Raw genomic sequence first — 144,179 nt, 5'->3', positions numbered from 1 at the left:
AAACCATGACCCGATAGAATTGAAGATTCTGACGATCGTCAACTTCTTCTCCCCACATCGGACGCAAGTTAGAGCAGTTCTAGTTCTACCATTACGTGTTACAACCCGAGTTGGATTTGCTGTACGTGTTTTATACGGCATCACGTGCAATATGAAAGGAGTATTGAGTTATACGACAATTGACATTCCTTGTTTCAGCAACCCGAAGGAGAAAAGCCGATTCACCATCATTGACTGTTTTCATCAAGCAGGGTTCGCGGGTTAAGTAATTATTGGCCGGTTCGAATCCGGGAATACTTAGCTGGTTATGAATTTGATTATGGTTACGGTGTAATTGGTCGTAATTGGCTGTACCATCCACGGACAATCAGCCGTGGTATTATGTACTCAAGGATTTTACTGACGCGCTTGGGTGGTCGAAAACGTCTTCATCGTCCAGTATTGAATTAATTTTTACGTTTGATCAAACACTCGCAGAGACTATCGAATGACTGCAATAGTAGATAGACAAATTTCAAGAAGACATTGGATAAATCGAAGAAAGCTATAATGTGATCGCAGAAATGCACATGTGTACTCAAAGAAGACATCAGAGGAGGACCTATGAATTTTCTACAGCCACAACTATCCGTGTACGAGTCCACATTGAAAAATACAACAGCAAATATTTATTAAAAAAGGTTAGCAGTGGATTTTTGAAACTCCTGTACAATCCCCTCTTACCAGCTCATTTAAGGTCAAATGATGCAATCATAGATGAAATATGGCCCAAATGTGTATTCGTGGAAATTACATGTTTTTCACAAGTCTCTCCTGAGACGCGCGAATATTATAATAAAATAATACATTGCAAACTGAAGACGAACTAAACAAGAATACGGTGTAACATTTCCACGTGAACAAAGGCGACAAGCAAATTCCCCTAAATCCGGATCATCGTATGAACCTGAACCCACATCGGAACGTGAATTTTGACAAACTCCTGAATATGTTCGCTTACAAAGAGCAGACCCGCAACGATGTTGCCAAGTATAACAAGGCTTTTAAACAAAGAAGAGAGTTTCAAATGCGTCACAGAGGAAACGTTTCCCCTTACCAGAAAGTTCATATTTATCCCCGTACGATCCCAAATCTGAACTCGAATCCACGCTGAAAGACGAAATTTGTAGGTGAAGAATTTGAAACCTCTCTCAGAATGTAACAAACAATCTAAAGAAACGTGGAGAAGGCTTTGGTGGACCGTGTGACCCCCATGACATTAGGATCGCCTGGAAACACTCGTTGGGTCAGCTCACGCCGAAAGCACCGCGCCAGAAACCATACATGAATTCGCATTAATTTGTCAGTGGTTGCTCAAACATCATGAACATAGAAACATTTTCCACGTTGATGTACGAACTCATTAAAGACATCGATGATGTAGATCACACCAGCTCTGACTTATGAGACACTTACTATTTTTCGCGAAATCAAAGCCGAGATACATCATATCGTTGTACATACAACTCCGAGCATTACGTCGGTGATATTGTTCTCCTTAAGAAAACCAGAATTTCATGTGTTTTTTCGAACACTGCTCACAGTATCATGAACACTCAAAATTGCACTAGAATCGTTGAGCGTTTATCGCAGCTAAAATAATATTCGTTTGCCCCCATTCGCGTGTCCTGACAAGCGCCAATAGAATTTCAGGTTTATCACAAATCTCGGTATCTTCTTCCGTGCAACGTATTCCTGGAAGTCCATAAAAGCTTGCACCTGCCGACAACTATAAAGTCAGATTTGTCACAGAAGACCGCTTGACATCATTTAAGGAGTCTGGCGGAATATCTATGATTTCATTATTCGCAATGACCACAGAGTCAGAGCAAAGCGGTGTCCGAGGAGAATTATCATGTCAAATAAGAACCCACAAAGGTGTCATCGTACCACGGCATGTGTTTATAGCATATCAAGTTATAGACCATCTGAACACCCAGCTGTAAAATCCAATCTTATTTGCAAAACCAGCTGTAACTGAAGTCTCACTGTGGTTAAATCGTCAAAAAAACCAACCGAAAACATTTTGTTTAAATTTGAGAACAATCAAGCAACTCGTGTGTATAAATAGGCTTTTCCAGCATAATTTCATTTATTTGTTATTTAGTTTCTCCGAGCATGTACAAATGTTTAAGCAGTCCGTGCTGGACATATACTTTAAAGCACGTATAGGAGGAGAAGCAGGTCATCTTAAGAACAGATGTATTGCTGTGATCCCTTTCGATAAAATTATGTTATTGCATTGCTACAGTGGTCTAATGAGGTACATTGAGGCACCTGTGGAACATTAATAGAATTTTCACAAACTCATTGTTCTTGTGATTGACCAGCACAATTAAATTAACAAATAATGACATGTGACGAAGTTAAGGTTGGAATTAACACAAAGCCGCTTCCGAAAATTAAAAAGCGTATTAGGAAGCGAATTCGGGTCGCATTAAACTGTCTACATCCAAGTTTACTGAAATTGTCCATGCGTGGCTAGCATAAACACAACTTGAGAGCGGTCGCCTCGGACCAGTTATGATTTCCGAGGTGTCTTTATGTGAAATGATCTTGCATCAGGGATACTCCGTACTTGGAAAACGCATTACTAACCAGGATTTAACAACAGGACCTGGAGCACATTGGGCATGCATTTGTGATATAGTAGTTGATTATTTATATAAATACCTCCAGGGTGCCCGCGCCAAATCTATTTCATTCATCGCTACCATTAAAAACTCAAACGACGGCCCAATATGTGGATACCTTGTTGTTAAAGCACTGCACACACTCTAAAGAAGTTAAGCTTCCTCAAGCCAAACCCCTGTAAGCGCTTGTTTATTTTACATTGTCACTTAGAAACTACGCATGATAGTCCACGGAATGCTCATTGACATTTACGAAACACTGTTGTAACTTGACTGAGCCAAGTTGATGCAATATCATTCAGCGAAGGGGATGAAAAAAATGGCGTCTTAATTTGATGAAATCGCAGATTTGCTTTCTATTCTTTTGAAAATGTTTTGATGGACACCAATATCACATCTTAAAGGTGTGCGAGTACAGAACATACAAGTTTATTTTCACCTGAAGTAAAGGTGGGTGGGGTAAAATATCAATACTAAGAAATGGCCAGCGGTATCATGATTTGCAGACGCCAATATCACGTATCGACAAACCCGGCAATGTTGCAGTATTTTTCACATTTACAATATCAACATTGTTTGTCACCTGAAATGAAATTGAGGTCGAAGGACTGAACATCTTTGTCGAAGGGTGCCTATTTTGGCGTTTGTGCTTAAGATTTATCATTACATATACATAATGGATTCAAAACTTGCGATGTTGACGGGGTGTTGTACCAGATGACAGAGAATGCTAACATTGATAGTAGTTTTGTTCCACGTGTTGATACATATCTGCTTTAAACATATAGCATCAAAAACCCTCGATAAAGTTTAAACATAACCCTGTTACATGCATAGTAGAAATCGACCGTTTGGGTCACATCCTACACATCCTAGTATGTCAATACCAACTGAGAGCTTGGAATCATTATAGTAGCACACGTGAACTCACTAGAGAAAGGTAAAATGTTTAATATCAACCATTGTTTCTACAACGAGAAGTTGGCATTCACAGACAAAGCGTCAGCGATAAAATTTCTCGTGAATTGTATCGAGCCAATGATAACTCGATCCACAAAAGAAATACCCAGATTGTCCTTGAACTTTTCTAGGACGAAGACGATTGTTAAATGAACAAGGCAAAGGTGTAATCAGTGTATATCTATGTAAATCTGGACGTTTGCAAGTAATCGATACAGACGTATGTGTTTAATGTATTCCCCAGTAAAATAATGTCTATGATTGCATGGAAATAAAGGAACATAAGTGGTTGGAAGTGCGTGTGCTTATTGCACCATACCACGATGCGTCTGGACAGGATCTGCCTATTGAGCAATTATACAATGCGATCATATTATTAATAGAACTGTTGTGAACCATCAAAGTTACCGGTGTGAAAAATAATTGAAGCTGAAAAGTAGTTGAGAGATGAAATCGCCATGAAAAGGCTTGTATCCACGCAATAAAAACATGTGGCTTTATGAATATTTAATTTGTATTGTTTGTCCACTGTTCTCTTCGATTATGTTATGTAAATCTGTAGTTTTTATTTGATCTTTGTCCAGAATCACGTTAATGATGTACCTTACCAGTTACATTTATATTGTAAACAACATAATACATAGCTAATATTTCTCTATGACTGGATTAAATATTCAGATCATTATTAATTGCAAACATGTTTACTTCAGTTTGAGTTAAAGATATAGTCTTGATTCTGACCTTAGAAACCTTCAGAAAGGCGCAAGCAATCCAAATCAGGTAACAGATTTACTGTAACAATCGGGCTGGGGTCGGATTATAATGAAGAACACCAACAATGGTAACAAAAATACAATGTTTATTTACGAATGATTCAATGGAAAAGTTATGTTTAATTTCTTTAACATACAAGATCCAAATGATTAACATAATATGCACAAACCTGTTAACGTAATGTAAGAAACGAACATTAATTAGCACAAAGATTTACGATTCAAAGTAATTTCACACAATGAAATGAAATGATCAAGTAGACGTCAACAATTCACACAAATAATAATAAATGATATGGTTCAATGAAATACTATATGCTTTACTCATATACTAAAATGTGTTTCACTCAAACAGTGAAATGTGTGAAATATGATATGCATTACTCGTATACTGAAATGTGTTTCACTCAAACAGTGAAATGTGTGAAATATGATATGCATTACACGTATACTGAAATGTGTTTCACTCAAACAGTGAAATGTGTGAAATACGATATGCTTTACTCGTATAGTGAAATGTGTTTCACTCAAACAGAGAAATGTGTGAAATATGATATGCATTACTCATATACTAAAATGTGTTTCACTCAAACAGTGAAATGTGTGAAATATGATATGCATTACTCGTATACTGAAATGTGTTTCACTCAAACAGTGAAATGTGTGAAATATGATATGCATTACACGTATACTGAAATGTGTTTCACTCAAACAGTGAAATGTGTGAAATACGATATGCTTTACTCGTATAGTGAAATGTGTTTCACTCAAACAGAGAAATGTGTGAAATATGATATGCATTACTCGTATACTAAAATGTGTTTCACTCAAACAGTGAAATGTGTGAATTATGATATGCATTACTCAAATAGCAAAATGTACGAGTTTTTCATTCAAATAATGAAATGCGAAATATCTTCTCTGTCCCAACGATATGAGGAGCGGTTAAGGAGCCACCACCAATGTCCGCTCCTCCAAGTCTTCGTAAAGATCCATTCAATCTTATGTTCACTGGAAACCTGTTGGTCCCGAAACTTCTTCCGGCCAACGTTGTCTCCGTCAACAGTACACTAGGTATAACATAACCCAAATTAGTCCACGGCTAAACAATACCTACAATCCCATGCATCTATGGAGATAACAGCATATCACTTCGTCACTCTTCCAGTACAACACTTGTCTACCAGTCAATCAACCATCAATCACTGGTCAGTCAATCAATTGTCAATCAGATGAAAATATATCCAACTCCGTGTATTACAAATGACACAAGCACGTATTATATAACACTTAATAACGTTATAGACTGTAAACTTGAGTTAACTCTCGAGTTAATTATTTCATACTTATTATATTATCGGGACAACTATGCAAAGCGATAAACAGGTTCAGAAGAGAACCTGTGTCCGATAAAAATATTATAGTACAAGACGTCAATTAATAAATGCAACATTATTACAAATATAAATCATTCTGTTAAATCACATACAAGTAAATTATGAAATAAACTATAACATTGCAATATACGAAACAAGTCAGTTACCAAACATACAAACATAAACGTGGTAGTATAATAATTATATACCATAATACAAATAGGAAACTAATATATAATTCACATACCCCTACAGCTGGAGATCGCGAGTCGTTAAAGTAGACTGCTCACTGAAAAGACTTCTCGTTATGTCACATTTGCTCAAAGGTGAGGTAATTTATACACTGACTTTGTAGCCCTACATCGTCTGTGCGCTTGAGGAATATCAGTTTTCTCAACGCAAAATTTCACCCGTGCAACATAGGATGAACCGAACTCCCCGTTTCGAAATAAAATGCGATATACAAAAATCATCCTCGGGTAACGCTGTACTCAAAAAACGAAACCCGAGTACATGTATTTAATTAAACGAGAGATTTGAACATTTCCTTGACATTTAATTTCAGTAAAAGTCTAGTAAATCGATTTGCCTGAGTGTTCAAAGCGGCTGTATTTATCTCAATAGGTTACCTAGTGGGAATGCCGCTTGGATGCTCACAGACGCAGTTGTGTGCAAAACTGCTCTATGAGGGAAAGTCATGTGGAACATAAATGTGGTTTAGAGATCGGATATTTAGATCCGCCGGCCAATCGTAGACCGCTATCATGATAAATTACTGTTTGTAATTTGGATCGCAATAATTATCGATACCTAGCATTATGAAGTTCTTTTGAAAAATTTTTTAAAAAATCATTAAACAAGAGAATATATCAGTTTTCAGAAGAAAATAATGTATTGCCAGAAGTACAGGTCGGTTTTAAGAGTGGACAATTGTGTGATACTACATGTTCTGACTCATATATCGAAAGCAAGACATTGTATTGTGCACGTTTATGATTCTAAAGAAGAACTTGATATTGTTTGGAGAGTTGTCCTTTGCACCAAACTGTTACGCAATTAAGTAATTGTGAAATGTTTACAGTTATAAATAGACTTTATCAAAATATTAAATGTGTGCCAATATTAATGTTAACTCTACACATGTTTTCCTCTTCATGTGATCTAACTGTTCATCAAGGAATAATGATAACGACATTATTGTTTTAAATTTTATTTCATGTTTCCCTAAAGTAACAGTTATACAGATATTGAATTATATAGCAATAATATGATGCATACATATTGAAATATATGGATGCTTCTTTATGCTGACGACTTTTTCTAATACTATCGAATAGAAATATAAACAAATATAGTTGATTGCATAACCAATTAATGTCATGCCTAGAAATAATGTCCAAAATCAATCAAGTGCTTCAGTAATTGATAAGGGAAGAAAAACACAAACATGGTAGGTGATTACAAATGTTTGGGTTTACTCTAAAGATGGCACTTTTACCTCAGCTATAACAAATTCAGTCCTTACAGTCAACAAAGTATTGATTTGCTTCCAAAACACATGTATAATGTGAATCTAGCAATGGATTGTGAGTTTTAATTGTTTAATCAGATTATACTGTTTATTCTTACATACGGTTGTGAAATTTAGGACATGCAAATGTTGATGTTACAGAAAAAAGTACATCTTAATTTCTGAGTTTCTATTATGTGTTTCAAAAAGACATACCAAATTTTATAATCTGTAATACTTGATGTTAATATCCTCTCTCTCTCTCTCTCTCTCTCTCTCTCTCTCTCTCTCTATATATATATATATATATATATATATATATATATATATATATATATATATATATATATATATATATATATATATATGCAATAACCTGACGGCGAATAGTGCGAAACTAGTATTTAACTTGCTTGGGCGATTTCGACTCTTTAATGAGTCTTTTTGAAAGGCAAATACAAAACATAGACAAGGCAAAAAAAATAAAACAGAAAAACGGTTATGTTTGCAAAACTTTATATGGCTTTTTCTACAGGAATTAAACCTTTTAACTTTAAAGGCACATTGTTTGATCGAGACATGAACATTTTTCAAAGACCTTCATGCGTTTCAGTTTAAAATTCTGTGTATCTAAGCACAGAATATTTTTATTTTGTAACCCACTAACTGGCATGGCTGTATCAAAACATGTTTAAGATACTTTCTTTAATTGCCTTATTTGGCGTTGTAAGTCCCCTGATTTGAATTATACATTTCCAAAAGGAAGATCCTTGCTTAGTTTATGGAACATTGTTGACGTAAGGAAAAAAGGAGGATATTCACCTAATCCTGATTATTCTTGCAAAGTAACTCTACAGAAAACGTGGAGTGTTTTATTTACAACAATAAATACATCGTTCGAAAACAGCTTGGATTCCAGCTAAATTATTCCAAAGGCATTAAGGATATTTGAAGCTGAAGTCAACTATAAAAATGGCTTGTAAATACGTGTATCTCCCTTAATACTCTTTTTTAGGTGCTAATTAACAGTCCCAAAGTGCAGAAGTCTGCCCAGCCGATACTTGTCCTCACACAATAATCCTAGAACCATCCAGATCGTCTTCAACCAGTCTTTCTCTTTTAAGCCATTATATATATATGAAAGTTAGAACACGAATACAGAGAGAGAGAGAGAGAGAGAGACAGAGAGACAGAGAGAGTAAAAGTTATACATTTACACTCAGTTGCTCCACGAGCCTCAATAAGACGTGAGTCATTTATCCGTTCGATTGTGAAATGCGCTTTGGTTTTTATAAACGCCACAAAAAAATAAAAAAATTTAAAGGCATGCATCATCTTCCAGAAACGTGTTCGGTTATGATTTCATTAGATCCTAGTCTGATCCACATTTCTATTGCTTAGTCAAACAAATATGTACTATAGTGGATTCTATTTCTTTGATATGTTGATCTCAAAAAGCTTTTGAGACACGGATGATCCTTGAACTGTCGATGCTGTGGGATATTAACAAGAATTATTCACATAACCCTATATTTTCATACTTTTCTTGTATATTAATTTTCCTTCTGGATGTAATATCGTTATTTATTCTCAAAGAACGAGCCATGAATTTAATGTAGATAAACTCTTGTTTGATAAGACGGTTCGTTTAAGTAGCACCATTAATACATTGTTGAATTTGACGACATCATTACAAACCATCGTGATAAAATCGAAAAATCCGATGTGATAACAGAATTAAATAACTGCTGAAGAGACATCTGTCCAAAATTTTCGATAAATTTTGAATAAAAACTCGATCCATTAATCCAAATGTTTTTGTACCAAACGTGTGTGGAGTCTTCAGATATTGCTAGTCGGAGGACATTCGGGCGGAAAGGAAAGGAAAGATGGAAATACAAAGACACACCCAGACATCATCTGAAAATATTTTGTTTTTCCGGACCCGAATGCTTGTGAATAATCAGGAGCTTACAGATTCATACGATTTTCAGTTTCGACGACCAATCGCCTGTTTGTAAGAATTATTCTCTAAATGTTATATTTTTCCCTTCTTCCATTTTTTCCTTCTGTATTATATAATTTCAATAATTTTCAAAACAAACCAGCTGTGCTTTTGAATTCGATTATATTTTGGTTGACTGGTTGGTTTTCATGGGGACTATTACAACTACTACTACTACTACTGATAATAATAATAATAATAATATTATTATTATTATTATTATTATTATTATTTCATGTAATGACCAACACTGATAATGTTTTCATGTAAGACGTGTGTGGAGTCTTTAGATTTTGCGATTCTGATTTTATTCTCAGGAAGATAAAAGGAATCACTCTGAAGGTCTTTCTTTCTGCTGACGCACGCGACTAACAAAGATCTAATATATTCATACAATTTGTGGCTTCATCGGGGGATCGCAGGCGTTTGTTGAGTACAAAGGTGACTACATCTGACAACAATACATTTATGGACATGTTTAAGGTCACTGACAGTGACTGACATATCTAGGGAATTACCGTAATAGCCCTAACTTGATTGTTTGGATTTTGCTCAGTGATTTAAAGTCGATAGAACGTCTTGATTGGCTGCATAGTAAGTTTTAATAGCACCTTTAACACTTTGTTGCAATTGATGACATCGTCTGAAACCCATCATGATAAAATCGAAAACTCCTGTGTGTTGAAATAATTAAATAAAACTGCAGACGAGATATCTGTTCAAAATCTCCGATCACATTTTGAATTGAAACTCGAACCATCAATCAAAATGTTTTTGTGCCAGATGTGTGTGGACTCTTCATATACTGCTATTCATGTGACATTCGGGCAGAAAGGAAAGGAAAGATGGAAATAAAAGACACGCCCTGACATCATCTGAAAATAGTTTATTTTTGGATCCACCCGAACCTATCAGAGTAATCAGGATCTGATAGATTCATACGATTTTCAGTTTCTTCGACTGATCGCCTGCCCGGATGGAGTGAAAAGTAAAACAAAACTGACGGCAACATACTTATTGGCATGTATTAGGGTACTGACAGATCCGGGGAAATTAAATATTCCAAAGCCATGAAAGGCATTTCGTACTGAACCCAAATATGAATATGATTTGTAATTAATGGTGTCCTTATTTTATTCCCGTTTTCATATCCTTGATAGCAGGCTCATACATCAGAATTCTGCCCTACCACTCTGTATTTCACTCAATCATCTGGCAACCATACAACATTTGATCCTTCAGTATGGCTCTTGGAAGCTATTAGGAGCAAAGTAACGAATTCAAATGCACAGCTGATGCGTTTTGAGAATTATTGAAATTATAAAATATAGGAGCACAATAAATTGGAAGAAGGGTAAAATATAGTATTTAGAGAATAATTCTTACAAACATTCTGTCGACTCTGTAATGTACACATACCTACATTATAACTGTTACTGTTTTGTTGTAATATTAGTTTAGAAATAGAACCTCCAGTTTAAGAAGTCATACTCCAAGAGTTGCCAGATTACAAACATGAGAAACATAATACGTAGACGGAATGTTTATACGAGTTATTCTCTAAATACTATATGTTCCCTTCTTCCAATTTGTTCTGCTTCTGAATTTTATAATTTCAATAATTCTAAAAACGCATCACCTGTGCATTTGAATCATATCATATTTTGATTGACTGGTTGGACTTTAATGAGGACTACTACTACTACTACTACTACTACTACTAATAATAATAATAATAATAATACAGTTTCATGTAATGACCAGCACTGAAAATGTTTTCATGTAAGACGTGTGTGGAGTCTTCAGATTTTGCGATTTTGATTATATTCTCAGGAAAATATAAAAAATCACTCTGAAGGTCTTTCCTTCTGCTGACGCACGCGACTAACAAAGATCTAATAGATTCATACAATTTGTGGCTTTATCGGGGGATCGCAGGCGTTTGTTGAGTACAAAGTTGACTACATCTGACAGCAATACATTAATGGATATGTTTAAGGTCACTGACAGTGACTGACATATCTAGGGAATTACCGTAATAACCCTAACTTGATTGTTTGGATTTTGCTCAGTGATTAGAAATGAACTAAAACTTGAACTTTTTACTTCCATCCTTTAGTCGACCAACACCAGCTATATACACCAAATATATCATACAAGGCTATCACATACCTCCCAGGTTTATTATTTTCAAATTCACTGCACAGTGAATAAATATTCCGTATATCCCCCAAAAACATGTGAATATACTTTGTAAAAAAATGATGGAATTGAGGATTTTGGATACGATACTTGTATAAATTCTCAAATGCTATTATATTGAAGCATGGGATCGACTTGATTATTTCTTCACAATAGCAATGGACAAACAGGTGAAGGAGATCAAAAGCACTAGATCATTTATAATGTCTATTTTAGGTGATCAAGTAGAAAATGAAGCAAAATTTATATAAATATTTAATTGTGTCTGCTCTAGATGGTGCAAAATGATAGTTGAATGTTTATTTTAAGGTGAACAAAGTTAAGAAAGATGGAACCATCATATAATATTTCAAAATTATAGTTCACGTTTAAAAGTTCAACTACACCAAGTAGTTGAAGGGGATGGCACATTTGTACTTCCCAGTAATATGGTGATGGGAATGCATGTATAGTATGGTACAATAATAATTTACAACAGTCATCAAATTCATTTGGACAAGGAATAAATGTAACTAAAATACTAAGGAGGTAAACAAATATAATAGAAGCACCTTGTCACAGAATTAGGCAAAGAAATAACTTGGTTTTGCCTTAGAACTATTCGACTATTTCTCGCTGTACATGCGTACAACGGTATCTAGGGTGAATACATGTTTTTCCAGGTAAGCGACTGTATTAACATGTACCTCGCCAGAGAATACTTGTGACGAAGTGACATTACTAACATGATATGCACGGGTATTCTACCCTGACCTTTGCTCACTCTCCTATGGATTTAAGTAAGATCAATTTCTAAAACCGACACTGGTCGTTTTGGATCACCTCAAGGAGTGTACGCTCTCCATTGTTCTCCAGCCATAGGGGTAAGTGTTAAATTTACATTTCATTTGATATGCGAAACTTTTTCGGTTTGTAATGTCTTAACGCGTAATAATGCATTTATTACAACGCAGATTTGAACTTTGAATTACAAGTCACTATTAGAGGTTAAAGTATTATCATATATCTAGAGATTATACCGAAACTATTATTATGACCAATTTGGTTTTATTGTAGCTGATTGTGTCTGTCGCTGTGAAGTGTGATTGTCAATGTGACTGTGAATATGACTAGGGCTGTCTGAAGCTGTCTGAAGCTGTCTAAAGTTGTTTAGAGCTGTCTGGAGTTTCCAGAATATTTAAGGCTGCGTGCTGTCGATACGTATGTATGTATATACGTATGTCTGTGCCACGGACGTAGACGTAGCAAATTAAAAAGGGTGCTGTATGCTGTCTGTAATGTGTATACGTATGACTGTACATATGGTGGATCCATAAAGGGTACGAGCGGCCGATAAGAGTGTGGGCCAACCCAAGGAATCGTGCGACTGTACAAAGGGTCTAGAAGCATACGTTTGGATCAATTGTTGTTCCATTGCATTTTTGTGTTCATAAGATTATTTTGAATCTTCGTTGTGTTCATAAGATTATTTTGAATCTTAGTTGTGTTCATAAGAATATTTTGAATCTTAGTTGTGTTCATAAGAATATTTTGAATCTTAGTTGTGTTCATAAGATTATTTTGAATCTTAATAGAGTTCATATTCGAGATTATGTGAATCTCTCTTGTAGTGTAAAATACTGTTTGAAGAGTATCTGCAGTCCATGAGGTTTCTTGGATCTGTACTTGCTTGATTTAATATTTTGGTTTATTTTCAATGTGTGAATGTTGTGTAGAGTGATTTGAGTCAATCGTATATTGAGAGCGTGAGAGAATCATTGTACTTTTACATCATATATTTTTCTTTATTAATTAATTTCATAAATTTCCATCTTTCTCACATTGTGCTTGTCTTATTCATTTAGTCCAAAAACCCACTCGGTTTTTATTCTGCGACACACCTGATACACAGCAACAAGTATTTGTTAAAAATAGATTACAAAAAAAAAACGAAATTAGGACAAAAAGAAATCAATATATACGCCATAAAACAAATAAACAAGCGTTTATAGGTATGTCTATGTTTCCAGGAGCTGACGCAATTTAATTTATGAAAATGGTTACCTATGTTGTTAGACTAGTTCATGTCCAATATTTTGCAGGAATTAACATAATGTTACTTTTAGCTACCGTGAAATGTTATTAGCTAATATTAAACCCCAACTTATTACTTTTAAAAAATACACATTTATTGTTTACGTTTATTGAAATATAAACCGGAAATAAGATGTTCTAACTCACTGCGAATCATATTTAAGATTGCAAAGCATTTGTCCGGTTAGTACTTCATCGAATGTAAAAATAATTTGGTCCATCTCTGATTTATTTTTATTTTGATACAATCAAAATATGGAAGAATCTTTGAAAAATGTGTAAAATAGAGACTTTATAAGGTGGTCTAACCGTGCATGAATACACGTCTACAAATCAGCCAGTACCCGTAGTTTAGAATTAGAACCCGAGAACCAGCTGCCTGACAATATGTCAAAAAGTTACTTTCAGACAAGAAATCATTATATCATGACCACAAAATTAATCTGTATAGTCCGAGCACCCCGAGTGAAATTCATAAGATTAATCCAGAATAATAATTTCGATTTTATTAATTACTTATTGAGGTCTTATTAGGATTAAAACCTATTTGACTTCACTGGTGTACAGAATTCTCTATTTAAACAATGAGTTTTTTTACGGTGTACTCTATTGTTTACTGGACACGACAAAGATGTCTGCTTAACAGGATAATATTTTGTCAGAGAGAAAGAGCGAGGGGTTGTAAAGGTTATACATATGAGAGAGGGGTGTGAAGTTTATTGACAGATGTATGGCAACTAAATATTCCAAAGCCATGAAAGGCATTTCTTATTGAACTCAGATATAAATATGGTTTGTAATTAACGTTGTCCTTTTTTTGTACACGTTTCTATCTCCTATATATTTTTATTCCTAATCAATCTTTGTAATCTCACACAATCATCTGGCATCCATACAGCACTTGTAGTGAGAGAAAGGGAAAGTTGTAAAGTGTCTGTGTCTGTGTATGTGTGTGTTGTGAATGAAATCCCAAAAAGTCATAAAAGTTAATTTCTTATAAGTCCAAAAGTATAGTATTCTAAATGCGATCTAGTGGTGTTCTGAATGACGTCTAGTCTGTTGTGCTGATGTGCCAATAGCTTTGAATAATGTTGATATGCTAACCGTTTTGATTTATCACAATGATATTATCCAAAATGTCTTTAAACTAATGCGGAGTTAATTTGAATATAGTTAATTAGTCCTAAAATCTATATGAATCTTGTAATTCCAATGAATAATTAAATTAATAAATGTAATAAAATCAACTAATCACAACTAAAGCTGAGACAGATATTTAAGATGGGAATACTATTTTCGCTGCTCACTACCTTATATTAAAAAATCTAATACACAATTGCAGAACCAGGATGAGGGTCAAATGTTCATTTTCGAGAACATTGCAACTTGTCAAAAGGTCGGGTTCTTTAACAGCCAATCAATCAGAAAACAGGGCACCAAGAATTTCCTCTGGGTAAACTAATGATCTGAACTCAAATCAGATCCGATTCGTCAACAAGATTTCTTCAAAACCTTCCAAGTTCAAAAGGCCACATAAACATGTTTACTCAGTTTAAAGGTACAAGCTACTATCCGGAAGCTATATAATGTGTTTAGAGAAATAACCCTTTACAATATGCAATCCTAAATCAGAAAGGAAATACATTATATATATATATATATATATATATATATATATATATATATATATATATATATATAAACAGAATAACCTTTCCTTAAAGCAAACAAAACAAGCAAACCAGATGTAATATACGCTATTAAAATAATATTTAGTGTGAGTCGCGACAAATATTAAAGGAAGCAGCCGCATACAATTCTAACTTATGTCTCTTTGATAGACTGCATTCACGGATATATCAGTATGCAGCCTCACACGTTTATAAATGAGAGAGAGACAGGGACAGAGACGGAGACAGAGAGAGTCTGCACATAGAGAATAACATGACGAGACCTTCTTTTCGAATCATTTTATTTAAACATCTGGCCTAATACGTACCTGCTCTATTCCCCCAGCTTATGCTTAACACCTCAGCTCTATCAGGGTATATCCATATAAAATTCACAATCTCTTTAAATCCTAATGCTATTTTTTCAGCTGCTTTTTTATATAAAAGTTGACGACAGTTAAGGACTTATAATATAACAAAGTTCAAAGTCTCAAAATATCAAACAAGTCTTGTATTTAAACTGGATTTACAAGTAAAGAATTTAACTTCTTTCAATGATGGTTTTACATCCCAGATATATTTTAAATGAAACTTCGCCTATAGACCTAGAATAAAAATCTCGTCTAATCGCTAGGCGGAATCAGATATTTAGTCGTATCTGAATAAGCGAAGCATCATGGTCATTTGGTCTACTTTGTCTATATACGAAACATGGATTGACCAAGATATTACGAATAACTGAGCTATTGTTTTCCCCTGAGGTAGTGAAGCAAGATAGCTCAATGTGATTTTTGCAGCATATTGCAATATGCCTGTTTCAATGCATATAGGTGTACGCATTCAAGAAACAATGATAGTTACTATGTTACACATTTATTGTATCAGGTACTCAGGCAGTTGTTAGTATAAATAATAGCGCACTCAAATTTAATATTTTGGTGAGGCCAGTACCATGTTTAATAGCAAAAATGCAGTCCGTTTCAATGTCGATAACCAAAACAAGGCCACAATGTAATAGGAAAATACAGTTCCAGTGAGGCTCTGCCTTACTGAACAATGACAATGATCTCTCTCATGAACATCTAAGCCATGTCTTTGAGGTACTATTTATCTTTGTGAAAATATGAACTAATCTTGGTCACTTATGGCAGGTACATTACATATCTTTATGAAATCTTGCTATCACCACCAAAATGTTGGAGATTTTTCTAACTATTCCAACTCTTCCACCTTGTTCCAGATACCAGGCTAGCCCTTTAAAATATATAACATGTTTCACTTACTTTTAGAAAACAGTAAGATGTTAGTAAGTGAAGTTAAAATATGTTAGATATGGAGATTTGAAAATGGCATTAAGGGTGCAAGCGGGGGGGGGGGGAATACTAAATTTGGCATAGTGGCACTCAACGAACGTGAAGCTATGGGCATGTGTTAAAGTGATAACTTGATAACTTCATCCAAAAGCTATGAGGTTTCTAGAAGTGTATTTAGCCATTTATAAGCTAAATAACTAATTAGGTACACTAGGTATCGTAAAGTTTAAGGCAATGTGGGATTGGCATGGTTTGATCATTAGTGCAAACATTAATACATACCAGTATACAGGAAAGTTAAGTGACAATGTATTAAATTGAAAGATACTCCTATCAGTAATCTTATTCATGATGGAAATAACAATTTGTGGATATTGCAAGTGAATATGTACCAATAGATCCCATAGCATCAGCTAAATGTGAAATTCTGATTCCTAAAACTTTTACACAAGGATGGACATTTGCATATTTGGGATATGTATTATGTACTTATTAAGATCAAATGTGCAAACATAATTCAAATTATCTGTTTGAACATTGTTAGTGTATTTTCCGTTAACAATTATTAGGTTGAATGATTCATTACAATATGATATCAGTCGAAGCTACAATACCGCACTCTGTTAAAGTACTAAATTGAAATATGTTACCATACATAAGCATATTCATGATGAGAATAACACTTTGGGATATTTTAAAGTGTACACAGCCAGATATATGCCTTATAGATCCAAAGGTTGACATGAAAAATGCTCTAAAAATAGACCCGTAATACATTCGTGGATACTGAACCGGAACTAATAATTGTGATATGATTCAAAATATATAAATCTAGCTGCCCAGCTGATGTTGAGACTACCATGCAAGGTGTATAGATGTGCATTTCAGGTGTGAAGTCATGGATGACACGTACGTGTGTGTGTTTGTGTGTGTGTGTGATTTCGATTTTCAACGTAGCTTTAACACTTTTTCAGTCATATCGTTAAGATGTCTGCAGTGTGACAGTTTATAGTGATGTTTAGCACTGGGGCATCATGCCGCAGACATGTAGCATAACGACCCACCCAGTCACATTATCCTAACACCGGGCCGACCAGTTCTAACACTGATATCTTAATGCTGAGCGCCAAGCGAGGCACCTGTTAGTACCATTTTCAAAAGTCTTTGGTATGACTCGGCCGGGGTTCGAACCCGTTAACTCCCGCATCCGAGGCGGACGCTCTACCACATGGATGACACTTATCAAGCTGCAGATGAATGATGATAAAACTGAAGCCATCATGATCACCACGCAAAGACCTTCTCATTCATATCCTTTACTTCAAACAATAAGTATCACGAAATCCCCCCCCCCCCAACATGAAATTTACAGCGAGTACGAAACCTATGTGTCAGTCTCGACAGTACGGTCTCATTACACCAACATGTAATTAACATAAGCAAGACTGGATATCTGGAGCTGATACGCACCAGCTCCACTTGCAATTTTCTTTCAGTTGATGGCACTAAAACAGTACTTTCAGGACTGGACTATTGTAATTCTCTTCTAGCTGGCTTGTCTCAGTATCTAGTACAGAAACTTTAAAAAAGTTCAAAACACGGCTGCTCGGTTCATCTTAGAGTATGAAAAACTGAGTACACCTCACCCCCACCCCCACCACCCTGCGTACCCGTTTGATTGAGAATCAAACACCAAATCAATTAACTATTCTACATTTCGTTGACTGACTCCAGTCCAATATACCTATCTGACATCGCTTATGTGTACACCCCATCTAGAAACTTAAGCTCCTCTTCCAACATTCGCATTCTCATTTGTCCGTATTGTTAAAACGAAATCATATAGACAACGTATTTTGCGTGCCAGGGTGCATAGACGTAGAATGAATTGCTCTTGGAACTTATACACAAGGACACTGCGATCTCACTCAAAAGCGCACTTAAAAAGCACCTATTTCAACTGTAAGAACAGTCTTAAAGACTTCACAATGTTTACTTCATTAATTATTATCAGCATGATTTTGTTTTGTAATTTCATGTGTTTTTTGGCAATCTTGCCAAATATGTTTTATGTGTTGCCTAATATTATAAAGTGATTAGAGCTTCTAAAGATTGGGCGTTGTACTAAGTTCACATTATTACTATTATTAGTATTATTATTATTATTACATGTTACCTTTTGAATGTTTCCTCCACTAATTATACACAGGTTAGTTAGCTGTACACGTTGATATTTGCAAATACCAACAATTTGCATACCGATTCTTAATTTATGTGCATATCCTAATTATAGTGATGAAGTCATAAAAATACACATACCACATCAGTAACTGCGTTTATTGTGATATATTTCGTCTAAAGTACAAATGCACTACATACAATATACACATACCACGTCTGTAATCAGAATATTAGTTGATATTAAAAATTGCAATTCTCCTTGGAACATAGTATACGGAAGAAAAAGTGTGGTGATACTTTGCAAGTGATTAAAGATACAAGCCAAATATGAAAGCTCAATTATTGTACAATTTTATTCATGTTTAATAGTATTGTTCTTTAGAATAAACGATAACACGTTTTTGTTGTTAAAAATCTTTTGCCAATATTTATGAGCATTAACTCGTATGTTTTTAATGTAACAGATTGTACACAACACGCGTTGGATAAAATCAAAGACAAAATTTTCACAGTGTATGAGCTAGTTTAGCTTTATAGTATACTCTGGAATGTCCCTAGGTAATTAAGCATGCAGGGAGAGCAAAGGAGGAACTCCATAAACAATGTGTATATTGTTTAATAGAATATGCTTCTCACTGTCCAGTTTTAAACATATGAAACATTCCCAACGAGAATTTTATTTAAGCAAGAAAACCGTTCTCTTTATGCATTGAGTCAAGAACATACAATAATATCTACATACAAAAATTGCTTATATTCAAACAATATAGTTATTGAAACGTCACAAGTGCATCGTAACGAAATTGCATTGTCACGTGGAGCATCAGTAGTATGGTAAATATGGATACTATTTCACCCTTTCTTATCCTTGCACTTTACGTATTCAACTCATATAGCATGCACACTTCTCGCCTCACATCTCATACCTCATATCAATTATCATATGTATATGCGTACTTCATATTTCACACTTTATACTTAGCATACGCACTTCATGTTAGTATAGGTCATTCTTCATTCACTTCGCACTTCATACATTGTACTTCGCAGACTCTTCAAATTTTGTACACACGAATCATTGACTTCATTCAGCTCACTTACTTCATCATACCTCATGCATCATATTTAACAGTCATCATAAGATTAATTCACAGTCTTCTGGTGAAAGACTACCACTAATATAATACTACTCGTAAATAGGTGAAAACGTTTGCAAATAGATTATGTAAATATATGATCGACTCAAACAATTAACCTTGTAGTATATGTATCCATGTCCATCAACGCTCTTTAATACATGCAATGTGATAGAATTATAGAAGATAACACGTTAAATTTATTTAACGTACTGAAAATATATTAAAAGGAGATGGATCTTGTATATACTAGCTACAATACATTTGCAAAGACTCGGATCAATTTGAGAGCGGTAAAGGTATGAGTAGATATATCGCAAAGTGTGATATGTCATCTTGGTACAATCAACTTAATTTGTTTATATGTTGTAATTAAGACCGTCTAACAGATTTCATGTGCACGTTCAGATCAGAACGTTTGTTTCCATTACCCAGTGGTGAACCAATAAACTCGAATAGTAATTTTAATATTTAGCACATTACGGATTGGTGATATGCTAGCAAGGAATAAACATCTTATTGATAATGTGATTGAAGAACACGGAACTGTATATCAAGTTATTTGGGGAACCTACAACTCCCATAGTATCAAAAGCAAACGTAAGGACAATCATGGATCTGGTATGGTTGCATACTGGAGAAGGATGCCCCTGATAGTTACTCTTGCTGGTGAGTGGATTTCATGTTTTCTTCAGGATAGCAAATGATTCACGGATGAAGGAATAGCGTGGCAATATCAAAGTATCAGATTGAATGTATATTTAAAAAAATCGGGTGTTCAAGCACATAATAGAACGATTCTCATCCAGTCCATTTGCATTGCCCACACTAAAGAATTTGTTTGAAAATATGACTCATGACTCAGATGACAGTATTGTAATAAGACTCCAACGTGAGGTTCATTATGCCAATGGTGTTGGTGGTTTCTTTCTCTAACATTTTTATAGCTTGACAATACAGTGATCTACAAACAGTATAAGAATTAAACAGGAACAAGTACAACTACAATTATAACTACAGGAATAAGTACAACTACAAGTATAACTACAGGAACAAGTACAACTACAAGTATAACTACAGAAACAAGTGATTCAGAAAACAGAGATCAATAAGCTGTCATTCATATTGTGAAGATAACACCACTGACACAACGATCTATCTTTGGTGGTAAAATGCATCCTGGGCAAAAATTCGTACACTTTGATACCTCCTCACGCTTAAATCATATTGCATTTTCTGTGATCTTTCACTGCAATGGCTTTAGCTACACAATTTGGAGATTTTACCTAACCATATGTTGGCGTAAAATATCAGGAGTTCTTCATTTACATACAGAGAGAGAGAGAGAGAGAGAGAGAGAGAGAAGAGACCACATGGCTGGCGAAGCTTACAGGAAGTATGCAATAGATGTCAAAATATACCTATACCATCACAATGAAACTCGTCTCATAACTTGGTTGTTTAAACCTCATTTGTGATTGGATTGCAATCTGTAATATTAGATAAATTAAATTGGATAAAGTCAACGTACTATTAATGTGCAAAGACTATATAGAAGGTTTAGACGACCCTTGGATCAAAACAGCCTTCAGGCAGTGAAAGTGAACGAGCTGTGTGAAGCGTGGTCCTTGTTTATGTCGTCCGAACGACCGCATCCAAGTCATTTGGGCAAATGGACGACAAGAACGCTCAGTTGGACTTGTATTGAAACCTTCTCTGTAATTTGTATAGTTATTGCAAATACCAGCCTCAACTAGTGAAAAGATGAGTATTATGAAATGCTCAGCCAGGAATGAGACTCTTTGATGAGATCGAGAGTAGCCAACTTAAGATGCTACTAATGATACCTGGAATATTTTATCAGCCAACATCTTCAAATACTCTGCAATAGTTTTCAAACCTTGTTCAACAATCGAGCTCGACAGTGTGGAACAGGGGGACCAGGTGAAGGTGCAGTTACAATTTTTACCAGGGTTGCAACTGAAAATGGTGTAAGGTTAGATATTACTCCTATGTCTGCAGTAATTGGCTCAATAGTTCCTCTGTGTTAATCACTCGCATCTCTATTTCCACGCCAACTTGTATTTACTTCTTTGTGTAACAGGGGCTCTGGTGGACATCATCTATGAGTGAATGTTCTGTTTCATACGTCTGATGACGCCACGAAGTCTATAAATTCTCTCTTTTTGCATAACTATCAGTGTACCGTCTTGTACTTGATTTAGGCACGCAAATGTTAGCACATTTTACGAAAGCAGGATCTGGTACACTACAATAATCTATCAATCTAGTTAAATACATATAATAGGTAAGTGTAAACTTTGGAAAAGAGATCATGGTTTATTAACAACCTTAACACACTTGAAGAACTCACACCGGGATGATGTTGATATTGCTCGTTAATATGCTGGTTTGCGCTTTGCTGAGATTTTCGTAAGATGACTCTAAAAAACGTGTTTGAATCGTAAATATATAAGGACTCATTACATCTTGCATTAAAGGCGAAATTTTTGAAACCGGCTAATCGCTATCTGGGAGTAGGTAGCATATGCTACATGTGTATTTTGACTGGTCGAATATGCTCAATAGTAGATACTGAGCTTATCAAACAAAGTGTAATATGAAAACAAATATAAGTCAGTCTCATAATAACAGGCTAATTATCTCCTTCTATTGTCAATTAAAATTGACAGATGTGCAATCGCATGTTAATTCCCACACTAACTTTGCTTTATCTGCAGACCAAATTTTGGAATGCATCATTAAATCGTAAAATGTCCAAAGAGGAGATAAAACAGATAATCAAGAATCAAAGTATAATATTTATACATCGTCCCGATAATAATAATAATAATATACAAAAAGGAGGAAGTAAATCACTGTTCTTAGATTCCACCAATCTTAATACTGAACAGTAAACATGTTCTGAAGGTTCTGCCCGGTTGCAACAAGCATTCAATTATGTATGTCCGTTGATCGGTGCATATACTTAGCTCTGTGTAGGAGTGAACCTTGGGCCTACAGTATACTACTGGACGCGCTCTGTTTACTTCACTATGTACGGATTTCTACTTACATTCGGCACAGCTAAAGACAAACCTTCACACCAAATAAAGTTACTCATACCCTATGATGTATACTAAGCGCGCTAATTTTCCTTATAACAGATGCTATACAGATGTATGTGTCGCACGTGTGTGTTTTTGTGAGTGTTTTAGGATTTAACAATTTGAGTCATATCGCTTCTGTTTGGCAGACTATAGTGTTGTCTAGCCTTGGGACATCCTGCCGCAGACACGTTACATCATGGCCCACCCAGTCACATTATACTGATGCCAGACCGACTAGTCCTACCGCTAACCTCTTAATGCTGAGCGCCAAGCGAGGCAGCTGCTAGTAGTATTTTTATAAGTCTTTGGTATGACTCAGCCGGGGTTTGAACTCGCAACCTCCCGCATCATAGCGGACGATCTAACCACTTGGGCCGCCGAAGCGGTCGTATGTTTCGTACGTCCAATCCCAAAATTTGTACAATAGCTTCAGCTAGTTTCATAATTACGTATACCCCTGACGTCTGATGTATCGGAAGACCAATCCAATAATAATAATAATAATAATTTTCATTTAGATAGGTAATATTTTCAAAGTAATATTGCTGCTCTAAATTGATATAAGGAGAACAACGGGTCGGGTGAAAAAAATCGCCAAATGTTTCACGAAGATTATGGGTCACACTCGTAAATAAAGCAGACCCGAAACTGTCAAATGATGTTTCTGTGTAATTCTCGGAATGGATCAACTCTTCCTCACTGTATCAATCAAAATAAAAGTCAGTAAGAAAACTGATATTAGTCTAGTCTGATACTCAAAGTATACACCCTGGCGTAACGATTTTAAAGGAAAACAGTCCCAATGATAATAAAATCAAAATATAATGCTTCGAAAATCTATTTCGCTAATCCCAAGTTCTATGTTTCTATGTTGTTCAAAACATCTCTTCGCCTATTAATATTGTTGACGTAAAGAGTTTGAAATTTTTTAAAGTTAAAGCAAATAAGTAAGATAAGCAAATGCTACTATATAAGTTTGATTATAGAAAGCATCCTGGTAGGCTGACCGCTAGGACGATCCTTGTTCAAAAGTGGCTTTGAAAGTCTTAAAAGGATCAGTTAACACACACACACACACACACGCGCACTCATACATACATGCATACATACATACATACATACATAGATAGTTACGACTCTACGTCTTAAAATGTGAGAGAAGGAAATTGTGGCCAACAATTTGAGGAAAACCAATTATTTTATTCCTTGTAAAATGAAAATTCAAAGGACATAGTATTGTGAATTAAATTCAAAACAATCCTGTATGTCATGTCACAAGTCCAAAAATACAAAACTCTCTGAATAAATTCCAATTGCCTTGATTTGTCCTGATAAAATACAATGATCCAATCCAGAATGTCTTTGTATGAGTTCACGAAATTCCAAAGTAATGTATTAATCAAAAGTAACTGAACTCTGAACTGTATTAACCCAAAAGTGAATTAACACTTTAGTAACTCCAAATTCCAATGACTATTTTAAATAAATAATTCCTCCCGAATTTTGTCGGAATACAGTCGTAAACTCTGATTACAAATGGATTCCACTGACTAACTTGAAACATGAATATTTGTTTATCAAATCCCTATTTATACACATTTTCACTTCGCCTATAGCGTAATAGACTGCTATGCACTCAACAAAAAATCTTTGTCTAACTGCAGACAAGACTGGCCTTGAACTCAAATGCCATGCAAAATTCGGTTTACAACTTACAATCATGGACAAATATTTCGTCACTTGATGATCATGGGTGGAGTTAGCGGTCGATTAAAATGGGTTGGGGGGGGGGGCAATATTTGTATAACGATAAAAGATATTATTAATGAAAAATAAAGATAATTCATAGTTTGTATTCCTAGTATTTTGAACACTGGGCAAAGCTGTTCAGACGTGAATGTCATTTTCAGGAATTATCTATGGTATGTTGCATGATACCATTGGAAAGTATTGTAGTGGGTAGAAGTTAAAGTGGCTTTTTGAAGTCTTTTTTTATTTGATGTTTTTGTTCAGAACGATGTTGTGCCTATCAGAAAATGTAATTACTCCAGTGCCTTCCTAAAGCCGTGGGAAATCTAGTAGAAAGATATTGGAACGGAAATATTACAAAGATATACTACGAATTAACATGCAAATAAAAAAGTAATTCTTGCAATTTTACGTTTGAGCTCCTACGACGTAAATGACCGTCGAAGCAAACTAAATAAAACTCTTAAAACTGCTGTTCATGAACGAATTTTGCAGACGTAAAATTATTAAATCAGATCACGACGTATATGGATTTTGTACCCCACTAATTAGTTAATATATATGGTTTGTATTGATATATTAATTGATATAGTTAAGATATTGTTAGACATATAGTTAGACACCTTAGACATTGTCCTTGGAACTACCTAAGTCACCTAGTATGATTTGAATTACATATTTTCAAAATGGAAGATACTTGTCGAGCTTATGAAAAGTCATATGGACGATGTCAGGAAAATCAGGAGTGTATTTACCTTTGTACTTAAGGACGATGTCAGGAAAATCAGGAGTGTATTTACCAATGTACTTGTCGTTGCATAGCAAAAACTCTACAGAAATGCAGAGTTTTTTCTTTACATCAATATCTAGAGTTTTGATAGAGTCCAGCCCTAAAGTCCAGATAATATATCCCAACACATTTCTTATTGAACGCAAACAGTGGCGTCACTCGGGTTGGTGTCACCCAGTGCGGTAGCTCATGGTGTCACCCCCATGGTCCTCCTTCCGTAACAGACTATACAGAATCCTTAGTAATGTCATTTTGGTGTCACCCCCTCTGATGGTGTCACCCGGTACAGTCCGCACCCCCCGCATCCCCCTAGCGACGCCACTGCTGTCCCTGCTAGTCATGTATTTAACTATGATCGGTTATCGGCTTATGAAATCCGACTAGACCGAGCAGTGTGTGCTCTGTAAAATTTGCAATTTTTCATTTTGGTGTCACCCCTCTGAGATGGTGACATCCGGTGCGGTCCGCACCCCCCCCCCCCCAGCGACGTCACTGAACGCAAATACACATATGGTTTCTAATAATTTTGTCCATTTTTATTCTCGTTTCTCTATGCTGATTTATCAGCTTCATACCTCAGCACTCTGCCATGCCGATCTTTGTACTCTCACAATCATTCAGCATTCTGTATAGTTCATGCCATTGTAAATACAAAATAACAACACGAATACAGAGAGAGAGAGAGAGAGAGAGAGAGTATCTGTGTGAAAAAGGAAAGAGGTGTGTGTGTGTGTGTGTGTGTGTGTTTGTTCAAGCATTATCATGACGTATTAGGTTATCTCATTTCTCATATGTGGCTACTGTAGGAATATGATTTCGTAATCTGGTAGTCCCCTTTCTGAGTCATTAATGTATTTACATTTGCTTTAATTTAATTCGTTTAAACAGTAACAGTCATGTGAAGTGTTACATCTGTGCATATTCGATCGTACTTCTCAAACTGTGATCCAATTTTGATGTACATGCATTTACACCCAGTTTTTCGATTCGCTGTAAATAGCAGTGTGTCATTAATCCGTTTGATTGCATAATAGTTTGGTTTTCATGAACGCCACAAGCCATGTAACTAATAATAATAATAATGAGGAATTTGTATAGCGCCTAATCTTTAGAGGCTCCAAGCGCTTTACAACATTAGACAACATCTATAACATAAAAAACATATCTAATGATATGATTACAGAAAACAAACACCATGAAATTAGAAAACATTAAAAAACCATGCTGAAAATATTTAAAGTAGGAAACATTATTAGGTCTTTAAGTTTGTTATTTCAGTCCAAATAAGTGAGTTTTAAGGGCACTCTTGAATGAGATCACTGTGTCTTTGTGTCTAAGTTCAGTGGGCAATTCATTCCACGTTGCTGGGCCCTGGTATGCAAAAGAACGTTGTCCATATTACTTCATTTTCATAGTGAGAATAATTAGTATACGATTGTCAGAAGAGGCGCGTAATTGTTTTCCTGGTGTGTAAACATGGGTGAGGTCGGATAGGAATGTTGGACTGGAGTCTGTCAGTGAAACGTAGCACAGAGAACACATTTTTTGTTTGATTCTGGATCGAATGGATAGCCAGAGTAGTGTACAGAGCTGCGGGGAGGTGTGCTCTGATCGTTGTACTCTAAGTATGATCCGAGCAGCTGTATTTTGAACTTTGTGAAGTTTCTGGTGTAGATATTGAGATGAATCAGACAGAACTGAGTTACAATAGTTACAACTATATTAAATTTAATGCATGCCGCCTTTGCCAGAAACACTTGCAGTTATGATTCCATTCGCTCCTTAAGATTGATTCCTCTGCTTAAATATCCACATTACTCGTGTGTAGTCAAGCAAACGTGTAATATATTGAATTATATCACTCTGATATGTTGTTTTGAAATAGCCTTGGGGTGTGGTGGATAACTGCATATAGCCGAGTCGGTGGGTTTTGAATAAGCCTTATTAATTCAACCCAATAGTTTCCTCCTTTTTTATTTTCTTATTCCTACTGTATTTTAAACTTCACAAATTCTGAAGGGACGAGCAGTGCCTTCAATTCGAATACATTTTGGTTCTTTTGCTGCTTTAAACTGTACTTTTAACACATCATTCGAAAACACATCATTATGAAACCAGTATGTTAACACTGAAGACTCCGCTTTACTGTCACACATAAATAAAACGACTTCTGTGCAAAATTTTTGATCACTTTTTTAATTTAAACTCGAGCATGGGGGATAAAAGTAATAATGTTAAATAATAATGTTAAATTTGATGTGGGTTTTTTTTAAATATAAAACATAAGTGGACGTTTCAGATATTTACGTTATAATGACATTCTGAGGAAAAGAAAAGGAACGAAGGAAGTGAAAACGCAAACCCCGGAATCAATTTGAAGATATTTTATTTTCCGTATGAGAGTAATCCGGATCTAATAGATTCATCTGACTTGCGGTTTCGTCAATGGATCGTAGGCGTTGATGGAGTGAAAAGTCCATTAAAACTGACAGTAATACATTTTGACATGTATTGGGTCACTGACAAATCAAGTGAATTTAGCGCAATATTCCTAATTTGATTGTTTGAAATTTATTAAGTGATTACCAACTTAAAATAAAGTTAAATGCTTTTACATCTAAGTCCATTGGAAAGTTGCATTATTAAATATGCCTTTCAAATGTTCCACTTTCCAAAATGAATGATATGACGTATAATTAGAGGTTAAAATGCATGTAAAGGGAATATTAAATCTGTCTGTTCTTGCTTGACTGGTCATAAAACTGAAATATTATGAAAATCACGAAGCTCTCAAACTCATCTGAGTTTAGATATAATTATAAATTTTGGCATTTGAATTTTGTTTTATTTGGTCCATACTTCAACAGATTCAAAAGATCTGTAAGATGTATATCTTATTGTAATATCACCTTGGTTCTTGACTGTATCTCAGTATACAAATGCCTTGAATGTTTTCAATTAGTTAAAAATAATATTTTTTTGCTGATTCTTTTGATACCAGGTGTGGCCAATAGACATAAAGCTCCATATTATAATACTGTTGTAGAGGTTCGAACATTTTCTACAAAACAAAGTTCAACATTTTCTATTTACAGGCATGTTGAAAACAATCATTATAAACTGAGCCAAAAATGACCAAGATAGTTCTCGTCACTTTCGCTGATAGACATATAGCAAGATTAAACTTAATTTTAAAAAAAAAACTATCAATATGTTCTGGTAAATTGAAAATGGGGGCTAAAGTTTGGAAACAGATTCCAAACTAATTAACTGATTTTTTGCAGTTCTCTCAGGGTTTGCTACAATAATATTTTCAAAGTATAAATATTTAAGTTCGTGTTTTTCTTTGTTTCTTTAGCATAAGTAATTGTACTTGTATGTGTCTGCAAGAAATTCAATTAATTATTTGCACGTGAGCTTTGCTCATTGCTAGGTTTCAACAATTTAGGGAACACAATCTTCAAATTATCTCGTTTTCAGTAATTTGTCTAGTTGTTTCCATTTTTCTTCATATCATTAAAAAATGTCAATAACTGAAAGTAAGACTTCGCACACAAATTATTGTGTACATTAAACGAACTTTTCAGTTTAATCAGCGTCTAGAGTATAACTTATCGTGATTTATTAACCGCATTTTTTTAAAACTATGATTTAAGTACATGCAATGCATATATTTGTACTGTGAAGATATTGTATGTATTCAAACAACTATTCAATGAGCTACAAATAGTTATTAGTCATTATGTTGTTTCGATTGTGTGGCTTAATACAAATACTTTAAAAATGGCTATTATGAATTTTAAAACCACAAACTAAAGCTTTAATATCGAATTTACGGCTAGCCTTATTTGTCGGTAAATACGGTGGTAGTTCGTTGACACGTGTAGGTTCCTGCTCCCATGATTAACTTCAGCATTGTAATTACTCATGCATAGTTTTACGATCAAGATGTAAATTAATATAGCTTTACAAAATTTACATGTCGTGGGCGAGGTTTGAAATATTATTAGCGGTTACTTCCATTACATCTTTCCGAGGTCGAAGGGGTTAGGCAGAATGCCTCATTTTACAATATAAATAAAAAAGAGAAGAGTTATAATATAAAAAACTGACAGCCAATCATTTCTCTCCAACTTGTAACCATTATGGACGCATTAACACAGCAGTAAGAAATAAACAAACAAGTTCAGTGAAATATTTGTCTCCTTACTATAATGGCAAGGTCACCAAAATTATCATGACTGAGATCTGACTAGGACCTTGATGACAGAACTGTAAAGTTACTGGTCATACCTAGTTTCTGACCCACCTAACTTGTTATATCCAGACTAAACAGGTTTTCAAAACTAAGACATCACCATCCGCAATTTATTTTTCTTATAAAAAATAATATCACTGTCCGTCAACATTTTACGAAAAGAAAACATCGGTTACTGGTCTTCAGTACTTTATAAAATCTACAGGATCACTAGTTTTCGAAACTGTTGAAAATGCCAGTTCAAATTCTTTTTAAAATGTTATGAAGAAAATCTCGGACACTGATATTCAAAACTGTATGGAAAGAAACGAGGGATAATGGTCTTTGAAAACACATGGGTCGGTGACATTCTAATGTTTAAAAAAATAAACATGTGCCATATGTGATCTAAATAGTTTGAAAACCAAATGAAACAGACTAAGAAGCTGTAACATATCCATTAATGTTATTGTTTTAAAATTCACTTTGCATTTCATACAAATTCACTATGCAGAAATTTTGCTATTTTGATGAAAAGGTTACCTTTATAGCTAACATATCTATCTTATGGAAATAAATAATGGTAATGGTATATATTAACTAGCTAGTTAACGTATCGATTTTAAAACAATTATAAAATGTCCATCTAAGTGCCTATAGTGTTTCCTCTGTGTTAATAGGAAATAAATCACTTAACGACAGAGAAGAGATCACATTTCGTTACCAAGTTTTTCCTACTCTCCGCTACTTATGTTCTGTGCTTTAATTTCCTACGGGAGAGTATGTATGTGTCATGCTTAATCACACTTCAGCAATAAGTGGGTTTTTTTTCTTCTTTTTTTTTCTTTCTCGTTTATATATAAGATTTCACTCTTCTGGTTTCATCATACTTTAGTAGCATGAGTTGTATTTTCTTTTATTTATTTTCCTGGAACAATTTTATTTTTGCAGAACTATATTTATCTGCATGTGCTTAAAAAGTCATGAAGCTAACACTTAATCTGAAATTGTTATCCAAACCTAGTTCATAAAACCCTTGAAAAAGTTCCTAATTCCGTCTTTTATTAAGGAGTCCTCTTTCAGCTGAAAATTACTTTGATATTCCAGCAGATGTACAAAATCTTGGTGCTTTCATGATTCATTTTCAAGTCCATTTTATCCAATTCTTCATCAGTTGGCTGTTTACCAATTATCTTTGGTACGTTTAATTTGCTACGCTAATTTGCAATTCCTGCGGATGGTTGCGCTTCTTTGTCTTCATTTATAGTACTGACAACAGTACCTTGTTTAGATTGTTCAAAACCTCAGTCTTTTTCAGGATGTTTTTGATCCTTTAAATAATGTAAAATAACGTAATGAGGCGCTAGACAAACATTTGAAAATACTGCTTACGAAGAAATAAACACCCCTCGGAATATGGGTTTTATCACTCATGTAAAAGAGTGATCGATAAATATAGCCAAACAAATTGAAGCAAAGTTGTAGATACAATAGGTTGGATAAAAGGAGGACAAACCTGGCATTAAAAGTATAATGCAGTTGAGCAAACTACCACGTATCTTCTGAAGCCAAGTTGTAATTTAGGCAACAGATAACAGTTACATTTAGGCAACGGATAACATTCACATTTAGGCAACGGATAACAATTCCCAAGGACATGGAATGGAACTTAACTAATGTAAATGAAACATTTTACGAATAATCAAAAAAGCAGATACTTTAATAGCTGAAAAACTTGAAAGAGTTGTTAGTGATCCACCTTCTCAATCATGTATGCTGAAAGAAGAAATATAATTTAGGAGTAATGCCGATGCTACGGTATTAGTTAATCAGTGAAATATACCTCAATTTGTTTGACAGGCAGATTGATAATCTAAAACTAACATTGCAATAGAAAACTGTTCAGCTAAACAAGACGAACTACAAGAACATTTGTAAAAGTTGAAATCCAAAGAGCACACATAGTTAGTCTTGTAACATATGCTGAACACATCTTTGTAGAAATCAACAAAATAAATCTCAGTCTTTGAGAAAATCAACGATTAGGTAAATGTTTGTTCAAGCAACAATGGTGATAATTGGTACTGTTTTTAAAGCGATTGGTATGATAGCTTGAACTCGTGCCTATCCAATGCAAATTTTAGGGACCGATAGCAGTAGTGGAAGTGGTTGTATACTGGTTAGACAGTGATTCATATAAAAAAAATTAAGTATTAAAAATATTGCCGATTATTTGCTTAATTTAGGTATGTAAAACATGTAACAAAAATATTGCCTACTATAATTGGTATTGTATTAATCTGCAATTAAACAATAGCAACACAAGTAGTAGCTAATAACGACATTTTAAGTAACAATATCATTCTAGATTAGGTAAATTACGCCAGCTTCTGCAAGCATAGACATACAATAAATGTGCGTTTATTTCTTTCATTATCCGTATCTTGTATATAATGATGTATATTATTTGTAAATGTGACTGTGAATACAAGAATTTCCTCATTTTTATTTACTAATTCTGATGTACTGTCTACATAATTAGTAGTTCTTTTCTTTTCCTAATTGTTTCTTAGAAATCTATTATCTAAAAAAATTTGTTGGCTGTTTATCAGCTGTTTGTATTATATTCTTTATCACGTTAGTATTTTAGATGCATTACCAGTCCAGGTCAATTTGATGACTCTTGCATACTGGTATTGTACCATACATGTATTTCCAATCATCTTATCACTGGGTAATTCAAATATGCTATCACCACCAACTACATGGTGAAGTTGAACATTTTAACGTGAACTATAATCTTGAAATCTTCTGAGATGTTTTCATCCGTGTTGTAACCTTGTTCACCTTAAAATAAACCTTCAAATATTTTTTTACAGAGCAGAACAAATTTAGATTTCTGTAATTGTTGTTCCATTTTCTACTTGGCCACATAAAATGGAAAGTACATGTGATCTAATGCTCTGACTTAGGTGGGCTATTGCTTCACCTGTCTGCGCAGTGCTATTTTGAAGAAAGAAAACAAGTCGAACCTGTTTTGAATTAATATATTCTAAGCATTATATTGCCCATAAATGTATTGTACAAACCATCCTCTGTTCCTCCATTTGTCTAGTTCGTATCTTTTCTGTCTACCTGTCTCAGAACCAGTCATTTCTCATTCTATTTTGCAATCTCCAATGTCAATACATTGCTAATCATTTCAAATGTCTCAAGATCTATAAAGATGTTTCTGGGATTGAAAGACATGATATTTTGTACTCAGACAGCACTTTTCATATCTGAAAGTATATATTAAATCTACATACTGATTATAAGAACTCTGGTATAATGTCATGTGTTGAATGCAGAGATGAGTTTCCGCATACCGATGATGCCATCCCTATAACATAAACAGCATCCCGATGATGCCATCCCTATAACATAAACAACAGCATACCAATGATGCCATCCCTATAACATAAACAGCATCCCAATTTAAAGGATGCCAAACGTTTGTATCACACCATATTAAATATCTGGTTAGTTACTCATCAGCAATGTTAAATTGTAATTATCACAAATGTTTGGTGTTTTATACCCAAATGATACAGATTCTTGGAGAATATATATATATATATATATATATATATATATATATATATATATATATATATACACACACATATATAATTTGTATAAAAAAATTTGTTGGATTTAATTTTGTAAATAAATTTCATATTTTATCTTAATCTACAGAATCTGTATTTAATGCATAGTTAACTAAAAAAAAAATAAGCCAGGGTGGAAACTTGCTGGCCTTTTGTCCTGTTTTTTTTGTGGGTATACAGGTGTGGCTGGACTTTGGTTTTTCATAAAATTTTGAATGTGAGCATTTTTTCATAAAATCGGAGAAACACTGTCAAGGACTTCATAACATTTTAAAGACAAGTAGCTCAGTACTTTTTTAGCACAATGTTAAAGACCTGTGCATCTGGCTTTCTCATACAAATTTTAACGTCACTGACCAATGTGTTTTCATAGGATTTTAATGCCTAGTTGTTCCGATTTAATTTGTTGTTTTGTTTATAAAAAAAAAATTCAACGTCACTTGCTCAGGTTTCTTCAATTCTAAAGAGAGTGGCCCAGGTTTCTTCATAAAATTTTGGTGATCAATGGTTCAGTTTTTTTTACATAAAGTGTTGCAGACCAGTGGCCTACCTTTTTTTTATTTAAATGTTTAAAAAGGCAGTGACTTGGTTGGACCAGTTTCTTTTTCACAAAATTTTGAAGGCCTGTGACCTAGTGTTTACAAAAAAACAACACATAAACAAAATAAGATATGAAACAGATAGCTTAAGGCGTTTCAAATAAAAATGGATGATGGCCATGTGTTAGATTTGAAAACCTGTTTAAAATGGATGAAAACTGGCTGTGGTTTAAACTGGATAGAACAGATTAATTAACCTTTCTACTATGTCTTTTAATGATGATATTCCGATATAAAAAATTACATGCCGGAATCTTAAAACAGCTCTCAAGTTATGTAGCCAAAGTGTTAGTGAAAATTAAAAATATTTATCAATGACTTTGACCTAGAAGAAAGGAATCCTTGTGATGCCTCACAATAATTAGGACGTACAAGTGTACAAAGTTTCATTCCTTAATCACAAATAATTCTGAAACCATAGAGTAAAGGAATAGAGCAACAACTTAAAATACAGTCATAAATATGAACTATCAAGACAGAACCCCAAATATGGTACTTGATATACATTCTAATTATGACAAGCTATGTATTTCTATTGGATCTAAAATTACAAATCTGGAATGAAAATGTGGGGTGATATAATCCCCATTGTTGCATGTGACACATTCTAATGTATGATGTATAAATACATAAAGTATTATATATTCATTTCAAATGGATGTAGAGACAAAGACAAAACAAGTGATGGATGGAAAACCGTACAGTCTTCTGCTTTTCTTAGAAAGGTAGGGACAGTAAGAATAACTGATTAATGAGATATTCATCTTCTTCATTAATGCATTTCAAAATCAAAAATTCATAATAACAGGTAAACACAGGTGACAAAATTTGCCACCAGTTTGTTGTTAGAGGGATGTCTACAGAAGACAAGACAGAAAAGTGCTTATAAAATTTAGTTCGAACAACACTTTATTACTGTATTGTGTACATTTTGTTAAAATGTATTCAAGTTCATTTCAATTTCATTTTAAGGTTTCAGTACTACTTGTAATTAATATTATAGTTTATTATTATGAAATGGATTATATGATTTCAGAACCAACATTAATTTCTATGGTGCTACATTGTACGTTACAAACTGTAATTATAAATATGACTATTTAAAAATGGCTATGTGGAAATTAAGCTGTTATGCTTCATGAAGAAAAATACTATTGATTCAGCAGTTTTTATAAGAAAAGGAAAATTACTGAATTCTGCAACTTAGATGACAAGTAAAAAATAAGAGAAACACACAAATTCAGACATAAAATAAAAGGAAAGATTGAAAAAATAGTAGAGAAGAAAGAAATGGGAATAAAAAGAAAGCAAAATAAAAACCCCGAGATAAATGGCAAGTTGAAAAAATAAATTTTCCAGATTTTAATGTCAACATAGGATAAATTGATGCAACTATTAAACAAAGCAACAACTCCACCTGAAAATATTAGTATGTTGCATTTAAAAATTGATCTGGGTCTAAACTAAAGATGCATGCAATACTAAAAAGCATAAAAAGGTGGGGGGGATATATAAGGAATCATGAAAGGAATGTGTGATCAAGAAAAATTTCACTTTTACAGCAAACAAAACAAACAGTAAAGTACCAAATGTTCTGTGAAAAGAGGACTTCATATGCACATATGAAATATATATTTCTTACTTAAAAAGAGCCTACAAACTAAGGATAGAGATAAATGTTTAAAAACCACATCAAATTTACAATTAATATTGTTTCAAAATTTATGGAGCTTAACAAGAATGACACTGTTCCCCTGCCTTAAGGAACAGATTTTGATATCTCAAAAATAGTTGGCCAGTTTTTCTGACTTGTTGCACTGTATTTGGTCATTTTTGTTACATGTATGTTTCCTTGATAAATACAATCTCATGAAGCTCTGGTGCAATTAGAAAATGTTCTCAGGTTCAACTTATTTCTACAATGCAAGGCATCTACAATAATGGTTTTGCTTGAGTTGATCTCTTGCTTGTAGTAGTGTATTCTCAGTCAAATGATGGGAAATAGAGGCCACATTTTCAGGCATATCTCAGACATTTGCCAGTCCATATTGACAACTTTTTCACAATTTAAAGTCCAGTTGCTTCCTTTGGACTGAAAAAATTTTTTTTTCCTAATGGAATCAAATTCTGACACAAACATATGGGTGTGTTTTCAAGTTCTGTTGAAATACATTTCTGTTGCTTGAAATGTGATGGTAGTTGAGGAATAGCAAAGTCAATTGAGGGTGGTGTAACAAATTTTTACAAAAGCAATAATATTCCTTTGTTTCATTAGAGACCTAACAGGAACTGCAGAGACTTTTATAGATGGCAAGCATCTTTAATCTCAGAATTGCAGTATGTCTGTTGATCAACAGGCATCTCCTGTTCAGTGTTCCGCAGCTCTGATCACAAAATGGCCCGATCAGCACTGAGAAACCAAATCAGTTTGTGATGTTATGGACTCTTTTTAACTCGAACAATAACCAATATATAGACTTACCAGAAATCAAGCAACATGTGCTTACGACTTTTTAAGCACATGCAGAAAAAATGTTGTTGTTGTTGTTGTTATTACCCTCAAGCAATTTAAAGCACCCATTTGTGACACTTCAATGAACAAATGATCTTAGTTAAAATAAGCCGAGATAATAGTTCTGTTAATAATAGTTTCCAAGTTATTTACACAGCAAGTCAGTCATAAAAGTTCGAATGCGAGTGTGGTAGCTGGAGAAGTGAACAGTTTTGATTTCAATAATCACAAGCAAAAAGCTCATTATTAAGCTAACACCACAAAATTAATGTAATGTTTTATATAATTAAAAAGGACATAATACATTGTGATGTTATCATTCTCATTTTTCACCCCACCCCCTCCTAAAAGTACGTTTGATCTCTGAAAACTGATACTTCTCATCTTGGCATTCCCAAAGGTTGAAACTTTTTCAAATATACTTAAAATGGGTACTTCCAAATTCAAAATGGGCTAACAAAATACACTTCGATTAGAATTACATCGATACAGCAGAAATGGTAGTTTGCCATGTATTTTATATTCCACTGGCTTTGTCAGGATTTTGCAATTAGTTCATGGCCACACCATTGTTCCATTTGTGAATTAATTGCAAATTAAGATGCGTTATCCATTTGTGTCAGCTGCCCATTGTGTTCTGCACAAAAACTCAAGTACTGTGGCATTGACCAAAATCAAACTTTGTAAATAGCATGCATTTTGGAGTAAAGCCTATCAATGTTGTGGTCAAAGCTGCTCAAGGTCCCTGTCACTGAAAAATGAAAAATAGTTTCTGCACAATAACATTAGTTCTACAATTGGACCATACTTTATGGAGATGTTGCACTTGACATAAGAAAGCCCATTAATTTTTGCTAAAAGGCCAAGGTCGCTAAAAATGTCAAAGGACAAGGTCACTATTACTGAAAGAAGAAAAATGGTGTTCTGCATAATACCTTCAAGAATGAAACCTACAGATTTAGGGTCCAATTGGTCAAATATATATGTCAGTGTGACCGAAACATGATTTTGCACAATAACAATAGTTCTGGCCACATACCCTGACCAAAGTTTGTAAAAGATTTGCATTTAGGTAGTGGAAGAAGTTTACTGATCTTGGGGTTAAAAGGTCAAAGGACAAGGTAACTAAAAAAAGAAAGAACTTTACATAATGACCTGTGTGATGTGCAATAAAGAAATCAAGATTTTTGGGTCAAAAGGTCAAGGTCATAGTAAGCTTAAGAAAGTTACTTTAATCAGCATTTCAGCCAAAACATAATTTTCATATGATTAGCATTTCTCTTCAAAGGGAATGTTCCCATGCTATGCGTACTTTTGTTTGTCTTTATAAAATGGTAATGGACCATCTTTCCAGGTTCGGTTTAGTTTCAATCTGTTGGGTGAGTTTTTATTCTTTGGTCTTTGAGATGATCTTATCTTCATTATGTGCTAAGAAGTTAGAAATTCATTTTTTGTATTTGTTCAATAGTATAACATTCAATTTGTGTGATTTCTAACCACAAAAACTTGCAACAAAACTAAACATGCAGAAATATTCCAATCTTTGGTGCCATCTTTTCTGCACTCTGTGCTTAGAAGTTATACATTTACGTTCTTGTGTTTGTTCACTACCAGGGGTTCCAGGTGGCCAAGTGGTCTAAGATGCTTGCCTTTATAGATCATGGATATCTCACATCTATCTACATTAGTTTAAATCTTAGATGTTGGTCAGCATGGGTATGAAGCCAGCAGCCTATCTTATCATAGGTCAGTGATTCTTCCCAGGTTCTTGTACCAGATACCATATATAGCCAATCATATGCTGACAAATGGTGTGAAAACCACAAAACAACACAAAAAAACATTGTTCAATACCTAACATGGGAAATTTGTGTTTAATTTGTAAATATTTTTAGGTTGGAAAATCCTGCATGTTTGATTTTTTTGACATTTTTGGAACTTGGCAACAGAAATCATTTTATTTCCTTAAAATCTAAAAGATTAAATTTTGTGTTTCTTCACACAATCACAAAAACTGAGCAAATAAACATGATAACATTTCCATCTTAGGTACCTGGTTCAGTTGGAAAGCAATGTTACAACATCATAAAACTAACATATAATAGCAGGATTCGGCTGGCTACTGACAAAAAGTCCCAATAAAAAGGCTGGACTATATACGAAACTAGAAAACAAATGAATATTTGCATTTTTATTTACAAAAGAAATCATTGCACAATTTCTATTTCTTTTTCTTCTTCTTACTGTTAAGTCCAGAAAATTCAAAGCTTTTCAAAGGGTCCTCTTTTCTCTTCTGAAACAAATTAAAAAATAATTGTTGATAATTTTACACTGAAATAGGAATCAAAACAAAGGCTGAATGGTAAAGACGAGTTTTTCATGTGACAAGTTGCTTTTTCTTACCAGGCACATGACAATAAAATCTGAAATTAGAATAAATTATGTGAATCTAAATTTGACAAGATTAAATGGTGAGTAATTAAAATAGATCTCATTTTAAGTGGCCCATTTACCAGTAAGACCAACTAGATTCTCCATAAACAGCATTGCATGAAATTATTATGTTTACCATACCAGTTAAAAAGACGTACACCTTCAAGATGGTAAAATGTCACTGTTTTCTGAACATGACAGGCTATACATGGCGGCCAGTATTAATGGTGGAGGAAGAACCTGGGAAAACCCTGGAAAGAACCACCAACCCATGAGAAGCTACTGGCAAGCTTTCTCACATACCCACATTGGCCGAATCCGAGACTCGAACAGCAGTGAGATGGCAGTAATCCATAATGTAGAGCGCTTTAGACCACTCAACCACTAGGGGACCCCTATCTCATTAGTGACTAGCAAGTAAGCTTGATGCAATAGATATCTCACTATGGAGCTCTTGTATTCCAGATGATGATTAGAAAAGAAGTAAAGACACTGGTCAGTGTAGGTTGGTTTTCTATACACAGTGACTTGTTGATCCATCATCATTTATGTGTATACAGAAGTCCAGGAATGATAGTTTGGGACTTTTTTCTTGTTCTGAAGCGAACTGAATATGTGGGTCAGTGGAGTTGAGATGACCAGAAAACTCATGCATATGGTACTCATGTAATTCAGTCAAAGTACCTTCCTCATATCTGAACCACATAGGTGGCAAGTTCTTGGCTGATTCTAAGGCCTTTTTCTCCAAAAAAAATCTTCATGCATAAATTGGCAATATCTACACTAGTCACTTCATATCACATGGCCATTATAAATCACAAGATGAATAGAAGTTGCTGATGAAGGCAGTATGATATTGCTTAAAAATTTTAAACTCCAAGATATATATGCTTTGAGTAAGGGAAAATTATATCAATCATGAATTATCCACAGCAAAGAAGCAACTTTTTCAGTTGTAGTTTAAATACTACTCTGATGGATGGGGGGGGGGGGGGGGTATATATCATGGTGTCAACAGTGTTCATACATGTAGGACCATCATATCACAGTATAATATGGGATCTTGATGAAGAAAAGATAAATGATGAAATACAAATGATACTGGGAATTCACATATCATCCAACAAGCATCATGAATTTCTCAAATTTCATGACATCTGCATTTTGTGAAGTAATAACAGAATAAAATACCAATATGGAATTTGTTTTCATTTCATACTAATACAATAGACAAGTTGTTTGAGAATCTAGCACAAACTATGTCACATGTTCCTTCATAGAACTATTACACAAAATCTTAATGACGATGTATGATGTATGTCTCACTATTCAGCAGTACGACATTTACTATGTGTGTTTTATATTTGACTTGGCTTTTTTTTCCTGATTTACTAACCAATTTTAATAAATAACAGTCTGACATCCAGTGTACCCCTGCAGGCAAGACTTTTGTCATAATCTGCTTGCATAAAGTATCTGGTCCCCATAACTCAGAAAAACAATGCATGATTTTGTCACGCTGAAAGAGTTGGTTTTCACCTTCACTTTGTTTACATGAGTAAGTCTATATGGTTCTGAGATGCCACACTCAATCTGCATGTTACAGCTAGTGGACCTCGAATGATAGGCTGACAGTCCACCATTTTCATTGACACTGATGTCTGTACAATGATTTATAAGTAATAGAATATATAGATATTTTACAGGACCTAGACAACTGAAGAAAAATGTAAATGTTTCTTGTTTTAAAAAAAACAGGAAGTGTAAAAAACCACTAGTGTTAAAGTTACTGTACAAGGCCATAATTCATAAACTACCAGAATGCTCCAGTGGCCTAGTGGTTAGAGCATCTGCCTCGGATGCAGGAGGTCATGCATTCAAACCCCAGCAGAGTCATACCAAAGACTTACAAAAATGGTACTAACAGCTATCTCGCTAGGCGCTCAACATTAAGAGGTTAGTGTTAGGACCAGTCGGCCTGGTGTCAGGATAATGTGACTGGGTGGGACATTATGCTTTATGTCTGCGGCATGATGCCCCAGTGCTAGACATCACTATAAACTGCCACACTGCATACATCGTAGCAATATGACTGAAAAATTGTTAAAGCTACGTTAAAAGTCCTAGTCACACACACACACACAAATAAACTGCTATAGGAATGATAATGAAGCTGGTAGACAACATTTCTGTAAAGCAATTAATGAATTTCTTTAATAAATTTAGTGCATGGTGTGGGAGGATTTCGGGTGTGCAATCTTTCTTGTATTTAAATGAAACTCTGAAATATGCACATATGGGGATTATTTTCACATCAGCCTAATAATGGCTGTGTAGCAGGGATGCACAGTTCTAAAACTGAACAGATGAAGAACTGCAAAATAATGGTAAAAAGGCCAAATCTTTCCTCCCCAAAAATAACATTTGCACTACTACATATACGTAAATATATTAAATCCTTTCAATGGTATTTAATATGAAATATAAAGGTAAACAATGTAAAATCCTTAAAATACTGAATCAAAACTTTTTATAAAATGTATTCCCTTTTAAAGTTTAAGAATTTTACTGGTGGTATACCATCATAAAGTTTCATTAGCCAACATAAAAAAAATTACAGGTCGGAGGTAGATATGCTCAACAAGAATATGAGGAAACTGGCAAGGAATGCATTTTGATCTAAGTCCAGGACGTTTGAATGAGGTGAGTTCACGTGTCCTAAACAAAGTCAGTATCATACCACCTCATCTCGACAATTTGTTCTCATGACAGGGGATTGAAAAGATGCCACAACAATAAAGCAAGACGTATAAATTGAAAACTATGCTTAGCATGTGGGTCAATTTGCCAAGATTTCTTTCGGGAGCCAATTAATATTGCATCTATGCTTAACAGAGTTTGTAAATGATCAAATTCTAATAAAGATTGGTAAAAACATTTTTATTATTATTAATGACAGAAAGCAAATTTTTTGGGGAATGATTTTTTCCAAGAATAAATACCTTATCAAATGAACACTAGGAAATAAATTCTGCTACACCCTCCCCCGAATCCAACTCAAACTTAAAGACAAAAAAGCCTTAACATTCACGTATCAGTATAGCATAAGGAAGTAACTCTTAGAGATTACCTCCTCTTGTATCACCCACACCCAGGTGAATACCAAATTTCTTTATATTTTAAGCATGAGCAAAAGCAACAAGATGCTTGCATATGTAGGGAGGACTGATAGTAATGTGTCTGGTTAAATATTTTCAGAGAAGTAGCTTGCCTAATTGAAACTATTTTCCTGTTTGAATCCAGCAAAAGCAATAATACCATGCTTGTAATAAAGGTTACTTTATCAAGAATGGGGCATGGTAACCGTCTAGACAGTCACCTGGGGCCTGCCAAGGTGAGATTCCATATCCCATAGATAGAAGTTTAAGAAAAAAGTCTAAGCAACTTTGCTATGTTTTGAATAGGAAACATTACCTATTAATGTGAGACTTATCAATATAACCTGAATTTCATGAGTGGTACTTGTATGAAGCATACCTTATCTTGCAAGAGCTCAGAATGTGCTGATTAAATATCACACCTGACCAATCATTACACATTAATAAACTCATAAAAAATCACAAATGCAAGGCATATCAACACTTTAACTTACTAAACCTCAAATATTACTGACATATGCTTTGAAATTGTGAAAATAATCACTAGAATCAGGAGGCATGCTTGAATTGTATATTCAGTCTTGAACAAATGCCTGTACTAGCAAACATCCTGTATATGGTTGGCCATCAAGTGGATGCAAGGGAAAATAATATGTGAGAGTCAATTTCTTTTGTGTACATGACATATTGAAGGAGCTTTTTCCCAAACTTAATGCGATCTGGTAATACTTTTGATGGAGAAATAGACAGAGCTGTTGAAATCTATCAGCAGCACCAATGATACTGTGAAACATAAACTATTAAACACATTTTTGAAGCATTCCAAGTATATTTTAATGACTCAAACACAACAGTATTGGGGAAATGTTTCTAGCATCCACATATCTGCTATAGCCACAATAATACATAATTACATATAATTATACTTTTGCTGCAGGAGCGTGTTAAATTTCAAGATCTTTGTGATGCTGTTTATACCAAAGTGAGATAACAATGACTGAATGATTTTTAAAGTTATGATTAATTTTCTTTCATGCTCTAACTTAGTGTACTGTACAAAAATAAACTTTGTTATTTAAAAAGCAAAAACGCTGTCACTGACTCATTTCTTTATTTTCCTCTCAACCTAATAAATGATGTGAGCAACTTGATTTAGAGACACCCAAAAATGAATTTTTTACCATTAAGTCCTTCAAACATGAAGTGTGTGTGTGTGTGTGTTTATGTGTGTGTTTGCGAATTGGATTTTTAACGTAGTTTTAACAACATTTCAGGCATCATTTCCCACCATGCACATTATCCTGACACCAGGTGGACCAGTCCTAGCACTAGCTCTTAATGTTGAGCTCCAAGCGAGGCAGTTGCTAGTACCATTTTTATGTCTTTGGTATGACTCGGACAGGGTTTGAATTGGCAACCTCCTGCATCTGAAGTGGATGCTCTAACCATTAACCACTAGACCAACAGAGCAGTATCAAACACGAACTGATCATTACAATTCTTGTTATTCTGTCATGATGTGCCTCCATCTCTAGAAAAATCTCAAATTCCTCAAAATTTACACTGAATTTTCCAACTTCATTTGCATGTTCAAAATTGAAAAATGGCTGTTTCCATGGCAACTGTACTATATGGATGGACTCAAAGACAGACTGATACATGGACAGATGGATGGACATTACTCAAAGTAGTGGAAGTACAGAGAGAAGTAAAATACCATTATAACTGCAAGTCCATAATGCAGTTAACCAATCTATCTGAGACATGGCAGACATAATTAAACCTACCCGGTATTTTGTTTGTCCTTTTGTTGGTTTGTGACGTGAATTGTGGCTTTGCCTAGGCCTCTTCCTTGATGTACCAAGTTTCTTTAGGGTGTCAGGAACTGAAAACAAAACAAAGGAAGAAGTACAATGAAACTTCTCCAAACTGAACACTGTTGGGATCAAATGCTTGGATGTTGTGTAAATTTAGCTATGATTACATTAATAATTTGGTGATTTTTTGGTTTGGGTTGCTGGTGGTTTAACAGCACTTTTAACACATGTGCTCTATCATACTGGCAAAATGGGGACTTGAGTGTCTTTCCCAAGAACACACTAGGGCATCTGACTTGTGCTGGCCTGGGTAGGTATCAAATCCATGACCACTGGACCACAACTCTAATGCTCTTCCAGCTGAGCTACTATGGCTCCCTGTCCATGATTAATATTTGAACACTTTATGGTCACAAAAATATTTAGCCAGTAGGCTGATTTAGTCTGGGTAAAGAATGCCAATCTAGAAAAGTTTCATTTTATAAGAACCAAGAAAATGTAAATTCTTGTGATACCATTTTGTTGTTTCCAAAAGCCACTGATTTTTTCCAACAGTGGCACTGACATTCCAAAAATTGGCAGAAAAAAATAGTGGCATTGGAATCAATGCACCAGGCTAAATGTAGGGTTATTTTTAAACAAAGATTTCTTTTGTGAACAATTACTTTAAATGAATTCAATACTAGATGTGAATCATATTCTTGGCCAGCATTCTGTGGAATTTTGTTTCTTCTTGTCAAGAATTGTCAGATGTGGATAGTAACATGGGGTATGTTATCAACCTTGTATCCCATTAGAGATCTTTATAGTACAAGTCCACATCTTAAGTCTGGTCAAAACTGGAACAGAAGTACAGTGGGCAACAAGCACAGCCAACCACATCATGTCATTAATATGCATAAAACTTGCTCATTATTGATCTTGATCACAGAAGCATATAATTTTTCCAAGTTTGATCAAAACTGGATTGGGAGTGTGGGCTCTGGAGTGTTAACCAGCACAGCCAATCAAACTGCATGATCACCTCATTAGTATTTGTGGACCTGTCTGAGATCTTCATGGTATAAGCATACATTTCAAATTTGATCAAAGAAATATCAGAAATGTGGCCTTCAGAGCCAATCAGATGTAAGATCATCTCATTAGTATATCTGGATCTTGCTACAGACTGAACTTGTCTCTGACCTTAACTATATTAGCAAATATTTCAAGTTTGACACCAAACAGATACAAATATGGCCTCCAGAGTGTAAAAAGCTCAGCCAATTAGATAAAAGATCACCTCATTAATAAATGTGGGCATCACTTATTGTTGAAGGACCCCAGGTAGCCAGGTGGTCTAAGGTGATCACCTTTACAGATCACTACATGCATCCCACCAATGTCCACATGAATTCCAAGTCTCAGCTCTACCAAGGTGGATGTCAGAAAGCTTGCCAGTGGCTTCCTTTGAGTTGATGGTTTTTCTCATGTTCTTCCACTACCATGTATAGCCTTATCATGTGCTGAAAAATGGCATTATATCCCCCCACCCAAAAACTAACTTATTACTTAACTTGTCCAAGATCATCATGATATTCCAAGTTAGACCAAAACTAGATCTGAAATAGTGGTAACAAATTGGGCACAAGATCACCTCAGTAATATGCATGGAACTTGTGCATTATCAAACCTTTCTGAGAATTTGATGATTTATGCCCATATTCCAAGTGATTTTCCCATTTGTTTAGCATAAGTTACCTCCCTTTCTGCCAAAGGATTGAATCACCATGGTTTGTATTATATAATAGCTGAATAAGTACCTTTCATGAGTTTAAACTAATTATAAATAGTTTTAAGTAAATAGAGTTAATATATTTTTAATATGAATTATTATTATAATACCTTCTGTGGGATGGTTTAACTCCTTGAAGGAAAGGGAAACAACTTAAATAATGCTAAACTGTCGAATCAGATGCAAAATATGGGCTAAAGTGTCAGCAAGCAATTATTTATGGATGGACAAGGATGACGTGTGATAGATATCATAAGCTCACCTGGCTGTATGGCCAGGTGAGATAAAAATAAAATAGGTGACATAACTATTCCTATAAAAAAAATATTATTGGTTACTAGTATATAACTATAATAGTTATTATAACATAAAAATTAGAAATGTTTTTAAAAAAATTATTTTAATGCTAACGTTCCAGAAAAAGTTGCTCACATACTAAATCATACATTTACTTCATAATAATCTTATGTGCTTTTTTCACTTTATCTTTGAGTCAAATCAACCTAATATTTGTATATGCCTGATGCATAAAGCAAATAAACAATTAAAAGCTATATCTTCACAACTATTAAACTACAGAAATAGTAATACATTTTTGTTTTTCGTTTGCTAAGAAGAATGACGCAAGTAAAATACTGATAAGAAATGTTTATACAACTTCTCAAACTACTCAACCCACAAATTTTCTGCATTCAATTTTCAAAATCAGTTTTATATACAGCATTAAGGTTTCCATTTACAAGCCTATACTTAAACATCAGTTTAGCACAATGTACTGACTGTATGTTTGAAAAAATAAGCTCTAAAGATGAGTTTAGACATTTTACAAAAGCTAGACCCGACATCAAAACGTTGACCAAAACTGATAAGTTTGCTGCTGAAAGAGTGGCACATACCTCAATCATCATTGCACTTTACAAAACAGACAGCGTATGAAGGCATATGTATCTTTTTGTGCAAAACAGGTGCAACTTTAAGAGTAATATTAAGAGTACCAGTAAAAACAAGTTCAGCCAATATTACACTGCTTCTTGCTTGATATGTGATTCTTAAATCTTGATTGTTGATTCTTTAACTCTACATGTAAAAGATTGTGTCTGCTTTCTTTATGCCTTAAATTTATGAGCATAGTGGCTCAGTGATTAGCATGCTGGACCAAAATTGTTCAGGTCTGATTCCAATCATTGACTCAATCTGAGTTGACTACCATGGTGCATCCATGGGCAAGGTTATTGACTCCAACTGCCTTGGCACCACATAACCTACTTCTGTTTCAGTGCCACAAAACCAAGCCTTAAGTTAATCTATTTGCACAGTTCCATGTAACAATATTCTCCAAGAGATTTGAAAAATCTACACATAACAGTGTCTGTTAATTTTTTGGGGCACAAATTTTATTAAATTCTGTGGGAAAAAAAAAGAGAAGCAGAAAAAAATAACTCACCGAGATATTCTGGAATATTTTTCATATGCTGCTGGGTTTTAACAGTGTACAAGCCCTTATCATGTCGAAGCACTTGTAGATCTCTTGGATTGTCTTCAAAGTAAGTCTGCAGAATGAAAAACAAAACAGCTTAGCCTGGACAATGGGCAGTAGAATAATAATACTCAAGATTAAGGTAAATACTTATCAAAATCTTGCATAATCAAAAATTAACAAGATTCTTGGGTGCTCTGTGGACTTAATTCTGACAAAAGCATTTTGTGTGGTAATTTTTAAAATATGAGATAAATACTAAGGCATACAAATTTATATTTGTTGTAATATTCTAATAAAATCAAAAGTAAAATACATCAATAATGCATTATTCTTTAAACAAATACAAAAAGTATGAGGGAAATAATTCACTTAAACACTTTGCAATATTTCTGTGATTTTAACTTTAAAGCAGATTTTGTATAATACACATTTAATTTTTCCAGAAATATTGGACTCTTAGTATTTTAAGTAAAGCAATAATTTCAGCAGTTATTTAGATCAGTTTAGCATAAAAGAGAGGTTGAAAAGCTCATTGGTAGCACACTTGACTCATAAGCAGGAGTACTGGGTTCAATTTCCAGACTAAGCCAGACAGACAATGTGACATTAGGCAAGACACTACTCTTTATGCCACCAAAAATCTAACTAAAACCACTAGGCAAAACACCTTAGAATTGACTTTGTCCAACAAAACCAGAAACGTTGCACACCAACAACTAAATTAGTATACAAGGTAATATGAATATTTAATAGAAAAACATTTAATGCATGCTAGTTTAAACAAAAATATATGTTGATCCCCTAGCTTAAATTACTTAACATTTCACTAAGCTGGAATAAGTATGTAGTATTATCAAGACAGGATCCTATGTAAACTATCTCCAAAACTTTCTATCATGTCAACTGTACCCATTTAACAGTATTTACTGAAAATTATCTCCCTTATCCAAAATCAAGGCTATGGACTTCGTTCAGCACTTTCTGGAGTTTGAATGATTAAAATCATGTCTATGAAGGCTTCAGTATCTCAGATATAGGATCCAATATGGAAATATACAATACTAATGTTGATAATTTGTTAACAGATTTAAAGGTTGAGAAAGGTCACCTGTGGATGGTCATATTTAATGATGTGACAAGACGTGAATTATCTCAGGATTTTTCAAGCCTAAAAATAGTTCTGTGAAAAATAATTATACAACCATAAAATCAGATTTTATTCTTAGATATTCTATGGATAAAAAAATACGCTGAACATAAACTACACTGCTCTAAGTTGCTCATGCAGACCTATTCAGATGGTTTCATTTAAGTAATATGTTTTCTATTTAGAGCACACTACACTCTGTGGTTTTGGGACAGTCTGTACAGCATTATTCTGACACTGCCTATATTATATACTGAAATGACAGAAACAAAACCAAAACAAATAAACCAGCAAATTGGCTCTATCATGCCTAGGAAATGAAAGCTTATTGCCTTTCCCAAGGAGAACCAGTGGCTGGTTACCCTGGCTGGCATGGACATATACTGACAAGTCCATCCACCACATATTTCAAACTGCTGCAAATATTTACTAAAGGTAACTCTGTCTGATAAAAAAGCACAGCCCCATACTATCTGACAACTTGATTAACCTTGCCTCTATGGTCTTTTCATGGGAGATCTAATATAAGTATGCATGTACACCCTGGTCTTAACATGGGACATGTACTGTAATTATCCATGCATTAAACTAGTACCCTGGTCTTGGAATGGGAGCCACACTGTAACTACCAATGTATGAAGCATGTCCTGTATTAACACAGGAGATATAATGTAATTACCCATGTATTACATTGTTCCTCTAATCTTATCATGGGAGATATACTGCATTATCAATATATTAGACTGGTTCCTTGGTTTTATAATGGGAGATCTACTGTTGAACTGCATTTACCTATGCTTAAAGTTTTCCATGGTCTTAATAGGATATATACTAACTACCCATATATTAGCCTGGTCCCCATATCTAAACATGGGGGATATAATGTAATAGCTATGTATTCAGAGTTGCTCCCATGATTTTATCAAAAGTGTGGATTTTCCCACTTGTCATCAAAATAAGGGGGAACTAAAACAAACATGAGGGGGTGGAGGAAATGACATAGTTCAATATTTACATAACACTTCAATATCCATCTTCCTTCCTGCTCCAAGCTGTAAGACCCTACTGAAACCAAAATCTTTAAAAGATGTTGCTTCTATTTGTATAAGCTTTAATCTGTTGATAGTTTCTGAGCTTAATCTGTTCCTTACCTGTGTATAAAAATTATTCTATACTGTTAACCCCCAGTCTGCTGTTTGAAGGGGTATATACATAGCTAGCTTAACCAGCTGGAATAAGTTTGAAAACTGTTTTTTTATGGCTGTTAGTATAATTTTCCACAGCTCAAATGTGTCGTCTTTTGGATACTTTTGTTCCAAGATAAGATATTTCACTAAAATAAGCTTTGCCAAAGTTTAACTTTCTTGAATTAGCACTCAACAGACTACTATGCCAGATTTATTGTTCCATAATGCTGTATTATGATTGATAAGTTCACTAATGCTATATTCTACTTGTTCAAACAGAGATATTCTAATCAAATAAATATCTTTACTTCTTAATTTGACAATTATCATTCTCATTTATTCAATTTATCTTAATCCTGATAAGAATAAATGGTTTTGTAGCTTAAGGGAAGTAACTCTTAGAGACTAAATTGCTTGAGAAAAGTAATGAAAATTGCAATTTAATTTTTTTTAAATTGTATTTTAATTTGGCTTATTTGTCTGCCCTACCACTTAAATGAGGGGCTGACCAGCTTGCTGTCTGTTTTTGTCCATCCAGCATGTACACTGGACTTGAATTTAAGAACAATTTTGGGTTCAAAATCACTCACTAGTATCTACATTAACACTTTACCTAGCTCCAACAAATATGATATATTTCCGAACTTTTAAAACATAAATTGCCTTTTTCACCATGATCAACGGTTATTTGCCAAATGAAATTGTTGTTTTGGTTCTTCTGGATAGCCCATACTATGAACGTGCATTTGTAAAATTTCCTTGATGCAAGGTACAAACTATGTCATGCCAAAGAAACCAGATATGTAAACATATTGTGACAAGCACCACAACATTTCTATTGGTTTTACAAACATCATGACAAGCAGTCAAAGGGTGCAAGGCTGAATAAAAGTGTATACTGCACAGAGTACATTTTCATATTCATGACCTGAAACTAATTTGCAAGAGTTATCATGCACCACCAATTTCAAAGTACATGAATTTGTACAAATTTTGCACGATTCATCTGATTGTTTGCCCTGGTAGTATTTCTGTGTATTAAGCTGGCTCCTGGTCTTATCTTGTGAGATATACTGTAACTAGTCCCTGACCCTCTGGTTTTAACATGGGGGCTATACTGTACTTACTCAATTATTACACCGACTTCCTGGTCTTAATATGGGAGGTGTATTGTAATTACTGATTTTATTATCCTGGCCCCATGGTCTTGACACAATACATGTACTATAATTACCCATGTATTAAACTGGCCCCCTGTCAGTATCCATATATTAGGCTTATCCCTTGATCTTAATGTAGATGTACCTGAACTTCACATTTGCAATATACTGTAATCATCCATATATCAGACTGGCCCCTTAGTCTTAACATGGGATATATACTGTAATTATCCATCTACTCAAATGGCCCCTTGGTCTTAACATGTGAGATGTACCAGGTCCTAATATGGGAGATGTAATGTAATTATACATGTACCTGGCTCATTAGTCATAACATGGAAGATGATAACATGGGAAATATACTGTTATTGGTCATGAATTAGGATGGCCCCTTCATCTTAATATGGTAGATATACTGTAATTATCCATGTACCAGGCTGGACACCTGGTCTTAACATGGGTGTTATACTGCAATTACCCTTCTATTACACACACCCAAAAGTGCACATTTCATGTCTAGCAATAACTTTTCTTAAGTAACAAGTCTCCAAAAAAGAGGTGTAAAACGTACATCCATTCAAAACAATCCTACCTTTAACTTTTGTGAGTTGAATAATTCCTGTTTGATTTCCTTTAATCTGGCATCTCTAATGGCTGTTCTGGTGACTGCTCTCATTGCATCCTTTAAATAAATACTCATAGAATTATGTTTAAAGCCACATGTATTGAGCATCTACAGTGAATCTCAGATGCTACTTTTCATGTCATAGATGTATTAAAGAAATTCTGAATTTATCTCATTTAACAAGCACTAATTCAACATTTGTTTCAAGTCTTCCTGTAGATGACCATTATTTGTAAAAATATTCATCTTCACTCCAATTATAAAAATTAGGCCTCCTGTTTGAAAACAAAAAGATATTCTCCTTCATCTTACCTAAGAAATTAAATACCAAAACTAATGAAAAAATAAACAACAATGCTTTTATAACCCAGCTATCTATTTTCTAATGACAACAAAACAAACCATGTCTTTATGATGACCAAAATGGTAACTTGCCAATGCTAAAAGAAAAAAATCTTTAACATACTTTTTTTTAAACATAATTTAACCGAAGTCAGTGAAGTGTTAAATATAGGGCACCATGACCTAAATTTGTGATTATGGTAGAGTACTCCTTAAGATGCATCCCTCACCATATGTTATGGCCCATGATATACCAGTCTTTATACAGTATGCAAAGAACCTAAACTAAATGCTAAATTTTGCAAAGAATGTACAAATATTGTACATCATGGTACAAAGTTACCTAGGGGTGGGTGTCATGAAACCCACTCCAAACTTTTGCATGGAACCTTCAAAGAAAGGAGGACTGACATTCAGTGATGGTATATATTTGTATGTACTTGATCTGTGTGAATGTTTACAATGACACTGCAGGGGGGCAGTATGATAGGTTACCTCTAATCTGTAGATGTAACCTACAATCTCCTAACAAACGCACATTACTTAAAGTTTCTATCACTGAACACATTGCTTTTACTGAAATGAATTACCATCAGAAATCTTTTGATTGAAACAAGTGATTCTGGCAATCATCATAATAAGCTCTGCCCAGGAATGCCAATGAACATACCAGAAGAGTTAGCTCCCTTTGTCTAGGCGGAGAACTACTCAATAAGTTCATTCTCTCTCTCAATCTATCAGCACCCAATGAATTGTTCTATGCAAGTTTAAGCAACTACTTCCTCTCTATGAGGCATGCTAGGCTTTACATACTTGTTAAGAAGTGGCTATTTTTACAAAAAGTTTGACCAATGGTGCGTGTGTAGAGCATTTATCATGGCATGTGCATATATTCCACTGAATATGGTACTCTTTCTCACCTTTGCCCTGTAACGGAATCCTTCAATTTCCTCCATTTTAAATTGGTATGGCTTAAAGACACTCTCCCTGTCTTCTGTATGAAAAGCAAAATAAAAATGAGAGCAATAAAAGAAATTAGGAAATTATCAACCTTCATTGAAGTTTCACCTCGAAAGCTTTTGCCTGAAATATATATAAAACAGAAAAACAAAAACAAAACAAAACACATGAACCGCATATCAACTGCTTGTGACAGTGAAAGTAGCATGGCCAGTTAGCATATTACATTAGCATGTCACTTAACTGCAATCAGTACAAGTGTAATATATTCAATCCACTTAACTACATTCAACTGCACCCTAGACCAGCACCTGTGCAACATAAACCCATTCTGTATATTGGAAATTTAAAAATAAATTTAAACTTCAAAGTGTGACAAGTCTCATTATCACCTTAAGTCAGCTTCAAGACTTTAATGTATGTGAGCCAACACAGACTAAATCAGTTTCAGCCTGCTGCCTGCAATGGTAAATGTACACACAACACTGTAGGGAAAAAACAGTCAACCCCTCAGTATACATTATGTATATCACTTTCAAATATTTTGATCTTGTATCGGAAAAATGGTATAAATATCATACAGTGTATGATGTCATATCTTGCACAACTTCAAAAGTGAAGTTAAACATAAAAAGCAAATTTTTTGTAAATTATGTTTCTCCGAGAATACTTACCTGATCACATTAACGTTAGGATATAAACCTGCTACCTCTCGAATCCAGCCCTACTAAAAGACGAAAATTCGTCTTTTCTGTCTATCTTATACAGACCAAAGGGCAATAACTCTTGCCCCTTACCTCCCCTTGCCACTGCCAGGTGTCACTAGTTTTTTAAGCTGAGCGATATATATTATACTAGGATGCTCACATAGCGGGGTGGTTGGGAAGGTTTTTAAGTAATGTGATCGGGTAAGTATTCTCGGAGAAACATAATTTACTAAAAATTTGCTTTCTCCTTCAAATATGTTCCCTGATCACATTAACATTAGGAGAATAGGTAACAGGAGGAGGGAATACTGAGCATCCTACCTCCACCCTGGGTACCTTCTAGGGAATGATGGCTGGATTCCCCATTTTAAAGATAACCCGTTCTCCTAATTTCATCAGCAACACAGCCTAGGGTCCCGTGATATGTGACCCTTATATACAGTTAAGAAGATAGTTATTGAAATCTTCTTACCTATGAAATTTCACTGGCGAATCCAGCGAAGCTGATAGGCTGTGCTGATTGTTTTAAATGGGTCTGGTGGTCATCTGGGCTGCCGACACCGGACCTACCAGATTCAAGGTTTGCCTCTTTGAAGCCAAATCTCTGAGATAAAAACTGGAGAAGGTTGACTCTGCATGCCAGCCAACAGCTTCTATCATATCTCGGATCGAAACACTGTGTTTGAATGCAAGGCTCGCCAAGATTGCTCTGATCTCATGAGCTGTAATCTTCATGAGGCGACTCTGATCTTGTGAGACCTCAGAGTACGCTGAGCGTATAACCCACTTCAGCCATGAAGCAAGGGCTTGAGGGGTGATATCCCGTTTACCAGCTTTGACCGGAAGAAAGAGGCGCTTACGTGTGTCCCGACACGCCTCTGTGCGTTTTAAATAGTGCTTGAGTGCACGAACAGGATCTTGCATGGCTGTTGCTCTTGACTTATCTATGGAAGAGAGCGAGCGAATGACGATTCTTTGATTGCCAATGGATGGTAACCTATTTTTGGCTACAAAGCCTGGTTGTGTCAGGAGGACCACCGAACCATCTGATCTGAACTGAAGAAAGTTTGGGTCACTGGAAAGGGCATGTAACTCGCTCACCCTGCATGCTGAAGCTAAGGCTATCAAGAAACATGTTTTGTATGATAGTAGCTTTAATGAAGTGTGGGCTAAAGGTTCAAATTTGTCCAAATTGAGCCATGTTAAAACCCAGGACAGATTTCATTTTGGAAACAGGGTGAGGGATTTTGGTCGATTGAAATCAAAATTGGCTAAAAGATCTGATAGATCTTTGTTATGCCCAATATCACGTCTACCATGATGGCGGAATGTGTCTGATATCATGGAGCAGTAGCCTTTGATAGTAATTGGGGCCAACTGTTTCTCCTCGAAAAGCCAGAGAAAAAAGTTGGCCAGTTGAGGGATTGAGACACTCAAAGGGACGATGTTATTGATATGGCACCAGTCCCTGAAAACACGCCACTTTCCCTCGTAAGCCTTCAGAGTGGAGGGCCTTCTTGCTCTTGAGATTCTCTCCATAATCAAAGGTTTAAATTGTTTGTCTCACAAGGCTGTCTGGACAAGAGCCAAGCGTGAAGAAGAAGATGGTCCAGGCAGGGGTGGAACACCCGTGACCGCGGTTGTTTGAGAAGATTTGGGCTGGTTGGAATCTTCCTGGGTAGATCTATCGTTAGATCGAGTAGATCGGTGACCCAGGACTTGTTCCATCTGAGCGGGGCAATCAGAATCATCCGACAGTTCTGACCCCTTAACCGATGGATTATTTTCGGTACCAAAACCGTGGGAGGGTAGGCGAATGCCCACAACCCCTCCCAGCTGATTGACAAAACGTCCACGGCCCAACTCTCTGGGTCTGGAACCGGAGAGACGAAGATGGGCAACTTACAATTCCACCTTGTCGCAAAAAGATCGATCAACGGATGCCCCCAAAGTGTGCAAATCCAAAGAAAGACTGATTGATGGAGTGACCATTCCGTGTGAATGACTTGACCTTTCCTGGATAGAGTGTCGGCCAAGACATTGAGTCTGCCGGGAATGTGTCTGATTTGTACATTGATGTGGAGGTTGTCGCACCAACGTAGAAACTGCCAGATCAGAATACACAGATCTGGTGATTTGGTACCCCCTTGTTTCAGGAGGTAAGTCACCACCACAGAGTTGTCTGACATAATGAGGACAGTTTTTCCTGAGAGTTGATCCTTCCAGAAATGAAAGGCATTGATGACAGCCCTCATTTCTAAAAGGTTGATGTGGAGAGGCCTCTCCCCTGGCTCCCACGTGCCACTGACTGTAGCAAAGTCCGGCAACAGGTGGGCACCCCAACCGTAGGTACTGGCGTCGGTACATACCGTTATCTCCGCTTGGGGCATCTCCAGAGGAATCCCCATGGACAGCCAACCAGGGTTGTGCCACTGACGTAGGAATGATCGTATCTCGGGCATGATCATTATTGTTTGATTGAGGGGACTTGAAAAGGGGCGCCATTGTGCCAGTAACGTCATTTGTAAGGCACGCATAAAAAGACAGCCAAGCGGGATCAAATCCACCGCTGCATTGAATAATCCGAGGAGTTGCAAGAATTCTCTCTCGCTGAAATCCACATCCTGTTGGAAATGGACTCGACAAGTTCGACGATCCGGATTACGCGGGCGCGAGGAAGCCGTACCAGATTCAGATCAGTGAGAAACTCCATTACCAAAATTTACAAAATGCTGGGATGGACGGAGATCGGACTTTTTCCAGTTCATGAGAAAGCCTAGATGATCTAAAAGTGCTAAAAGATCGTTTCTGCCTTTGAGCAGAATAGAACTTACCATATGTTTCTGGAGGATGTCGTCCAAGTACACTGCCGTCCCTTTAGATGAAGTCGAGCGGAACAGGGTGACGACGCAATCCATAACCTTGGTAAAAACCCAAGGGCTGATGTTCAGGCCAAAGGGTAGGACCTGGAACTGATAAACCGCATTGCAGTAAGCGAATCAGAGAAATTTCCGTGACACGGGGTGGATAGGGACGTGAAAATATGCGTCGGTCATATCTAGACTGACGGCATACTCATCCCGCTGGATGGAAAGACGGATTGATCTCACTGTTTCCATCTTGAATTTTGGTGGTAAAATGTATTGGTTGAGGCAACTCAGGTCGATGATCGGCCTCAACTTGCCATTTGCCTTCTGGATAAGAAACAGCCTGGAATAAAACCCCGGCGATTGCGTTTTTTTTTCACAATCTCCACCACCCATTTTTCTATGAGCGACCATATCTCCTGTTGTAGAAAGGTATCCTTCTCCCGATCGGACGGTATGTCCATGAAGAGGGGAGAGGAGGACAGGGGAGGGGGTTGGATAAATGAAATCTGAAGCCCCTCTGAAATGACCTGGATCACCCAATCGTTCTGAGGAAAAAAGGTGGTCCAGTGGTCCTGAAATTGCAGGAGGCGGCCGCCCACATGTAGGCTGTCCGTGGGTGGTGAGGAGGGTATGTCAACTTTTAGAGTTAGGAGGCTGGAAGACGGAGAAACTTTGTTTCTTACCACCTCTGTATGGTTGCCTCCTAGCTTGATTAGACTGTTGTCTCCTGGCATTGGGTTGGGATCTATACTGCACATTTGATTGTAAGGATCCCTTGTCCCTGGTCTGCCAATCATCCCTCCGCTGTGGCAGGGGAATTTTTCTAAACGCCTGTGAGGGTTGGGCGGCGAGTTGGAGGGGCAGTTTCTGAGCTGCCTGCTTCCGAACTTCTTCAATTTTTCCTCCAAAGAGTAAAGGCAACCCAAACGGAGTCATCCGTAAAGCCAGAGTATGATGGGGCTTGAGCGACGTGGACCGCAGGCATGCGTCACGTCGTATCAGGTCTAAGTTGGCAGAAGCAGTCAATGCATTAGCCATGGAATGGTGAGCTGCCCTGTTAATAACTCTAGCAATCCGGGCCGTCGCTTCCCAAGCGTGGTCATTGTCGGATTTTTCTGCGCGTCGGAAAATGGCTAATGAAGCCAAGTCTAACATTGAAGATGTAGCGACTACGTTCCGGACTAGCTTTGACATGGCATGGAACACATTTTTGTCCACTTTGTAAAACAGTGGAACGGACATGTGAACTGCTGCCATATTTTTGTCCAGGGCCGGAAGATCCGTACTGAAGGCGTCTGAATGAGTTTTGTACCAGCGACACAAGAACATCGCTGGTACTTGGCTTTCTGAAAAGAACGCCTTAGTATTCCCCAGATCACTTAACTTTGTAGTCTTGAGTGGCAGTAGGAGGTGGAGGGCATTCTGAAGTTGCCAACACCCTATAAATTTCTTCCACTGCCGCCTTGAAGCCAAACTCAGTCCGTTCCATGGTTGGATCTGTGTACGGCTGATTTGCAGGAGTTTCGTCACCCTCACTGTGTGCCGAGTTGTGTTCTGGAATAGCTTGCATTTCTGGATAGAGCATACCAGGTGGCATAGATGACGCGATTCCGTCATCCTTGACACTGTCACTAACTCTCCCTTGTGGATAAGCCGTGAACATATGGATGGACGGCCCTGCCGGCTGGTTTGTCTGGCTTGTGGTCGGCCTGAATTTTGGCGACAGTCCTGCTATCACCGGTACCGGCTGCTCCAATGGCCTGGCTGGACGGACAGATTTCTCGCTAAAATCTCCGCCATAGTATTGGTATGTTGCCGGCAGTACAGCTTGACGGACAGATTTATCATTAAGATCCCCGTAAATCATATTTGGTCGGACAGTTTTAGTAATAGGGTCCCCATGCTGAGACAGCTGGACGGCCAGTGACATAGAGGTTGTATAATGAAATGGATCCGGTAAAAACCCCATGCGTCCTGACTTACAGGCCCGAAGGCCATGCTCGGTCATGCGGGGGGACTTACGCCCACTGGGCAGCCTAATATTGGGGGAACATTCCCCCAAAGAGTCAGAAAAAGCTGTGGAAGCGAGCGAGGGAAATAAGGGTAATATCTGGCATGATGTCAATAGCTGCGTCGTCGTTTCCTGGACCCAACGATGCATCTGTTCAAAGTTGGACTGTTGTACCCTGTCGACATTATTTTCCTCCATTGCCGCTGATGTTACTGTGGCTGACGGTTGCAAACGACGAACTTTAGGTGGAGGGGGGACCCCAACGTCCCACACAAGACTCGCAATGGAGGCTGTCTTCGGATGTATACTGAGGACATCAATGCTATCTTTCTTCGACTTATTCCGTCTATCCCTCCCTTTTGCTGCCTTCTGGACTACATCAGCCCACATTTGCTCTGTCCAAGTATTACACACGCTGCATGGTATAGATGATGTACACTTGGTACATACAATACAAGAGTCATGGTTGTCTTCTTTTGCTTTGAACTTTTTGCATTTCATGCATTTGGTTGACATTTCTACTGAAACGACACAAGAAAAGAAAACAAAGCACAAATTAGCAATTCAGCATGTTATTAATTCGCTAATACCACAACCGTTACTAACGGAGTAAGTGAAATTAGTCAGTGTCGCATTAACTTTTAACTGACAACACGAGTTCAGCGATAGCGTGTGTAACATGGTCTTCAGTAGATGAAATCCATAAGGGTGACAAAGTCACTCAATTTTGAAAAAATTGTTAAAATGAGGTATACAACCTGTAGAAGAATGATTGTCCAATGCAATAAATCCAAATTTAACTTCGGATGGTCCAATTTAACGCTAAGATGGCTTGGATTGTTTGAAGGTATAATGTACGTGTTATCAGTACAAGCGAAGCTTAAAAACTAGTGACAACTGGCATTGGCAAGGGGAGGTAATGGGGCAAGAGTTATTGCCCTTTGGTCTATATGAGCTAGACAGAAAAGATGAATTTTCATCTTTTAGTAGGGCTGGATTCGAGAGGTAGCAGGCTTATATCTTAACGTTAATGTGATCGGAGAACGTATTTGAAGGAAAAATAGAGGATTGGTCAGCAATTTGTCAGGTAGACATACCTCCCCCACAAATGATGGAGATGAGTCTCTAACAACAACATGGTAGCCATACTGGATGTTAGATTGGCACCATTTTCATTTAGTACCTACTATGGCATCATAAGAAGTCTTTTACTGAAAGACTCATGTCAATAAGGCCATCCCTTTTGGTGAATAGCAATATAAAGACTGACAATTACTGGATGTCGAGGCATAATTTTCATTTAGTATGAACCAGACATCATAAGAATTCTTCTGATGAAAACCCTATTCCAATAACACTTTTATACTCTGGAGTGGAGATAACAAGATTTTCAAAAAATGGCTGCCATGATGTCCATACTGGACTTCAGGCTGGCAATATTTTTTCATTTAGAACCAAGAGGACATTGTAAGAAGTCTTTTCATGAAAACCATGTTGATATGACCATCCATTCTGAGAAGTAGTGAAGAATGGCTGCTGTTTTGGCCGTAATGGATGTCTGAGCATCACCATTTTCATTCAGGACCAACTAGACTTTGCGATAAATGTAGTTACATGTAAATGTAAATACCTCTGAATAGTTTAGGAGGAAGGGCAATAATAAACTTATGCTAATGTAAAGAATGTCTGATGATGGATAATAGGCCCTCCCATATGCTCTTCTGATGTACAACTAGCAGAGATAAAAATGGGAACACTGTACTATACTTAGTGCCATCAAGTCTACTGCTGTTTGTTTAAAACACTGTACTGTACTGAGTACCATCAAGTCTACTGCTGTTTGTTTAAAACACTGTACTGTACTTAGTGCTCTACTGCTGTTTGTTTAGAACACTGTACTGTACTGAGTACCATCATGTCTACTGCTGTTTGTTTAGAACACAGTATGTACTGAGTACCATCAAGTCTACTGCTGTTTGTTTAAAACACTGTACTGAGTACAATCAAGTCTACTGCTATTTGTTTTAAACACTGTACTGTACTGAGTATCATCAAGTCAACTGTTTTGTTTAGAACAATGTACTGTACTGAGTACCATCAAGTCTACTGCTGTTTGTTTAAAACACAGTATGTACTGAGTACCATCAAGTCTAATGATGTTTGTTTAAAACACAGTATGTACTGAGTACAATCAAGTCTACTGCTGTTTGTTTAAAACACTGTACTGTACTGAGTACCATCAAGTCTATTGCTGTTTGTTTCGAACACAGTACTGTACTGAGTACCATCATGTCTACTGCTGTTTGTTTAGAACACAGTATGTACTGAGTACCATCAAGTCTATTGATGTTTGTTTAAAACACTGTAGTGTACTGAGTACCATCAAGTCTACTGATGTTTGTTTAGAACACAGTATGTACTGAGTACCATCAAGTCTACTGGTGTTTGTTTAAAACACTGTACTGTAGTGAGTACCATCAAGTCAACTGCTGTTTGTTTAAAACACAGGATGTACTGAGTACCATCAAGTCTACTGCTGTTTGTTTAGAACACAGTACTGTACTGAGTACCATCAAGCCTTCAGCTGTTTGTTTATAACACTGTACTGTACTGAGTACCATCAAGTCTACTGCTGTTTGTTTAGAACACAGTATGTACTGAGTATCATCAAGTCTACAGCTGTTTGTTTAGAACACTGTACTGTACTTAGTGCCATCAAGTCTACTGCTGTTTGTTTAGAACACTGTACTATATTGAATACCATCAAGTCTACTGATATTTCTTTAGAACGCAGTTCATGCTCACAGATCTCTCCTGCATTTCACTAGCATCTCAATGATCTCCTCAAATTGATAGTTCTTAATATCTTTCTTATTGCTTGGTTTATAACTATGATTTTTCAAAACTCGATCAAATGTTATGGTCATAAAATCTTGAATTTTCCTAACAGGATTTTGATTCTCTCTATGCAGAAATTATTATAATTTCATCACATTTGAGGAACTCTTCAACTATTTTCTTAGCATTAAAACATTTTCCATGTTTTAAATTTTTAATTTAAAAACTGACTTTGCATCCCTTCCTCAAAAATATTAGTTATGTCTGAAGTATCATAAGCTAGATAATATAAAATTTCAATCTGAGGGGGACATTTTGAGAATTCAGTGAAACTGGGACCTTTTGCAAATATCCTGTATAAAAGTAGTAAATATGTCTGGCTTGGTTCAGGAGATCTGTCAAATATGTACAAAATAGATAACCAAAAAATAACAAAACATAAAAACAACATAACATCTTACAGTCAGTATCAGGTAAAGGTATGGAAAATGGTAACATTAGTTTACAACACCCAAGTTACTCTCAGTAATCTATTCTTATGTTATAATTTTTAAACAATCTTTAGATACAGTCCAATTAACATATCAAGGTCTTCTATTTTAGAAAGCATTTACACCCATTATTAATAACAGAAGGAAATTTAGCATTCACATTAAACTATACATGGTATTATTTAAGATAATAATAATAATAATGTTTTATAGTTTCAGTTTGAATTCCATCTCTACAACATCGCATTACTGTTTATTGTCACTGGCTGCTAAGGAACCCCAAGTAAGTCTTCTTTGGGATAGATCAAAATAAGGCCATACTCTTTAAGTAAAGATACATGACACACAAAGTCAAACTTCTTGTGTTTATGATTCAGTTTTTCAATTACCAATATTTATTGTAGTAGCTACATCTAGAATAAGGCTCTGGGATATATAAATTTAGTTTCGTTCTTCACCCATTCTGATGTTTAGGTTCATGTATCTTAACAAAGTGAAAACTATATTGTGGAACCAAGGTTTGAGCCTACCTTGTGAACCTGCCAACTCCTTTTCAACTTGTTCAAGTAATTCCATCTCTTTCACACTCACAAAGGACAATGCTGTTCCCTTGTTGTCTCCCCTTGCAGTTCTGAAAGAAATTTTAATTTTGAGGGATATGAATAAATGATTCCACTGTAGCACTGATACAAGTGAAAACAGCAAACTATACTGTGCCTCAAGGAGGTATAAATGGATAGTAAGGTGCCCATAATGGACTAAGGAATCTGGGTATGGGATGCCTGTTACCACATTATAACAAAAAACTAGAACTATTTGAACAGTTCATGATCAATTTGGGGTCCTTAATCAAAATAATATATACCTGTCATAAAATGTTTGGTATAATAATGATTCTCTAGAGGGGACTGGCTATACTGGCTGAAAAGAATTTCCTGGAATTCCAGATAAGACCATTTTTCCTATTAATCAGGTGTGCTAAAACCATCTGTGATATACTTCAACAATAACATGATTTTCAAAACAGCAGCTGTGGTGGATGTAGCGGCTGTAAACTTGGCACAATTTTCAGTTAGGACCAACAAGGCATTATGAGAAAAGAATCATCTAAATATGCTTAAATGACCTTTTACAAGGTTTTGAGAAAATTTTGAGGATTTTAAACAAAAATTAAATCAGTGTAGGTATTATTTTATGTTTATTTTCAAATTCAGTATGACTATAAATATTCCATTTGCGCCTTAGTACCTGCATCTGGTATCTGGGAACTAATTTCCTCCTTCAACCAAGTTTGAGAGTAGACCACTTGGGTAAATGGGGATTCATAGCAAACAGGAAGTTTTCAAAATGGCATAGAAAGAAAAAGTGAAATGATCACAGCATGAATTGAATATTTGATAAATAGTGTAAAATTTTAAGCATATTGGTAATTCCAAAGCTGTGCAATGACTTCAAAAGTTTGTATACAACACCAAATGCAGATTTGTGATTTGGATTTTTAACACGGCTTTAACAATTTTTCAGTCATATCGCTAAGATGTCTGCAACATGGCAGTTTATAGTGATGTCTAGCAGTGGGGCATCATGCCGCATGATGTCCCACCCAGGCACATTATCCTGACACCAGGCCGACCAGTCCTAACACTAACCTCTTAATGCTGAGCGCCAAGTGAGGCAGATGTTAGTACCATTTTTGTAAGTCTTTGGTATGACTCGGCCAGGGATCGAACCCACGACCTCCCGCATCTGAGACGGACGCTCTAACCACTAGGCCACCGGAGCGGTCTAAATGCAGATTTAACTAAGATGACAGTTTACAGCTTTTTCAGTGCTCTGTAAAGGCTTTGTTGAATCTGATATGACGGCTATTCTTAATATGTTTTTCCTCAGCCTGATGTATCTTATCCAGTAAAATGAACAGAAATGTGAGCAATGTCACAATATAGAATTTTGACTGTACAATTATCATACAAGTCAGACTTGGAATTTAAGGTGATTTAGCAGGTTTGGTTGTTGTTGTTATTTTTGTAGGGTTTAATGCCATTTTTCAGCACAGGATAGACTATACATGGTGGCCAGTATAAATGGTAGAGGAAGAACCTGGGAAAACCCTGGAAAGAACCACCAACCCACCAGAAGCTACTGGCAAGCTTTTTCACATACTCACATTTGCCAAACCTGAGGCTCAAAGCATGCAGACAGAGGTGAGATGGCTGAGGATCGAACCCATGACCTCCCGCATCCAAGGTGGATGTTCTAACCACTAGGCCACCAGAGCGGTGTGCTTCTTGGGGCATGTAAATAATGTGTGTGTGCATGTGTATGATTTGGATTTTTAACATATTTTTTAAAATTGTCCGGTTATATCACTATGTCTGCAGTGTGGCAGTTTATCGTGATGTCTAACATTGGGGCATCATGCTACAGACATGTAGCATCATGTCCCACTAGTAACAATATCCTTACAGTAGACCGGTCAGTCCTAACATTAACCTCTTAATACTGAGTGTCAAGTGAAGGGCATGTTAATAACAAACTTTCAAAGGAATATGAATATATGGGAATCAAAATAAAGTGAATAATTGCCATTTAGGTATGTGTAATCAATTGCTAAAAATGACACCCATTACTAAAATAGTGTTGAAAGTATTCATGACCTGTAAGACTTTTACATTAGGCCAATTCAATAATGCATATCTTACATTTTGCCTTGTACAATTTCTTTTGCAAAATTCACAAGGTAAACAACAAATGAATATTCCAATACTAATTTTTTTTAATATTCACAAAAATAATATTCTGACTGGAATATTTGGATATTCATTTCAGGTCTAGTGCATACTACCTACCTTCCGACTCTGTGGATGTAGGCATTAACAGTTTTTGGGAAGTCAAAATTAACAACATTGGACACATTCTGAAAGTCTATGCCTCTAGACACTCCAAATTCTTTGTCTTTCCTCCTAAATCTGTAAAAGAAAGATAAATTTTTAGAAAAAAACTGGAATGCCTTGTTTCTCTCTCTCTCTCTCTGTCTGTCTGTCTGTCTGTCTCTCTCTCTATATATATACATACATACATACATAAGTGAAGCAAGATCTAAGGGCTCCTTATTCTAATTAAGGTATGCTAGTAGTGGGAAGTAGAGTATCCATAGATTGCTGTCGAGACTTAAATTCAAAACTGTTCCATTATATAGCATAAAGCAACTACCCACTCCTGTTATTATTTGTACCTGGTACTTACTATGGGATATGCATACAGTGCATTTAGACACCCACTTTCAAAATGTAAATCAATACATCAGACTACACATACCTAAAGGAAAAAGGCCCAAATGTGCCTGTAATCACTCAAATGACTCACATTACCCTATATACCAAAAACAAGAGCATCTACCCATCTAAAAACGAATTATGCTGATGCTCTGAGTCAAATTTGGTTAAAGTATGATCAGTCATTTGTTAGGAAACGTTCTTTTAGTAACAGCACCCGTATATGCGGGCAGAACAGCATCAATTAAACATATTTCTAAGCTGCAGGGATTCTTAGTATTGTATACAGTCAAACTATAGAGAGTGGTTTTTCAAATTCCTTTAAATGTTTTCTATTTTTAGTCAGGTGGCAAAATATCTAATAGCAGATTCCCATAGTTTGTACAGACTTGAAAGTCCCTGATGCCAGCATACTCTCATTCAGATATAATCAAAATCTGCTCAGCAGTGTTTGAGAGGGAATACAGGAATCATTTGAAGAAATTTGAAAGGCACATGATACTAGAATGCTCTTTATCAAATTTAGTCAAAAATTTTTAAGCAATCATTGAAGAAAAACAGATACTGAAACATTTATCAATAACAGCTGTCATACTGGAAGGCAGATCATCATTCTTTATACAAATAAGAAAGGTCGTATCTTCTGTCAACCTCTGTATTAATAAAAAGCTGTATGGTTTTAGAGAAGAATTTGTGTAACTGTTTTTCTATCATTAACCAAAGCAACTGGCAACGGGCACATCACAAAGGGTACCTCTAACTACAATCAGCTCAGGCATAAACACCAGAATGAAGAATGGACATTCGGTGGTCACACCCACTCTGAATCATGATACGGAATGCTGTAAGGTCTTACTAATACTGAACTTTGTTAACAAGAGGTTGTCATTGCTTGCATGGTGAGCTCACTCCCAGAACTTTGATAATGAGTACTATACAGTACCCTGGACTCCATCAACCCTTATGAAGGGCCAACTAAAAGTCGCTGAAGCATTAATTATACAGCTGGCTACAGAATGGTGTTTAACTTGTTCCAGTGCATATTCACTCTTGCATGACAATGTGGCTAATAGTGGACTTGAAACCTGGCAGAAGTCAACGAAGCATGAAATCTCAGTCAAGTAACCTACTTTTGGTGGAAGTGTTATAGCTTCCATAAAGCAAACTATCAATTTCCATGGCCAATAGTACCTAAGAAACTGACCAAAACTGAAAACAAAGTCACTGAACTCTGAAATCTAGATCAAATTTGCCTACTTTTTGGGGAATCTGGTATTTTACCATACAAAGATATATCCACAAGCTAAGTTGTATCACTCACTCACTAACAAACAATACAATCATATAAAATGGAGAAAATGAAAATCTCAACATCAGAAAATCGTGAAATGAAGGTCATATTGACATACTTTTGGTAAATTAGTGTTGTACAGGTCACCAAGTTACATGAGTCTATGGTCCACTGTCATACTGACTTGAGAAACAGGCTACTTTGCAAAGCAAAGCAAGAAACCTCACTATCTAGGTCAATCTCAAGTCTATCACTGCAAAACAATGAGACCCAGTAGCTTCGATATTCATTATTATAATGACACAACCTTATGTTATCAACAGAATGGATAACTTGGATAAGGATAACACATCTTGATGATATAAGCTTATTTACCAATTGTTATCAACTGAATGGATAACTTGGATAATGGATAACACATCTTGATAATATAAGCTTATTTACCAATTGTTATCAACTGAATGGATAACTTGGATAATGGATAACACATCTTGATAATATAAGCTTATTTACCAATTGTTATCAATTGAATAGATAACATGGATAATGGATAACACATTTTGATGATATAAACTTATTTACCAATTGTTATCAAAAGTGAACAAAATAGATACACTCAAGGTGTAAAAAGTTTTAAAAAAACAATCTTACTGTTAAAAATTTTCAGATCTTGCTAAAATAAAATTTGTCTCACATCTTGATGACAGAACATTTCCCAAGTTTGATAAAAATCTTAACAGAAGTATACATCATAGCATGTTGATGGCTCAGCTAATAAGATGCATGAACACATCATTAACATGCATACTGTTTTTTAATAATATTATTACCCCAATGAGATCTTGATGATATTAAGCCTATCTACCAAGTCTAATCAAACTTCTAACCAAAATAATTCTCTAAATCAGTTAAAATCTCCACCAATCCAATTCAAGATCACCTTCTAAATACTCATAGTAAAGTGGTCCAATATTTTGATGATATAAAATATTAGCCTATTTACCAAATTAAATGTCAATCAGATTAAAATATCATGTCTCAAATGGTACAAAGGTCAGCCAATCAGATTAAAATATCATGTCTCAAATGGTACAAAGGTCAGCCAATCAGATAAAAGATCATCTCATATATATGTGCAGATCTCACCCCTAATGAAACTCTTTGGATATCTAAATAATTCAAACCTGTATGTCAAGTTTGTTAAGAACCTTATCAGAAATAGCAGTGTTAAAGTGTTGTAAAGTTCAACCAATCAGATGCAAGATCACATTATTAATAAGCTCGGATCTTGCTCACAACCATCCTTATCATCTTTATTTGCCAAACTGGATCAAAATCAAATCAGAGATATGGTCTCTCAATTGTAACTAGCTCTTCCAATCAGATGACAGATCACCTCACCAATATGATGAACCACACTCATTATCAATATCGTAAGAAATATGAATAATATTAGCCTAGATTTCGAGCATTTTCAAAATAGGATCAGAAATATGGCTTACAGAGTTGCAACAAGCACAGCCACCCAAATGCAAGATAACTTCATTAATATGCATAAATCTCACTCACTATCAAACTTATTAGGATGATTTTGTGGATCAGTAAAAATAATCTTAATTTCAAGATACCAGAATAGGCTGATCTTTTGCAGAAATAAACATCATCAGATTTGTTTACCTGCCAGGACCATAGGAACTCAAGTTGTAATTAGTGTAATCGAAGCATATTTAAAATAAAATAAGCTGGCAGGACCATAGGAACTCAAGTTGTAATTAGTGTTATCAAAGCATATTTAAGATAAAATAAGCTGGCAGGACCATAGGAACTCAAGATGTAATTTGTATAATCGAAGCATATTTAAGATCTGATGGTCTGGTATTCAGACACCTGTATTTGAGTTTAGGTAAAGCATTCCAAGGTTTACAATCCAACTTTAACTTTTCTACTGATCCTGCCTAAAGTTTAACAATCATGCACTTTCACATCTCTCTGAATATTTGCAGCCATCCAAATTCATTTTCCCAGAGATTCTGGCATTCTTGCTCTCTTCTCTTGAACATATTCATGATCCCATTTTTCATGTCAACATCTAATTTATGATGTTTCAGTGGCAGTTGCTCACCCTGTTAGAACTTCCACATCATTCCAACTGTTACCACAAAATGCTGAGAATTTCATCAAAAACCAATGTAAAATTAAAAACTGTGTTCACTATAATCTTGCATCATCTGTTGAGTTTGGCTAACATGACTTTTTCCAATTAGCCAAGTTTTGTCACTAGCATGACATTATACCATCATTTTGCATTGTCAGTATTGAAATTAGAACATTAGGAGTAGGTGTAAGGCTAATTTGGCAAAAGCAGTGACTATTCTGTCAACTGGAACCCTTATGTAATTTATGCATGGAAGGAGAGATGGCCATTTCTGCCATGGGCATTCATTATACTTTAAATGCAGGAACTCGGCAGCTACTCGATTAACACAATATCAAATATACCAATTAACAGTGAAAGGAAATGCCATCCTGTGTTTTATTAGTTATATCAGACATGAGACCACTTGTGAACGTACAATAGCCATCAGCTGAACATTTTACCGATCCAATAGATTTGTGAAGGCTGGGGTTTTAGTAGTCTGTCATCTTCAATTAGCGGATTAGCATTAATTTTGAGTCCTGACAAATACTACATCAAGAATTTACTTCCTTCTCTATGTAGCGGCCATATATTTTTCAGGATTGAGGGTCATCTGTTCTGTTTACTGATGCATGAAAACAGGGATAGTTTTTTTACTGAAAAAGATAACTAGGTTGGACATGTGCATCTAATACAAACAGACCTTTGTGCAGACTTACCTCCCAAGGCAGTATATACGACAAAACCAAAAGAAATACAAACATCAGAATTGCAACTATTATCCTTTTATCCCATGTAAAGTCAGTTTTACTATGCATGGTCAGTAAAAACACATTAATATGTAACAAATTACATCACTGTTTGAAACTTATTTTCCACCTTGTACTTTTATTTTCTGATTATTGGGCAAAGTATTAGTGTGATCATTTTATTTTCTGCTTTTGTTTATTTAATAGTGACAAGGAAGTAGCAGAAACTTCAGAATGATAGGAAGATAGGAGAAAATAGATCAGGTTAGGGAGGATTACTTTTTCTGTTTGCCTTCACTGCCTTTCTGCTCATCTTTTTGGTCTGTCAAGAGAGTTTCATCTGAGGCTATGATGTAATCATACATGCCATCATTGAACTGGGAGACAATATGACACCTGAAATTTCATATAATATATATGTTACAGTACCTAAGCAGCTCTATATGAAAAAAATACTTAAGGGAAAAATCTAAATGAGAGAAAAAGAAACAAAATATGTACTACACCTTCAAAGTCATCTGCTATTTCTGGAGTAGCCCAATATAAAAGTCGATTATTTCTTCGATACAACTGGACAACCAAGTTATAAAATAAATTTATTTGGTCTTCTTTATTTTACTCTACCTTTAAAAATATTCTTAAAAATCTGTTAATTTCTTATCCGGTCTGCAACAAAATCAACACAACCCTAGAATCACAAGACTAAACAATGTGACCTTGACCTGTGAGCTTTTATCCCCTTTATTCTTATGTTAATATGTGACAAATTCGATAATAATATATGCATGGAAACAAAAAATATAACCCCTTCATATAACTGGTAACAAATTGCAATAAATTTAACAACAAATTAACCATATGACCTTTGATGATGGATCCATAATCCTCAAGGACGATTCATGTTCATATGTGAACTGGGTTAAAGGTCTAATGCCTATCCACAGAAACATGATGTAGGTGTTCCCCGCTAAAATAACAAAACAAAAACACTGACAACTCTGACCTGCCCTTTAACATCCAAACCAGTAGCAATATTTATGTCCCAAAGTAAGCATCTTTACTTTTTTTTCTGTTGATGTCTTTGTGGATGAAGTCAGTTTTAAATCCAAAAATAAAAACAGGACATATAGCTCTTAATTTTTTTAATAACCAAATGGTGTTAATGGATGGATGGACAAATACTGACCACTATGCCACACCTTTTGCAACATATATCACATGGACCTTATTGTCCAGTTGAGGTACTGCTCTCATAATAAGACTAGGGGTCTGTCCTTATAAATGTCAAAAATATGGAGTGGGTCTATTTTCAGATATATATTTTATGTACCCTTATGCTGTGACTGCATGTTTAAAGTTTGGTAAATATTCAGACATGTCACAGGAACTGCAATTTTTGTATATTTCACGCTTCCAGGGTAGGATGCAAATAATCTATATCCCTCTCATATCATGACGGCAAGAAATGTACAAAGGATATTGTGCAGTGATTTTGGACAGACAGCAACAGATAGCCAGATCAATGGATGGAAAGACCTAGAGAATATCAAAATATCCCCAGCAATAAGTATGGGTTTTAAGAACAGATAAGATTCTTTGGTTTCTGATGTCTTTCTCTGATGCAATACCATGCAGCTGTCAAAAAGAAATATTTGCCTGCAAATTAAATGAAAAAGAATAACTGAACTTTAATTATGAGTCTCTGAGTAACATTCCATTTTAAAAATGAGAACATGTGTAACAATATGAAAACACCAAATTTTATCTACATCAAACTGTGGCACACACTGATTTAAAACACCCAAAATTAACGAGTGTTCAAAACAGCCCAAATTACCAAGAGTTCCACTGAATGCAATTTCATACTGGCGAATGATGTTCTCTGATGTATATGTAGTAGAGTCTTCATGCAGACAAGACAGAAAATTAAACGTACAAATTTCAGACAAAGTGCTATCTTCTCTGTGTTTCAATTTAAATATAATGACTGATCAAACAGAGATGTAAAATTTCAGATTTGTTACATCTTAACATACCCAATGATGCTAATGCAGACATCACTGTTGCTGATTACAATGCCAGAAAAATTACTGAGGTCTCATCGTTTACTGATAGGACAAAAATGAGTTCAATTTGGATGCTACAATATATCCATAGAAATCTGCTTTATGCAAGATATTCATCCAAAATTTGACATGTAAAACATCTCAATACTGCCCAAAGCATCAATCTTAAAGTTCTATATAACAACTGTGTGTAACATCTACCATAATATTCAATTAAACATCATCTGATTTTTGAGTTTTTACCTTGAAGTCACAGGTAATTCTGAATTCAACACACAGGCAGGTATGCCAAACTGTTCCAAGAAGAGCTTCAATCTGAAATGATATTTAAGCATGATCTGTGGGAGGTATCTCAATTGTATATTAATGGTGTAACAATACATCTATATGCAGTTATGCATAGGTATATAAATGTATCACAACTTGTATTTGTACCGTATATTTACCATTACTGTCCACTAGTTAGACTGCTTGAGGCACTATAATTTTTTTATTATCAAAACATCACATGGTACTGAGAAACAAGCTACCCATGAAGGTATTGTACTACTCTCTTGCTTACATGGCTTAACAGTTGACAACTGCACTAATGTCCCTTGCTAAACTCCTATCGAGCTTCATTTATTAGCATTAGACTTCCACTAAGGGTGAACATATTAACAGTATGTGTTTACCATGTAGATCAACAGATAAAGGGCTTGTCCTTTTATTATTTTATTTTATGAGAGAGAGACATGATAACGTAAATTTTCAATCAATAACATTTTGAGATGATGCCCACAATCCAATTACATGAGAAATTTAATTGTTATCCACTGCTCTAAACCTGTATATAAAAAGTGCCAGGAGAATACATTACAATGTATTTAAACTCTTTCATCCCAACTGCAACAGCCATATATCCTCTTTTATTATCAAATAATGTGAAAGCATGAACATCCACTCACTCCACTTGCACCTAAGATTACAAGTTTGATTTGTCACATGACTGTCATCAAGCTCTATTTTTTGACAAGGAAAGCCATATGTATGTCGAATTTGACTATTATTAAATGTGATTTTTAACCCTTTTAGATCAAACACAACTTTAGTTTCAATATCTTTCAAAATTTTTAATCTAACAGAAAAAAGGAAAGCAAAGTCAAAATTTTGAAAATGTATGCAGTAGCACTTCTTTAACACATAATTATGCATCATAGATGGAAATTAAATATTGAACTAAATATTGCAAATTCAATATTATCCACAAAGCACATGGAGGATATCTGCTTTTCAGCAGATATAAGGAAATATTTCATAAGTGGTAATTTTATCATCACAAGTGGTTTATGTACCATGACAGACAGAGATGCAAATGCTTCATGACCTTTCATCTGTAGTTATAATATGCCAACTAGACTGTGAGGACATTAACACTGCAAAGAACCTTTTCACTTACTTGTAGCATCTGTCGACTGTATTGACGAATAGAATAGACTTTCCACGAACAAGACGCAGTTTCAAAAGAGCATAGATCAATGCAAACTTGTCATCTTCTTCGCATCTGTAGGAAGAAACAAAGCTGTTAAAAGACAGCAAATCTCACCTGCATATACACTGCCTTTTACTATCTGCTAATGCCAATGCCACCCACTGACTATGGCACCAGGGGTATGACAATAATGTCTACTGCACTTAAAAAGCTGAGCAAAAAAATGCACATTCTAATGTCTCAAGATATCATCATAAATTAAGCATATCAAACACATCTTCTGCTGAGTGTACTCTATAGAAATTGTGAAACCTGGTTGTAACACTGACATATATAGTATACATATAAAGTTTGGCATTAAAATATACATCCTTGATCTACTGACTTTTCCAAAATGTATAGGCGAGGGTGGTGGTGGCTGAAGGCCATTTTTAAATTGTCAAATTTTAATTTAACAAGTTAAAAGAGACATTTTGATTAGCCTGACTTAATCTCCACCCTACCCCAAACAATGATATATAATTATCCATACAAAACTCCTGTTGAGAGCTGATTTTTCATTGGAAGACCCAATGTCATGTGATCCAAGATAAATCATGATGTTGCATGGTTGTGTGATATCATAATGTTAAATCTGTGGCATCATGCATATGAATGACATTTTCACTATTCTAAAACATATTAAGTTGTAATTATTCACTATATATAATGTAATTTAACAAAAATAGACCTTTGTTGCAGTGAAATGGTTTAAATCAATACGAGGTTTACTGCTTTATGTAAATTCATATTCACCTCAACAGAGGTCTATCACATTGACTGTCCATTACAGGATCATAATTAAACATGAGGTAGCAGGTAAAATGTTTTGCTAACAACTTTTTAATCTGGTGGCAAAGTGTCAACATGTTTTACCTAACACAAATTAGTTCCTCTCTCCATTGGGAAATGTTTGACTGTTCTCCTTGCCCAGAAAAAGGTGCTGAAGAGACTCTTTATGACCAGCAAAATTTAAATCTTGTGTAACTTAAGTTCTTTCTTTATAAACTTTTGGAAGGAAGAATTTCCATCAGATTTTTCACCAGGTGGCAAAACCACATAACAGGTAGCAAATCTGCTACAGTATGCATAATGTGTTTTCACCATGCTTGACTCGTTCTGCTCATACTGTTGAGTGTAGCTATATCAGCACCACTTTAAGCATGATTTCTACCTGGCCACTTTGATTTACCTCTACATTCCTAAAGGACATACTGCAGGTGACAACATTCTGTGTAGTAAATCAATTAAAGAATATTACCCTACACTGTTTTGTAGCTCAGGCTCAATCCTACCTGTAAATACTGGTGATTTCACCGTGTGGTGTACTTTAATGAATACTACACAGCCATAAGATTTGTGTGTGTGCACGTGTCTGTCCCTCTGTGTGTGTGAGACATTATATTTTTAACACAGATTTAACAAAATTTCAGTCATATCGCTATGATGTCTACAGTGTGGCAGTTTATAGTGATGTCTAGCATTGAAGCATCATGCTGCAGTAATGTGTCATGTCCCACCCAGTCACATTATCCTGACACCTGGCTGACCAGTCCTATCACTGACCTATTAATGCTGAGCACTAACTGAAGCATCTGCTAGTAACATTTTTTATAAGTCTTTGGTACGACTTGGCTGGAATTCAAACATGTGACCTCCTGCATCTAAGATGAATGTTCTAACCACTACCATAAGCTGAATATGGTCAGTAAATTTTGTATGTTCCAGTCTTGCACCTGTGTATTTTGAATGAAACAATCTCTATTTATGTTGAATATGAATAGCACTTACTTTATGTGGTACTGTGTCAGTTGCCCAGATTCTGCTACTTGTGATTCGTCCAGTTTAAGGATCACCTGTAAATTTTAAAAAGGTAGCACTCTTTATTTTATGTTAGCCCATGAATTTGTGGATTTCCAATAGTAATAATTTTGATAATTCACTAGAGTGAATTATGTAAAATATTTTGTCACTGTGGCCATTAATAATAATAATAATAATGAGGACTTTATATAGCGCCTAATCTTTAGAAGCTCTAAGCGCTTTACAACATTAGACAATAGACATCGACAACATTTTGATCCAAAAATCTGAACTGCCATTTTGACACTTGCTTGGTCTAGTGATGAGAATTGCCATACGCCATGCAAGAGTACCAGGTTCAAATCCCTCAAGCCACTGAAATTATTTTCTTCTCTTGTTTGGTTTCAGGTTTATTTTGCTTTGAATTAAGAAACAGAATTATGTTACTACTAATATTTTCCATGTGAATAGACACACTAACATTATCAGATACTAAGAAATCTGCGACTTCTGCTAACCAATATATTTGAGCATAAAATTAAAAGAAAATTTACTTGTTCCAAATGAATAATGAAAGTATTTCATCTGGTGGATGAAACAAATCAAGTATTTTCACTTGTTGCCTCATAAAAATACTGAATTTTTCACCTACAAGATGAAATGTATCCATTATTCACTCAATACAAGCAAATGTCTCGTATATAATTTTCTATACCCTCTTTCTTAATATTTCTCCTCCCTACCAGAATCCTGTATGTTCTGGAATTGCGAATATATGAACATATAATAAAAGATAACATCATGAAGTATATTACCAACACCTTTTTTTAAAACTTCCACATGAAACTATATACGGTAGTCTTGTTGTATTTTGTGCTTCCGTTCACCTGCTTAACTGCACAATCTTTAAAACAAATGTTTTATAAGTACACCTTCTCACTATCATTTGAAGTAACCAGCTCAAGCTTAAAAGTACAAGGCAACAATATAAAAAATGTTACAGAGCTGTAAAAGATGATAACTACCATTTGTAACAGCAGAAAGTTTCTGTTTGGGCTGCTTGCATGGAAGTAATTGTAAGTGAATAAGCATATATAAAATAAATACATAAAATGATAAATGCAACAGTAATAACCTTTAAAATATTGTTTTTTAAATTTCAATTTGTTGAGTGAATGATACAGTACTAAATTATCTATGATTTGGTAAAATTATCTATACATCTGTGTCAAGTGGAAAAATAACCTAAAGGTATTTTTTACACCTTGTTTTCTTTCTCAGATCTTTACAATTACAAATTTTGTTCTACATTATTTTGTACGTAAATAAAAAAACAAATTGTTTTTACAGTTGCTAACTGATTCTTTATGTTAATAGACTCTTTTAGCATGCATCTGATATACTTTCACTGATGACAAATATTTTCATAGGATAGCATACTATGTACCTTCAAGGATGGCATCCAATATATTCAAGGATAACATGCCATATATTTTCAAGCATAGCATACTATATATTTCCATGGATTGTATACGATACATTTTCATGGGAGCCCCAAGTGGCCGAGTGGTCTAAAGCGCTCACCATTACGGATCACTGCCATCTCACCTCTACCTGTGTGGGTTCAAGTCTCGGGTTCTGTCAATGTGAGAAAGCTTGCCAGTAGCTTCTCGTCGGCTGGTGGTTCTTTCCCGGGTTTTCTCGGGTTCTTCCTCCACCATTTATACTGGCCGCCATGTATAGCCAATCTTGTGCTGAAAAATGGTGTTAAACCCTACAGCAACAACAAGAACATTTTCATGGATTGCATACCACAGATTTTCATGAACTGCATACCATATATTTTCATGGCTAGCATACCATATATTTTCATGGCTAGCATACCATATATTTTCATGGTTGTTGTTGTTGTTGTGAAGTTTAACGCCATTTTTCAGCACACGATAGGCTACGCATGGCGGCCAGTATTAATGGTGGAGGAAGAACCAAGGAAAGCCCTGGGAAGAACCACCGACCCACGAGAAACTACCGGCAAACTTTCTCACATACCCACATTGGAAGAATCCTAGACTAGAACCCACGCAGACAGAGGTGATATTTTCATGGACTGCATACCACAGATTTTGACAGATAGCATACCATATATTTTCACAGACAGCATACCATATTTACTGTATTTGTAAGCACTTCCATGTTCACTAAATCTATGTGTCTAATATTTCTGTACAAAGAAACATATATACATTTATGGATCTTAATCAAAGAGTGCATGTATGTATAGACAGGCAGATGAATCGTAATCAAAGGGTGCATGGATGTATGGTCAGAAAGATGAATCTTTATCAAAAGGTGCATGGATATATGGCCAGTCAGATGAATCATAATCAAAGGGTGCATGTATGTACAGACAGGCAGATGAATCGTAATCAAAGGGTGCATGGATATATGGCCAGTCAGACGAATCGTAATCAAAGGGTGCATGTATGTATAGACAGGCAGATGAAAGGTAATCAAAGGGTGCATGGAATTATGGCCAGTCAGATGAATCATAATCAAAGGGTGCATGGAATTATGGCCAGTCAGATGAATCATAATCAAAGGGTGCATGGATATATGGCCAGGTAGATGAATCGTAATCAAAGGGTGCATAGATATATGGCCAGGCAGATGAATCATAATCAAAGGGTTCATGGATATATGGAAAGGCCGATGATACTTAATAAAAGGGTGCATGGATGTATGGCCAGTCAGATGAATTGTAATCAAAGAGTGCATAGATGTATGTCCAGGCAGATGAATTGTAATCAAGGGTGCATGGATGTATGGCTAGTCAGATGGATCGTAATCAAAGGGTGCATGGATGTATGGCCAGTTAGATGAATCGCAATCAAAGGGTGCATGGATATATGGCCAGGCAGATGAATCTTAATCAAAGTGCATGGATATATGGCCAGGCAGATGAATCATAATCAAAGGGTGCATGGATATATGGCCAGGCAGATGAATCGTAATCAAAGGGTGCATGGATATATGGCCAGGCAGATGAATCGTAATCAAAGGGTGCATGGATATATGGCCAGGCAGATGAATCGAAATCAAAGGGTGCATGGATATATGGCCAGGCAGATGAATCGTAATCAAAGAGTGCATGGATATATGGCCAGTCAGATGAATCATAATCAAAGGGTGCATGGATATATCGCCAGGCAGATGAATCGTAATCAAAGGGTATATGGATATATGGCCAGGCAGATGAATCCTAATCAAAGGGTGCATGGATGTATGGCCAGTCAGATGGATCGTAATCAAAGGGTGCATGGATGTATGGCCAGTTAGATGAATTGTAATCAAAGGGTACATGGATGTATGGCTAGTCAGATGGATCGTAATCAAAGGGTGCATGGATGTATGGCTAGTCAGATGGATCGTAATCAAAGGGTGCATGGATGTATGGCCAGTCAGATGAATCGTAATCAAAGGGTGCATGGATATATGGCCAGGCAGATGAATCTTAATCAAAGAGTACATGGATATATGGCTAGGTAGACGAATCGTAATCAAAGGGTGCATGGATATATGGCTAGGCAGATGAATCCTAATCAAAGGGTACAAGGATATATGGCCAGACAGATGTGGATAACAAACAATTGCTATGTCATGCTTCTTCAACAAAAATTAAATAAATTGCCACCACTATTTCATAAACACATGCAGCAGTATCAATAACATGTTAAGTGCTATTTGTACTAAATCAAATGTCCTGAACATACAGGATAATTCATGGTAATACACGCAGTTATACAAGGTCCAAATTAATCATTTATTACAGTAAGGTGTTCATTGTTACTGGGCGCAGTGCAAATTAATTTGATACCAGATGGGACTTGATTCTGAAAGCAGAAACATGTTCCCACACATACAAACATCAATAAATTCTTCACTTAACATTAAATACTGCTCTGTGACCTTGAACATAAGGTCATTGTTACCAGAACCTAACCAGGTCTTAGGAGCTGCTCTTATCTAAATACCCAATTTGATCTGGTTTTGCTCAATAGTACCTGAGCAATCTTGCTGAAGTGTGATGGCTAAACATGGACAGACAGCACAAAACCAATGTCTAACTGGGGGGGGGGGGAGAGAGGGAGGACAGAGAAAACAAAAACAAAAAAAGATAGCACACAAGAAATCAGATGCATAGTTGTGAGCATTTAAAGTTCAAATTGTCTTTAAAAGAAGATTCCTATTCTCAAATGCTTGTCTGCAGTGATTTGTAAACAAATTCAATCTTTCAGCTCACCATACACTCTATTAAAGTATATAAGATTCTGAAAGCACTTTTGTGGGAAATATGCTATAATTACCATGCATCCGACTTGCTATCTACAATATGAATCAGAAAGCACTTTTGTGGGAAATATGCTATAATTACTGTGCATCTGACTTGCTATCTACAATATGAATCTGCAACTGGAGAAATATTCAAAAATATCTGACTCAGTTCAAGCCAATATGACAAAGATTCCTCTGTGTCAGCATCAATCTTTGCTGCATGGCATAACACCCCATGCCATTCAATTAATAAATTCAAACTAGTAATAATGGACTATATTTTATTCATTTGCATATATATAAACCTCTCTACAGATGACACACACTGGACCATAAATTTATGTCTATTATTGACATATGTCCTTTATACCAAGATAAAATTTATAAGAGGAGGTCTGTAAAAAAAACTGTCCTTTATGTAGTCCTCCTTTATAATGTCAGCTCTTCCTATTCAACTTGTTATTGTTGTAGGGTTTAACGCCATTTTTCAGCACACGATAGGCTCTACATGGCGGCCAGTATTAATGGTGGAGGAAGAACCTGGGAAAACCCCGGAAAGAACCACCGACCCAGAAGAAGCTACTGGCAAGCTGTCTCTCATACCCACATTGGCTGAATCCGAGACTCTAACCAACGCAGACAGAGGTGAAATGGCAGTGACCCGTAACAGAAAGCGCTTTAGACCACTCTGGCGCCCCCCATTCAAGTTGTAGTGACATGATCTTCACTTAATATCATCAACATAAATTCTCCTTTTATCAAAGTATATCATGAAGCTATAAACTCTGGATGAGACTGGATACAAAATGACACTGTTGCTGTTTCTGTACCTTGTTAAATAATGAAAAATTCTTAAACAATTTTAATACAAACTGCGATAACAGTGATATGGAAAAAATGTCAATGAAAAATAAAAACAATGCTGGAAAGCTTTAGTTATTAATAACCTCTCAGAAATCAGCTATGCACGATAGCAGTGATGTGAGAGAAAAAAACGAAGTCAATGAAAAATAAAACAGAATGCTGGAAATATTTAGTTATTTATGACCTTTCAAAAATCAGCTGTGCTGGCATTATGCTGTGGAAACCAGTGTGACCTTCAAAACTGCATCATACTATTATTAATCAATTGTTAATGTATACTTTTCTTCATGTATTTGTTAAGCTGAGCCTATGATATTCAACCTGTGCTAATTTGATATAGTTTTAAACCACTTTTTTAACTTTTATTTAATAGGCGATAACTGACAGACTGTTTATTGTAATGATCTATATTTGTGGATACCATATATACTTACTTATAAAGTGTGTCAAATAAGATCCTGATCTGCCGCAGCATAAAGCATCTGCAGAATCAGGGTCTATGTTGTTTGTTCTACTTATTACTCCAAATGAATTAAACAGACCCAGGTCTGCCAGTGCATTATGTGATAGCAGATCTGGGTCTTTGCAGTTTGCAATTGGATGTGACTTATAAGCATGTATCTATGGTAGATATTCAGTTAAGTGTAGTGCAAGAAAATGTACAAGAACCTATACATTTCTAAGTGATTTTGGATTGCCTGGACCTTTAGCTATACAAAAATATAAACTTTGGAAAAAAATAAAAATATTTCTAACATTTCTCAAGCAATTAGCCTTATTAATTGAGTGTCTGCTAAAGCAGATTTCATTGTTCATTGATCTTGAAATCCATAATATCAAAGTCCAGAAAAGCAAGCGATCACATGTATAAAACTCTCTTACGGGATTGTGAAGGACCATTTTCTTTAAAGCTATGACATCTTCACTTAATGTCGCAGACATCAGAAAGGCCTGGTATATCTTTGGGATGTTACTGAAAATGGAATGAATATGTTATCAAATCAGACTTTTTCATTTAGTTTCTATTCTTAGCATTCAACTTATCTTTATCAAACTTTAGCTTTAAAATGATGCTGCAGACAAGGTCAATTTGTTACAGGATAGTCAAAATGAAACATGCTTCTTCTGCAACTATCAAGCTGACTGTAAAACCATTTCTGATGAAAATAAATTTAAGATGAAAATAACTCTGAAAACCTGCAGCAGGGTCTAATAAATATTACCATGTGCTAAATAGTATTACAAGTAACGTTAAATTTATGCAGTGAAGTCAATGTTTTAAAACAAGAAAATCACGTTTTCTTCAAATCTTTATCAGAAAACCAATCACCCAACTGCTTTCATTCCATCATCCTTCTGGTCCCACCCTCTAACCATGCTAGATGGAGGTATATTAAATCTGAGTGTAGTTGTTTACCTCTAAAAACAAATAACATCCAATAATAATCTGCAATTTTAAAAGTCTTGAAAAATGTGAAAAAAGTGTTGTATGACATGAAACATTAATGTTACTCATACCTATGAAAGGTGATGGATAATTAAACAGTTGTTAATTTTAAACAACCAATAAATGGAGATTAGAGGAATTACAAATTTCTTATGTTTTCTTCATAAAAAGTTATTACGAATTCTGGTTCCTTTGCAGATCTATATCAGTTATGCAGAGATACATACCTCTAGGCAGAATGCCAAGTGATCTATACATAAGGCTAGGCAAGAAACTATAGCATATTCTAAAATGATAACTAGGATATCTTCATTCTTCGTATGGTCAACAAGGTAAAAAAATTATGTGATACTTGTACTGGTGGCAGAACACATGGAAACTAATTTCTAACGACTAAGTATTTCTAAGAGGCATATTTTTGCCAAATAATAACATATTCTGTAAATAAATGAACAGTCCAAACTTCACCTTAGCAATGCCTTTATGTCTTCTTCATAGCCAAATGAGAACACCAAATCTGCTTCGTCTATGACTATCATCTCCAGTGATTCCTTTATGCTAACATTGTCAGCACGAATGTGGGCCAAGAGACGACTGGGTGTGGCAACTATGATGTCTGGATTTTCTGCCAGCATAGGTCTAGATAATTGAGAAAAATTTATTAGGAATGTTCCAGATACAACTGTGTGGAGAGTATGAAGGTATACAAAATATTTTCTGGAACCTTGTCTTTTCTTCTATATAAAGTACTTTCAAACAGAATGAAATCAACAATAGTACAACTCGCCCCTATGAAGATTGTAGAAATCTGCAGCAGCCATTGTAAACATTAATTATTTGAGCAGAAACAAAATTCCAACTAATGTAATTCTGAAGCTGTTAAAAGGGCATAAAAGACAACAATATAAAATATTTTTTTATGATACAAAAGTGGAGGTACTTTAATGAATAGAGAAAAACCAGAAAGGAACCTTTTTCTCTTTCTTTTTGCAAATCACTCTTTACAAAATATTACTATCGTCCATTCCTAGAAGCCAGAATTTACTGGTGGAGGTCAGAGGCTTTTAGAAAATGTTTAGTGACAGTCTGTCTGACCACCATTGCAAGCTTAGTTCATACATAATAATTACTTTGATTATCCACATCAGTTGCAAACTCACATGAAATGTATGCAGTTAATTCCTTAAATACATGCATCATATCATGATGTACAGTGGATAGTCATTTCATGTCAAATGTTAACCAAGAAAACCCCACATTTCATTCCTACTTTCATAAGCTCTGGTCAGAAAGGGCCTTCCGTGTATGCTAGAATGAATATAACATAGGAAATCTATACACTCACAAGTTAAACACAAAATATTTAACCTAACGCAATAAATGTAGCTCACAGAGAGCTTCTTTCACTGTATGGGTGTAATAATAATGCATAAAATGTAGCTCAGAGAGCTTCTTTCACTGTATGGGTGGAATACTAATGCATTAAATGTAGTTCAGAGAGCTTCTTTCACTGTATGGGTGTAATAATAATGCATAAAATGTAGCTCAGAGAGCTTCTTTCACTGTATGGGTGGAATACTAATGCATTAAATGTAGTTCAGAGAGCTTCTTTCACTGTATGGGTGTAATAATAATGCATAAAATGTAGCTCAGAGAGCTTCTTTCACTGTATGGGTGTAATAATAATGCATAAAATGTAGTTCAGAGAGCTTCTTTCACTGTATGGGTGGAATACTAATGCATTAAATGTAGTTCAGAGAGCTTCTTTCACTGTATGGGTGTAATAATAATGCATTAAATGTAGTTCAGAGAGCTTCTTTCACTGTATGGGTGTAATAATAATGCATAAAATGTAGCTCAGAGAGCTTCTTTCACTGTATGGGTGGAATACTAATGCATTAAATGTAGTTCAGAGAGCTTCTTTCACTGTATGGGTGTAATAATAATGCATTAAATGTAGTTCAGAGAGCTTCTTTCACTGTATGGGTGTAATAATAATGCATAAAATGTAGCTCAGAGAGCTTCTTTCACTGTATGGGTGTAATAATAATGCATAAAATGTAGCTCAGAGAGCTTCTTTCACTGTATGGGTGTAATAATAATGCATAAAATGTAGCTCAGAGAGCTTCTTTCACTGTATGGGTGTAATAATAATGCATTAAATGTAGTTCAGAGAGCTTCTTTCACTGTATGGGTGGAATACTAATGCATTAAATGTAGTTCAGAGAGCTTCTTTCACTGTATGGGTGGAATACTAATGCATTAAATGTAGTTCAGAGAGCTTCTTTCACTGTATGGGTGTAATAATAATGCATAAAATGTAGCTCAGAGAGTTTCTTTCACTGTATGGGTGGAATACTAATGCATTAAATGTAGTTCAGAGAGCTTCTTTCACTGTATGGGTGTAATAATAATGCATTAAATGTAGTTCAGAGAGCTTCTTTCACTGTATGGGTGTAATACTAATGCATTAAATGTAGATCAGAGAGCTTCTTTCACTGTATGGGTGGAATACTAATGCATTAAATGTAGTTCAGAGAGCTTCTTTCACTGTATGGGTGTAATACTAATGCATTAAATTATAAAGTTTCTTGATTCTAAAATAAACAAAACCCAAGAAATGAATGCAAAATTTGAAGAAAGTCAATGAAGCATGAAATATAGGTCACAATGATTTCTGTTCGTAATAAGGGTATTGTAGATGTGAAGATGCATCTACTACCAAGTTTCACAATTCTAGGTAGGATATAATTCATGTGAAAAAAACTTATGTGGACATGAGCTCAATGCATAAACGTAACCAATGCTGGTAAAAGATGATATTTAGGTCTTTTGTTGTAAAGGAGTATTCAAACATGGATACATATCATCGTATATTAATGATTCTAGCACAAACTGTTCCTGAGACATAACCATCCAATATAAAATGAAACCCAAGCCAATAAAGCATAATGTGGTGCCATAATAATCAACTTTTGATATGAGACTGTAGTGCACTCATCAACATCCATCCCTGACACCAAGATTTACTATTCTAGATTGGATAATATGTGCATAGCATACAAAAAAACTATTTTGATCATAAGTTAATCCTAAACTGGTAAAATGCATTTCACAATGACCTTTTGGATGAACTAAACTGGTAAAATGCCTTTCACATTGACCTTCTGGATGATCTAAACTAGCAAATATATTTCACAATGTACACACCAACTTGCATGACCCTGCATCCAACTTGACACATACAACAGACGTTTTGTACTCACCACAATGCATTAACACACCAGCTTGCAAGGCAGCCAACATTACACATGAAACAGGAGTACTGTACTCACTGCAATGCATTCACACACCAACTTGCATGACCCTGCAGCCAACATTGCACATGAAACTTGAGTACTGTACTCACCAACTTTCATGGCAGCCAACATTACACATGAAACAAGGGTAATCTACTCACCAAACTGCATTTACACATTAGGTTGTGTGACCCTGTAGTCAACAATGCACAGGAAACAAGACTCAAACTCTAAACTTAACCAAAATCTCTGATTTAGATGTGCAAAATACAACATCACACTGACTACTTGTGATGCAAGGATGTTGCACTAATCAAATGGCAACAACGCAAAAATTTAAAAGAACCTGCAGCAGACAGAAGTAAAGACAGATGGACAAGGGTAACTAACACATTCATGGCAATATAACAAAGAGCCTTAGCTACAATTCTTGAGGTCCAATTAATACAATTACTCCTAATTTCCAGCCATGTTGAAATAATACTTGCAATTACTGCTCATTCTGGCTATTGTTAACTGTTAGAAGCCCACTTTACTGAACAAATAGTGACAGTGTTCAATTTTTTGATGATTTGAAGTAAAGGCATTCCTTGTACATAAACATATTACCTTTGTTGCGGTAAGGGAACCTGTGGTGAGATATCACAGCACTTCACATCTCGTGAACAGCAGCTTGTGAGCTCCTGAAAAGATAAACATTAGCATAATTTGTGTATCTCCACAACAGTTAACCTCACATATTTTATAAACTAAGAGAGATGCATAATGCCAACAAATGTGCCTCCATGAGACTGGTTTCACTGGCTGAAAAGAATTTCCATGAATTCAAGAGAAGACCATCTCTTCCTATTAACTGCAGAGTACTGAAACCACCTCTGATATTCTTCAGCAAAAATGAGATTTTCAAATTAGCTGCTGTGGTGAATGTAATGAATGTCAACTTTGGCCATTTTATTTTAGGCAAAAAAGGCAGCATAAGACATCTTCTCATTGAAATCCCATGACATATGATAATTCCATTAATGATGATAACAAGATTTTCAAGATTACAGCTATAGCGGCCATATCTGATATCAGATTGTCACCATTTCTTTTTAGTACCAACTAGACATCATAAGTCTTTTGGTGAAGGCACAATGTCGATATGAGCAGTCAACTGCAAAAAGTAGTATTAACAAGATTTTCAGGAAGGCCATTGTAGCAGTCTTATTAGCATCAAGATCTCCACCATCTTCATGTCATTTATTCAGAAGAAATAGTGATAACAATATTTCCAAGATGGCCACAGTGGCAGGCATACTGAAAGTTTGAACTGCATCATTAGGAACAAACAGATATCAAAATAATGTTATCAGTGAAAAAAATGTATTGATAGAGCCATCCTTTCAGGTAGAGTGGTGATAACTATTTTCAAGATGGCCAGTGAAGTGGCCAAATTAGATATCAGACTGACGCTATTTTCATTCAACAGCAATTATGCATCATTATAATTCTCTGGTGAAAACCCCATAACAATCCTCCACTCCACCGATAACTCGCATCCTGACAAGTCGCAAACCCACTTATAACACAGGGTCAGTCATGGATACAATTTTTTTTAAAACAAGAAAGTATCAATAACTTGACCCCTGCTTGCTCAACATGACGAAAATCGTGACCAAAATTGGTAAATAAAACCTTGATAAAATGCTCGTTTTATTGTCGAAAATGGTTTATATGACCTGGATATTTGAATCAACATTATGAAATTATCAACTTTTCATAAAAAGTCATGCCTTTTATTAAAATTTCTTTCCAAACTACATTCTTGGTAAACCATAAATAACAATATGCAATGAAATTTTGATCAATGAAATGGTGCTAACACACACTTGAGGCAGCACAATAATAAATAAATACCAATTAAATAAGTTTTCTTTTTTTCCAAGTGAAATTTGTGTTTTAGTTCTATCTTTTAGTTCCGTTTAGGTGTAATGATCATAAAAACAATATGCAATGTGGTATTCAAACATGAAATATGTTCTGACCGTAACAGCTATGACTGCGAGCATTTCTGTGAGAACCTATATGTCAGACAATGTCTTGATACCTAATTTGTGTAAGTATTTGCTGCAATCCGATTGGAATTTGTTGTATTGTTGCACTTAATGAAAAGCTGACCTTGTATTACCATGTTAATTAGTCTTTTGTATCAAATAAAAGGGGTGGAATAACTGAAAAGGTAAAAGGCAGACAAATCCAACCTGCATTAAATGCTAGTGGCTCCATTCAAGTATCAGGTAATCGAACAGTTACAATTTTTTTAAAAACATAATTAGACTACCTTAAATTAGCATACTCATTCACAACTGTGATCAAAGATAGCAAGACAACCAAGTGAAATGAATACGTCATGACATAAAATTATGTTTCACAGATATGTTTTATTAATGAGAAGCCAGTTTCAGAGTTTGTAGTTAATTTGTAATTATTGAATTGGCACCAAGAGATTTTCTCTCGAATGAGAAGTTTCACTTTTTCTTGCAATGAAATCACTGCATCAATATTTTACTAACAGAACAATAAAAACAATTACTTTCGATGATAACTGATGTTTTAAGAACAAAGTGTTCTGTTTTGTTGTGCGGTTTTATTTTTAAATAAAAGGAATCTTGTTTGATTGTGAAATTGAATAAATAAGTAGTCTGGTTTCCTGATTAGTATGCTCCTTGTGTTGCATTCCACTGTTTTAGAGAGCAAAGCAGGGAGAATATGGATCAGGAAACAAGACAACAACATAAAACAGTGATGTAATATACAATGTTTTCGCACACACGTGATGGTTATTGAAACCAGTTGGAATATTGCTAATGATCTCTTAGTGGTTGGGCATCTTGAAAATAAAGGTCATTTTTACATAAAAACAAATAACTGGGTTGGAAAAAAGCGCTTTATTGACAACTATTCCCATAAGCTCTTCTGGTCTCTGACCAGTTGATCAGTGCAAACTAAAATTCTCTGTAAATTGCCTGTTTTTGATCTCCAGCATGAAGTTTGTGCATCTTGGATATATCTGACCCAAGAGACAGTGTCAGTTACTGGTATACATTTGTCTTTTCTTGTGAGTCTGATGAATAGTTAAATGTTTGGTATCGCAAGCTATGACCCAGGGACTTAGGTGGCACTCGACAGTTTTGCATTTTGCTAAGGGTTACATTTTTAAAGGAAAATAAAATTTCCCACGTTTTCCTCACTTGTTATAATGGCTATTTAAAAAAGATCTTGTATATCTTAGGTATTTTTAAAACAACTTTAAATGCCCTTTATTTTGGTGCCTGATTGATGGGTGTTATGCTGGTTATAGCGTATACAGTTTGGCCCTAGTTCAGCTGTGCACATATCAAAAAACTGCTAGCTCCTCATTCATTTTCACTTCCCAAACTTCATAGATACTACATATGTAAACCAACACTTGGGTCATGGATCACACATGCAATTTTCTTAGACATGTGAAACAAAAGCTCAAGAGTTATTTGAAATGTATGTATAATTGCCTCTACTCCCCTAGAGTTAAGATAAATAATTATGAAAGAATTGGCATATTCAAAGAGCTGTCACTGACCCAAGTTTCTGGATCAATCAGATGTGATTAGGAAAAGTACTCATAACAAGATTTTCAACATGCCACCTTGCTGGCCATTTGTTTATGTTAGATCTTGATCATTTTCATCTAGGGCCAGACAGACATGATAAGAAGTCTTTTGCTCAAAAACCCATGTAGATATGGCCATTTGTTTAAGTAATTGTTGTTGTAGGGTTTAACGCCATTTTTCAGCACATGATAGGCTATACATGGCGGCCAGTATTAATGGTAGAGGAAGAACCCGGGAAAACCCAGGAAAGAACCACCGACCCACGAGAAACTACTGGCAAGCTTTCTCACATACCCACATTAGCCAAATCCGAGACTTGAACCCACGCAGACAGAGGTGAGATGGCAGTGATCCGTAATGGAGAGCGTTTTAGACCACTCTGCCACTTGGGCCTCCATTGTTTAAGTAAAGTAATGTTACAAAGATTCAGCAGCTAGGTTGAAAGTTTTATTGGCACCATTTTCATTTAGTATCAAGTAGAGATCATCAGTGAAAACAAAATGTCGATATGTCCAGTCATTCAGAAAGATTAGTGAAAGCAAAATTTTCAAGATGTCCACCTATCAGCCACATTGGATATCTGAGGGACACCATTTTCAATGAAGACTAACTCGACATAACAAGTCTCTGTATGAAAACTTCATGTTGATACAACCATCCATTCTGGAGGAGAAGCACCACTAATAAGCACCATTTCCATCTTCGACCAACTAGATATCATAAGAAGTCTTACAGAGCAAACCTCATTTTGATGTCAATATCTGTTTAGGGGGAAAGGCAATAACAAGATTTCAAGATGGCCACCAAGTTAGCAATACCGGCAGTTACAGAGCCCCAGTTAATGAAATAAAATGAAGGAAAGCTTTCTTATGATGGTCTTATTACAACACACCCTAGGTACATTATTCACGGTTTGCATAAAATAAGAGGAAGCACTATATGTACTGAAGATCCAAAATGCAATAATTATGAGCCATGTAAATATCATATATATGTTTACCATTATGTTTCTGTATGCCTGATTACAAAGCTCCTTGGTTGGTGTCAACACAACTGCTTTCACACACTGTTCTTTGGCAGTCTAAAAACATAAAGAAGTTAAAACATTTAGCAAGTACACAACAGCAAGAAAACTTTAATAATCATGCATTAAGATAAAATTACTTAATGTCACTAAGAGAAATGTCTGATTTGATTCATTTTCATTTTTCCCTATAACTGCAGACATCCCTAGAGGGGTGTCACTTATTTTTCAAGTACATTTTCAAGGCTTGCTGGGCTTATCAAACTCAACAACTTCAACTCAGATCCCAAACTACATGGTGTATAATTCCATGCCCCATCTCTAATCACATAAGTGCTGTACACCATTTTCAGAAAACGAAAACTTCGGACCATGTGAATTCAATGTCAAAGATTTGTCAACTTTTTTCGGGGCAAAGGACAAGGTAAAATCAATTAAATAACAGTATTCAGGTGTGAGTCAGATGTATTAGATGGAGAGTCAAGATCAAAACCCACATGAGGCATTATTCAGTCATACACACACACACACACACACACACACATATATATATATATATATATATATATATATATATATATATATATATATATATATATATAATTCATAAAGTCAGAACCCACATGACTCATTATGATGAGTTATATCTTTTTACATTATGTGTCAGAACCCACAAAACTCAGTATTCAGTCAGACATTAATAGAGAGTCAGAACTCACACAATGCATTATGAGTCAGATGTATTACAGGGTGAGTCAGAATCCATGTAATACATGAAGAGTGAGAACACACATAACTCAAAACAATTCAGACATGTTACATGAAAAGTTAAAACCCACATAACTCATTATCTGTCTAATGTATTGCATGGAGAGTCAGAATCCATGTAATTCATGAGTTAGATGTAGTACATGGCGAGTCAGAACATACATAACTCATTATAAGTTAGACATGTTACGTGAAAAGTCAAAACCCACATAACTCATTATTAGTCTAATGTATTACATGCAAAGTCAGAATCCATGTAGTACATGAAGAGTGAGGGGAACACACATAACTCATTATGAGTTGGAGATATTACATGAAAGATCAGAACCCACATAACTCATTAAGAGTTAGATGTATTACATAGTTAGAACACATGTAACTCATACTGTGTTTTGTTTGAACAGCTGATCTAGCTGACTTTATAAAAGTTTGGAATTGCACTAAAATTACTGTTCAGCTGGTGGATTGGATGACTAATGGCACATCCACCCATTACAATTTAATTATGCAATGATTTATTTTTTGGGTAGAATTGTCTACCTCTCCAAATAGTATTCTTGTGCCATTTGATCCACCAACTTTTCTCAAAATTTTAAAATGCATTCATTATAATGGTAAATATATAAATAACAAAAAATTCTAAATTTAAAAGATCATATATTTCATATAGTTTTAATGCTTGTATTCCTCGAAGTAAAAAATCAAGGAGTTTTCAACCATTTCAAAGATAAAATGTGAAAATACGAAAAACCCTAAAACTTTATTATTTTCAAGGCAAGAGGTATCTCCCGTGTTTCCTCTATATGACTACTAACCAGCAGTGGTAAGCCAAAATGTAATGGACTCTAAGCCAATGAATGATGCACCTTAGGTGAGGATGGGAGGAAAAAGGTGTCTTGTCTCACAAAGCCAAGGTCACATAAAACCAGACTTAAAAAAATGATAATAAAAGATAATGTGGCCATCATGTTGCCTGTGAATTGTCTTGTTAGATGCTGCAATGTCTTTATCCAGGCTGGGAACTTCTGCAAGGTAGGTTGTCTAAGTGTGTGTGCTAGGTATCTAAGCATGCCTGTGAATTGTCTTGTTAGATGCTGCAATGTCTTTATCCAGGCTGGGAACTTCTGCAAGGTAGGTTGTCTAAGTGTGTGTGCTAGGTATCTAAGCATGCCTGTGAATTGTCTTGTTAGATGCTGCAATGTCTTTATCCAGGCTGGGAACTTCTGCAAGGTAGGTTGTCTAAGTGTGTGTGCTAGGTATCTAAGCATGCCTGTGAATTGTCTTGTTAGATGCTGCAATGTCTTTATCCAGGCTGGGAACTTCTGCAAGGTAGGTTGTCTAAGTGTGTGTGCTAGGTATCTAAGCATGCCTGTGAATTGTCTTGTTAGATGCTGCAATGTCTTTATCCAGGCTGGGAACTTCTGCAAGGTAGGTTGTCTAAGTGTGTGTGCTAGGTATCTAAGCATGCCTGTGAATTGTCTTGTTAGATGCTGCAATGTCTTTATCCAGGCTGGGAACTTCTGCAAGGTAGGTTGTCTAAGTGTGTGTGCTAGGTATCTAAGCATGCCTGTGAATTGTCTTGTTAGATGCTGCAATGTCTTTATCCAGGCTGGGAACTTCTGCAAGGTAGGTTGTCTAAGTGTGTGTGCTAGGTATCTAAGCATGCCTGTGAATTGTCTTGTTAGATGCTGCAATGTCTTTATCCAGGCTGGGAACTTCTGCAAGGTAGGTTGTCTAAGTGTGTGTGCTAGGTATCTAAGCATGCCTGTGAATTGTCTTGTTAGATGCTGCAATGTCTTTATCCAGGCTGGGAACTTCTGCAAGGTAGGTTGTCTAAGTGTGTGTGCTAGGTATCTAAGCATGCCTGTGAATTGTCTTGTTAGATGCTGCAATGTCTTTATCCAGGCTGGGAACTTCTGCAAGGTAGGTTGTCTAAGTGTGTGTGCTAGGTATCTAAGCATGCCTGTGAATTGTCTTGTTAGATGCTGCAATGTCTTTATCCAGGCTGGGAACTTCTGCAAGGTAGGTTGTCTAAGTGTGTGTGCTAGGTATCTAAGCATGCCTGTGAATTGTCTTGTTAGATGCTGCAATGTCTTTATCCAGGCTGGGAACTTCTGCAAGGTAGGTTGTCTAAGTGTGTGTGCTAGGTATCTAAGCATGCCTGTGAATTGTCTTGTTAGATGCTGCAATGTCTTTATCCAGGCTGGGAACTTCTGCAAGGTAGGTTGTCTAAGTGTGTGTGCTAGGTATCTAAGCATGCCTGTGAATTGTCTTGTTAGATGCTGCAATGTCTTTATCCAGGCTGGGAACTTCTGCAAGGTAGGTTGTCTAAGTGTGTGTGCTAGGTATCTAAGCAAGCAGCAGGGAAGTTCTACAGACCAGGTGGCACAGACGAAATTAAGCCTTCCAGACAAATAATTTCCGTAGAACCCTCAGATTTCAAAAATAAAGCCTCCTACGAAAAATAATCCGAAAAATTCCCCCCCAAATTGCATTTTCGGACATAAAAAAAATGGCAGCTTTTTTGGGGGGGGTATTGTAAAATTTATTTGCCATAATTGAATTTGGGTTGTAATTTTATGAGTAAATCTGATCAAGACCGATTCGATACCTACTACGCGGATCATGAAGATTAATCGTGACAAAACCGTGCGGTGTTGCCTGAGCGTGACTAAAGAAAATTTTGAACTTATTTATGTCCATATCGCCATTGCACCAAGTTTGATGAATATTCCTTAGCGTGTGAGTATCAACGCCATTAAATACCGATAAAATATTACAATTATCTCTAATAACCTTTGGAATTTGCGTATATCGCTGCGTCACGTAAATCACATCGGTGTTCTTGTGTCGGCCGCGCGAGAATATCCTGGCCGGATTAGTTTGCTTATCCAGCATCACATCGTCGAAAACAACAAGATTATTAGTATCGCCATCTAAACTTTCTACTGATGGAGTTTCATTGATATCCGTTATAAATTCTATTGTGCCATCCTCAGTATTATCGCTAAATTCCTTTAGTACCTTATAACATCGCTGATCATCTACGGACGGCGCAACTAAATACAATTTGTCCCATTTTAGCCATCTCATTATCAAATTTAGCAATAACTGAGTTTTTCCAGAACCGGATGGTCCAATAATTATCATTCTAATCGAATTCGGTAGTGCGTCGACGTGTTTTACTTGCTCGCGTTTTTTCGTGGCTGAAAAATCAATTACATTCATGTTATTAGAATATTATGGATTCATATTGTGTTAAGTGTCGCACTCGAACTGCTACGCTAAATCCAATCGAAGTCGTTACGCGCAACAACAGGAATGCAATCAGAGGAGAATGTGCTGTTTGCGGAACAAGCAAATTTAGATTCGTTAAAAAAAAGATAGAACCGGAGGAGACATCACCGCCTCCATTAAAAATCTACCAGGATTGCCCTGGGCAAAATATCCCGGAGAGAAACATTTGCCAGGATACAACTACTGCGGACCCGGTACAAGATTAGATATAAGACTTGACAGTAATAATCAACCAAATCCCGGCGAAGAACCAGTAAATGCTATTGATAACGCATGCTACTATCACGATCTCGCATATCGCAGCGGAGATTTACAACAACGGCATCTCGCTGATATTAAATTAATTCACGCAATAGACGCCGTTCCTAATAAAAATTTCAAAGAGAAATTAGCAACCTGGCTGATAAAAGGTGCAATGAAAGGTAAATTAGTTTTAGGTGCTGGTTAATTTATAATGGAGCAAATATATTATTCTCCGCGAGGATTTTGGAAAGGAAAATCAGCAATTGCCAAACTTGCCAAGGTTGCAAAAGTAAAACAATCCACCGCTGAATCATGGTTATCAAAACAAGCTATTTGGCAAATTTATCTTCCTCCGCCTAAGAAAATACCATATGCGAGTTTCTCCGTTAGTGTCCCTAATGAAGTTCATCAAGCTGATTTAATGTTTCTTCCTCACGATACCGTTAATGGAATCACATACAAATATGTGCTAACTGTTGTTGATATTGCTAGCAGATATAAAGAAGCGGAACCGCTATCAAATAAAACAGCAACGGAAATAGCAAATGCATTTGAGAGAATTTATTCACGATCTCCATTGACATGGCCGAATCTTCTCCAGATTGATCCGGGACGAGAATTTCTTGGCGCGGTTACTGTGTTAATGAAAAAGAATAACGTTAAAATCCGTCGCGGTATTGTAGGTGTTCATCGCAATCAGGCCATCGTTGAAAGATTCAACAAAACACTAGCGGAACGATTATTCGGGTATCAATACGCGAGGGAATTTATCCAAGATAAACGATCTCACGATTGGGTAACAAGATTACCTCACGTGATTAACGCACTAAATAACGAGGTAACACGAACGATATCAATGAAACCCGCAATTGCAATTACAAAAACAAAAATACCACTAAAGCGAAGTTCAATAATTTCGCCTGTGCTGGGTAGCGTCACGGTTAGATATTTATATAAAGAAGGCGAGGCCGAAGGTGGCAGAAAAAGAGCAACCGATCCAAACTGGAGCGTTACAACGCATAAAATATCGGCAGTAACAAGATCATCAGGAAGACCAGCAATTTATTTTCTAGATTCATTAGCACCGCAACGAGGATTTACCAAAGAGGAACTACAAGTAATTCCAAAAGATACTCAATTACCACCATCTTCGTTAATGTGAAATTTAATCCTACCCAACTGAGATAATTTTCTTACTCGAGAAACTGCTAGATAAACTAAATTTGACCAGGAAATTCTATCATCAACAATCCAAACTTGACTATCTACTGTTAATCCCTGTGACGAGTGAATCGTTGCTGCGTATCCGAGTTTCCACGGTGATCTTTCTGCGTTTATCGCATCATTGACAAGATTAATATCGACGAAAATAATATCGTTTAAAACCATTATTTTTTCTTTTCCGCACGGCAAAGTAATATTAATATTTTGTTTTCTAGTATCAGCTGGCCTGTAGCACAACGGAACCTGCAATGTTGGAAATCTCTCACAATGAAGCTTAAATAATATTTTCTGAATAACATCGCGAATAATTTTCCTACTAGCAATTATCAAATGATCTGGACGCCACAAATTTAGAAAATTATCCATCGAAGTTTCGTCGATTATTTTTCTCATCACATCACATTGAAATTTATTAGGTTGCAATCGAATCATTTTTTTAAACTCGGTTAGTAAATTATCATTGGATCTATAATCGGCATCAATTTCTTCATAATAATCTACAAATTTTCTAAGCCATCCATGAGGAGATTCACCATCAATAGGATCAGGCTGCCCATGATCGCCGCACATTATTACTGCGGTATTTTTTTCTTCTAGCCAACTTAGGAATGATTTTAATAAAACTAAATTTACTGTGCAAATTTCATCAAATATTATAATCTTGTTGATATATTTGTTTCCCATTCGAGCTGGATCCCACAATCCACCGCTGTATTTGAAATAGCTGTGATAAGTACAAGAACTAACGCCACGTTGTTTTATTTCTCTCGCTAATCTGTGAGTTGGAGTTAACACTATCATGTCAGAATTTGAAAATAAGTTTATTGCTCTTGTTGTTTTACCACTACCGCCAGGACCATTAAGATAAACAAATTTGTTTCGTGAAATCGGATCAAACGCAGATGAGGCCGTTGATACCTCATCGCGCTGGTCTTTGTGAAATTTATCACAATCTTCCACATCCGCGTCTTCGCAATAATCTAGAATATCCTCGTTTTTTATTCTCCAGGTTCCCCAAGACCCATTAGCGATTAAATTTTCTAATCTGCACTGATATTTCTTATCGATATAAAATGAATCAGTTGCAACCCTAACCGCGATATCAGCAAATTTATTTATCATTGACAACAAATTAATACTCACATAAGCGAGCATCGATGATCTTAAATGAGTATACTGCGCTGATTCTCCATCGAGATAAGTAATCACGGTTCCTAATTTTTCTCCATCAATAATAATATTTTCTCTATTGCAAAATATTCCACGCGATACCGTATCGGCAATAATAAAATCCATCTCAGCATCATTGATAAATAATCTAGCGTGACGGTGTTTATGATCAACTGATCCTCCTTGAGTAAATTTACCAATGATTTTTCTTCCAATATCTTTCGCATTTTCGCAGTCCGTGGGCAACCACACTTCAGTTTGTTTCCTATACGATATAATTGCCTCGCTTATCGTCAACGATAATAACATCGATGAATCTAGCATATATCTCAACAATACTATAGGAATCCATCTTCGCTGAGATAAATGCCGACCAAACCAAATATAGTAAATCCTATGTAAATTCTCAGCAAGTTCGAACGAAGTAACATTAGCGAATCCTGTCATAACAAAATCAGGTAACGGTCCGTTAATTGCCACTCTAGTCATCTCGCTAGTAGGGTGACCAAATTTAGCAAAGTAATCCGCACAATCGCCATATCCAAGGAAACTTCCAGGATAGCACGCGCTCATATCAACGGAAATCATATCTTCGAAATTGTATTTGGTATTCCATAATCCTCCATGGCCATATTCGATACAGCTAAGTTGAATATCATTAAGAAACTCATTCCTTGTAGGTTTCCACGAATTTCTCTCTCTAGCAGCATGAGCGGCAACAGACGGAATAGTAAAGCAATTTGTCAACAACCGATCTGGATTTGACGAATACTTCTCCGCGATATTTTTCATCGAATCATGTAATTTTTCATCACGGTAAATATCTCCGCACGGTAAAATAAATTGATCGTATTTTTCTTCGCTAGAAAATAACCAGACTGATATTGGATCGGATTTGGCTAATAGTTTGATATACCGGAACATTGCATCAACGCCATTAGCGGGATAGAATTTAACAACACGATCTCGTGGAAATATCATTACTGACTGAGTCCACGCATGTGAATTATGATCAACAATTTCGATTGGTGTTCCTCGGGATTTATACGGTGACGAGTATAATATTTCACCCGATAGTGTTTTAACCGTAATAGGAAATTTAAGTTTCTTACTCAGTGCAGCAACATCGTCAATTGATGCGCCATCAACAATTGTCTTTGCCCATGAATTAATTTTATCCAATCTCAATTGGGTTAGACCGGATCCGCGACGAGCATTTTTCATGTGTTCGATAACTCTCTCAGCAACGCAATTTATCATCGGTGATTCTTTCATTGCTGGTAGATTTTTCGCATCAGGATTGTTATTCAGCCGATAAATTCCATAAACAACAGCGCTAGAAGGATACGCCCTAGCATAATAAGGGCCGTCAATTCCCAATAACAATCCCGGTTTCGAATTTTTATCAAGAACGACGTTTTTCTTACCGCCGCGCACCGGGTCTCGTTTATCGCGAATAATCCAAGTATCGTCCGGCATTTGTGCAATAAATTTTATTCCAAAGATAAATCGCTCCTCTTTGTGTTCTGATTTTATGTGTTCGATTATCTTCTTTGCTCGCTCCAGATTCATCGTAGCATCAATAAAGTTAGTTTTCCACGTTGACCAAACATGAATCGCGCCATCATCAAAAAATTCCTTCTTTGCACGATCTACTTCAGGAATTATATATTCTGCCTCATCAAGATCAAATAAATCCATTATTATATTTTAGACAAATGTTTAAATTATAATGAATCAATGCAAATGGATAATAGTTGGATCAACAAAATCATGCGATAAATCCTGCAGAGGTGAATACTGCGGTGCTCATATATACGAAGTTCGACGAGGCAACAAAGGACCGCAACGGTGTTTAGTTTGTCAAGTTGGAACTCGAGGAAAGACAAGGTTGTGTTTCTCTTGTGGTGGAAAGAAATATCGTGAGTTGCGGAGATATTATGAAAAAAGATCCTCGTCGGTGATAAAATGCGAAGAAGATTATATTAATCGTTTCAAAGCAAATTTCGATTTAAACAAAGAGAATATAATATATGAATCACAAATCAACGATCCCTGTGATGAAAATCTCACAGGAGTATAAATCGCATCCAACGATCAGTGGATACGAGGCGTCCAAGGACGGAAGTGTCAGATATATCAAAACAAAGAATATTGTTGGTCATATTGGTAGTACAGGTTATTTTATATTTACTGTCAACAAAACAGAAAAACAGAGAGGGGGATGTTATTTTAACCATAGATTTATTTACGAATGTTATCATGGGCCGATAGAAATCGGATTAGTTATCGATCACATTGACGGAAATAAACTCAATAATAAACTTTCTAATCTTCGCGCGGTGACGCAAAGTGAAAATTGTAGGGCTGGTAACACAGGTGGTGGGCGGCGACCAGCTAAAGCCGTCAAATCGATAAATCAAGAAACAAATGAAGAAATTATATTCGCGTCGATGAATGCAGCAGCAAAATATTATGAAATTAATTCGAATTCCGTGCGACTTGTAGCAGAGGGAATAATCAATACGACATTTTCTTACAATTTTGGTGAATGGATCAAATTCTCCTATATTCCAATAATATTTGACGACGACGAAGAAAATTAATTGAATATTACAAAATTAATATATGGACGAAGAAACAATAAACGACATCATTGTAGCGATTGATGATCTGAAAAAGAAAGTTGATCTTCCATCGGATCTAGATACAAATAAAATCCGATCGGAATTCGAAACAATTGTTCAAGGAAAACTAGAATATAAATACACGCTACCGTCGGAATATAAATTAATAAAGAAAATCCAGATTGCGATGTACCAATCACTTGCAACGATCGACGATGATCGCATCGAGGATTTTGTTAAATTATCGATGCTAGTAGAAAATGCCAGATCGACTTTATCAGACGCGTATGAATCACGAAAAATTACAAATTCACGTGTCAGGCAACTTAAAAGACTTGTCGATGAAACTAAAAACCAGAAATTTTCCAGAGAAACAAATTTATAAGCGATTATTGCAAAACAAAAAAAAAAGATTAATTTTTGAAATTTTCCCTGGTTTTTATTTATTTTTTTCGCTTATTTTTCCCACGGATACAGATTTGAAAATTTACGATTTCACTAAAAGATTAACAGTAAGAGTTTCCTCGCGGATATCAATCAAATGTCCTCGCTGATTTGTTAGTTTGAAATTTATTCTTGTCAATAATCGATTATGACATCGCAGGTAAAACGGATTTACTGGCTCTTTTATTACCAAATGGCCGGGAGATGCGCTAGGTGAAAAAGAATACAAGACAAATCCCTGAACCGCCTGATTTGACACTAACGAATCAATAACATAACTATCTTCGATAACATCTGCGTGAAGATAAATTGCAACCACGTCCGTTATATTAACGATACCCGGTGATATATGCCGCCCGATTTTGGTAGGATCATTATCGTGTTTTAGTAATAATGGTGTTTTTTCCATCCACGCAGCATACATTTTCGGAAAATACTCATCAATGGCATCAGTAACGGATTTTCTTAATTTATCTGTGTCAAATTGTACAAATTTAAAATTTGGTAGTGTTTCTTCGGTTAATTGGAAAAAATTCATAAAACTCGATTTCATACCAAGAAGAAATCTGAATTTGGTAATGGGAAGTTCATGACTCAAGATTGATATATTATTGATGATCGAATTGAGGAACATTCTGTGATAATATTCAATGTCATTCGCAATTTGATTTAGGGATTTTATATGATTGATAATTAATTTATTTAAATTTGATTTGTTTAAAATAGATTCATCGAATATTGATCGTAATTGAGATAAGTATTTGTTGTGTTCCGTAACAAAATCCCTAATGGTAAGTGACAATTCACCGTCGCTATCTATTGTGGTAAATAAAAATTTGCCGTATTTGTTTATATCAGATATAGTTTCACCTTCTGGTATTTTAGGAAGAATCATCCATGAAACATTTCCTTGCCGATCCTTGGGTTTGAAAGAAAATATTATAAGATTAAGTTTATACTGTTCCATAAGATAAATAGCTTTTTTGATTCGTTCCGGAGGAGGTGGTGAGATAATTTCGTATGATGCCTCGTTGATGGTAAAATCAGATCTTTGAGGTTCAGGTTGTTTTGATAAATCACTTAAAGTATATCCCTGAATCTCGTCTTCTAGTTTTATAGGTGGATTTTCAGGCCAACCTAATAAAGTTCTAATTGACGATTGATAAATATCTACCATATATGGTGATTTTATTTCTATCATCGATGATAATCTTGGATCGTACGATGATATTTTTATACCCGGTTTAGCGTCACCTGTTATTTCTGATATTTTTTCGGTAAATTCCTTATTCAGCTGATCAATCTCATAATTACCTGTTGGTATACTCGCGTGTTTCCAATCTGGTGTCCCATCTGGTTTATTTTTATTTGCAAAAACAAGTGAATTATTTACTAATAAACCATTAAATTGAGTCGATCTCACATTTGGCCAGCTGTGAAACAAACGCAACTGTATTAACGCAATTTCTTTAGCGCTAATTGGAGTTGGAAAAACAATACTAAACTCGGGTTTCGTTGAACTTAGTGATATTAACGTTGTTGTTGGCGGTGTTGTGTTTGTCACGATCTTGTCCAACTCGGTCATTATTTATTTGTTCAATCTCCAAGTAGATTTCTATCATTGCAGAAAATTCCGAATCGGATATAATACCGTCGTTGAGGCTTTCCGAAATCAGCGATGATAATTTCGAATACGCGTCATTTATCTTAGTTAATTTATTTTTGTACGATGATAATTTCTCACTCGCGCACGAAGCTATTTTTTTCGCGATTATATTCAAAACACCCGCTATTGTCGTTGTTGACGAGATTATTATTGTTGCTACGATTGGCGCAATTATTGTTATCGCGGATAAAACAATACCCGCACCAACTACCACGGCCGATACCGTGTACACTGCAACATCAATGATAACCAATCTGCGCTGGTATTTATTTATTTTTATCTGATACTCGTCTATTTGTTTTTTTAGCGAATCTTGCCATGATCGCGCAAGATTATATCGATAATCCGATGCGGTCATTTATTATTTATTTATCTAGCCAATTCCTAGTAAATTGGTTTTTATCTAGCTATATTTGAATACTGGAATTTTTTCAACTGGTGGTAGGGGTTTCCCTATTTCGGCAACTGTTGTTCCTGGAGAAATTTCATGCCACGTGGCTAAAAATTCGAAAATTACAAAATAAAACACTTGTCCCGTGGTGGTTCTATCCGGTGGTGTTAATCTGAAAGTTTCAGTATCATTTTTGTTCATAGAAATAACAAAAAATCCAGGATAATATTCACAAATGCCGGATCTGACAGCCGTTACGTTAAATTTCGATTTTCCGGCAAGAATATATATTCGATAAATCCCTTGTATTGGCGCGGTAAAAGAAAAAGAATCATTTTCAGGTGTCCATATAAGATCTTGTGCTCCCAATACAAATGTCACGTTGCAGGATAAATTTTCTGCCACTACCTGATCTGGTATATTAAATTTCGAAAGTTTATCAATTTTTAATTTTGATAATTTTGTTTCCGTATCGAGATGCCTAGATATCAGAGTTTGAGTATTTGTGTTGTACAATGATGTGTCAACTTTTTTTGTTACTAAATTATGTGTCAAAGTGTTTCTCTCGTCGATTCTATTGGTAAGCTCAATTACTCTTTTCAAATCATCGAAAATCTCTTTGATTTTCACATCAGCATTTTGAATCGCTAATTTAAGTTCAGTATTAATTTTTGTAATATCATCACTGATGGATTTTGTTTTCTCGTCGTGTAATGTTTTATCAGTTTTTTGATTCGCTAATTCACGTACCGTTTCAATATCCCTTGTTGTTCTTGTTAATTTTTCGTCAAGAATATCATGTGATGTTTTATCAACTTTTTGCTGCACTAATCCACGTACCGCGTTAATATCATCACTGATGGATTTTGTTTTCTCGTCGTGTAATGTTTTATCAGTTTTTTGATTCGCTAATTCACGTACCGCGTCAACATCCCTTGTTGTTCTTGTTAATTTTTCGTCAAGAATATCATGTGATGTTTTATCAGTTTTTTGTTGTATTAATCCACGTATCGCGTTAATATTAACGTTGATGGTTTTTATTCTCTCGTCATATAATGTTTTATCAACTTTTTGTTGCGCTAATTCACGTACCGTTTCAATATCATTACTGATTTTAGTAATATCCTCGCTGATTTTCTTTGTTTTCTCGTCATGTAATGTTTTATCAACTTTTTGTTGTGCTAATCCACGTACCGCGTTAATATCATCACTGATGGATTTTGTTTTCTCGTCGTGTAATGTTTTATCAACTTTCTGAACCATTGCGGTATTTATCTTTGTGATATCGGCAATAACACCAGTAACATCCTTGGTTGTTTTTGTTAATTTTTCGTCAAGATCATCATGCGATTTTTTATCAACTTTCTGAACTATTGCGGTGTTTATCTTTGTGATATCGGCAATAACACCAGTAACATCCTCAGTTGTTTTTGTTAATTTTTCGTTAAGAATATCATGCGATACTTTATCAACTTTTTGTTGCACTAATCCACGTACCGTGTTAATATCATCGCTAATTTTCTTTGTTTTCTCGTCATGTGATGTTTTATCAACTTTTTGTTGCACTAATCCACGTACCGTTTCAATATCATCGCTAATTTTCTTTGTTTTCTCGTCGTGTAATGTTTTATCAACTTTTTGTTGCACTAATCCACGTACCGTTTCAATATCATCGCTAATGGATTTTATCTCTTTATCGTGTAATGTTTTATCAGTTTTTTGCTGCACTAATCCACGTACCGTTTCAATATCATCGCTAATCTTTTTTGTTAATTTTTTGTCAAGATCGTCGTGTAATGTTTTATCAGTTTTTTGATTCGCTAATTCACGTACCGTGTTAATATCATCGTTAATCTTTTTTGTTAATTTTTTGTCAAGATCATCATGCGATGTTTTATCAGTTTTTAGAAGCAATGCTGCTGATAATTCCTTATCAGATTTTTCTACGGCCGTGATATCTGCTTTTAATGGTAATTTTGCAGCAACATCATTGATGGATTTTGATAACGAATCCGAGAATTGAGTAAGATAATAGTTATATTCGGCCCGCGTAACAATATTTGTTTTTTTTATATTACTAGTTTGTAATCGCCCTTCGGTATCCTCAAATACAACAACCTCGCCGGGATCTATATCCGTCAATGTTATAAGTTTATTAAATTCATCTTTCGTGATAAAATCAGTAATTTCGTGTCGTTTGATAAAATCAATAGTTTCATCTCGCGTAATAAGATTACTAATTTCATTTCGTTTGATAAAATCAATAATTTCATCTTTCGTTATAAAATCAGTAGTTTCATGTCGTTTGGTAAAATCAACAGTTTCATCTCGCGTAATAAAATCAGTAATTTCGTGTCGTTTGATAAAATCAGTAGTTTCATGTCGTTTAATAAAATCAATAATTTCGTGTCGTTTGGTAAAATCAACAGTTTCATCATGCGTGATAAACTTTGTTGTGTCAATAAGTTTTCTAAAGATTGATCTACCATAAATGTCAACCATGATATTTATCTACGGTATATTCAAATAAAATTTTGTGATAAGGGCGAGACGATTTTGAAATTGCATCAAGAACGTTAATTGTCTCCCGGCCGCATATTGGTGGATCCTCTAATGTTTGCGTTGGAAGTGTTGAATACCAAACTGGAAGTTTCAACGAGGAAATATATTTGAAAAATTCGTTTGGCGGCGCTAATCCGTATGAATCGAAATAAATGATTTCGCGAGGATTAATCGCGTACGCAACCCAGTGAGTACCAGGGCCGGAATTTTTATCGAGATTTATTATTCCTGTTTCGGTGGAATTTGGTTTGTTAGGTAGTTGATCTCGCATAAATACGCCTCTGAAAAATTTTATTTTCTTTTTTTTTGCTTCGTTGATTAAATCTAAATTTGAGGTTGGTAGCGCTGAGTTAGACCGGATCCGTACGGGGGTCGTCTTAGGTAAAGGCCGGATCCTTGTCGCGGCATCAACATTGATAGAAGAGAGAAAGGGGAGATAAATCCTCCGTTTTTTAGTTGACCTGGTTGACCTAATATATTGAACAGGGATCCTAAGGGTCCGAAACGTTGCGGCAAAACCCCCATTTGTTGTCCGATCATCATCGGTTTTATAAATCCCATCGCCGCCCTCGCCAAACTCGGCGGAATTTTTCCCCCCCTCTTTTTTTTACGATATCTTCCTCCGACTATCTTTTTTCCTATTGCGGAACCTATTCCTCCAAGTGCACCTAATCCTACTGTCTTTGCAATCGTGGGGACCGCTGCAGCTATCATTGATGGAATAGCGGCCAATAGAGGGAAAATTCCACCTATTTTCACCATATCCCTAATTGCGCCAACTGAGAGATTTACATGAACGCCAGTATTTGCCGATCTAGCTCTGTTAAAGTGTCTGTGTTGACTTTTAGTTAGCGATAGTTTATTAGGTCCACCGTGAAGTTGGTCATTTTTCAGGGTTAAACTTAAACCACGTCGCGCTGTTGTTGCTGCCTGAAGATTTTTTATCTGACCAGGTGTCAGAGTTACACTAACGTGATCGTATGGCATATTATAATCTACTTTATCTAAATTTAGAATTTTCTCACATATTTTCGACGGGCGCATCGATAACTCTCATTCTACCACTAATTCCCTCTAAAATCATTGTTCTATCACTAAGAATTACTGCGATTACTCTTGCCGGGTGACCTGTTGTATCAATTCTAGCTTTGAAATGAATATCGACCACAGATTGTTTTACCAAATCGAGATGTTCCAAAGAAAAGTAATAAATAGGATAATTTTTATTAAAATCAAATTGTGATATTTGCAATCCGGTATCAATATTTTGATCACGACCCATATAACTTAATAATCGACGATACGCGTTAGCTGTCGAATATTTACTATAATCGATAACTATTTCCTCTGCTGGCTCTTGTTGGCCATTTATTCTTAGTGAAACATTTGTCGCTTTGTAATTATCAAATATCATTCTACTTCTTAGCTGTGTATCTCTATCCGAATGTTGAAAAGCGACAAATATATGCCTCGGTGCTGAAACGCCTTGTTGTGACGCAATTCGCCAAGTATAAATTCCATTAATATCAATTCCCTCTGCGGAATCGGTCATTGTTGTTAGCCAGGACATGACCGATTTTCCCCCTTGATTCATAAATGACAATAATTTTTCTTCTTCTATTATTGATGGTGTTATTGCTGGCATCCACATGGTAAATTTATCAAGGACAACTTTACCTTCATCACCGGCTGCTCCAGCTTCTCGCCAGATTGCTCTATTACTACTCACTGGTTCGTCTCGAATAAAAACAATTGTGTGTTTCGCTCCGTAAATAACCTTCCTGAAATGCCTGCAAAATCCAAAAATATGAGATAACGGAATTGCACATGAAAAATTTCGATCATTTTTAGTCAACATTTTTGTTAATGTATCAAATCCAAGATTGTAAGTTGTACTGGGGGCGAGTGCAACCGGTTGTATATCGAGATCGGCTCCGGTTCCATCAAATTTTTTTACTCGATCCAATTTGAGTGGAAAATTATCAGGTAAATCATGAGTATCCTTCGCGAACATCATACTAGGGCCGGCTGATTTAGTAAAATCGTCCGAATATCTGGCCAAACCAATTATCGCCGTTGCTATATCAAGATTGTCCGTGATCGATTCTATTTCTCTTCCGTCTATCATGTAAGTTGCACTTTTGAATAACGACATGATACCGTTGTTGACAAATCCAACTTTGAAATTTTCGGCGTAATTGGTATCATTTGTTCTAATAATTTTTCCAACAAATTCGATATAGGCCTCAGATGGAAGAAAATATCTTGTTGTATCGTGAACTTGAATTTCAATGCGGTTGTTTTGGTTTGGTTTCAGTACCTCATACGAAAAATATTGAAAATCTCTCACTGATGTGTCTCTACCTACTGGCTCGTCCATGTCAAACACTTCATTTGACACTTGTGTGAACATTATTATTAATAATATCGTCTAAAACGAAGACCACTGCCTGAAACAAGATTTGTATTAACAATTCCATTTGCAAGATTTGTCTTAGCAATCTCATTTACAACATTCGCCGTGGCAGCTTCTTGTGCTAGATCATTTAATTTTTTATTTGCTGCGCCGTTTATAGCTTTGCTAATTTCTGGTGGCATTTCACTGGTGATAGGTAATTTGACGGGTTGTTTTTTGCGTATTAAATTTAATATTTTATCTTTGACAAAGTTGAATCCTTTACTAGCTAAATTACCGATACCAGAAATAGCGGTCTCACCAATTTTTCCTATCGCTTTTAATCCTAATTGTTTTACTATTGGTCCAATTTTAGGAATTACTCGAGTAACGAGACTTCCAATAATATCGCCTAATCCATTACCGTGAACGTATTTATATACTGGCAATCGAGAGTTAACTACGCGGACCGGTGTTGGTCTGCGTTGATGTTTGTGAACAATCATATTATTTCAATTGTGTTGTTTTAATCAATGAGTTCGTCAATAAGCTCCTTGTAAATACGAGAATCAATTACACCACCGCGGAATAATCGCTGACAAATATTTGATGCCTCGTTGATTATTTCAGGAGAATTATTTCCGGCTCGTTTTCCTCCGATTAATACTTCGAGACGAGACACGTCGTTGACAACACTGTCGGGACAAATAGTATATCCGCTTCCTGTTTTCGGATCTGGGTCGCTTTCCCAATCTAGCAAATCAACAGATTCCACTATTTTTTTTTCTTTTTTCTTTTGTTCTACTTTTTGTTCTACTTCTCTCCTAAATTCACGAAATTCAGCATCATATTTATATGGAGGGGTTTTACTAGCAAAATATATCAACTCTATCCATTTTTTCTTTCCAGGAAGTTTTCCACTAAAATCAGGGTTTAAATATTTGTCCATATTATCATAATCCGCGGCAATATCAATCGAATTTTCCCCCAGTATGATTTGTCCAAGTATATCACGGGAAAAAATAGTTGTGAGATTTTTATAGAGATCTCTATAAGCGGCAGCGTTTTCAATTTGTTGTTGTTCAAACTGTTGTTGAGTTTGTTCTTCAGTTTGTTGTGGAGTTGGTTGTTCTTCAGTTTGTTGTGGTGTTGGTTGTTCTTCAGTTTGTTGTGGTGTTGGTTGTTGAATTTGTGATATTCCCGTTTTTTTATCTTCTTTTCTTTTATTTACAGCATCCATAAATTTAATATAAAAAGGATCAGTTTTTTTTGCAAAGGGTAAATTTAATTTAGCTCGAAATAAATTATTATACCAAATTGATCGAGTTTTAGTTTTTTTCAATCCCTCCTCCGTCAAAAATGTATTTCTATAGTCAAAAGAATCTTCTGCAAAAACACCAAATAAATTAAAATCTGAACCAAAAAATTCAAATTGTTTTTGTATTGCGTTCCAGCCATTTTCGGTAAATTTATCTTTTATTATATCCCTGGGTTCCCGTGTATCTTCTTCTTCTTCTTCTTCTTGTGCTTGCGCTTGTGTTGGCGGTTGTACTTGTGCTTGCGCTTGCGCTTGTGCTGGCGGTTGTACTTGTGCTTGCGCTTGCGCTTGTGCTGGCGGTTGTACTTGTGCTTGCACTCGCGATCGTTGTGTTTGTACTATTCGCTCTGGCAAAAATCGAGTGTGTTGTTCGATATCTCTCGTCATAGGAATAAGCCCAAGTTCTCTAAGTTTCTTGTCTTCTTTTTTACTACCATATGCGACTTGTTCGATCATTCCAGTAACTGGACTCAACAACTTTGACGATATTTCACCAATATGATGTTGCTCGTCGTCGTATTCACGAACCTTTTTCTTAAATAATTGTTTTGTCGGAATAAGTTTCCTTACTGCAGCTAATTGCTCTCGCGCTAATCTAGCCGAGTGAGGCTCTCCAACTCTACTAGTTTTTTTACTCATCTTATTTTCAATGATATTGTTTTATTGTGAAATAAAATTAGCATCTGCAACCCAAATTCAATTATGGCAAATAAATTTTACAATACCCCCCCCAAAAAAGCTGCCATTTTTTTTATGTCCGAAAATGCAATTTGGGGGGGAATTTTTCGGATTATTTTTCGTAGGAGGCTTTATTTTTGAAATCTGAGGGTTCTACGGAAATTATTTGTCTGGAAGGCTTAATTTCGTCTGTGCCACCTGGTCTGTAGAACTTCCCTGTGAATTGTCTTGTTAGATGCTGCAATGTCTTTATCCAGGCTGGGAACTTCTGCAAGGTAGGTTGTCTAAGTGTGTGTGCTAGGTATCTAAGCATGTGTAGTACCAGTGGGAGAAGGATGCCGACAACAATTTTCTGAAAATCCTTCAAGGTCATTTGATCTCGCATTTTGCACAAGAGATGGTTAAAGATATCCATTAAGGCTCCAATATTTACAAGTGCAAATGGCTTAGTTTAGTTTACTGCCCATAAATGTTTACAAACCCTATAACTATATAAATGTATATGCATCTGGATGTCAGTGATGAAGGAACTACCCAATCCAATTAAATATCAGTGATGAAGGAACTACCCAATCCAAATAAATATCAGTGATGAAGGAACTACCCAATCCATTTATATATTAGTGATGAAGAACTACCCAATCCAATTAAATATCAGCAATGAAGGAACTACCCAAGCCATATAAATATCAGTGATGAAGGGACTACCCAATCCAATTAAATATGTTCACATAACTGCTCAAGACAATTGGATAATTTTCACAGTAAATGTGGCACTACTAGAAAAAGGCTGATGGTTATGACAATTAGATATACACGTCTCCCTCGATAACTCGCGCACAACGGGGTCCACAAACACAGACTGCACTTTCAAGTCTGTAAGTCACTACAGTTTCATAGTTACTGTAGATCCTACAACAGCACTATAGGCACATGTCAAGGCATTGGTTGCAAGCCTCAAGGAAAGGATGAGTTTTGAATCATTTAGATTACAATACATCATTTCCGTTACTGTATACCCTGCACATGTTTATAAATTTTGTAAATATTATTGCAGCAATCTCTATAATCTTAGCCAACTGTGGCACTAGACAAAAGGACGGTTGTTCATCCGCATCAACGGCTTCTACAGACTCTGATCTTAAAGGGTAGTTATTCTGAGCTAACATCAAGTCCACATACATCACTGAGACAGTGTTATCACATGCTTTATAACCCTAAGATATTATGCCAGGAGTTGATTAAAAATTTAAATCTAAAATTAACATGTAATCAAAATTTCTGGAATTTGGAAATCAGCAGTTTTCTCCTCAACAAAAGGGAATCTGGAAATGTTTCAAAAGTGTAAATACTTTATATAGTACCTCAAACTAAATACATGTTGTAATATCCCTATATTTACTCAAGTGAATGAAAAAGAGAGTAAAAACGTGTATCCCATGTATTTTTAATCTAGAATAATTTGGTGGTAAATTATCCACAACTGTATTTTAGAATCCAACTTTCACTGATTTAATCCATAATAAAAATATAATCCATACAAATTAAAGACTAAATTTGCGTTCCTTTCACTGCTTAAATGGTACATGTTTTTTTACCTGAAAATTGAGTAGCAAAATTAAAAGTGGAATCAATACTGAACAACACTCCTCAAGAATACAGAGGGGTTAATCCATGTTTATCAGTCCATAGGTTGGCGCTAACAATAGTCAAATTATACCTCTTAACCTGGTGATCACACATTATTAAAATTACATGTCCAGTGTTTGAAATGTTAATTTCCAAAAGGTGCTTATGTTTATCCCCTCTTGCATAAACATAGCAACTATATGGTTCTGCAGCACAAGATACCACAGGGCTTAACTGCATATGAAAAGAAATGAAAATGTAACTTTACTTTTAAACTTTACATATTTTAATTTGGCCTGTTATTCTGCCTTTTCTACATATAATTTCAAAATACTGCTAAGAGGGGGCAGCTGACCCGCAAGCAGACAGACATTCTAACCGCTTAGGCCACTGGAGCAGTGCCTAGTGAAGTGAAAGAGTGTACTAGCATTAATGATGTCATATGAAAGGAGTGCTATGCCAGATATCTAATTACTTCCTATGTATTATGATAATGGTGGAATTGCTAGCATATGACAGATAATCAAATTCTACTTCCAACTGTCACAAACATAAAATAAATGAATGCAAACTTTTCCATATTTTTAAGCAAATTCTCTAAAACTCAATGACTTTCAAAGACCTCTGAAATATCAATGCCTTTCATGACCTTGAATTGAGATGTTCATTTCTCGATAACCTTCAATGACCTTTAATGACCATGCAGACCCTGTTCATAGCATATTTTTTTATGTAAGCAGTGTTGTGACTCCTGAAAATGGTCAGTTCCTCATTCAGTCACTTTACTGGTGCAATCATAAGGGTCACTGGCCACATATTTGCATTTGTTATGTATGCACACCATGAAAATGTTTAGACTTAAAAATCCGCTTTATTAAATGAAAAATTAATTGGCAATATACGTAAACAATCGGTAGTTTCCATGTGGCCAAAATGGATAAGACGTACATTTATCCCTTCTATTCAGCCTAACCAATGAAGTGTTTAATTTCCCCGTGTAAATGTCAATGTGATATATCTTATGATCATGCTTTTGTACAACAAATATGGTGCACTGTGTTGCATATCGATGCAACTAAAAGAGGGATGATGGGACAAAAGGGTTCTTTCTTTTTCTGAAAGACCCTGTTTACCAGAAAAAATGTGGACTGAAGCTGTGGGATCAAATAGGGTGAGGGATGGAAAAGTTATACCATTTATGCCAAAAGCATCATACCGCTTGTGCACATGCCATTTTGAGAACAGCTGCTTTATGCATCCTCCTTCAGTGAGCTAATCCATTGGTGTACAAATGAAATCGAATTTGTTAAAGACAGCAGTGCCTTCAATTTTCCCTGAGAATGTCAAATATAAGAAAAAATCCCTTCCATCTAGTCTTATTTTTATCTAATGATCCGCTAAAACCAGTAATCCTTCCCCTCTTCATTCTCTGCTGAATAAATTTGTCCACCACATGTGAATGTTGTTGTTACCAGATTAGTCACTAACTAAATTTGTTGAATGTATCACAGCACTACTTCTGGAGCACTTGCAAAAAGGAACAGAATTACAAGTGACTTCAGTGACTGAATTAAGAAGTGGCACACATTAATTCTAAAGTTAATATTCTGAAAGATCTTGAAACCTAAGGTCCTAATTATTTAAAAGAATGGTTAATGTCAGATAGTTTTATTTAGCAACCATTTCCTTCCTTCCAAACTTTAGCTCATCTAGCAGGCAAGTATATACAGCATAATTTTTTCTAAGTTTTAGACCTGAAGTTTTAATTAGCTACAGGTCAACAGTTTTCTGCAGTTAATCATAGCAGTTTACTATAGGCATGGCAATGAGATTCTACATGGATACAGAGTATCAACTGAAGACATGGTAACATGGGTTGAAAATATGAAAAATGTTAAGGTTAGTAAAAAATATTTAGATGACTCCGTAAGTAATCCTGTAAATGTGTGACTGTTCAGTCTGCTTTAATTTTCCAATGTTTCATTTATATTAATGCAATGTAGTAAATATATACATGCCAGACTTAGTAGCTGGACCAATATTTGGTTTAGGCAGACCTGGGCAGAGTAGGGTCATGCAGGCATTGCACCAGTGAGTCCTGAATACAATGAATTACCTGTTTGATTCATACTGACATGGACTGTGCAGGGTCCTGCTTGGACCAGCAAATCCTGAACACAATGAATTACCTGTTTGGATTCTAACATTTTCTGGATGACTGGGATGGAAAAGGCTGCCGTCTTTCCTGAGCCAGTGCGGGCTCGAGCAAGCACATCCTTTCCTTCAAGTGCTAATGGAATAGCTCGTTCCTGTATTGGTGTTGGGCTAGACCATCCAAGTTTAGAAATTGCCTAAAAATAGAGACAGCGAGACAAATCTATTCATTTTCATGTTCCAGATACAGTAGAACCTCTTTTGAAAGACCACCCCTTCTGCTAAGTAAGTATGGTCTCTCAAGACAGGTGACCTCTCATAACAGGTCATAAAACTATATAATCAATAAATCTGTACATTGATATGTTCTTTCAAGACAGGTTTAACTGTGTTCCAAGGGGTATCAAAAGATATATATACTTTATGTATCCCATAAGAGCCTATACATTGCCACCAATGGAAAGATATTGGCAAGTTTTCTTACTTGCCCACACTGGCATTTTTTTAACTCAAGGTGTAAATCCGATGATAAAAATATTAATAATTGATTCATTACACTAAATTAAAACCGCTTTGGCTTTTTACATTATGATAAAAGAAGTCATTGTTAGGAAGATACAACTCTATTCTTGTCACTGTACCTTTACATTTTAATTCATCTTGGTAATTTCTTTATCAATAACACCAATATGATTTTGTCTTATTTAATTTATTTTATTCAGCGAAGTGAAATGTCCTAATTCTAGTACCAGACATCAGTTTTAGATGTGATGTTCCTTTTCCTGGCTAATGTTTGAACCATAATACACTGAGAATTCCACTTGTTTCCAAATGCATGTGCTTTTATTGGCAACTGCTGTGCATTGTAGTTGGTAAAATTCTCCTGGTCAACATAGGATGACGGCATTAATAAGTTGCAGAATTTCCAATTTTTTTCAAGAGAGATTAAATTTTGAATAGTGCTTGACAATGATCTCACTGCCTCACATGAGATCGCTGTATACTAGAAAAAATGTTTCACAAATCACAATCAAATCTGTACATGTGAAAGTTTAAAACCGTATTTTTTTGTTTTGCACAATGTTATTTGGCAGGTATGTAGCCAGTGTAACAGAGGAAAAAACAGCCCATTTTTACCAGACCCAGATAATAAATGGGCGCTCTACCAACGTATCTGATACAAAGTGGCAGATTTCGCAAGAATTATCTGGCGTGTGTACATAGGTGAGATGTCAATGATCAGTAAAGACAAGTACCTCAGACTACTTGGCCACCTGGAAATTAGCAACAAAAGTTATTACAAGGCATAACACTTTTTTTTCTAATTTTGTCTACCTTTATTTTTTAAGTGAAAATCAACACAAAGGTGAAAATCAACCCAAAAATCTACATTTTATTCCTTTGAAAATTAACTCTCTATATTGAAAAACAAGGAGAGTTGGGGTGAATGTCAGGAAATCACAGCACAGTGAACTGAACTTCTGAGGTTGTTAGGCAAAGTGACAGATGGTGGGCGACTATTATGCCCAAATCACCCCCTACCCCAAACATGATCACTTTAAATTATATAGCCTCAACTCAACAGAGAACCATATCTATACATAGACAATAACAAAGTCTTCAGAGAAAATGGATGTCTCATAACTGGTTGTCAAAGATCCACTCAGAAAGGTAAAACTACGAGTTCAGTTCATCAGACGTTTAGGAATTTCAGTACTGTTTATAGGTAGTAGATACATATCCTCAGGTCCTGACACTTGGAATTTTAAATGTGACCCTTTTTTGCTGCATGGAAATTCCAACCTGTGCATTTTTACCACAAATATTGAACTTGGGCCAGAGTATTTCTCTTAATTACCCTATATTCACCTATGGCATAATTTCCTATTGAGTATGCACTGTCCATAACAAATTTACTGTATGCTGTATGTATGCATTACATTTCTGTATCAGTGTTTCTCTTTCTAATTATGTACAACCGTGTGCACTTAGCATAGTATACAGATATGGATTATGTTAACATATTATATGTGTAATTTATTTTTTACTCTTCACTATCTATAATATATTGGTCAATTGCTGTTATGTCCCAAGAGCTATAGTCTGGTGTTTTGTCATTGTCCTCTTAGCTTCAATAGGTCAAATTATCAGGGATCTTTTCATGATGGTTTAGGGTACTATTTTGAAGATAAGAACTACCCTCAGTTGCAAATAAATTTTATTTTCCAATGTAATTCTGTCATGGAATTGTATAAATTCTTTTATTTACTGAATACATGAACTCTAGTTTCATTTTTTGTGTACAATGATACCCGAAGGTGATTTATGTATACTGTGTCGTATTTTGAAATACTGAGCTCGGTTCATCCCATGCCACACGTGCTCTCGATGGGATGAACCGAATGGCTACAATGCACAGACTATGTATATAAATACCTCACTGTATGTACATTTCTTTACAACATGGATAAGTCTTGTCAGCTAACAGTCTGCTTTAAGGATGTGCACATCATCAGCTGTAGAGGTAAGTTTATCAATTTCTAGTCTGTAAGTAATAACTACTGTATTACCATGTTTATTTTTGTATGTTTGCTATGTAGCTTTGGTTTACGCAGCATAATGCATGTATTTCCATTCTTGTTTGTGACTTAGCAAGGGATATATATTAGTAATATAAAGCTACATTTTTAAGAAATGTTTAATATAGTAGGATTCTTATCGAGCAGGGTTAGGTTTATTTTTGAACCTGTCATTTTGTAATTGTGCTGATAATGAAATCTATATAACTTACAGTGTATAATGTCATTACGTTATTATGTCCGTGTCATGTACAGTACACGGTATTGGATATATTTTCAGCTGTCTAATGTTTGGGGTGTCCGGAGGGTCTAATGTCCAGGGTGCCCAATGTCTGGAGTGTCTAGAGTGACCAGAGCGTTCAAAGTTGTCAGTGATCCGGGTCAACATGGTGCAAGCTGTAAAGCCAACCAAAGAAATTAAATGTAGCAGCCATGGAGCTGAAACAAAGTCTATTGATGACGGAGTGTATCTCCTTACATGTTTGTTAGCCGTGGACTAATTTTGGGCTTCGTAAAACCCAGTGTATCTTTCGGGACTGTAAATTTAAGTTGTATATCTGTCTCTTTCTTATCACCATAATTTCACTACCTGAGTGAATTCATTTTACTACATGAGTAAAATTATACAGTGTTTACTACTATATTGTCAAATCGTTGTGAACCATTCACCCCATGTCTTTGTATTTGCTAAACTAATTTATATGTATTTTTCATCATTATGTCTGTGTGTTCTTATGTTAATTAAATACAATATTTGGATTATATACACACACATATTCATAATTAATTGCTCATTCAAGTCATCTATTATTAAACACTGTATTTATATCATTGTCAAAAGTGTTCTGTTGTGAATCCGAAAATCCCACCCGGTTATCTTGTTACAAATTCTCCAAGGGTCCCTGTTCAGTTTGGTGTACAAAACCTGGGACTTGTGCAAGTGGGTACAGGCTTGATTTTGACCATCATTATGTGCTGTTTTGGACTGTGTAAAATGATACATTTCATCTTAAATGTGACAAATACAATTGTACAAAATATCATATTTCTCATTATTGTTTAAACATATTTTATTGACATAAATGCTAACAAACTGGGCCAGAATACAAGTTTTCACAACTTAGCCCAGGGAGAAGTGAGAGCTCAACAGGTAGAAGTGGATGTGAAGCAAAAAACACAATATATATATATATATATATATATATATATATATATATATATATATATATATATATATATATTCTTATATTTTCTCTTATTTAAATTAAGCCCTCTATTTCCCAGTAATACTGGCAGTATTCATATTTACATTAACTTTGGATTTAAGGAATACTTTATTTTCAAGATGGGAATGCCAAAAATCAGTTAATAGGATAAGTATCTTGAATGAAATGAATCTATATAAACACTTTCTTCAACATTAATATATTTTTATTTGTTTTGTTAAAGAAACATGCTTCAACTTAATCCGATGTTGCCATTCCTGCTTTCCACCTCATTCAAGCCCATTGAAATGTTGGTCAACTGAATTTGAAAACACATCCATTTGCTTGTTTGAGAATTCCAATTTATTAGAAAGAAAAGGGCATCCAAGTAAGTCCGACTAAAGCAACATTAATTTGTGGAAAAGAGTGAGATATGCTGCCAGGTGTGTGAAATATTCCTGAACATTTTTCCTCTCGTCCCCTGTCAGTTGACCAGGGAACAAGCTACACAATGCCATTATTTAGTCCGTTAGTCCTACAGGTAAGACCGTGATGCTGATATTGATGTTTTGGATGTCAGGGTCTTACTGCCTAACTAACAGAGCTGTGTAATGTGTCTTAAAGTAGACTAACATCGTTAACTAAAGGCAAATTTTCTGGAATATCTCACACAACTGGCAACTAAAATAATGGCATTTTTCTACAAAGTAAAGTCATAACGTTTGTCAGACTTTACTTACTCTGTCTTTTCTCTAATAAATTCAATTTCTCACAAAAGAAATGGACCCGTTTTCAAGTTTCGTTGGCCTATATTTCAGTTGACTGGAAAGCAATGAAAGCTGGGAATGCCGAAATCAGGTTAAGTTAATATTCTTCTTTAACGATTTATTTAAAAATATATTATGCCTATTGGAACTGTAAAGTAACGTTTCGTTCAAGAAACATATCCGCCACATGAACCTAAACATACTTTGGCATACCTCGACTACCATTACATTGCAACAAATTCAAATGTATGTCAACGGAACATGAAAATTGCGTCCATTTGCTAGTGTCACATTTTCATTCATCCAGGATAAAGACAACACAGTAAGTATATTAATTACACATAAATTAGTGGCAGAGTATCGATATATGCTGCCAAATGTGAGATATTCCTGAAACTTTGACTACTCGTTCCGATGTCAACGACATTGGTACACGTTATACAAGGCCCTTATTTGGAAAGTAAGACATAGCACTTAAACAAAACTAACATGTGCTATGTCTTACACTGTAGGACTATTTAGTTCGTAAGACGTGGTATCACTCCCGACACGAATATTAGCGGATACGTCCTGTAATCTAACGGCAGTAATTAGCCGAGACGATAAATCAAATTTTGAATGCTCCCTAATTATATAAACGTTCTGCATCTTTAATACGCGAATATTAATAATTCATCATTATTGTCCATATACGTTGGGTAGCTGTAAATGTTTGCTAACATAATGGCAAAGTTCGGAATACAAATCGAGACATAAACCGATTAATTACTGGTCCGAATCATAGCAAAGTAACTCATTATGCAACCGTTTTATTTCATTTTACCAGAACCAATAAAGAAAAGTGACGGATAACCTTTAGTATTCTATCATCCAACCCCATTTCATGAAATTGTAAAAATTCTACTTCTTCACTCTCGTCTTCCATGGTGTTTGTTTTTACCGGAAGTGCGGGCCATGCGCTCATCCGGGACTTTAAGTTTACTCCAGTTTATATGGTACGTTTTCAGGTCAGCCTAATTTAAACGGAAGATCCAAGTATGCCGAAATGATCGTCAATGAGTGCTATTCAGGAAAGAACTTCAATAGCGACTGATTGAATGTAAGTATTTTCTACTCCTTTAAATATTTTTCAGATTAAAATTTGATTAAGAAAATGTGTGCAGATAAAGTGAAAGACTTACCAAATAAATTAAAAAAGAACAAAATGTAAATCGTTTTTATCCATGAATATTAATGCAAAACAGTTCAGCGCCCAAGGGAACATAGATAAATAATGTTTTTAATGTCAACGATTTTTAAGTCGAAAGACCTTCCAATGTCACAAAGTCACATACAAAAACTTGAATAAAAACGTATTAGCGTGTAGAAAACAAACGCTGATATTATATGAATTATTGAGACTTAATTGATTAAATCAAAACGTATCTGATACAGAAATCAATATTAAATCGTGTTTTGAACGGAAAAGGTGATAAAGAATGCATGTATGTTCGTTCCAATTTGGTTATTAATCCTCGGAGTGACCTGTAAAATGAGAATTAAAAAAAAATATGCGTCCTCAACGTTTACATTTTTAAACCAAAACATAATTAATAAGAGCATGTTATCAACCTATAAAGTAAACATGCGTGTAAAGTTTGTTTTTTTAACCTCGAAACCATAAATAAGCGGGCCTTCAACTATGATTTTTCTAAAAATGAAAATGATAATTTCCTTGGTGTGTTAATGAATTTTGTAGAACTTCTGATCTATGAACCAACAACCTAGTCAAATCTTACCTAAATCGACAATTATCCTGATACCTTTCCCAGGAAAAACCCGAAGACAGTTGACGATAATGTTCCGTGTCGTCGAAGAGAAGAGTTATCCACTTGAGCAATTATGAAGAGAACATGCTCCACCTACAACCAGAACCATCTACCTCTATATCCACACCGCCATCAAAACCGTAGTGCGTACAGATCATTTTCACGTTAGTAGTGTATGGGGGCATTATGGCCTCAAGATTTATAGCCTCGCGTAGACTTCTACGTTAAAAACGGGTCCCGGAACTATAGCCTCAAACTGGAATTAAACATGGGCCTGTTAGACTCAATAAGAATTAACTTTACGGTAGTGGACACTGGCAACAACGTTGCAAGTGGCTGACCTGAATATGTGCTAACATAGGTAGAGACAAATACAGTAGAGACATAGACATATATAACACATACAAAGATTGATGAACATAAATATATAAAACATAAAATATAAAATCGACTAGAACATTTTAGGCAAGAGAGCATATCGTTTCAAGATATATGAGTGACCCTGAAAAGGGCCGTTGTTTTTTTTTATATTAACATCATTCATTTAACGTAGAGGGCATCGCAAAGGTCTTCTTCTCTACTTCAAACTTCATCTGACTTCTAGTCCATAGATGATGACTCGCTTCAGACAGCCTTGTCTCTCCACATATATCGTTCGTTTTCAAACGGTCGTATCGGTGATCTTGATGATGATTTGACATACCTGGTAAGTCCGTGCGGAACAGCAACGACGATATGAGGGTAGATTATTCTACGTTAGTCCACATCTGGTCGTGAGAACAGGTGAAGGGAATGAAGTGAATCGGGGTTATTCATAGTGGAAGAGCGGATCGAAACGGATTGAGTATTTTAACCAATGCTAACACGCATTACAAAATGTAGTAAAGAGCGAAGCCTGTCTTCCAATCCGAGGAGAGCTACCTGTGACGTCACATTCCCTATCTAGTGAATCAATGCGACATTGTTTGGAAACATGATGGAAACAATGAAGGCGATGAATTGTGGTACACCGGCCACGGAGACGAGAAGTTACGGTATATCAGCGGCTACCAAAGTCAACACGGTCCTACCCTCAGAAGAAACCGATCTTAATTGGGATTTAGTGGATTTTCTCTCTTCTTCGCAATAATTTGTTCCGGCAACAGCACCTTCACCAACGTCGCCTTCATTACCACACGTCAAGGATTTTAAACAGAGACAGAAAGAAGAATTGGATAAATGCTTGCAGAGCAGAAAGAAGGAGAACAAGCTTTTCTCCTTCAACAGCAGCAGTTAGAACAAGAAGAGGAAAGAAGAGGGAAAGGACAGGAAGAAGAAGAAGAAGTAACAGAGAAGAAACAAGGTTTATGAGAGAAGTAGGAAAGTGAAAGTAAACGGTGACGGTACTCTTAACCATTTTGGCAGAGTTAAGGAATCTGAAACAAATGTATCAGACTTCTTTAATACGGCACAAGAGAAAAAGACCTTCCCGAGCCAAACAGCTCAGTCTTGTTACTACGCATGAGATACCAGCCCTAGTGATTTCTACCAAATCATCGACAGGAGCAAGTCCGGAAGTATGCCTTGGCCGTGGCAAAGGTTTAAGACAGTTAAAGCTCATTGCTTCCCGCTCCTAAGCTAATTTGTTTGTTTGTTATTGTTTTCAAAGAAAAAACACCCAACGTTCCTTTCCAGGGCCACCCACCTTTCTCGAAAACAGATGCTAGCCATTTTGCCAAAATCAATTAAAACTTTAAATCCCTTTTTTGGCCTCAATGATGAACTGGTGTGAGTGTGCGAGTGTACGTCGTTATTCTAAAACGTCAAAACCAAGAGACACTTACGGTTTCTTTCTGTTATATTCTGGTACAAATTTTACAATCCAATTCACACCACAACACTTAAAAAGTTCATGGACGTCTTCTGTGTCTTTGTTTACTTTCTCTGTTATTTTTATAATAAATTTTGGAGAGTACCTATTCTTCCTGTTCGGAACCCCTCTCTTCCTATTCCTTCTGTTGTTTCTTTTGACAGGCTGGACACTCTGTAGCCCAATATCCTTTCTTCTGACAGATATAGCAATTATCTTTACTTTTATCTCGAAAGGAAGGGAGTAGTCCGTCTGATTCTCTGAAGAAAATTTCGTATGACAGCTCGCAAAGCTCTGATCATAAGTTTGATCTGTATTGGCTCTTCAATCGTTCTGGTAGGTTTGAAAGTGAAATAAATAATGCGAGGGAAGACACTGGCCTGACATTGATATAAGGACCCATAGCATTTAAAATGTAGCCATTTGACTGTTTGCAGTCAAGATGAAACGATCGCATCATTTCGTGGAGAAAGGAGAGGAAAGAAAGAAACAGAAACGTGACCTATCGCCTCGCACAACGCAGAAAATTGTTATTGGTGGACAATCTTCGTAGCATAAAGTGTGGCCTCGTCCAATTACCAATCTTCAAGACCACACGTGTTTACCCCCTGCCATTGTGGTGGGGCGAACGTATGCCGACAAAAACGACACGGCAGAATGAAAAAGAACCTGGAATATTATTCGACAATCGGACCGAGCCAAACAACGAAGAGAAGAGAACTCCTGTTATAGCAAGCGGGGCTATCCAAAGACACACTTATGGCACACATCGACGAAACGTGAAGCCAAGAGGACATCGAACATTACGGATATTGTCATCACTATGCCACGGTGATTTCTTACAATTTCATGGGTACGATGGGCGATTTCTTCTCAGATACTATACGTAACAAAGCACCGAACGTCCGAACGGACCCAGAGTCATTTCCATGTAAGTGCGACAAGTGCAGTTTAAAGATTCGATGATTTACTTGGCCATTCCATCGAACCGAATGCCTAAAACTTTTCAAATGACATAAATGGCCAAACACTATTTTCAATACTTTCGATAATTGTTCATGGAGCTATCAGGGATCGATCCTTTGAAAGAAGCCTGTACCATTGCCAAAGTGTGCTCCTTAGTGTACCACCAATGATTCATGTCCGAAAACACACTGGCTGTCATAACCCCTCAAAGGACGAATTTGTCAAACGTCAATACTCGGTCAAAGCCCGACGCTTACTCCATTACCTGTGCGACAAGGAAGACAAATGGATCAAACATGACCGAAACGGAGGAGGATAAACGACCATCGGAAGGTATTTGGTTGATGGTTGGGACTTTGAAAACCTCAAGATCATGTACGCATGTAGCGGGTGCGTATTTCACTGATGACCCCTCTGCTACCATCAACGTGACACACAATCAGTTTTTACAACGGACTAAGGAAGAGCTGTACCAGGTTACTTGTCAGCGGTGCTTGAAGTTAGAACAGCAAGGAACCAACGGGACACTTTGTACGGAGGTCGGAAGAATGTCACCTGTTTGCTGTACACCACCGACGAGGAGAAAGGAGAAGAAATCAAATGCTTGGACGTGTGTTCGCTGTATCCTTAAGTGTGCAAATTTTGTCACTTAACCGCAGGGCACCCGCAATTGCTGACCGAACATATCGACCTGAACAACATTCAACAATACGAAGGATTGATTAAGTGCAAAGTCTTGCCTCCCATGGAGTTGTACGGTCACGTTTTACCTCACCATTGCTTAGGAAAACTGATGTTTCCTTTGTGCAGTACTTGTGCTCAAATGTCCAACCAAGACCAACATTGTAAGCACACAAGGGAAGAACGCGCCTTGACGGGAACATGGGCCAGCGTAGAATTGTTTAAAGCTCTGGACCTGGGACACCAACTGTTAGAAGTGTACGAATTTTACCACTTTCCCAGTATAGCAAACTGCTACAAGGACGACTAAACTCAGAAATGGATTTTTGCAGACTACGTTCATGTCTTTTTGAAACTGAATCAAGAAGTCAGCGACTATCCTTCCTGGTGCCAGACTCTTGAAGACCAAAAACAATTCCAAGAGAAATACTTGGAGCAGGAAGGCATTACTTTAAACCATATAGAGAAAAACGAAGGCAGGCGATCGTTTTCTAAAGTGATGTTGAATTGTTTGTGGTGAAAATGGCACAACGGCTGTGTTTACTTAAGACAGATTATATGTCCGGACCTTCCCGTTACTTACAGATGATTCACGACAAAACTAAAGCCATGAAGTGGACGACCTTCGTGAGGACTTGATCCTGGTCAATTACAAAGAATAACAGGACTTTGTAAAGGCTGACGAATTTGGAAATGCCATCACTGCGGCTTACGTGACAGTCCATGCTCGCTTAAAGTCGTACCAAGCATTACACCAATTAGAGGATCGTGTGCTGTAGCTTGATACGGACAGTTGCATCTGCATTGAACGGCTGGGTCAGCGCCACCCTGTCATCAAAGGAGCTCGTTTAGGAGCCTGGACGGACGAGCACACCAACGACAACATTCTACGTTTTCCTAACGGCGGCCCCAAAAAATACGGTTACGAATACCGTAACCCTATGGATAAGTGAAAACGGAGTGTAAAGTGAACGGACTGAATCTCAGTTATCGCACCAGTGACGTGGTGAACTTTTTTGTGTTGAAAGAAGCCTGGCAATGTGGAGAGGATCAAGATTTTAAAGTGAACTCCTGCCAACCTCACAAGATTGTACGTTTCGCCACACACCAAATCGTCAATCGACCCTAGGAAAAAGTGTATCCAATCGTGTACCAGAAGAGCGACTTCCAAATCACTTTACTTTGCCGTACGGACATACTGCTATAAACAAAATAGTTCAAAGAGTATAGCCACCAACAAGGAGGATGAATTCAACACAGCAAGAATCGAGTGCGAGACCTACTGAGAACTCCAAGTTCAAACCATACCATTATCCTGTCTTCTTACTTGACTATTGTAATTGTGTCAGTCTATTGGAAATGTTTCAAAACTCGCCCACCGATAGAGAAGGGTTACGTACTTTGAATGTTTTAGCTAGAACAGGATTTTTCTACATGGAACCTGATTGGGAATCGAAGTACTGTGTTTAGGTTGTCGTCTGAAGTTGCGAATCGATCGAAGTATCTATAAGGATGCAGCTATTCTGGAACATACTCGATGGTCTCCGCACTGTCCTTATCTTTATATGGCTTTTCCACCCATCACGCCGCGGTACGTTTATGACAGGGTCTTTGAGAAGGTAGTAATATTATCCATGAAGAAATAAATGAAACACTGCCACAACTAGACATAAAAAGGAAAGATTTACATTATGGCTAGTATAAAAAGGAAAAACTTCCAAGTCCGATAGTTCATTGTAACTTCCATGGCCAAGCGAGAAAGATGAATACTTTTAAACAGCAAGTTTCAAGCGAGAGAAAACTCTAGTGCGATACTGTGCCTTGCGATGGCTGGGATGCCGTACGATGTGACCTCAGTGATTCAGTACCACATCATGGGAATTTTGCTTTGACTACAATACCTACCATGGAAAAATAAGCTGTGCGTGTCGAACCTGATGGATGCGAAAGCGATGTCACTCGTTTTTGTACACATTTTCACTTTACTGGTTTTCATGGTGGATGTCATTCTCTAAGTGAAACCATGCGACTCCTGCACTACGGATGCCATCTATCCATTAGCAAACTCCTTCGGATTTCACCAAATCCTGATCGGAATGAGCCTTTGAAAGACGAATATTCATTCCCTGTGCGTTTGCCTTAATAATACGACTTTGAAAGTAGATCCCAAACCTTCCGAGGAAAATGGCCTAAATATCTGGGAGGACCTACCCCCGAAGCATTAGCCAGAGCTGGATTTATCTACTTGGGCGAAGGGGATAAAGTCAAGTGTTTCAGTTGCTGTTTATCATTTCACGAGTGGGAGATGAAAGATTCGGCTTACCTGGAACACGCTTGAGGGTCTCCGGATTGTCACTATCTATCTTTAGTGGGACGACCTAAGTAATCTCTGGATGGATACTTTACAAGAGAACATTGGTGGTTTGCCTGTTGAGTAGACGAATTTACAGAGAACTGGTAAAAATCCAAGTTCAAGGCAAAGAATAATTGCATCGGTTACGTCATCAATGTTGTAACCACTGGTACCTGAATGGTATAAGAGGACTGTTTCATTTGAAAACGTTCCATCGGTTAGACATTGTTGAATTGGACGAGGACCAGAAGACTTTGGTTGCTACTCTTCTTATTACTTTTTGAGGTTGCCATACTACATCGAATTCCAACGGAACAGTTTAAGGATTACCAAAATCTTTTACGCTAAAAAATTGTGTCTGTAGAGGAAAATTATGTGCAGTGTGTGACGTGTGAACTAGTAACTAAACAATTTAGATGGGACGACGGAGTACGATCAGTTTAGTGCAAAAAGTACACTTATTACTTGAAGCAAAAAGAGGTATAAAAACGGACTATCATGCCACGACCTATATCACTCGTTATACAACGATTGCCAAGGAAGGAAGTCAATGACAATATTCAGCCGGTGGTGGAATACGACCGCTTTTTACGAGAACTGTAAGCCATGAATTTGGACCGTCGTGTGGTGTGTGTCTTAGTGACATACTTTCTGGGATTTTGTCTGCCGGTTCCTCGCGGGCTCTGTACGATCTGTGTAGTGAGATACCGCTCCAAAACTACCTTTACATGTCCACAAGAGATTCATTCTGTGAAAAGGCCTTGCACTTTCATCTGGATACTTCTCGAACTCTAAGGGAATAAAAGATTCGTCAACGTTTAGGAACTAAAGATGTTGACGACTATGTGTGTGTAGCTTGCGACTTACACCCTGACTGGACGTGACTCGAAAAGTTTGGGCCTCCAGGTTTGGATAAAAGAACTGGCTGGCTATGCCCAAGCGTTGTGATCCTAAATTCAAACGTCCAGTCAAAAAAAGCAACTTTAAACCTGTGTTCACTGCGATGGTAGAAGAACCCGTAACCAAGGAAAATCACTCACTTCAGGACAGGACTGTCATCGACATCCCCGAAAGGCCATTCCGGGAGTACACTTGTATGACTAACAAAAATGTAGAGACTAAGAACATTACACACTGTCCTTAGTACACCACACCTTCGTCACAAATAATATTTTACAGAGAATTGTTTGTATTCCACTTTGATCATTTTGATGTGCAACATCAATGATGTACTTAACCATTTGGCTTTTATGTAGTTTTGTCTTTTTTGTTGTTTCATCTTAACATGCAATAAACGTGTCCAGAAAAAAGTATAAACACTCTTGTCTTTTCTGTCTTCGTGCCAAAGTGACATTATCTAGACTATGGCTACCTCTATTGTCTCTGCTCTCTATTCCTCCACTTTCAAAGTGGTCGACGAAACTTTAGACTGTGCCAGTTGAGAGGCCTTGTAAGTTCGCCATCCCTTTAACATGTCAATTGCCGGACCCAGGGGTTCAAGCAAAACAGAATTTGTCAAACGTTTCATTGAACATAAACATAATTTGATCGATAGTCTACCTCAACGGGTTGTGATGTTTTTACAAACAGTGGCATTGACAGCATTCCCGAACGAAGTAAAGTGGAAAAACGACGCCTCAATGAAGACAAAGTACGTTGGAAAGGACATCCTCCCAGTTTTGACTCTTGAATAGACACTTCGCAAGTTATCGACTATAAAAGGAAGTGACCATCATGACCTTTAATACAGCCTCAGCTACCTCAGTGACCACTCCTTCCCCCAGTCCTTCTCTACAAGATGTACAAAAGCAACCCTTGTGGGTGTGGTGTGGTGAACCTGTGCATAAAACGAAAATCATCTTTTTTTTCTGCCAAATCTTTGTGGTGTGTTGTGTCATCGCTGCTGCCATTGTCAACCTGAGTTTGCAATAAGGATACTAACAATTGTGTACCATTCTCCTGAGCATTTGCATCGGTTACCTTATTCCCAATCCTTCCCTGAAATACTCCTGTTACGGGAACAACGACGGGAATCTTGTGCCTAACGTCAGTCACCCTCACAACAGTAACCACCCCAACAACAATATTCCTTTAGACACTCCGCTGACTTTGAGTGAACCCTCGGACAGCAAAACTCTGGAATTATGAATAACCAATTATATTTGACGTTACCCAGTGCCAGTTCCATGGATGTGTTTCCCCAAAACAACAGGTGATAGTTCACGACCAAAATACCTCAGGCCAACTAATTGGATCATGAAGCCATTGAGAAGTGACTTTGGTGGAAATCATTCACCGCACATAAATTCTAAAATTGTCAAAAATCAAAACACTTTTATCGTCGAAGTTCATGACGAGCAGATGCAAAACTTCTTTGAGTGAATGTAGATTATAGAAATAAAATACCGAAACTCCAAACTCAAAAGTGGACATATACCATGAACATTCCCCCAGGCTAATATTTCAGTGGCGAACATCTGGTGAACACGATTGCTGCCATGTTCAGTGTCGTGTTTGGCAGAGCCTTGGAGAAAAAAACCTGTTATTATCGAGTACCACAAAGTGACTCGTCACCTACTGATGAAATTTAAAAGGAGCATTCCATGTGATAACTGATACTGCTGCCGATTACAAAACCATCATCCAAGAAGCCCAACTTTACGTGCAACGTGTGGAAGTTTTACCTAAATTGGAAAACGACACCAGTCACATGCGACATGTGGAAGTTAAAACGTTCACCATTCCCAGAGGATAGCGATTCATGATCGAAGATCTTCTATTCCAAGGACAGTTACACAAACGTTTAATCCTTGGCATGGTCGAGAAGTCAGCCTTCAACGGAGCCCCCAATACATATCTTTCAACTTTCTACACTTTGGCATATCCAAGATCTCAGCCAGTCGAGACAAGGCAGGACCTTGTGTTCCAGACCCTTCTAACCGGACTTTAACAAGAATAATTACTTAAGATAATACTTGTCCCTGTACGAAGCCACTGGACAGCTAGGGACCAACACCAGTCACGGCATTACGTACGAGGATTATGCAGGAGGTTATGCTTTGTGGGCTTTTGATTTCACTCCAGACCAAGGCAGCCACGAGACACATTTCAACCCTATAAAATCTAGTCAGATTCGTGTGGAACTTCAGTTTGCAAACCGAAACCCTGACAAAACGGTGAACGTCATCTTTAATGCCGAATTCGACAATACCATAGAAATCAACAGTTTGAGAGAAGTCATTCTAGACTATTATAAGCTATGGAAGACGGTTATGATTCTTTGAAAGGTGAAGAATCTATGGAAATAAAATGGAAGGATTTTGCGGAAGCCGCTCAAGACGAAGGGGGTATAGTGATGAAGTCCAGATGACCAAAACAGGAACAACAATTAGTCCCATGTTTTGCAAACACCTGTCAGATAAAATTATGGAATTGATCAAGAAAGACTGATATGGATGTCAAAACGATCATTCAAGTCAACATCAACACGATAAATGTCCGATGATGAGTCAAGAAGAAAAACTGGACGAGTATCTGGAGGACGCCTGGGGTCTCATGTCGGAAGAAGCAGTGTTACGACAGTGGTATAAAGACTTGCGTGATCATTCATCTCCTCTATTGATGGCTCTAGAGATCCATCACATCGAACCTCTCTTAGCCCAGAGTGCAGAGAAACGGTCACTTGTCAGAGATTTTCAAGCAAAACATTCAGGATTTAATAGATGACTTTATCATTACCTGTGGAATAAAAGCTGGATACCTGGGAACTTTATTATCTTTTGAGCAACAGTTTGTACACTGCTTCTTGGAATCCCGTGGTGTGTGTTAAAGATGAACTGCCTCATTGCAAACCCCAAGACCATCAAGATTATGTCATCAACACGGACGACAGTCATCTCTCAGGAACCCACTGAGTAGCCGTTTACTTTTCCCGTGATGGTTGTGTAGAGTATTTTGATTCTTATGGATTGCCACCTTTAGAAGACTGTATGAGAAGAAATGCCCAGACGACACGATTCATTAATGTGAATTACAAGGCACAAGTTCCAAAGTTCCATGGTATGTAGACTATATTATGTGCATTTTCTTCATCAACGCAGTCATAGATATCCCTTAGAACATTTTTTGACTTATTTTGTTCGTAACTCTTCTGGAAACGATGAAAACGTAGATCGATGGTTTTGTGATCATTATGGATATATTTTGTCTTGAGTTAGGAAACGTAGTGTACGTCAATGGCCCAATGACTTCCCTTCGTGAAAATCTCACTTCACTTCACATCGTTGTCAACCTTGTCAAAAATAGTTTGTTTGAACAATCGTTTCTTTGTTTGAAATTATATGTTGATTAATTGCTGTTTGAATGAAAAATATGTGTTTTGAAGAAATGGGTCTGTCGTTTGTTTGCACAAAAAAAACAGTGACTATACAAGCTTTTTGACTTATCTCTAACCCTCACCATAAAGATCAGCTACCATAGCGTTCCGACCCAGCAAAACCCTTAGCAATGTTTTCTATCGCTTCCGCGCTTGAGCCATATAAAGCAAGGCAATCTCCGGTCTGACCATCCCTTGTTGAATCATTCTCCTTTGAAGATGTGTTCAAGACTAGCAAAGTTAAAGTCAGGCAAAGTCTGATACCCAAGCGTGAAGAGACAGAGAATATCAGGATGCTGAAAGTGACTGAAGACTTAACAGAAAAGCTCTTCAGACAGGAAATCAAGAAAGAGAAAGAAGAGTGGACGGAGAAGTACAGACATCAGAAGCAGCAGAGAAAACAGTAACAACAGCATCAGCAGCAACAACTTGATCCGGACAGAGGTTTTATGGACTTTCGTGTAGACACGAAAGAGTTCTCCTTCTCTTTCCAAAGAAGCAGACCCTATCCTGTTGGAAAACCTGCAGCCATACGGGGATGTAATCTTGGACAATAAAAGATTGCCATAATCTCATAAACACAACAGCCCTTTTCAGGGCTACCCCAACCATCAAGAAAAGACATACTAGTAAAATTGCCAAAATTTGTATTTGTAGTTTAAAAAATAGAAGTGTAACTATAAACATTTCGTTTATGTTTTATGTATAAAAAATAGACGTGTGCCTATAAGCACTTCTTTTTGCTGTCTTGTTTGTGTTTGTAAGTAAAAAGTGAACTCAAGTGTTTCTTATGTGGTCTGCGCGTTCCATGTTTTTTTTTGTGATGATATGGGTATTGTGAGTTTTGGTGTAAGGGGGATGTTTTACTTCACGTGAGCGCTTCAGACATATAAAGCAGAGCGTGCGACAGCCTAGCTATGGAAATCCTAGTAATCAATCAATCAATCTGGCTACCCATCGTTGACTAGTCATCATAAATTATTAGTAACATAATTGCTAAATTGTCGGAACTCCAAATGCACATGTAGTGTGCCACACGTTTATTGGATGCACTGGCCATAGAGGTGATTGCAGTAAGTGCGAGAATAGATGAGGAAGAGGAAAAAAGGAAAAAGAGAAGGAAGAAACAATCCTGCATCGCCTCATGTTAAGGTCTCTGTGTGAGGTCAAGCCTGAGGTGAGGACACCTGCACGGCCAGTACCAGTACTATAGCCAGTACCAGTACCACAGCCACTACCAGCACCACATTCAATACCGGTACACTTGCGTAGGCATGAGATAAGAAACCCACAGCATCCACGATCGTGGAATAGAAGAAAAGTGAGGAAAGTCTTTAGTATCCATGAAATGATGAATGGGAGAGTGAAGTCAGTCACCCCCCTTCCCCGCGCTACCAGCCACAACCTTAAAGTGGGAGCAGGACTGGAGCCGGCGATGTGTCTGTGGTGCTAGGCCTGGGAGATATCGCCATTAGCCAGTTGTATTTGGAGTTAGAGAAAAAGAGCCCTTCTCAGGACTAACCAGATCTCTAGAAAAGAGACTATTCAAGTTACCAATTGTGTGAATGTTGAGTAATGTGACTGTAAACACCGACTTTACAGATGTGCTTGTTTTCCTTTCCCTTCTGTGTTTATAGCATATATTGGTTATTTGATAGTAGATATTTGGTTTGAATGCGTTCGTGTACGTATGTGGATAATATATAATGGGTTTCTTCCTTCCCCTGCTTTGTTGATAGTAGAGTGAGTGTGTTTGCATCCGTTCGTGTACGTTTGTTTTTTGATAGTAGATATTTGGTTTGTATGCGTTTGCGTACGTATGTGGATAGTATATAATGGGTTTTTCCTTCCCGTCTCTGTTTAAGGTAGATATTGGGTTATTTTCTTCTCTTCTGTGCTGATAGTATATAATATGTGAAGTTAGTGTAAGGAATGCTTTCCTTCACGTCCGTACTTTAAGTAAATAACAGACTTTCTAAGCGTGCTCAAATCCTTAGAGACTGGTACGTCAAAAAGTAGAGCAAGTATGCTAGAAGACACTGTGTTATCCATCAGGGAGATCGAAGATAAACAACAAACCATCGAATTCATATGGGTACCTTCTCACATCAATCTGATTTGCAACGATAAAGCTGACCGAAGGGCGATATACAATCTCCTGAACAATGTAACAGAAACACTTAACTACAGTGTGTATGAGAGTAGTAAAGTGGGATACCCTAGCGACAATGGGAATTAGCATTACGGAGACCCCTGGGACACTCTGGCGACAATGGAAAATTAACATGGAGAAAAATCGTGGGACACTCTGGCGACAAGGGAAATTTAACATGGAGAAAAAAAATCGTGGGACAATCTAGCCTCAAGGGGAATTGAACATGGGAAAAAGTCTTGGGTCACTCTAGCCTCAAGGGGAATCGAACATGGGGAAAAAGTCTTGGGTCACTCTAGCCTCAAGGGGAATTGAACATGGGGGAATACAGTGTGGGTCTATCTAGGGACAAGGGGAATTGAACATATGGAAATTGAACATGATGGGTCTAGGGACAATGATGGTAGAGGGTCAAACACAACAGAGACAGAAACATACATACACTAGTACAAGCGTGAGATTTATATATAAAGCATTACCAAGACCTGAAATCTTGCTGGGGTGTTCAAAAATTTGCATAATTGTAATGATGCTATAAATAGCTATAATCAAGGAAATGCTCAACGACAAAATGGATGTGACTAAAAGTAACGCTAAAATGACAAAATTGTCCCAGAATTTAAAGGAAAATAAACACATCCCCGAAAATTAAGTTACAATGGTTTAGACTAAAATGGATAAAATTAGTAACTACTTACAATATCAACTTCTGTGACGATCGTGAATAAATACCTATGTATCTATAATCAGCTGAAATTCCTATGAAATTCCACTATCTATTTATAGCTCCAACTTGTGGGTTTTTCCTTTGGAAAATCCCACTATCTTTTTATAGCCTCAGCTTGAGTGACGTTCCTGTTTATGAATTCTAGTATATATGTATAGCTACAAAATGTGGAAATCCCCAAGTCGATATTTATAGTCTCAAAATTTAAAGCGTCAGTGACGTCACTGTACTGAACACTAGGGGATAAATGGCAACAGTGTTGCAAGTGGCTGACCTGAATACGCGCTACTGTAGGTAGGTAGGTAGAGTGTATCTGATAGGGATAAAGTGAGTTTTATAGGGACAAACAGAGACCAATACACACACACACACAACATACGCGCGCAGACACACTCACACACACACACACACACGTACACACACACACACACACAGAAGGAAGAGGAAAAAACAAACCCCAAATATACTATCCACACTCGGGAGGAAGAAAAAAAACAACCAAATATACGATCTACACAACGTACGCGAACACACACACACACACACACACTATAAAATGGATAAAATTAGTAACTACTTACAATATCAACTTCTGTGACGATCTTGGATAAATACCTATGTATCTATAATCAGCTGAAATTCCTATGAAATCCCACTATCTATTTATAGCTCCAACTTGTGGGTTTTTCCTTTGGAAAATCCCACTATCTTTTTATAGCCTCAGCTTGAGTGACGTTCCTGTTTATGAATTCTAGTATATATGTATAGCTACAAAATGTGGAAATCCCCAAGTCGATATTTATAGTTTCAAAATTTCCAGCGTCAGTGACGTCACTGTACTGAACACTAGGGGATAAATGGCAACAGTGTTGCAAGAGGCTGACCTGAATACGCGCTACTGTAGGTAGGTAGGTAGAGTGTATCTGATAGGGATAAAGTGAGTTTTATAGGGACAAACAGAGACCAATACACACACACACACACACACACAGCATACGCGCGCAGACACACTCACACACACACACGCACACACACACACACACACACACACACACAGAGGGAAGAGGAGAAAACAAACCCCAAATATACTATCCACACTCGGGAGGAAGAAAAAAAACAACCAAATATACGATCTACACAACGTACGCGAACACACACACACACACACACACACACACAATAAAATGGATAAAATTAGTAACTACTTACAATATCAACTTCTGTGACGATCTTGGATAAATACGTATGTATCTATAATCAGCTGAAATTCCTATGAAATCCCACTATCTATTTATAGCTCCAACTTGTGGGTTTTTCCTTTGGAAAATCCCACTATCTTTTTATAGCCTCAGCTTGAGTGACGTTCCTGTTTATGAATTCTAGTATATATGTATAGCTACAAAATGTGGAAATCCCCAAGTCGATATTTATAGTCTCAAAATTTCCAGCATCAGTGACGTCACTGTACTGAACACTAGGGGATAAATGGCAACAGTGTTGCAAGTGGCTGACCTGAATACGCGCTACTGTAGGTAGGTAGGTAGAGTGTATCTGATAGGGATAAAGTGAGTTTTATAGGGACAAACAGAGACCAATACACACACACACAACATACGCGCGCAGACACACTCACACACACACACACGCACACACACACACACACACACACACACACACACACACAGAGGGAAGAGGAAAAAACAAACCCCAAATATACTATCAACACAGAAGGGAGATAATGCAAAACCCAAATAAACTATCCACAAAAACGTACGCGAACGCATACAAACCCCAAATATACTAACAACACAGAGTGAAGAAGAAAAAGTTTTTTGAAAGCACCTAAGCCCTCACCTGCAATGACCAACTCTGCCAAACACCTACACCCCACCCCTCCCCACTCCCCACTCCCAACACTACAAAACCCATTTAACCCGTTATTTTATGGCATCAGTGTGTGATTTAGGAAACATCAAGACACAAAATGATGGATGAATAGACTGACTATTGTTTACCGACTTGCATGCCTAAAGAGCGTGCGTGAAGGAAAACATCCTTCCATTTCAATTCTAACTAAAACATGATCCAGAGGGATAGAGAGAGGTGAAAGAGCACAATTTCATAAAGTGTGAGTAAAAAACAAAACACGCCATCCTTATTATACAATGTCAAGACCAAGAGACACTTACGTTTTCTTTCTGGTCTATTCTCTTTTAGAAGGTAGTATGAAATTTCACATCAGGGCCAACGCATCGGCTCACATTGTCAATTTTTCCATTTCCATGTCTTTACTGGCACAAGTTCTTCATCATCTTCAATTTCTTCTTCTTCTGAATCCCTCTTCTCTGTTTCGTCTTGTTTTTGTTTCTTCTCTTTTCTCGTAGGGCACTCTGAATTCCAGTGTCCTTTCTCCTGACAACGATATTAGGTATCTTGACTTTTGTCTCTCTTTCTTAGACGAAGCAGGTATTCTGGAGACAAATACCCATTTACCTTTGCAGATATAGCAAACTTCATTAGCACTTACACACTTTCGTTTGACTCTCATCAAATCAACGACCAAAAGAGTAAGTTTTGTTGCCACTTTCGCATGTGAATTATGCTTTCGTATGACTTTTAGCAAATATTTGACCAGCAGGTCGATCTGTGCTGACTCTTCCATCTTCTTGATCGTTTGAGAGCGGAATGAATACTCTGACGCTAAGACACTCTCCTTATATACAGAGACCTGCCGCGTATGTAACCTAGTCAAATGTAATTTTGCAATAAGATGAAACGATTTCATTGATGAAGTAAAAGGCAATGATGTACCGTATCGCCTCACACAAAACCTGAAGTGTTAGTTCAAATCCGTGTCAGCGATTTCGAAGACGACATAACTGGGCTTTATTCAATGCTCTCCAATTATGACAGGGGGGCCCCGAGTGGCCGAGTGGTCTAAAGCGCTCACCGTTCCGGATCACTGCCATCTCACCTCTGTCTGCGTATGTTCGAGTCCAAGGCTCGGCTAACGTGGGTACGTGGGAAAGCCTGCCAGTAGCTTCTCGTGGGTCGGTGGTTCTTTCCTGGGTTTTCCAGGGTTCTTCCTCCACCATTTATACTGGCCGCCATATATGGCCTATCTTGTGCTGAAAAATGGCGTTAAACCCTAAAACAACAACAACAACAACAACCAATTATGACACAAAACCACGAGTCCTGATTCACGACAAAAGAAATTTCGTTCGGTCCATAAAAAATAGTATCACATCTGAGAAACGCAAAAACGAACTTCCGGAAAACTGAGAACGACGGCTTACACCTACAACGTAAATGTATGAGTTCAAGTAGTGCGTAAAACTTAGTCAAATTAAATTTTTATAGTCAAGACGAAACGATCTCTTTTCGAACAAGAAAGCAGACACCAAACGACAATGGTGATCCGTGTCACACAACACTTTTCAAAATGTGTATGATCAGAGGTTTGTTCTAGCGATCTGCACGGTTAAATTAAATGTTGATGTATTTTGCAATAAGACGGACACAATTTCCATGGGATCGCCCATGGTACGATTGTTCGTGCATTAGTTTAATTTTTAAAAATATTTTTTTATATAAATCGCCTATAGGATAGACCCAGTAAAGCATGGCCATTCTCGTCACTGTCTGAATAGCTACTCAAGTCAATTCGAAGCGAACGCGGTAAGAAAATAAGTATAGCCAATGAAATGGCTTACAACGGGTGATGCATTGTTTTGTTCTAGGACTGTGTGGCATAATAATCCCTATGTTCTTGCGTTGTTACCATTACAGTGCAGACACTGAAATATGAACTTACAAGCCCTCTTTGTGTGTGTGTGTTGTACCATTTCCTCTTACCACATCAAAATACTGAGCGTCACAGTATTGGTTCGCGTTTTCAAGCTGGCCATTTTTTTATATCTCACTTAAACATTTCGACATAAACACTCACACTCACATCGGTAGAGTCAGAACAGACGTGTTACAGTATTGAGGGCCATGTTATCTTTTCTTTTTCAAACTAATAAATTTGGGGTTTGTATGAAGTAAAGAACCGAAAGTACAGTGAAACTCGAGGATGATGACCCAATCTGTCTGTCTATTGATGCGTGTATTTACTTAAGAAGAAATATGACCTCTAAAACACAAAGAGATACGGCAAGCATGATTAGATTAAACACAACGATGTTTTTTCCTTCACGCCCGTGTAATTTAGAGTTTCAATCGTCTTTGAAGACAAACTTGGTCTCCTTTTGTAGGGCTTGAAATAATAAAAAAAGCTGAAAAATCTTAAGCACTTTGCTATAGATAATTTCATCAACAGACTAAACAACATAAATACCGTTACAACAATAGAAAGCCTTAAATCTTCTATCAAAAAGAAATGCATGAAAAAAATTAAAGATTAACGATAACTAACCAATGAAACCGAATTTAACAAAGGCAATGACATGTGAAGAAATGCCTCTCACTTTGGAAAGGTAGGCGAATGTACTCTGCCATGCACCATCAACTTGAAAAAAATTACAAACAGAGAGAAACCTGAATTCAAAATTCAGTTGGTTTTTTTTCTTCAAAATTATTTCGTTTCTTTTTTCTTTTTTTTTTGGAACAAATCTAAGCACTAATATAGAGTGGAAAAGGGAAAATGCACATACAAGCTTTGATATTTCTGAAAAAATGAGGGGATATTCCTAACGTTCATAACCACCTATATATGCTTGGACTTGTCTGTGACTTATCCACTAAACAAGATGTACATATTTCTGGTCAAGCTGCAAGTGTGTGCGTGTTTTTGAAAATGGTAAAACTTGGATATACAATTTTCTCGTGACACTTATAAAGTGAAGAGTCTGTGCAAGTGTCAAAAGCCAAAGTCATATAAGTTTTGTATTTTGTACGGCTTGTAAAGATTTCCACTTTAGGAAATGTGAAGTATCACAAGTTATTATCACAAACAGAAGTGGAACATAGGGGCTTGCAAGAAAGAAAATAACCCAGACAGTTGGTGTCCTCAAGAGTGCTAGAGACGGCACCCGAACTTGCTTGCTTGCTTACTTGAATTAAAGTGATTTTCGCTCTAATGGAGCATGTATCACTGGTTTAATAACGCACCGCGTGATTTTTAATTACTCCTGGGGAAGGAAAGAGAGCCTCATCCCCCAGGCTTTTATGTACTCACAGACTATTTTTAAATTTAGCTACTCAAGTGTAGGACTAACTAGTCCTTAACAACCTGACTGAAAGGCTTTACACATGAGTGGGAATTGTCTCACCACACACTCATTTTTCTGTCCGAGCGTGGTAAAGGAGGAAAAAGGTGCTCAGCAAGACAGCCATGGATGTTAAGTACTCACCAAAACGCTAGCCCGTACTTATTTCAAATCAAGTCGTATCACCAAAAAAGACGACGTGTACGACATCAAAGGCATTGTCAAACGCAGAATGCCTCAATGCTAACTGGCTAGGTCTGCATTTCTTGCTCCCGCTGCTGTTGCGTATATTTCTTCCCTCCACACCGAGTTCTGGACCTAATTCTTTTAATTTCGTTGTACCCGAACTTACATTATCCATATTATCACCAACAAGAAAAGCAAAAACGCACAGACCTAAAAGAAACACTCACTCACTTTTTTTAAAGAACATTACTATTTGTAAAATTATGATAAGCGACGGAAACGAACAACTTAGAGTCACACTTTCTAACCAAGATAAAGAAATCATGTGCTGATAGACTCACTTCTGTATTTTTTCTTCTAACTGACTAACGTATCATAGGCAATGGAATGTGATTTCTTTTCGAGAGTATGGGGTAGCCCTGAAATTTTTTTTGGGAAGTTGAAGCTATGGCGATCGCTTAGGTTATAAGATGACGGCCTCCTCTGACGACAGGCTTTCTCACAGGATAAGGTCTGCTTCTTCGGAAAGAGAAGAAGAACTCTTTGGTGTCGATAAAACTGTTAACAAAGCCGCTGCCAGGTTCATGCTGCTGCTGCTGTTGCTGCTCTCTCTGCTGTTTATGAAGTCTGTACTTCTTCGTCCATTCTTCTTTCTCCTTCTTGAATTCCTCCTTGAAGAGCTCTTCTTTCAGGTCTTCAGTGACTTTCAACATTATGATATTGTCTATCTCTTCAGGTCTCGGTATCAGACTTGTCATGACCCTATGCAAATTCACATAGGCTTCGTTCAACTTGGCTTATCTTGAGCACATCTTCGTAGGAAGATGAGTCGACAATGGATGGACAGATTGGCGACACAACACAACACAACATTTTTGAATTCAAAGAACAACACAGACAAAGAGGGCAGCAGCAGGGGGGGGGGGCGAATCGGACATTTTGTCCAATCGTTATTTTGCTTAATTATTACTTTCTGCACTCAGCGGATCCGGTGTAATCAGCGCTGGTAAAAAAAAACGACGTCGGTCCATCCTACACGATGGTGACGTCATTTGGTTTAATTAATACGTTCTGCACTCAGCGATCCCCAGCGTCGTCAGCGTCCGGTAAGCACAGCGACGACCGCGTCGATGTCATTGCCCCCCTGCTGCTTACAATGATTTTACAAACAGAGTAACCACTAACTCCTCCTCTTGTAGATCAATTAGGTTATTTGACTGATCGGTAAGTCTAAAATTAATTCTCGTTAAAAACCGATTATGGCATCGCATATAGACCGGATTAATCGGGCTCTCAACGATTAAGAATCCTGGAGGGGCTGTTGGCGAAAATGAATAAAGGATATACCCCTGTTGAGCTTGATTTGATTGCTTGGTATCTACCTGGTAACTCCCTTCGATAACATCACACACTAGATTGATTGCTATCACCGATGCGATATTTACGTTGTATGGAGCAATATGCCTACCACCATCTCCGTTATCGTGTTTGAGGATAGTTGATGGACCGAGAAAATCATTAAGAGACTTTCTTAGTTCTGGCGCGTTGTATCCTGGAAACTTGAAATCGGGTAAATCGGCTTCTGTGATATTATACTCGGTTAGGAATTTTTGTTTATTACCATCGCTGTTATCGGATATTATTTTAACTAATCGTTCATTGATATATTCCATGTCTGATATAAGTTGATTTAACATCTCAACGTGTTTTCGTGCTTTTGTTTTCCGTAGTTGTTCTAGTTGCAATTGGTAATTATGATTAATCTCGGCAAACACACTAGCGATATCATCTAAACGAACTGTGACCACTGCGGACGATTCAGGAGTTTCATTATACTGAAAAAACCACTGTATGATATTCCTGTTTTGAAATAAAAACTCGCTGGGTAATAACGTGCTTTTTATAATAGACAAATCATCCAGATAACTGGGATTAATCTCATGATACGATTGCGCATTCGTGTGCAAATACGCGGGGATTTCATTAGGTGGATTCTTGGGCCAACCTAGTATGGTTCTTATTGAACTGTTATAAATATCAACCATATACCCCGGTGTGCTTATTTCAATCGTCGACGATAACGTCGGTTCATGAACCGTAATAGCGATTTTTGATTCTTTTCCTGTGATCGATTTTATCCTGCGTTGAAATTCTTTATTGATTTGTTCTACTTGGTATGACCCAGTTGGTATTGTAACCTCATTCCAGTCTGGGGTCCCATCGGGTTTATTTGTCCATGCAAAAACCAGCGAGTTATTAGGTTGTTGTCCGTTAAATGCTTCCGCTCGGATATTAGGCCAACTGTGATATACTCGCAATTTTGCCAGCGCTATTTCCTTTACTGGAATCGGAGAAGGGAAGTTTACATTGAATTCTGGCTTCGTTGACGTTATCGATATCATACTTGTTTGTACCGGAGTGGTGTTCTCCGCGATCCGTTGAAGCAATTGAAACCCTTCGGGGTTCAGCGACATTATTATTATTTGTCGTTTCTAGTGTTTAATATTAACAGCCTGCTTGTTTTAAGCCCATTGAAGTTGTTTCAGCCACGTGGTTTCCAGCTTCCAGTTGAAAAATTCTCGATTTTTGACATCGCGGAGTCATACAACTGGACCATCGTGGAGAATTCAGCATCGGATATAAACGAATTATCTATCGCCAACGAGATCAACCCGGATAATTTCGAATACGCGTCGGATACTATTTGATGTTTTACTGTATACTCGTTGAGTTTTTTCTGAGCACACGATGATATCTTTCTAGTGATTGCGTTGGCGACTCCAGCAATTGTTGTCGCCGCGGAGATAGCGATTGGAACAGCGATCGGGGCTATCATGGTCACCGTGGATAAAATAACACCGGTACCGGCTACTATACCTGACACCGAGTACACGACCGCGTCGATGACGGTTATTTTTCGACGGTATTTTTTTATTTTTACACGGTATTGTTCGGAAAGCGTTTTCAAATTCGCGGAGAATTCTTTTACGGTATTGAATCGATATTGATGTGACGTCGGTGATACCTCTGATTCAATTACCTTGGTGGTCATTTTTATTTTAAAAGAGCTAGTGTTTTTAATTACTTAGATCCGCTACAAATTCCACATGGTATGTAATGTTTGACAGGGTTAAATTTCTATCAACGGCTCTAATTGTAAAATGTTCAGTTGCGTCCTTGTCTATAATTGTTGATATTGTATTATTAAACCCGGATGAACTTGACGATGTTATATTAAACTGCATCATTGAAACCAGTGTCAATCGATAAATACCCTTAACAGTTGCGGTGATATATATTATACTATTTGTAGGAGTCCAAGCGAATGATCCGTGTTGAATCGTGTATACTGTGTTGATGGTGTTTTCATGAGGGATTTTTATTTTTGTTATTTTCAGTGTATACACTTCTATACTATTTATGCAGCGATCAATATCAAGTTTGATTGTTTCTATTTCCTGCAGATTCGCGCATATATTAATTTTGATTGTTCTTATTTCCTCTCTATACGCGTCTATATTATTTATGTTCGTTGCAACATTAGAGCTGATTTTTTCTATTATCAGTTTATGCGCGTCTATATTATTTATGATCGTTGCAACATCAGTTTTGATTGTTCCTATTTTCTGTTCATACGCAGTGATATCATTTATAGTTATTGTAATTTCTTCCGGTTTGGTATTTTTTTTACCAAAGAATTTATTAATGGCGTTATCAACCCTGTTAAAATTTTTTCGTAACGTGTAAATTTGGCCCGACAGCGTTGTAAACTCCGAAATAGTATTTTTTAACGAATCCGACACGGATATATAATTGTTGTCAAGTGTACTTATTTTTCCATTTGTCGTCAAGATGGATTCACCTGATTTAAGTCGTCCATCGCCGGTATACAGCGCGATAGTGTCCTCGGAGGCATCATTATTTCGTGTTAAAACGTCATTCAGCGACACATTACTGGATTTCAGTTTACCCTGGCGGTCTTGAAATACAACTATTTCGCCCGGGTCAACACTGGTTAAATTTAATGTATCAGCGATTTCATCCTCAATTAGTTTTTTTATGTCATCGGTGGCGAGCGTTTCCGTGGGCTTTTTCAGCGCCGAAACCGGTCGTCCCCAGATATCAATCATTATTATTGTAAAAAAAGCAGCGTTTCTAATTAACCCGCCGGGCCTCTACGACCCCACTAGTGTTTTCGTTTACAACCACATGAGGTGGTTTCCGCGATGATGAAATCGCCGCGAGTACGTTCAATACCTCACGGCCGCATATCGGTGGGTCACTTAATTGTTGTGTTGGCAGCGTGGAATAAAAAACCCGGGCTGAACACGCCCGGGCTGAACACGCCCGGATATATCGCATAAACTCGTTTGGCGGGGCTAACCCGTATGAATCAAAATAGACGATCGCACGCGGATCAATTGCGTATGCAACCCAATGAGTTCCCGCTCCAGAGGACCCATCGAGGTTAATTATACCGGTCTCAATATTCCTTGGTTTTGTCGGTAATTGATCCCTCATGAAAACACCTCTGAATTTTTTTATCGCTAACGCGTTTGCGGCATCTATTAAATCAAAATTAGACATGGGAGTCATTGACTCCTGAGTCATTAAACGGTTCCCGGTAGTCTTAGACCCTTCCCCGAGTACCATGAATACGGGGTTCCCGGTAGTCTTAGACCCTTTCCGGCTACGGGTCGTTTTTTTTTATAGCCTTTCCCGGTTGCCTTCTTCAATGCCATTCCCGCCGCGGTACCAACGGCTCCTAACGCCGCCGCCTTCGCCACTGCTGGGGCCGCCGCGGCAATCAACGCTGGAATCGCAGCTAACAGCGGAAATATCCCACCGGTCTTTTCCATGTTTTTAATCGCTGCGGCCGAAAAATCTATTTGAACACCCTTTTTATTCTTCATCGCATTATTGAAATGTTTTATTTGACGCGCCGTCAACGATATCTTATGATTACCACCTGCCATCTGTGACGGCTTCAGCGTTATTGTGGTTCCACATTGTTTAGCCGACTTTGATCGTAATTTCTTGACTTGACCATCGGTCAACTCTACACTGACGACACTATACGACATTTTATTGTAAACGCGTTTATGTTTTCAATTACATGTTTTCCACTGGTGCATCAACGATTCTCATTCGTCCACCAACGCCTTCCAACAGCATTGATTTATCGCTGAGAATGACAGCAACCGCTCTATAATCAACACCACCCGGGGCTATACGAGCTCTGAAGTGTATATCAACGACGGATTGTCTCGTTAAATCAAGATGTTCCAACGAAAAATAATAAATCGGATACAGGTTTTTAAAATCAAGTTGTGATATTTGCAGACCAGTGTCGACGTTTTGATCACGACCCATATATGACAGCAATCGATGATACACACGTGCGACATGGTTGTCACCGTAATTAAGCTGTATATCCTCGGATGGTTCCTGTTGTCCGTTTATTCTCAGCGAAACCTCCCTGACTCCTAATCGATCAAATATCATATGGCTGCGTTCTTGATTACCCAATCGTTCCCTATTCTGTAGCGCTATGAATATATGACGCGGGGCTGAAACACCCTGTTTTGATGCCAGGTGCCATGTAAACGTATCGGCGACGTTATCCTCTTTAGCATCAGTTGTTACCGCTAGCCAACTCAACAACGATTTTCCTCCCTGTTCCATAAATGCTAACAATCGTGCTTCCGTGGTAACTGATGGAGTCAACACCGGCATCCACAATGCCATTTTAGTTAAAACGACTTTACCGGCAGCGACGCCAGCAGCATGCCATATTGCATTGTTATCATCGCCCCTTCGCGTCAGCGCGATTGTATGCTTGGCCCCATAGATAACTTTTCTAACATTTCTGCAAAATCCAAATATGTGATGGAGTGGAATCGCGCATGAAAACTGCCGGCGTGGTCTTTGCAACATCCCTACTCGTGTTGCGAATCCTAGATTGTAATCATTGTTGATACTCTTTATAATATTGAAATTAGCGCCTGGTCTTACTCTGCGGTTTGGGTTATTTGCTTCAGCCTGTGGGTCAACTGCGGTATCTCTTTCCACTAGCACGTTAACGTACTGAAGATGATCAGCGTTATTAGTGGTGTCCTTTGCGAACATCATAGATGGGCCCGCCGATCTTGTATAATCATCTGAATACCTCGCTAACCCAATTATCGTCGTTGCAACATCAACCTCGCGTTCTATTGATTCAATTTCTCGCCCATCAATAAGATATCTGGCGCTCTCAAATAACGCCATGATACCGTTGTTAACGAAGCCAACTCGAATACGATCGTCATCTGCGTACGGTGTATTATCGGCAGCATTTGTCACGAGTTCTCCCTCGATTTCGATAAACGCTTCACACGGCAAAAAATATTTACTGGTATCTTGGACTTGAAGTTCAATTCGCGATCGTAGGTCAGGTTGCGCTGCATAATAAGAATAATATTGATAATCACGGACAGAATCATCCCTGCGCACTGGGGCATCCATATCAAACGCGGGGTCAGCGGTTTGAGCAAACATTTCTATTATTATTCATGTCGGTGTTTTCAATTGAAATCCATCAACGTCGTTTTCGTCGTAGACCACTCCCCGCTATTGCGTTAATGATCGCGTTGGTTGACGCATCGGCGGATGGCGAAGTCGCCAACGACGGAGTCGTCGCCGCCAACGACTCTAATTTTTCTTCCACGGCGTTATTTATTACTTTACTGACATTCGCAGGCATCACTGTCGTTGATGGCATCTGTTTTCTTTTTCGTGAAAATCCTTTGGATTTTACCAACGACATTAATTTGTTCCGCGCGGCTGAAAGCGCCTTTCCGGCAACATCTCCAATAGCGCTGATTCCCTTATCACGAATAACATCAATAGCCTTCATTCCTAATTGTTTGGCTAACGGCGCTACTTTTGGAGCCATTCTTGTAAATAACCCCGCAATGGTGCTACCGAGACCATCTCCATAGTACGCGCGGTAAACAGGCAATCGCGAGTTTACCACGTAGACGAGTACTGGTTTATCATGGTTGTAGTGTATGATCATCTTTATTATAAAAACACCAGTGTTTTCCAATTAGTGATTGATCACCAGTGATTGATCACCAGTGGTTGGTCAATCGCTGTAATGACCGTGGTCCACGAGTTCGTCTATGATCGTTCGATATGCATTAATGTCCATGATACCACCGGCAAATAACCGCCTGCAAATATCAGCGGCCTCATTGATTATTTCCGGAGAGTTATTTCCGGCTCGTTTTCCTCCGATTAGTATTTCCAGCCGTGATATATCACTGAGAACACTACCAGGACAGGTAACGCCGTAGGATTCTTTACCAACAGAGTATCCTTTTCCTTTTTTTGGTGTTCTACTCTTAACTTCCTTGTGTAATGTGTCGTAATCGGGATCACCACGTGGTACCGCATCTTTGTGTTTACTTGCTAAATACACTATTCTTGTCCAGTCCTTTAACGACCTTATATTTTTCTCGTAGCCGCTATTGATATGCTCATCTCGTGTGCCCTTAGCAAAATTTGTAACAGTAAAATCAACTAATTCTTCCCTGCTGCTGAAGCCTCTAATTTTATCTATTGTGCTCTTCTTGAGTACATTACGGGGTATATTCTCCTTTTTCTCTATTTCTTCCGGTATTTCTTCCAGTAGTTCTTCCGGTATTTCTTCTTCTGGTTCTCTTGCGGTGGCGCCTGGTTCTTTCTCGTCGGCCATTGTAACATAAGGTTCTTGTGGGTCCGTTATAGCGAGTGGTGGCGGCCTCCGTGTTGTAGCAGCC

General features: G+C 36.6%; 1 protein-coding gene across 2 annotated transcripts; it reads right to left on the bottom strand.

Annotated features, from left to right (window-relative positions):
- Nucleotides 1-38,694: 38,694 nt before the first annotated feature.
- On the bottom strand, nucleotides 38,695-117,035 carry LOC149795749 (putative ATP-dependent RNA helicase DDX56). Of its 2 annotated transcripts, none has more exons than XM_089965662.1 (17): nucleotides 116,918-117,035; nucleotides 111,549-111,710; nucleotides 88,924-89,004; nucleotides 84,901-84,974; nucleotides 81,461-81,631; nucleotides 80,428-80,518; nucleotides 74,338-74,402; nucleotides 72,475-72,579; nucleotides 71,280-71,351; nucleotides 69,250-69,366; nucleotides 64,368-64,487; nucleotides 62,049-62,149; nucleotides 52,562-52,635; nucleotides 51,267-51,356; nucleotides 47,145-47,250; nucleotides 43,897-43,994; nucleotides 38,695-38,811 (listed from the first exon to the last, which is right to left on the bottom strand). In XM_089965662.1, exons 1-17 carry the CDS (start codon nucleotides 117,026-117,028, stop codon nucleotides 38,740-38,742), a joined length of 1,710 nt encoding a protein of 569 aa, XP_089821788.1. In that variant the 5' UTR covers nucleotides 117,029-117,035; the 3' UTR covers nucleotides 38,695-38,739. The 2 variants fall into 2 exon arrangements, with proteins under 2 accessions (XP_089821788.1, XP_089821789.1); XM_089965663.1 differs by having other exon boundaries at nucleotides 52,562-52,632.
- Between the last annotated feature and the right edge of the window lie 27,144 nt (nucleotides 117,036-144,179).

Source organism: Sinohyriopsis cumingii, chromosome 7 (genome assembly GCF_028554795.1).
Source record: "Sinohyriopsis cumingii isolate HCF-2022 chromosome 7, ASM2855479v2, whole genome shotgun sequence".
NCBI lineage: Eukaryota > Metazoa > Mollusca > Bivalvia > Unionida > Unionidae > Sinohyriopsis > Sinohyriopsis cumingii.
The sequence above is the reverse complement of the archived record's forward strand: the minus strand, read 5'-3'. Positions and strand labels throughout refer to the sequence as shown.

What these genes read in the sequence shown, in the direction of transcription:
- LOC149795749 (XM_089965662.1), bottom strand. Translation starts at nt 117,028, where the DNA reads ATGAGCGCATGGCCCGCACTTCCGGTAAAAACAAACACCATGGAAGAC. An exon ending in AGTGAAGGCAAACAGAAAAA is followed by an intron (nt 64,488 to 69,249) that starts GTAATCCTCCCT and finishes TTTCTTTTACAG; the next exon opens with ATTTAGGAGGAAAGACAAAG. An exon ending in GATTCCGTTACAGGGCAAAG is followed by an intron (nt 51,357 to 52,561) that starts GTGAGAAAGAGT and finishes ATTTATTTAAAG; the next exon opens with GATGCAATGAGAGCAGTCAC.